The sequence below is a fragment of the Erythranthe guttata genome, chromosome 6 (genome assembly GCF_056151865.1).
Source record: "Erythranthe guttata isolate IM_541 chromosome 6, IM_541, whole genome shotgun sequence".
NCBI lineage: Eukaryota > Viridiplantae > Streptophyta > Magnoliopsida > Lamiales > Phrymaceae > Erythranthe > Erythranthe guttata.
The window spans coordinates 15,987,573-16,107,526 of record NC_142538.1 but is presented as its reverse complement, the minus strand read 5'-3'; the positions used below and the strand labels follow the sequence as shown (position 1 = coordinate 16,107,526).

Genomic DNA, 119,954 nt, shown 5'->3' with positions numbered 1-119,954 from the left:
CGCGTTGTTTCTCTTAACTAGGCGGCGTTCCAACACTCTCTCCGGCACCAGTAAAACCTTGCACTGCTCATCCATCAAAGGTACGCCTTCCTCCACCCGATCGGCCTGTCCCACCATTTTCTTTAGTTGCGAAACATGGAAAATTGGGTGCAATTTAGCATCCTTCGGTAGTTGTAGCTGATAAGCCCCAAACACTGGAGCTCTTGGATTTCTCGTAGAGTGGTGATACAATACTTTCTTGGATTACTGAGCAAGTGAGCTGGAGTGGAAGTTTGGGCTAAAGAGCACCAACTTATCACTCAACAACTTAAAGACTTGCTAAAAAGGGCGCAAGAAAGGATGATGAAATTTGCAGATCAGAAGAGGATCGAGAGAGAGTTTGAGGAAGGAGATTGGGTATACCAAAAATTAAAGCCCTACAGACAGTTAAGCCTTAGGAAGAGTCACATTTGGAAATTAACCCCAAAATACTGCGGACCGTTTGAGATCATACACCTCAAATATGTTTCTAGGCATTTATTAACCCTCTCTGTTTGACCATCTGTCTGTGGGTGGTAGGCAGAACTTAACCTCTGTTGAATCCCCAGTAGATTCATGAGTTCTTTCCATAAGGTGCTAGTAAAAATTCTATCCCGGTCTGAGATGATAGAGTCAGGTAAACCATGTAGCTTGTAGATAGTGTCTATAAACACTTGAGCTAAGGAGGAAGCAGAAATGGGGTGGCTCAGTGCCACAAAATGACCATATTTGGTCATTCGGTCTATAACTACCCAAATTACCTCTTTTCCTTTTGAATTGGGTAATTGGACAATGAAGTCCATAGTTATACTTGACCAAGCCTGTTCTGGAACAGGTAATGGTTGCAGAAGTCCAGGATATTTTAAGTTTTCATGCTTACTAATCTAGCATATATGGCATTGACTCACTATTTCCTTCACACCTTGCTTCATTGATGGCCATCCAAATACTGCCTTCACCCTTTGGTAGGTCCCCTGCACCCCAGAATGACCCCCAAAAGTAGAGTTGTGTACGAAGGTGATAACTCTTACCCTCATTTCATTGGCAGTACCCACATACACTTTTCCTTTGTACCTCAGAACCCCTTCACAGTAGGTGAAATATGATTCATCCTCTGGCCTAAGAGTGCACTCTGCAATTGCTTCATGTGCAAAATCATCCCCATCATAACTGGACTCTACCTCTTGTACCCACATAGGGTGCAGTAAGGTGATCTGCCCCCACTTCAGCTGGTTCCTCTCTCATAGACAAAGCATCTGTAGCTTTATTCTCTATCCCCTTCTTGTACTCAATGGTGTAACTGTACCCCATGAGTTTAGCTAAATATTATGTTGCAGAGGAGTAGAGAGCTTCTGCTCCAGAAGGTACTTTAAACTCTTCTAATCTGTCCTAATAATAAAAGATCCATGAATGAGGTAGGACCTCCTTTCTGAACAGCCATCAAAATAGCCAAGAACTCTTTTTCATAAATTGACAGCCCCACATTCTTTGGACCCAATGCCTTGCTGAGGTATGCCAAGGGGTGACCCTCTTGCATGAGTACAGCTCCAATCCCATGATGGCATGCATCTGTTTCCACCACAAATCCTTGAGTGAAGTTAGGTAGGTGTAGCACCGGGGTACTAGTCATTGCCTCTTTTAGTTGATTGAAGGCAGTGGTAGCTTTCTCATCCCACTGGAATTTTCCCTTCTTTAGAAGTGAGGTTAGAGGTTTTGCAATGACTCCATAACCCCTAACAAATTTCCTGTAGTACCCTGTCAGTCCCAAAAATCCCCTCAGAGCTTTGATGATTTGAGAGATGGGCCACTCTCTGACACACATGATTTTGTTTGGGTCTACTCCAACTCATTCATGGTTGATTATATGCCCCAAATACTCCACTTGTGGTTGGTTGAAGCTGCATTTGGAGGATTTGGCATATAGTTGATGATTATGCAATATTTCTAACACCACCCTTTGATGTTGTAGGTGTAATTCCTAATCTCTGTTGTAGATCAAAATATCATCAAAAAATACTAAAACATACTCTCTGAGTTGAGCTCTAAAAATCTCATTCATAAGATTCTGAAAGCATGAGCATTACTTAGCCCAAAGGGCATCACTCTGAACTCATAGTGCCCAGAGGATAGGACAAAAACTGTTTTTGGTACGTCATGTGGTCTAACTCTGATTTGATGGTACCCAACCCTCAAGTCAATCTTAGAAAACACCTTGGCTTGACCAAGCTCATCCAGCAAATCATCAATCAGAGGGATTGGATAGCTATCTTTCACTGTCATGGTATTTAGTCTTCTGTAATCCACACAAAACCTCCAACTCCCATCCTTCTTCTTTACCAATAGGACTGGTGAAGCAAACAGACTATTGCTAGGTTGTATTATTCCAGATTGTAACATTTCCTTAACCATTATCTCCACTTCTTTTCTCTGCATATATGGATACCTATATGGTTGCACCTTGAATGGGCTGGTCCCTTCTTTTAGGGGAATCAGATGATCCACCTTCCTTTATGGTGGTAATTCAGAGGGTTCTTTAAACAAATCTTGGAATTCTTGGAGGAGACCCTCTATTTTTTTTGTTCCCTTCTGGCATACCCTCTCTCAGCTGACTGTTAACCATAAATAAATAGCTCAACTCCACTTCTCCATTCTTGAACATCTTCTGCAAGCCCTGTTCAGTCACCATACTAACCTCTGGCTCTTGTTGATCTCCATGCACAGTAATCTCCCTGTCCCCATGCCTTAGAGTAATGAATCTGTTGACATGTTCAAAGAGTACATGACCAAACTTCTTTAGGAAATCCACCCCAATGACTACATCACATCCTCCCAATTTAAAGATCCTCATCTCAAAAATGAAATGATGTCCAGCCATTTCCCATTGGAAGGTTGTACATTTAGAGTTACAGTTGGCCTTTTTGCCATTAGCTACTGTAACTGCCATGTTGTTGGTGAATACCACCTCACACCCCAACTTCCTAGCAGTTTGGGGATCCAAGAAGCTATGTGTGCTTCCTGTATCCATTAAGATAGTTATGGTGGTATTCTTCACCCTCCCAGTATTTTTTAATGTATTTGAAGTTGATTGCCCAGTAAGAGCATTGAAGGATATCTCCACTTCTTCCTCCACAACTCCTTGTTTGCTCATCTGCCCTCTCTTCTGATGTTGTTTCTTCTCCTTCTTTCTCTTCTTCTATTCCTTCTATTAAGAACAACCTCTTGCATTTGTGTCCTGGATCAAATTTCTCCTCACAGTTGTAGCATAGCCCTCTCATTCTCCTCTCCTCCATTTCTGCATTGGTCAGTCTCTTGATGATTGGGTTTCTGTTGTTAATTCCCCCTGGCTTGCCATGATGAAGGGGTTGCATATCCCTCCCCCCCCCCCCCCCCTATTTGTGTTGGTACCCTGCCTGCCTTACAGTGTTCTTAATACCCATCATCAGATGGTCAAAAGTCCATTCATACATTTTGGCTATCTGGATAGCTTGAACCACTGATACTAGCTTCAACACCTTTACCATGTTATTAAGCTCCTCATTCATACCTCCCAACAGTGCTCTAATGAAGTAATCTTCAGTAAGGTTCCTGTTAGTGTGTGAGACAGATGCCTTCAGCTCTTCAAACTTCACTCTGTAGTCTTCTATGGAGCCTATCTGTCTGAGTTTATAGAATTCCTCCACTGGATCTTGTCATTCCCCCTCCATTAACCTCTCTAAGACCATGTTAGCAAAAACATTCCATCCCATGAATCCCTTTCCCTCCACATAATCCATATACCAAACTTCAGCCTTCTCCTCCATATGCATTGAAGCCATAAGCACCCTCTCTATTTCATTAGTAGGGTGCAGAACAAAATACCTATTGCATTTTCTGAGCCAAGCCCTAGGGTTTTCCCCATTAAACCTAGGGAACTCTACCTTCTGTCCCCTACCTTGCCACAAGTTCTGAGCCTCATTATTTCTGTTATTAGGATTTTCTGGTGCTCTTAAATTGAAGTTTTCATTCCCTGGTTGATATTATGTGTTCCTGTCAGGTGGGAGGGTAGTTTCTCTAACAGGGGTATAATTATATATACATGGTTCTTGGTGTGGAGTGTAGAGTCTGGCATGCTGGGATGAAGAGGGCATGGCAGATCCAGACGCAAGTTTCTTACCCTTGTCCCCATTCTTGTTCCTTAGTATTTCAGCCAACATGCCTTTCATGTCTTCTATGTTGGAGCTGAGTGAGCCTACTTCTTCCCTAAGTGCTGCGGTGTCAGCTTGCTGTTTAGCATTGATTTTTTTTTTTTGTGCTTCTGGAAATGTATTGTTGATCTCTTCCTGAGTTTCTGGTTTGTTTCTTGCCATAGTTTGTGTTTATTGTGCTTCTCTGTGGTGTTGTGCCTGTGTATTTTGTGGTGTATATGAAATAATGTTTGGAAGGGAGGAAGAGATAGGCTCATTTAAATGCCCACTCCTGCTCTGATACCAAATGTTGTGGTCTGATTTATTGACTATATTAAAGTAAGAAATTATTTGATCAAAAAAAGGAAAATTCATTAATGGGAAGCTCCAAAAGTGAGCTGTGGAATTACAAAACGGAAAGATAGGTTGAACAGAGTAGCTATTACCTACTCTAGCTGCCTATTAGCTAGGGCTGGTAAACGAGCCGAGCCGACTCGCGAACTCGACGAGCCGGCTCGACAAAGGCTCGAACTCGAGCTCGGGTACGAGCCCAAATGTAGTTGTTCGACAGTTCGCGAGCTAGCTTTTATATATATATATATATATATATATATATATATATATATATATATATATATATATATATATTATTATTATTATTAACTAAATAGTTAATAGTCTATAACATTAAATATTTCTAGTATTTAAATAGAAACAAATCTATATTACTTAAATAATTCATAATAATATAAACTATTATAATAATAATAATTGAAAAATTAAAAAAAAATATATAACTAGAATTCATTTTTTATTTTATAATTTTTTTATTTTCCTATAAATAAATTTTCATAAAAAATTAAATGATTTTAATAAAAAAATTAAATAATAATTTTGTTTTAAAAAAAAATTAAAAATTAAATGAGCCCGAGCTCGAGCTCGAGCTCGAGCTTCTCGATGGTTCTGATTAATCTATTTATAGAATAAAAATCCTAGCCCAGTAAAGCCCAATAAGCTGGCCCGTATTGGTATAGGCAGACATAATACAACGCTTATTACTTAGATAACGTGATAATCAAAATAGCACTTATAAGTCTACTCAAAACGCTGTCGTCTCGTCCATTAATCAATTTCTCCCTCAATTCGATTTCTTCATTTCTCCAATCCTAACACCGGCGAATGCAAATCTCCATTTAATTTTCTTCTTTCTCGATTCATTTTATCCAATAGGAAAATGGCTATGCCGACATTTCCCGACGCGCGAACGCCGATTACTGAGTGGGAGACAGTCGATGTATTTTTTTTCTTTTTTTTCTTCCCCTGAATGATATGCTGTTCTTACGTTTTTCTTTCTCCTTTTTATTTATTTATTTATTTATTTATTTTTGCAGCCAGTTGAATTCCCTACTCCGCTGGAACTGAAGCCCTTCTTGCTTGATTCGGAGAAACTTATCTTAAAGGTAAGTTTATATAACGAGATGAGTAGTTTAAGTGTAAGTAATTATACTTTGTGTATCAATACTCGTATGTTTCGAGAGGCGTGTTTTACACCACATTCTTTAAGCATAGTCTGTCAATACTCGTAAAGGATTTTGATTTATCTAATTGAGATGTAACTGATTCATAGAAATGCGAAAATGGTTTAGAAGAGTATATGACGCACAATGATATGTGTGTGGTAGTTCCTCTGTATTTTTTTTCACACAAGTGTGGAGTTGTAATGTTCTATTGCTATCGATTCTTGAATGTATCCTACATATTTACACTAAGACCACTTCCTAATGGATGGTCAAGGTCACCTTGATCCTATGGTTTACAACGAGTATCTAGATAATTTTTATGCAGTTATTTATGATAGAACATCCTAGAGACATTCTAGACGAATACAAGGAATTCCTACGCTATTCTTAAAGCAATCTATAATATGTTCCCTTGAAGTTCTAGTTAGATAAAAAAATTAGAATAAATATCATTCTTGGGAGTCGATATTTATTGAGTTAGTTGACCTTTGTCAGGATCCATGTAAATTAGGTGGGACATCGTTCTATGTACTGGCACTCCTGCTTGTTAGCTTGAATATAAGTCACATTTGTTCACTTGTTCTTGTCATCATAGCAACTTGAATATTATGGCTAATGAATTTAAACACTTTTTCCAGTTCAAAATGGTCCTTCTATATCTTTTAATACCATAATGTGCTTGTCCGTTTCTGTGAGTACGACAAAATCTAGACTCTTGTTATGAAAAAACAACGGTTTGCTGCATCCTTTCTATGTAATTACACTGTTCATTTCTTGCCCGTAACACTTTTTCTTTGCAGTACCCTCTTTTCAAGTTATGCAGCCTAAGAATGTTACATTATTTGGTGATATTCGAATTCTAATTTTTTTTTTCTTTTTTCTTTTTGCATGGATGCAGACTGGTTGATAAAAATCCATCTCAGCGGTTGCTTCAGGTAATGGGTATGGATTCTCATCATCCTTGTCCAAAAAGTTAACATATTCATATTTCGAGACAAGGGATTAGTCTTCATCTATTGAGATTTTTTAAAAGATTGTAACCGCTTTTATTTTCGTTTATAAGATCATTTTGTCCTATTTTCCCCGTCGTGTCAAATTCTTTTTGCGCACACGAAAATTTTGTGGACAGTAACATCAATCATAGCCCGTGTAGATGATTATTTGTCTAATTACCGTGTTTGACATAATTTGTTGTGTAGTTGATTGACATAATTCTTGTTGTGATGCGCAGGCAAAGATATGAGAATAATTGTTGTTATGTACATGTCGATTTTTGTCATAAAAATCGACATCTAGAGTTGATGTCGTTTTTTTGCTAAAAAATCAACATCTAATGTTGAAGTTTGTGACAAAAATCGACATGTATATATCGAATTTTGACTGCGCGAATTTTTTTTTGAAAACTTAAAAACCGATCACCTAATCATAAAAATACATTCATTCATAGTTTGTTTTTTACTTTTTCTATAGAATTCTCCATATTGATGTCTCGTGACTCCATAATTTTATCATTTGCATGTTTAGTAAGATTTGATGGTTTTGGGTGTTGAGAATTATTGGAGAAGATGAAGAATTTTTTTTGAAGAATTTGTGTGAAATGGGTTTGTGAGGAAGATAAAATGAGTTTTGCTTGTGTGGTCTTGCATAAAGAAAGTTGTGGAATTTTGTAATTATGGATTAGTAAGAGTATAATAATTTTTTAGTAATTCATTTGGTAAAAAAATAAATTTGGTCTTCCCCTAAATATTTTTTGGTATTGCATCTTTTCCTCCAAAAAGAGTTTGTGGCCTGGTGGAAAAGGGGAAGTTAGCCCATAATTTGTTTTCATTATTATATTATTTATTTATGAAAAATAAATATGAAAGTGGATTTCTGACTTTTTATTTTTATCCCTTTTTCTTTTGAGAAATATAAAAGTAGATTCTAAGTGAATATTTACGGGTGAATCTAAATTTGCTATGTAAGAGTTTACGGTTGGGCAAGGGTCGAGTCGGATAATTATCGACCAATTACATATTCGATCTAATTTTATTGAATATTGAAAACAATTACCGGCTCGATCATTATAGGTCGGATAATGGTTGACAACCGACTTTGTCAGATAAATAATGGGTCAGTTGGAAGTATTATCGACCATTTTTTTATTCATTTTTTTTATTTTTCTTTTTATAATAGAAAGATGTTTTTAAAAAGTTTTTCAGAAGATATCTGAAATTTTGGGAAATCTTATGTTGCAAAATTCTTAACTTTAAATTAAGAGTCTTTTTTATTATACTTCTACAGTAAGTAAATATATAATAAAGAATATGAAATAAAAAATTAGGAATTACAAAATTGAAACAGTACATAGAGATTTATAAATTTGTTTTTCGAGTTTTTGAGTTTTGACTTATTTTATATATTATTTCAACGTTCAGAAAATAATAATTACAATTAAATATTTATAATTAAATTTTATTATTAAAAAGGTTGGTTAGCTGATATTACCCGGCCAACCGACTATTGAGTAAACTGAAAACCACCAACCGACCCATTTATATATGAGTCGATTGGTCGATAAAAGCGGGTCGAAAATAGGTCAGTTGGCTGATAAAACAGACCCATGCCCGGTCGTATAAGAGATGGCGACTTCGTTTAGAAATAATTCATGTGAGTAGGTTAAATTTTTCAGGGTCAGGGTAGCTCCATCGAAATTCTTTTTATACTTATTTACAAAAAAAAATGATAAAATAAGTATATATGTATAATTTACAAATAGAAAAAGAAAAACCAATATTACACAAAGAAAAAAAAATGGGAGGCAGAACATATTTTTTTAAATATTATGTAAAACAAACTAAAAGAAAAAAATGTTTTTTTTTTCGGCCTCCGCCCGTGGCCCCTTCATAGTTAAGTCTCTGAGAGGGATGGTAATTTGTCCCCTTTCGACTCGAAATTCTAAATTATTATCCACCCCGAAAAAATATAGGGCAGGGGATGGGGTGACATAAAAATTTGACTGAGGACATGGGACGGGAACGCGTTTGTATATACATATCCCGTAGACCCGCCCCCACATATATTATTCATATATATTTATTAATTATTATGTTAAAATGTGATGGATATTTTTAATTTATAGGGGTTTGAACGAGATTTGAAGTTAAATTTGTACTTTGTTGGTTTGTTTGTTGAAACTTTAAATTATAAGTAGATAGCATTTTTATTTGTTTTTAAAAAAATGGGTGTTGATTTATATGCCTATAAAAATCAATTAACCTAAGTTGTAACAGTTAAGTTGTGGAAACAGTATTCAGTTACAACTATAATTCTTGTGTTAACACAGTTATAAATCTACTAAAAGCAGAATAAATGAACACAAGAAATTAATGTGGTTCAGACACAAATGTGCCCTACATCCACGTGGACCTGCAAACACGATATCACTAGTTCAGATTTACAGTGTACATTAATAGGACTTATTAAAAACACTAAAGACTCCCTCTTTATGTAATATGCCGTTCTTGTACACAACTCGAACTCCGTGTCTCTTCCAACAGCAGCTCCACTCCGCGTGCCTTGAACTCCCTTCAGGCCTGAACTCCCTTCAGAAAACGCGGCTGATCTCCCTTGAGATCTATACAGCAAATCTGTATATGTTGGCACAGTGCAACGATGGCACAGTCCTGCTCCGCAGAACGCCTTTGGCAAAACTTCGATGCTATGAAGAGGTTTTTCTCTCAAATAATGCCCGCGGTTCTTGTATGTCTTGGAGGCTTATATAGCCACGAAAATAAGCCCTAAGACCTAACTTGAACCCCAAGAAATCTATTTAACTAGGTAATAGAATCCTAGTTGATTTCTACTTCTATTCTAGATAAGTACAAAAGATACCTAACTAGAATACAATACATGGAAATAAATCTAAGTCCTAATAGAAGTATTATAAGAATAGGACTCTAATAAATTCCAAAATAAATATGGAAAACAAATCTTTGCCAATCTTTTAATTCCAAAACTTGGCGGATTTCCTCGATCTTCAATAACCGGAAATATGGCGCCAACAATCTCCCCCTTCGGCATAGATTGGTCAGAATCCATATTTAACAAGAACTCCCCCTGCATATGAGATTTTCTCTCTTTGCAGGAATGATTAACTCCCCCTGCATCACGTACTGTTAGTACAACAGAAGTTGCAACACATAGATGTTGTAACAGAGAAATTTCCTGCAGCACAAAGTTATCCAAAACAATCCCAAGGCACAAAATAAAGATAACCAAGGTGATATCCAAAAGACATGAAAGTAATCATAACTATAACAGTCCTAAATAAGACATAAATTTAAGCAGTTCAAAACGGACAACAAAAAGGATTTTCAAAGAAACTTCCCTTAATAATCATAGTCGGAGAGCTGATCATTATCATGAGAACTGTTGGACGCTTTGCCTTGCGGTTGTAGACTGCTGCTTCATCATTGAAGTTTTTGCTGGGGCATGCGGAGTTGCATCTGGAGTTGTTGCTACTCCCCCTTTCTGACCAGACTGTGCCAAAGTCTTAAGAAGCTGGTCCTGAATAGACGAAAACCCTTGAGCAAGCTGAGCCTGGATAGTCTCCTGAAAACGAGTGAGCTCATCCTTGGTGACCACATCAACTGGCGGCGGAATAGACGCAGAGACAATTGGAGCCTTCTTCGCACGAGGGACCGTCTGAACAACAGAAGGATCGACAGGCAGATCAGCAAAATGTTCAGAGAGGACCTTACCATGGATAGTGATTGGACGGCCAGGAGGATCCAACAGAGTGGCATTACGAGTGGGCATGCCTTGTTTGATCATAAGCTGATAGATCAAAGAAGGAAACGGCAGATGCTCACGCTCGGTGCGGGAATTGGCTAACACACCAATCTGATTGAAAATCAATTCACCAATATTGATTTTGAGGTCATGAGTGATGCACCATAAAAACTCAGCTTGGGTGGGATTGAGAGTAGCATTGTGAGTAGTGGGAAACCAGTTGGAAATGCCTATCTTGAACAAGACCGAATACAGTTGAGCCAGCTTAGAGACATGAGAAGCAGATTTCGGACCAGACCATTTTTTCAACACTTTGGCAGTGAGAATAGAGGCCAGAGTGTCCATAGAAACAGAAGGTTGGAAGTAACCCCGTTTGGACACTTATAAAAGTCATTGATCAAAGCAGGAGTTACAGATGTAATCCTCATGTGAAGTTTTGTAAAATTCTCATTGATACAACCAATTTCAGGAGCAACAGTAGAGGTCATAGAGGCAGAGTGAACTCTTTTTCGCCTTGAGAGCAACCTGGACCACAGACAAAGCATCTTCTTAAGGATCATCAAAATGCTCAACCAATACCTTAGGATGAATAGTGATTGGTCGTTCAGGCATAGAAGCTGAAGGTCCCACTAGGAAATGTTGTGACAGCGAGTGATAGATCAACGAGGGAAAAGACAGACACTTCAACTTTTTGTGCGAGAGTTAGCAAGAGCTTCATTTTGAGCAAAGATGTACTCCCCAATGTTGATAAAAACAGCATGAGTGACGCTTCAGGGAAACCCAGCATTCAGTGATCACAACGGCTATGGTGTCATTGACACAAAAGGCTTAACAGTAATTTAATTCTGACACCAGTAACCATCTTTATGCAATTCAGGAGCCACATTGAAAAATTTCCCTTCGCAAGTAACCACGAGACCCAACAATGCAGAATCAACAGAAAGTTAGAACTCTGGTGAAGATTCTGATGACTCAGATCTAGTTGGATAAATGGCAGTAAAGGCAGCATAAGTCTGCTCTGAAAGAGATTGGTGGCCACTCGAAGCGTATGACTCATTCGCAAGACCATAATTGCTCTCAAACTTCCTTTGAGGCCGGTAAAGCTGCACATGGGCGCTGAAGGTAGCTTCTTCAATTGCGACATGGTCTTCACCACCAACATCTTCTGCCTTAGACATGGAAGGATCACTTTCAACCAGAATATTGTCCAGCGGATCAGAGACAACACCTTATTTGGAGCTTGGGGCTGGTGACTGCACATGTGTGAGTATGGGCTCCGGAATTGTGACTATGAGAGAGATGGAAACTCCAGAGACCACTGTTGTCGTCACAGACTTTGACGTGTTTTCAGACTTCTTGTCGGACGGCGATGCACAGTTGTTTGTGCTTCCTTATTTCAGACCCCTCGATCGATTTGTCTCTTTCCATAGTAAATCTGTGGAGCTCAGAAAAGAGAAGAAACGAGTAGCTTTCGAAAAACATAGAGAGATATTGGAGAGAGAGGTAGAGTATAAGAAATATTGAGAAATCCTAGAAGCCCTAAAGATAGGATGATAACAGATCCCACAAACATCATGATAAAACAGAAGTATATTCCCACATGCTTCTTTAGAGATTCGAACAGATCACGTATCAAGACAGTCATGTATCAACAGTCAGCCCGAGGCCACAATTAACTCAGAAACCCTAGAAGGAGCAGATATTTAAAGCACAAGGACCGAGAAAAGAGGCAGAAAAAGAGAGGACTATTCAAATACCGGATATTTTCAAATCAGAAGAAGATCCCACAATCTGTGACCAATAACGAACAAGATATTCTCTACACGAAACATCAAAAAATAGAGAAGGCAGATGACATGGCCATAGCCACGTGGCCAGAGACAACTAGTAGCAAAAAAAAAATTCACAAAGCCCATATAAAAAATCAAAAAAAATTTTAAAACGAAAAACATGAAAAAATCACATCTTTTAAGGAAAAGAAAATCAAGAAGATCACAAGATTAAAAGTTGAGGGCTTGGTTTTCATGAATTAATTTGATAATCTTAAAGAAAATCACAATAGAAGGCCACCGAGCAAACTCTTGGATGCACGATATAACTATAACCCCATGACCATACTCAAGAAACCATAATTTATGTAATTTTCTTAGGGTTATGAATGCGTATGCGATTAGCACAGCAATTCGATCGTGGACTTCAAGGAGAATTTCCTAATATATGCTTGAATATCATCCCAACTTTTCTCTTTTTTTTTTTTTTTTTTTTTTTTTTTTTTTTTTTTTATTGAATTTGGACTATTCTCCTCCTTCCCTTTTTTTTTTTTTTCTTTTTTTTTTTTTTTTTTTTTTTTTTTGAATTCGAACCATTTTTCTTCTCCTCCTCTTTTTTTGTTGATATGATGTTCAAGCAAACATTAGGAGGGCAACCTCCTTAAGAATCCACATAGCTTTTAAATAGAAGTCAGGGATGCATATGCGGTAGCATAATTCTCCCAATAGAGGTATGATCTTTGAGATGAATGAGGTCATAGACATTGATCACTCCCGATAGAGGGGGCAACACACTTCTATCATGGCTAACTGTGGAAACAAAAATAAATTCACAAAAACTAACACACAAACAATTAGTCAAAATGAACCTCCCATCATTCCTATTCCAAAAACAATGATGTCACATTTAGGTGACACATATAATGTCCGATTAAAAAATTCAAGTGCAATCCGGACACAAATATTAATTGCACTATCATAGAAAATTCAGTTTTGCACATGGCAAATTCCAAGCGCTTTACGCAAGGAATCAAACCTAAGGAAATCAAGAGGCTTTGTGAAAATATCGGCTAGTTGATTGTCTGTGGACACATAATCTATAGTCACACGTTTCTGCTCAACTAATTGCCTGATGAAATGAAAACGAATATCTGTATGTTTTGTCCTAGAATGCTGAACATGATTTTTAGAAATATTTATGGCACTCTCATTATCACAAAAGACATGCAACTCTTTTTCACAAAAGCCATAGTTATTTAACATATGTTGCATCCAAAAGAGTTGAGTGCAACAGCTACCTACAGCTATGTATTCACACGCAACATTAGATATGGAAATTGAATTTTGTTTCTTACTGTACCAAGATACCAAATTGTTACCCATGTAGAAACAACCTCCTGTGATGCTTTTTCCGTCATCCACATCTCTTGTCCAGTCAGCATCACTATTCCCTGCAAGACAATTGTTAGTATCTTTTGAATACCATTTTCTAAATTTGGGAGTTCTACTAACATTTCTGATAATGCGCTTTACAACACTCAAATGACTCTCTTTAGGGCTTGCTTGGTACCTAGCACAAATACCTACGCTGAAACAAATATCATATCGACTAGCAGAAAGATAAAACAAATTTCCTATCAAGCTCTTGTATAGTGTGGAATCAACGTCTGTGCCGTCACAATCTCGTCCCAACTTCTCAATTGAAGTCATTGGTGTTGTTAAAGGCTTTGCCTTTTTCAACCCAAATTTACTTACCACGTTATTGGCATATTTGCTCTGTGAGATAAATATCTCATCATCTAGTTGCTTTACCTTTTCATTGCTCAGAACCAGTTCCCACATGTCATTTCGAGAAAACTGCTCAAGTTCCTCAAGCTTGGCTAACACCCAAAATTCATCAAGAATTGCTTCTTTGATGTTTTTTGGTTCAACAGTGGAAGCGAGATAGACATACCTGACCATTTCCTGGTAGTCAACCTTGGGCTTATTGCAAGTTTTCATACCTTCTTTACCAGGGGTAACATCTTCAGTTGTGACATAAGATGTCGGTACTGATACTTCTGTGATTTTGTCTTCTGGTATTTCTCTTCCAATACTCTCAGTTTGTTTCCCCATTAGAAATTCGCCACATAAATCTGGTGTATTGGAGTTTAGTTGGGGAACACCTTTCACACAACCTGCATTAATATTTCGTGTTAGATCCTGAAAATTCAAATTCCCAGTCGATGACAACACATATCTGTGATATCAGAGGTGGTGAGGGGACACTGTTCAACTTGGTCAGTTTGATCAATTTTATAACAATTATCAGAGGATCTATAACCAGATAGAACACACCTGTGGTTTCGATCAAACACTTCACACTTACGCTTGGTGAACAACACTGAGTCGTATAGATCACATAGCTGACTTACGCTGAGTAGGTTTGATTTCAAACCCTCTACATACAGAACGTTGTCAAGGTTAGGTAATCCTCCAACATCCAAGTTACCTTCTCCTTTCACAAAGGCCTTGTTTCCATCACCAAGAGTAACTTGTCCACTAGACACATTATGCAGGTTCTTCAAGTAATTAGGTACACCTGTCATATGCTTGGAGCAACCACTATCAAAATACCAAGAGTTCGTAGTACATGCTTTTAAAGAAAGAATAGCAGGAAAGCAGTTTGCATTATAATTATTCATCCATTTATTATCAGAGTATCTTCTTTGGGAATTGTGATCCCATGCAGCGGAATTGGATGATTGATATGCTAAACTCTTATTTATCAATTTCCATCTTTTAAAGCATTTTGGCCTAACATGTCCTACTTTGTGACAGAAATGACAAGTTGGCACAAACTTTTTTGTATAAGACTGTGAGGCAACATGTTGTGAAGTAGGTTTGACAGTATTATTCACAAAATTAATTTTTCGATTTGGATTAGGTTTACCATCGAACTTACTCCCAATATAGCCAAGACCAAGTTTATCAGGATTTGAGTGATGAGCATTTAAAATTTCATCTAACCTTTTTGAAGGAAGAATCGTAGTGCGATTTAACTTACTGACTGACGCCTCTAACGTTGTTGCGACAGGGGAGTTGTCACACTTCAGGTTGAGGCAGGGTTCAGCATTTTTCATTGAAGGAGGATTTTTCTTGATCTGCCTTGTCTTATTGCAATCGTTGTTTCGCAAATGTCTCAACAATTCTTTTAGATTGTCAATATCTTTCAAAGCAAAATCATGTTTTACCTCCAGTGCCTCATTTTCCAATTCAAGCTCATCGATTTTGGCCTTCAGGTTGACTTTAACTGCTTCATTCTCCTCTTCCAGTTCCTTTACTTTCTCCTTCAAACGCTTGTTTTCATCACTAACCTCATGACATTGCTTTAGAAGATCATTCAGTTGTTGTTGAATCATCTCAATGGAGCATTCTTCATCATCCTCTGAATCTTCTTCTCCTGTGGGCAAAAAAATTGTGTTTAAATTTCTATGATTCTCGGGATTACGAGTAGCATACCTGAGGTGTGGTGGTTCAGTGCATGTGACAACATCTTTTGTCACGTCAGTAACCCTGCATGTACCACAGAAGTCAATACTAGTTTCAGCATCACTTGCTTCACTTTCATCATCAGATTCAAAGTTATCGTCACTCCAGGTTGTAGCAAGTGATTTTCCTTGCTTCTTCTGAGTGTTTGCACATTCAGATTGAATATGACCATATCCACGACATTCTCTACATCGAATCCCCTTCCTAACTTCTCGCTTGTTTGTAGGACTTCTGGGATGTCCATTCATTTTCACGAGTTCTCCGAAGTTTTTGGCTATTAGAGACATGGATTTTGTTAGCTTGACTTCGAGTGCTGTCATGGGAGCTGAGGGCACGGATGGTGTCACAACAGACACAGTTTGTAAAGCGATTTTTCTCTCTTTATCCATTCTACTGATGTTCAGCTTGTTTTCAAAGGTCTGTAGATTTCCGATCAGATCTTCAAGCCGCAATGAGTCCACATCACTTGCTTCCTCTATAGCAGTCACCTTATATGCGAACCGGTCTAGCATAGATCTTAGCACTTTACGAACAAGTTTTACTTCAGGGTAAGTTTCACCAAGGCCATGGGCTTCATTTGCGATGTCACATAATTTTGAGTTGAAATCGCTCACGGTTTCAGTTTCCTCCATTCGAAGATCCTCAAAACGAGTAGCAAGCATCTGAAGTTTTGATAATCGAACAGAGGCTGTCCCCTCATAAGCTGTTTGTAATTTTTCCCATGCTTCTTTGGCACACTCACATGCTGAGATGATTTTGAATTGATTGATATCAACTCCATTGAATATGGCATTCAATGCTTTGGAATTCATATTTGCGGCAAACTGTTCAGTTTTGCTCCAGTCCTTTTCATGTTTCTCAGTTTGAATTCCTTTTTCATCTGTGGCAACAGGTCGTTTCCAGCCAGTCAGAACTGTGCGCCATGCATCTTCATCCATTGACTTGATGAACATCTTCATCTTGGTCTTCCAATAAGAATAATTGGTTCCAGTAAGCAGTGGTGGGCGAGTCGTGGAACCACCTTCCATATGAGCATTCATAGTTCCTGTGGAAGACAAAAGGCAAATAAATCAAATTCCCAAAATCACACACTATGTATATCTAGTGAGAGGCTCTGATACCAATTGTTGATTTATATGCCTATAAAAATCAATTAACCTAAGTTGTAACAGTTAAGTTGTGGAAACAGTATTCAGTTACAACTATAATTCTTGTGTTAACACAGTTATAAATCTACTAAAAGCAGAATAAATGAACACAAGAAATTAATGTGGTTCAGACACAAATGTGCCCTACATCCACGTGGACCTGCAAACACGATATCACTAGTTCAGATTTACAGTGTACATTAATAGGACTTATTAAAAACACTAAAGACTCCCTCTTTATGTAATATGCCGTTCTTGTACACAACTCGAACTCCGTGTCTCTTCCAACAGCAGCTCCACTCCGCGTGCCTTGAACTCCCTTCAGGCCTGAACTCCCTTCAGAAAACGCGGCTGATCTCCCTTGAGATCTATACAGCAAATCTGTATATGTTGGCACAGTGCAACGATGGCACAGTCCTGCTCCGCAGAACGCCTTTGGCAAAACTTCGATGCTATGAAGAGGTTTTTCTCTCAAATAATGCCCGCGGTTCTTGTATGTCTTGGAGGCTTATATAGCCACGAAAATAAGCCCTAAGACCTAACTTGAACCCCAAGAAATCTATTTAACTAGGTAATAGAATCCTAGTTGATTTCTACTTCTATTCTAGATAAGTACAAAAGATACCTAACTAGAATACAATACATGGAAATAAATCTAAGTCCTAATAGAAGTATTATAAGAATAGGACTCTAATAAATTCCAAAATAAATATGGAAAACAAATCTTTGCCAATCTTTTAATTCCAAAACTTGGCGGATTTCCTCGATCTTCAATAACCGGAAATATGGCGCCAACAATGGGGATTAGGTGGGACGGGTACCCGTGAGGATTTTATGGGGCGGGTTCAAAAATTCTAGAGTGGGGCGGAACTATGTAAAAATTCGCAAAAATATAAGGGGGAAATTGGCTAAGACACCCCTTATTCTGGACTTATATAGGTAGAGATCCTAATTGCTAGATGAATATAGGTATAGGTCCTTTATCACAAAAAAATAATATAAATAAAACAAAACAATTAGTATATGGACATAAACACCCTCAATTAATAAGAAAACAAATCTTATACACTCGCTCTCTGTCCAATCTTACGTATCTTTCTTCCTATATAATCTCTCATATTTCTCTCACTCTCCATCTCGTGTCTCTGGCTTTTTTCTTCTGATTTTTTTTTTCTTTTCGATCAACACTTTTCGATTTTTTTTTCCGATCAACTTCTTTCTTTCTCTACACCCTTTCTCGATTACATCTGTTCGATTTTTTTTCCCTTTGGAATTCAAATTCTTTTGGATTATGTTGTAGGGAAGAAAAAAAAAATTGAAGCTTTACATTATTAGATGATTTTTCGGTGAAAGAGTTAAAAGCGGACAACAAACATAAATCGCTCCTTGCTTGCACAAAGTGAGTTTTTTTTTTCTCGTTTTGTATTTATCTGTAGTGAGTTTATAATGTTTGTTTTTATTTCTAATTGATTTTGGTTCAATAAATAGCAAAAAAACAAAATAATGAAATAGCAAAATCAAATTGTTGTTGCAAACTGCAAATTTCAATCGATAACAGTAGATTTTGTTGCAAACGTCAAATTGCAATTTTTGCATTGATAGAATATTTTTTATAATTTTATTGTTGTTTTTTGCATTTTTATGATATGTGTGATATTTTTGTTTTGTATTTTTATTTTTATTATTTGCATTTAGATATTGCATATCATATTTTCACTTTATTGTTTGTAATTAGATGATGCTGATTTTTTTACTTGTTCGATTTGTTGTTTGTATTTGGCGAATTCATAGGTAGTTTGTTGTTTTAAATTCAATAATGCAAGTTTTAATTATTAGTTTGCTATTTGCATTTTACAGAGACATAAGCGGACACGGCGGCTGCGGCAGTGGCGCGGCGTTCGTAGCGGTGGTGCGTTTTTTACAACCTCAGTTGTTACCGAACAACAAACAATTTCTAAACAGTAAACGACACGACGGCAAATTGGGAAACAACAAATCGAACGAAGGAAAAGGGAATGGAAGCAAACTGCAAACGACCTTGTAAATTGCAAACGCTCATACACCCAAACCTATGGAAGGCTTCAAAATTTGTGGAGATTTTGGTTTTGAAAAAACAGGGAAGAAATCGATATCAAGAGATTTGCAATCCTAATTTCGGATTAGCTGTATAATACGGAGAAAAATAGGGGATTTGATTTTGATGATTTATTTTACCATATATTAATAGGGGTGTTTTTGACAAATTACAAATAATAAAATTTGCTGGAAACTAGAGTTTATTAGATGGATTTTAACACATACAATCTCTTATAGGAGGACCTATAGCAAATTGTCCCAAATATAAGTTAGTAAAATGTTGGCCTTTTCATATTACAATAATAGTATTAATTTAAAATTCAATAGTAAATGTGATTCCTCAATATTTATAATTTTAATATAGTCAAATTATATTTTGTTCTATTTGAAAAATCTATATAGTCATCCCTATAAAACTAATCGCTCGATGGTTTATTACTAATTTTATTAAATGATAACAATGGATTGTAACTTTTCAAGCTTTATTATTAGGACCTTGAATCACTTTTCTTGTAAATCTCACATGTTACAAATCATTGATATTTAATCAATAAAATTTAATAGTAGAAATCGAATAAGAAACTAAGCTTGATTAGTTACTAATCAATATTAATATGTTTGATTTAACTTATTGCTACTTATGTAGCACGGACATGGAAATGGTGATATGGACAAACAGGAAAACTGACACAGGGAACGTAATGTTAGACATGGCCACGGGCCAGGTTCGGCCCGGACCCGTTCCGGCGACCGCGCCGCCCCACCCCACCCCGTTGACCATGGACCCGGACCCGAAAATGTATGGATCGGTTTCGGGTCACGATATTTTGAACCCGAGACCCGGCGGGTGGACCCGAGGACCCGGACCCGAGGACCAGACCCGAGTACCCGTCGGGTCCACCCGAATAATTTTTTTTTTTTTTTTTCAAATTTTGAAAATGCAACGGCTATAAACCGGACCCGAACTGGACCCGGTCCGAGAATTCAAAAAATATATATATTTTTTTAAATTACAACGGCTAAAAACTCGGGTCCACCCGGAACCGACCCCTGACCTGACCCGGACCCGACCCGAAAATTCAAATTCTAGTGAATATAGTTTTGGACCCGGACCTGACCCGGATCCGGCCCGGACTCGGAAGGACCCGATCCGGATCCGGACCCGCCTCCACGCGGGTCGGTTTCAGGTCCCGAAAAAATAGGACCCGGACCCGACCCGGCCCGTGGTCATGTCTACGTTATGTCCCAAAACTGGAGATACGGGAGCTTGGGGAAGCTTGTTTAATATTAAATGTGTAGGTGTATATGTATAAATATGCTATATAATCATATATGTATTTATATATAAATTATTTTTATATATTTTTGTACAAACATAAAATAAATTGTACTATCAACTATTAATTTAAAATTGATCATTCAATCATTTAAATAATTAGGGAAACAACAAAAATATTTAAAAATTTATTATTCAAACATATTTGCAACTTCCTATAAATTGCAAAATGGCCCATAAAGTGTCCGTCAAATGACCTAGAGTGTCGGACACAAAACGTGTTAGAAGCGCGGAAACATTAAGCAGTTGAAGTTTACATGTTACATAGATTGCTAAAAAGTCTCTTTCCATAATCTCTTATTCACGGTATCACCTTATATATTTTGGTTTTCGTAAATATTGATTTTGTTTATATTGAATAGAATATCAAATATGGTATAAGTGTACAAATTCATCTTTTCATTACAAAATTCAAAACAAAAATTTATTTTCACTTACCCATCAGATATTTTTAGTGAAAGAGAAGGATTATGTTAAAAAATGTACTTAAATATTTTTTCTGAAATTTATAATTTAATATACCTCAATCGCATTTATATTTATCAAAAATAAATAAAAAAAATTTATCACATTTCATAATTTATTTTTACTTATAAATTATTTTTACTTCAATTAATAAAAAAAATATGTCCAATAATTTAGAGGACTAAAATAGTAAATTTACACTATTCAAATATAACAAAATTTAAGTTACCAAAAAAGCTTATAATACGTTCAACATTCAATATTCAAACAATATTCTTAGCATACGTTCATTTTCTTACGTGACATTATGTCTCTTCAACAACCACGTCACGGTTGGACCTTTTGATTATTGTAGGTTCGTTTTCTGGGAACATGCCAATATGGAAAAAATAAATCATAGTTCATAAGAAATAATTTGTATCACCGAAACATCACAACAAGTTTTATTAACCGATCGATTTTACTTATGTATCTCCTTCTATTTTTATAGGGATAATTACACTTTCCGTCCCTTATGTTTCACTCGATTCTACTTTTGATACTCTTTGTTTCAAAGCGAACAACATACGTCTTAAAAATTCAATTTTAAACACATTTGGTCCACTCCGTCAAATGAGCGTTAGATGCTAACGGAATAGTCTAAAATTGAAATTTAATATTGTTTTGAGGCTAAAAAATAATAAAAATTTAAAGTACTAATTATATTTAGGGTAAATAGCATTAAACCACCTGAACTTTGCCCGTTTTTGCGGATTACCACCTCAACAAAAAAAAAAAGAGTTGCACGGACACGCCCAAACTCGTTATTTCGAGTCACTTAACCACCTTCGTCTAATTTTCAGACGAATATTGGAATATTCTGGCATACGTGCAAGGCACATGGCCATGTCCATGGGGTTTTCATCTTTTCATCCGAATATATCATTTGTGAATGAAATTCAAAGTTGTAAGGACTCAATTGAACTGAATTTAAAACTTGCCCAAGGCGTCTAATTCCGGCTCCTCGTTCAATTCTTTCAACTTCATTGGATCTTTTTCCGCGCTCGAGAATCCCCTCCCTTCTTCCACTCTGTCCCGAAGAGAAACTAGCAGAGGTCATAGGCAGCAATAAGTCAATTTGTGCCCTGAAATTCCATTTCAATCGGAAAATTTTACTTACATATTGGTTCAACCTCTACACAAATATTCCAAGAAACCACAAGCATACATGAATCAAAACAACACACGTACATAAAAGAACTATCAAATTTATGAATATAACAACAATCCTAAAAATATGTCCGCCAAAATACAGATGAAATCATGAACAACAATTCTTTTTGACAATCTTTTTCGCAAGCTTGGAGCAAATGAAAATGGCGGAAGATCTCTTTCAAGAAACAAAGAGCAAGCAAAATTTGAGAGATCGAGCTCTTCTCTTCATTCAATTGCCATATATTTTGTGCTATGTCACCCTCTGATTCAATTGCTTAAACTAATAGAATCTTTTTAACATCAAGAAAAAAGCAGCCCAAGTCATCGGGATTCTTCTCAAATAAGCAACATTTCAAGAGAAAAGGAGGAAGAAATGAAAGAATTAGGGAAGAAGGAGAAAGAAGTCAACACAGGGAAATTTCAACGATTAATAAGAGGGTTTGAGGATTTTGATTTGAAAAGACAATTTCAAATAGCCGTGGGCAATGCACATGTTGTGAATTCCAAACGGCCTGAAAATTGGCAATGTGGCACAAAATAACGAGTTTGGGTGTGATCGTATAACTTTTTTTGGTTAAGGTGGTAAACCGGAAAAAGGGCAAAATTTAGGTTGTTTAATGCTATTTACACTTATAATTAAATTATTTTATACCATTATGTATGAATTAAAAAAAATTACACTTGAATAGTATTTAATTTTCACAAACAAAAGTGCAGAAAATATATATTAAAAATATATTAAAAATATGAATACATTAGAATAAAAAAGTTGAATAATATTTTAATCTTAACAAACAAATGCAAAAAATATAGATTAGATATAAATACATTAGGAAGAAAAAAGAAATTAAATAATATATCAATTTTAACAAAAAAAATGCAAAAAAAAAAAATTTTAAAGGAAAAAAATTGCCCAGCCGTCATCTTCGTTTTGACTCTTGTGGGGTTTAGTGTAGGTCCGGTGAGAAGTGGAGGAGTCTGGTGGCGGAATTCGCCGGAGAATTCGACGACGGCGGTGGTTTGGAAGGGAGATGTAGGAGGAGAGAAGCCAGTGGAAATGACTAATTTATATTAAAAATTTATAATTAGTACTTTAAATTTTTAATTATTTTTTAGCCCCAAAACAATATTAAATTTCGATTTTAGTCTCAAAATAGTGTTTTTCGTTAGCATCTAACGCTCATGTGACGGAGAGGACTAAATCTTCTTTAAAATTGAACTTTTGAGGTGTATTTGTTCACTTTGCAACAACGAGGACCAAAATTGAAATCAGGTGAAACACGAGGGACGAAAAATGCAGTTCTCCCATTTTCACAGCTATAAATACTTACTCATATCATTCCTATTTCTTCATCAATTTTCTTCTTCTCTATTAACTATTTCTACTATATCTCAATATTTGTTATCTAGTTTTCAATACCGCCATTATTTTAACATGTGTTCTTCTTCTTCCAAGCTTAGATCCAATATTTTCCACAATCATTTCGCTAAATAGATGCTTCTATTCGATATTAAATTAACATCGGTAAGATTATTTGTTACTTGTTAATATTTATAATTAATTTTGTATAGAGGATTTACAAGTTGCAACAAGGGGTATTTTTGACGGTTCTTTGAAATAACATGTCGAGGGCAAGCATCCAGACGAGTACAAGGAGAAAGAGAATCGAACTGCAATTCTGAATATATAGACACCAACACTGAAAGGGACAATAGGTAAGTTTCTAAAGACTACGTGGCTTTGATTCCTTTTGTGAAAAAATGATACCTAGACAATTTAATTTTTAAGCTTTACAGTTTCACTTTGATTTTTTAAAATTTAAAATTGAATTGCAAGTCTAATCAGTAAAATGAAAAATGAAAAACTGGTTAATCAGGAGATTCGAACCGACGAGTAGTTAGAACTGTCTGTTTGGACTCGTACCTTAACCACTTTACATAAGGGCGGTTAAGATTCATGAATTTTTCAACCCGAAACTAGATGATCCGACTCAGAACAAGACCTGGACCAGTCTGTGATCATATCTACATGGAGATGATTTCATATATAGGAAAAACATAAAGGGTACACATGGCCATGCACAGTTCATGAACCATTGATTCATGGTTCGTAACTGTCGGTTTCGTAACTAGTATATAACTAATCATAATCGGCACAAAGTATTGGTAGTTCAAGAACGATTAATTAACCAACTGTTTATGATTTTCTTTATTAAGAATAACAAATGACAATTTCAACAGTAGGTTTGACGGTTTGAACCGCCAATTATGTTGTTTTTCTTTTAAATATGTAGTTTGTGCACCTAAAGCGCGCAACTTTAGGATAATTTCCGGTTAAATCCGGGTCGTACAACATAGTGAAACATCCCTATAAACTTGAAGATAATAAAAAAATCATAGCAAAAATTAACTATATGAAATAAGAAGTAACTGGAAATGGAACACTTACAACAATTGTTACGCTAGTCCACAACTTGTGCACTTCATTGATCATACGCTTCACCCTATGGGGTTGGTATTGCTTCTCTAGTAGAGTTGCAACTGGCACATTGAAAGTTATTCCAATATGTATTTTTTTTGTTAAATTTCATATTTTAAGCTAGTAGCGAATTCATTCGTTGTTCAAATATGTTTTGCGATTCATATCTATTACGGCCTATTTTTTATTACTAAGGAGTGACCACTGAAATGTTTAGTAACAATAATTTGTTGCTATTTTTCTTTATAATCACTCATACATTTTCAATTTATAAATTTCTCTATACTAGGTTGATTATGTTTCTCAGTTGTTATGTATGTATCCATTTGCATTTGAGTTCTCCCTGTAAGTACCATTATGTTAAGGGTCAAAATAAAATAAATTCTTCAATAGACGAATATAAAATTGTTTGACCACTGGAACTCCATGTTGTCCTTATGGATTTACTAGACCCCATGTTTTCCTGCCGTTTTGGAATTTTTTTGTGCAACATGTATAGAGGCAAGGTGGATGGGCTTGGGGATGAGGCAATTTCAGTAGTATGCCGGCTTCAATCTCGACTCTCCAAGACAGCGGTTGGTCAGCACATGTACAGAGTCTTTTGGTTGGTTCAACTTGGATTGCTGCTCGTATTGCTCTTGAATCAGCTTCGATGCTTGTTCATCGTAGTGACTGACCTGTTCTATTTGAGGTTGAAAGCTAAAGACAGTGATTCTCATATCTTTCCCTGCAGATCACAAGAACCAACAAATATAGTGCAATCAATTACACAACAAATTATTTCAAGCAAACTCATGACAAAAAATTGAGGAGAATAACTACATTTGTTCACACAAATTTGTATGATCACATACATGTGGACTAGCTTCCGTGATTGCTGAGTATTTATTAAGAATGTGTTAATAATTTTGATATCGAAAATAGTGATTTTAAGACATGATTTTATTTATATATTTGTTATTATTGTTATTAGTAATATTATTTTGTTATTATGTATTATCACATCATAAAGTGTAGTCTATCAATACTCTGGTAAATCTTTCGATTATCAGGATTTTGATTTTATAGCTGTGATGATGTAATTGATTCGTAGGAATGCCAAAATGGTTTAGAGCAAGTTAGTTGCTTGACTTCATGACATTTGCAATCTTTTATTTTGTCTGCCGTCTACAATCAATCTTTTTCGCACATGAATTCTTAAATTTAGAAGTTGTTTCAAAATGTAATGAACCATGAAAATTTAACCATTTTTGGTTTTCCTATGATGTAATCAAAAGTAACTGAGTTAAATACAAGAATACACTTAAACTGTTGGATTTTGATAAATAATCATCTCATATTGGTGCACTAGCAACTAATTTGACATTTATGTCAAGTATTTGATTAAGTTCTATTGAATGAGTACTTTCGACTTCATCTGATGTTGAAAATGGGTCTTTCAAATCACATTTTACTATAAATTTAAAGTTAAATATGCTATTTTTCGAGAGGCGTGCTTTACACCAAGTATAGTCTGTCAATACTCGTAAAGGATTTTGATTTATCTAATTGAGATGTAATTGATTCATAGGAATGCGAAAATGATTTAGAAGAAGTACATGACGCACAATGATATGTGTGTTAATTCCTCAATATTTTTTTTCACATAAGTGTGGAGTTGTAATGTTCTGTTGCTATCGATTTTTGAATGGATCCTACATATTTACACTAAGACCACTTCCTAATGGATGGTCAAGGTCACCTTGATCCTATAGTTTACAATGAGTATCTAGCTGATTTTTATGCGGTTATTTACGATGGAACATCTAGAGACATTCTAGACGAATACAAGGAATTCCTACGCTATTCTAAAAGCACTTTACAATATGTTCCCGTGGAGTTCTAGTTATATATAAAAAATATATATATATATATATATATATATATATCATTCTTGGGAGTTGATATTTATTAAGTTAGTGGACCTTTCTTAGGATCCATGTAAATTAAGTGGGACATCATTCTAGGTACTAGCATTTGTCTCCAATGTGTTTGTTAGCTTGAATATAAGTCACATTAGTTCATTTGTTCTTGTCAACATAGCATTTACATTGCTCTTATAGTGCAACTATACATAACTTGAATATTATAGCTGATGAATTTAAACATATTTTTCAGTTCAAAATGGTCCTTCTATATCTTTTAATACCATAATGTGCTTGTCCGTTTCTATGAGTACGACAAAATCTAGACTTTTGTTATGAAAGAACGACGGTTCGCTGCATCATTTCTATGTAATTACACTGTTCATTTCTTGCCCGTAATTGCATTACCCTCTTTTCAAGTTATGCAGCCTAAGAATGTTACTTTGTTTTGTGGCTATGCAATTTTCGAATTCTGATTTTTTTTTTTTTTCGTGTATGCAGACTGTGAAGCTTCCATCAGCCCCCAGACAGGTCGATAAAAATCCATCTCAACGGTTGCTTCAGGTCATTGGTATGGATTCTCATCATTCTTGTCCAAAAATTTAACATATTCGTATTTAGAGTCAAGGGGTTAGCATTCATCTATTGAGATTTTTTTAAAGATTGTAACCTCTTTTATTTTCATTTATAAGATCATTTTGTCATATTCTTTTTATTTATAAAATTCTTTTTGCGCACATGAAATTTTTGTGACCAGTGACATCAATCACACCCCGTGTAGATAGTTATTTGTCTTATTACCGTGTTTGACATAATTCCCTGTGTAGTTTATTGACATAATTCTTGTTGTGATGCGCAGGCAAAGATATGAGAATTATTATCTTTGGATTTCGACCACGGACAAAACAGGTTAGTCGTCAAACTGTGCCCGTAATTAGGTTTCTGCTAAAATTTTCAGTTATTTATTCTTTATCAAATTTCTTGATCTAAGTTCGTATTTATCAGATATTAAAAATTCATGTTGAATTGTACGTTGGATATCTTAAAATCGAAATTTTTAATTAATTAGCACATAATCCATAACCTTTGTCGAGAATCCTGTGACTTGCAGTGCTTACTAACTAAAGCCCAGAAGATATGAAACATGAATACTGATTAGTATAGTAATTTGTATTGAATATATAACGTGTTAGAATATTTAATACGTGCAACATAATCGGGTTAAAATTTCTCAAGTGCTTGCAATGTAGCACTGTTCTTTGATGTAGTTCAATGGTGAATTTTATGACATCAAAAAATAAAATTAAAAAAACAATTATGCATTATTCCATTTCATAAAATACAATCTCTGCTAACTCTTTCGATCACAATGATTTTTTTCACAATAAATGTTTAATCTAACTTCCCCATAGATCCATTTCACCAGCTAAGTTGCAGGAGTTTAATATTTATAGATAAAATGTCGATCTTTTTTTCATTGCGTGAGTTAATAAATACAATTGTCTTTTTTCTTAGAATTCTTCAGCTATTTTACGATGAATTTTTTTTTGGCACACGAATTCTTAAATTTAGTTGTTGTTTCAAAATGAAACAATTTAATGAAATAATGTGGTGATTTTTTTTGCAGAGGCGTGGTGTATACGATGCACTAGTAAGGTGCAGTAGGCGAGCTAGACTTTGGGATCTCTATGCGTTTGTTCCCGGCCCATCAAAATTCAGCAGTAACACAAACCCTAAAGTACGGCTATTGAATGAGTATTTTCGACTTCTCGGATTAGGCTCGTATCAGGCTTCTTCTAGAATAGTCGAGGATGGCTCGTACACATTGGCTAATGACTGGTGGAGAATAAGCAGTATTAATTCTAATTACGCAATGTGCCCTACTTATCCTTTTGCGTTGCTTATTCCCAACACCATCAGGTAAAGATAATTTTTCTCACTTTTTTTTTTTGTATTTTTGTTTTAATCGGTTAAGTCACAGCTAGAAATATCTTTAATTATTTATCGCGTATGTCTTTTGGCAAATTTCGTCAGTGATGCGGAAATACAGCAGGCTTGTTCTTTTCGTGCACGGTGTAGGTTGCCTGCAATATCCTGGTGTCATCCAAGTATGTTCTATATTTTTTTTTATATTTGTTTGGCAACAAATAGTATTTTTTTTAATTATTATGATGCATGTTTAATTTGGTCTGATTGGTGATGTGTAGGGACGGGAGCTGTTCTTGCACGTTCTTCGCAACCGATGGTTGGCCTGATGATGAATATGAGCAGGTAAGTTTTCAGAATTTGAAATTATTGCAAACTGTCTTATAGAATCTTCGGCTATGATTGTAACTAAGATGTATTGAATTGGAATTAGAATTTTCAGAAAAATTCCAATATTTTTTGGAAGTGAAAAATTAATTCCAATATTTTCAGAAAAATTCCAATATTATTGTAACTATGGTTTACAATAAGTATCTAGATAATTTTTATGCGGTTATTTACGATGGACATCCTAAAGACATTCTAGACCGAAACAACCCTTTATACATCACATGAACTATCATATTCCTATCTTAATAACTATTGATACAACTATCATATCTCTTAAGTTCAAGAAACTCTTACTAAGAGTGAATTAGTGGTTTAAGTGGTAAGAGGTGCAAATGAAAATTCCTACAATTTGAATTGCAAGAAAAAATAAACTAACTCACTTAATTTAGAGGTTGCATTCCATAGGAAATAGAAAGGACAATACATTTATAAGTTGAACTCTATTGTTTATTAGATATGAAGAAACAGATGGAGGTTCATGATATATATTATGGATCATGATTATACACGGTCAAAAGTTGGAATTGCAAGTATATTCATAAAAGAAGTCTAAAATTATTGGAGTTTTTTTTTTTTTATTTTGAAAAACTAAATAGCATGTAAAATAAAGTGGATCCACTTTGAATCATAGCTTGATCCATAATCGATCTAACAATAATTCACAGTCGATCAAATATTAATACACTATGAATTTGTTATACTTTGGAATGATTTACCAGCCAGTTCACACACCAACTTCTCACATTCGCTTACACAATCACACTAAAAAGGCACACACCCACACTCACAACCCACTCACATACACACTCTTGACACACGCGTACACACACTTATACCAACATGCATTAACACACACTTAACACAACCACACACACACTCTAAAATCAATGTTAACAAATGCATACACCATGATATGTTGATTAATTCTATAGGCAAATAACATTCAATAGATGAAAAAAAAAGTAAGTTGAGAAAAGAAAGTTCGGCACACTAGAAGGTAGTAGCAGTGATCTCTTGTACTTGTTAACCTATATTAGAGGTCATATTATATGTCACAAAAAATAAATGTCATCGTCTTTATATATATAAATCAGTAACTAAGTAACTATATCAGTGTTGATTGTGTTGTAAAAAATATAAATACAACATGCAATGCGCACAAAGTTTTAACATATTTACAGTTTTAAAATGTCTATTGTTTTCGAAAAGTAACTAAACATAAATAAATAAGCATAAATAACATAGCATGGAAAAATAATGGGTAAATAATTTTATGCAAGTAGTGCTCTATTAGAATTAGGGCTAATGGTGTGGAGGTTCATGGCACATTAACTAGTTAAGCTAGCTACATCTCATATTTTTTCCGTGAAAAAGCCCATCAATTGATACATATCATATTAATAATAGTAAGGATACATATCGTATTAATAATAGTAAGGTTGCTCCTGCTAAACCCTAGGATTTTTGCCCCCTCATTTGATAGTTATGATTGTCATTTATTTATTTAATTAATTTTATTGTTTTATTTTATTTAATATAATCAACTTTAATAAATCAGTTAAGTATCCCGACTTTTTGGCCCCAAATCTACTCTCTCTTTTTCCCACTAAAATTGTCATTTTACTTAATATTAATTTATGAGAAAAGTATTTAATTGTTTAGAAAAACATTTGATTCTTACATTATCTTATTAAAAAAAAATAAGGTTGCTCCTCATAAACCCTAAGAAATTTTTCCCACTCATTTGATAGTTATATGTCATTTAATTAATTAATTAATTTTATTGTTTTATTTTATTTAATATAATCAAGTTTAATACGTATTTTTTCCTACTAAAATTGTAGTTTTACTTAATATTAATTTTATGGGAAAAATATTTAATTGTTTAGAAAAAAAATTGGTTCTTATCTTATTAATAAAAGTAAGATTGCTCCTCATAAACTCTTGAGATTTAATGGCATCATTGATTTACAGAAAATTTACTAAGGTGGTGTTTGCAAATGCTTTTTGAAAGTGATTGTGCGGTTTTTTTTGCTCATAATATGTTTTTAGGTGTTTGCAAAATCAACTTTTGCTTTTGTTTCTCTTAAAATAATCTGTTTTAAGTTATTTTTTTAAAAGCACCCATAACCCTGCTTTTTCAATTTTAGTTCATTTTTCGAAATATTTGCAAACACCCCCAACTTTTAGAAATAAGCACTTAAAACTAACTTAAATCACAATCACTAACTTCTGCTTTTAAATAATCATTTGCAAACACCACCTAAGATCTCTTATGGGTGATAAATAAGACGATTCATCAAACTTCTACCTTAAATGAGATAAGATAAATATACATCCATATTGCATCAAAAACATAAAGTTAAATTAATAAATGTGGCAAAAAAAGTTTATGAACAGGGGATTATCATCAATACATATAGCAAAATATCAATGTTAATTGAAACTTCAAGTATGTAAAAAATACGGATTATGTTTTAAAGTATTTTTGTGATTTTTAAGTAGCCCCTTAGAATCAGGATCTATGAAAATACGACGTTAAGGTTTTGTTTGGTTCATGGAAAATAGTGTGTGTAAAATAATAAAAAATATTAGATAAAATGATTTTGTTGTTCGATTAGAATATAAACATGGTACAAAGTAATTTAGAGTAAAAAGTGGAGAAAAAAATAGAGTAAAACAAAGGAAAAGATATTTCCTGAAAAAAATGAGGAAAAATGAAGGAAAACACGGATATCGAACACCGGAAGTCGCGATAGGACATCTTCCTCTCACGGTTGGACATCATTAAATCACGATTTCTATTTTTCATTTTTCTTAGAAACCGAACATATTTTGTGATTCATAAATTTCAAATCTTGTTTCCATTTACATTTTTCATTTCTTTATTTTGAAATCCATGATTCAAAGAGATCCTAAAAGTTTTGTCAAATAATCGTTTCACAAATGAATATATTTTCTTTGATAATCCTTTTCATAAATAAGAAAAATATCATCGACATGCACATTTATTCTCATTAATAAGATTATTATGGCCTCGAAACTAATTAATGAGACTTATCCCCACAAATGTTATGTTATCATGATTCATTTTGCCTTGTTCCGCCTTTTAGATAGTTTTTTTGTTGTGTTCGATAAAATAATTGATTTTTTTGTAGATTATTTAATCTTATCTTGTCTAATCTTATTCTGTCAATGCCAACCAAACGAGGTGTAGGAAGATAATAGAATCATTAATAAGATTAATATGGCCTCGAAACTAATTAATGAAAACTATCAAAAAATCGCCCTCCACCATACAATTCGAACTAGAATATGAAATGAAGTATAAATAAAATCATAAAAAAGATTAAATATAGTACTCGATGAAGTTGAACATCACATGTGGATATAAAAGACGTTTTGTCTCATGTCCTCATATATTATCTCTTCATTTTCTTGGAAAATATAAGGTCCCTATTTAATTTAGTAGCTATCCTTTAATTTATACGAAATATATCTTTAAATAAAAAAAAAAAAAAGGTATATTTTCAAACAATAAATAAGATCATTGATTCGTATGTATGGTATTGTATGCTTGTATAGATGTAACATGAGTTCTAATTTCCCATTCAAATACAAATTTATTTTCACATAATTTTTTGAGCTTATACATTCCAACTTTTAGTTCCCCCAAAAGATGAAGAGAAAAAAATGCAGTTTGTGTAGATCAACGATAAATAAACATCCAGTGTAGCATAAACATAACCAGCTTAAACCCACTAATCACCAACTTGAAATCAGTAAATCTTTTATGATACAAAATTGAAAAATTCAACACAGAAGAACTTCAAAAAAAAAAATCGTGAAGTCATTTGATTTTTTTTTTTTTCCTTGGAAAATCTTTTAAATTTTCAGAAATGAAATACTCATTTTGATAAACACTAGTAGCACGATCTTCATCAATTGTCCCTTCATAGGGCATTCTTTGTAATTCAATTAGAATTGAGAAGCACAACTTAAAAAAGTGACAATATAAGCAAAGTAATATATATATATATATATAGACACACATATACATACACGAACGAGCTGCCAAAATTGTATGAAACTAATATTACAATCAATTGATCTACGAAGGTAGAAACTAACAAAACTTATTAGATATTTTTTATTGATTGTTGAAAAAACTCCTAGGGCATTTTGGCATTTTTGTCATTTCACTCTTAGTCAACACCTACAAGCATAGTGGGTGCGATGGGCTCCGTATTTAGTTACGCTGGGAGATGGTGGTGATTTTTTTTTTTTTTTTGACAAGGATATTTGTCAATTACAGATTTCATAGTGAAGACATTTGCAATTAACTTAGAATTTTTAAAACCAAATTGAAAAAAAAAATCGATTTGAAAGGACAAAAAAAAAGAAGTATATACATCCAATGTCAATCCAAAATTACGGAGAAAAAAGAAATCATAAATTCTATAATCAAATAAAAAATGGTACAATAGAATCTCAATAAATAATACTCAATAAATTGATAATCCCGCTTAAATAATAGTTTTTTCTAGTTCCAATACAGTAAAAATCTACTAAATTATTAGTTCGATAATTTAACATTTACTAAATTAATAAAATTTTGCTAGTCCCGACTATATTAATTTATAGATGTTTAAATGTATATTCACTTTTAATCAAGGGTCGTTGACTGAACTTAAGTAATATAAACGTTTACTAATTTCCAAATCCAATCTAACTTCTACAATTTATTTATTATATATCTAAAAAATATTGTGACATGGGATACGTATTTTTTATTTTAATTTTTAAATTTTTAATAATAGAAATCTTGATCCACGCCTAAAACGACGTCGTTTAAACCCAATTTCCAATTTTAGTTCCACAAGCTTCGCATGCCTCCTCAAAATTCCCAAATTGTCTCGACTCTTAAGTCTTAACCCACCCCCACCCCCCCCCCCCCCCCCCCCCTATTGTATATTCCGCCCCCCTGAATCAAAACCCAACCTACCATTCTGCAAAACACACACACACAAAAACTCACACAGTAACAACAATGGAAGAACCCAAAAACAACCCAGTTCACGAAGATGAAGAAGAGAGAGAAAAGAACCCTATTATTCTTTTCTTCACCAGCGTCCTCAGTTCAATCAAACTCCCTTTCCCACCGCCGAAGATGAACGCCGTCAAAGTTGAGCCAGCCGCCCCTCAAGCCGCCGAGCCGATTGCGATCAAGCCAGCCGCCGTCGAAATTGAAACCGAAAAGCCCGTCGCCGTGACCTTTCCGAAGCAGAGCTTCGCTCCGTTGAAGCTCGAAGCCGAGTCGGAGGAAGCCGAGCGGAGCACCAATCCAGTGTTTCTGTGGCAGGTAATAATCCAGTAGTTCTTGTTTTATTTGTTTTTATTTTTCGATTTTATTTGAGGTGTCTATTTTGTGAGTATTGTAGTTGTACCTTGTGCATTGAACGTCGTAAGATTTGATATTGTGTGCACTTGAAATTTGGGTTTTTTTTTAGTGTATGCTGATTTTATCAAGCACATTTTGATATTATTATGCATATTTTGATCACTATTTAATGACGAAAACGAAGGAAAGTCGGATTTATTCTTGATTCTCGAGTGTTTGTTTGTCCGTTTCGTTTATTATGTTTATATCGACGCGGTGGATATTATTGCGCTTAGATCTAAGTGTAGTAATGCTTGATTAGTTGACTATCGATAAATAGGTTTTGGTCGAAAAAGATTAATGCTTGATTAGTGATTATACCAAAAGTTGACTTCTTTTTCCATGATTATATATATAAATAAAAAGAATTTACTGGATTTGAGATCTAGTAAGATTACTCGACTACGTGCATGAAAATCTTATTTGATTGTCGTGATTTTTTCCGAAAACACGAGTATATGTTATATTCAAAGATTCTATCTTTTTATCGACCAGACCTTTGTTATGTTGTGATTTTGCGCGTTAACCAGTAAAATTCGTGTCTTTGAAAAGAATACCCCTTTTTTTCTGGCTCGTAAAAGAATATTTACGCCTGTTGCTTAGATGAACTTACTATTAGCTTATTCATTATTTACTGGATGCTTCTTCGTTTTCTTAATATTTTTTTCTTTTCATTTTTTGAAATTGCATCTTTCGCTGATTTATAGTCTTTCAAGTCTTGTTTCCTGTGTCCAATTGAACGTCGTGTTTCTGAAATTTTGTGTTTTTATTCCTATTTATCAATTTTTGTATTCTCCTTTGGCATAATACAGCTGTATCTTAGATTCTAGGGTAAATTACGGGACCCCCTGAGGTATGACCAAATAACTTACACACCATATGGTATCGGTAATTACAAATATTAATACCCCTCAGCTATTGTTCCGTCTACCAGTTACACCCTTACGAAGCTATGACTAACGGAATCTTCAAGATTCCATGGAATATTCGATATGGATTTCCAGATCTACCCCATGAGTATAAGTGCAATACACCCACGGGGTAAATGGAATATTTTATCTTACTTGAGGGGTACTTGGAATTTATCCAAAATTTGATTGTTTAATAAAAGGGTAATTTAGACAATTCATTCATTCCGTTAGGGTTTTTAATGGAGCTGGTATGGTCCTACTGGTATGGTCCTACACTGAGTTGTAGATAAGTTAAAGAAGAGTAAATTTCGTGCACTGTTACTATGTTTCCCTTGAAACTCGTCTTTTAGAATCGGTCACACCATACCTAAGATTATTAAAAGAAAATAGATATACTCGTACAGCAGACTCCATAGTTATATTTAGCTGCCATTTCAAGAAAAAACATTAGCCGAACATGGTAGTCAACTTGCGGCAAACCAAAAAATCTATACTTGTCGAGTGCCTTTCACATGTGTATGGTTGTAGTTGGGCAAAACGTTTTAAGGCCAACTACTTTTCGGTATCATTTATTTGGGGTATTTATTAAATCTTTCTTATTTTGCATTTACGTAAATAGAAATTTGATGTTTAATGTGGAAATTCACATAAAATAGGTATATGCGGTTGGAGGATTTGTGGTGTTGAGGTGGGCTTGGAAGAGATGGAACGAAAGGAAGGGACAAAAGAAGCCGGACGACGACGAGCCTCCTCCGGCACATGATTAAGCCGTTTGATCGTTTGGGGAAAATTCGCAAGTTCTTTTTTTTTTTTACTTGTAATCATTAATGTACCTTTTATTCCTACAAGAAATATTGCAGTTCTTTACTTAAGTGAAAATACTAAAGGTTTCCGGAAAATGCTCTTGTCAGGTTCTTTTTTTAATTCCGAAATGCCCCCCGGTTTTTTTTTTTTTCCCTTCACATTATACTTTGCAATCTGCTTGTGTTCGATTTTTCATGGAATCGTTGGCTCAATTGATTTTTGTCGGTCTTTGTGGTTCGTGTAATTGGTTTAACCGTAGTTACTAGATCGCAAATTCCTTTGGCTCAATTGGTTTGCCGATCTTTGTGGTTCGTGTAATTGGTTTGACGATAATTATTAAATCGCAAATTGAATTGAAAAATGAATTTACAAGAGTTTTTTATTTTATTTAAATTACTAAAAATGAAATGTGTATTCATAATTGATAATGTAACAAAAATTGAAAATAGTTAGAATATTTATGAGTTTTCTAAGTATTTCTAATTCATTTTTCTATTAAGTTTGGAGGTGTCACAATATTGGACTTTATGCAAACTCATACATTTATTTATTTGATTTTATCTCAATAAAATACTAATTTTATTTTTAATATAGAAAATAAGATGAATTTTTTTTTTTAAGATGAAAATAAGATGAATTTTCAACAACTAATTATGAACAACCAATGGCTACTTCTTTTATCCATAGAAGGCTATACTAAATGTACTTCAAAGAGTTGGGCAATGCTAGAACTCACCTAGAAATTTGTAATTGAAATGATATTTACGGGTCTAATTTTACGAATACCGTTCATTCAAGTGAAACATGTTCATGAATGATATTTCTCCACTCTCGTTTTGGGCGTGAAACATGCTATTTCTCACCTGTTTAAGGCATGGATACGCAAAAATACAGACTTTTCAAACCCTAGAGTAAAGAAAGTTTCGAAAATTAAAACGGTATTCGTAAAAATAGAACCGCATTTATCAAATCCCAATTTGTTAAGTTCCCTAAAAAATTTTCATTTTCCAATATGCATCAGCTATCGTCCTAAATATAGTATTAACAATGACAAACAGTCGGTTAAATTTACACGACGAAAGTATTTGAAGCTACAAATTTAAAGAGAGTTTCCATGAACATACCGAAATTTCACAAATATTTCACATAATGAAACCATATTACATATCCACCATTGATTCAAGACAAAACCACCTAGAAATCATGCATATTACGGACAAAGGCGAATAATCCCAGAACTTCAAGTTTATTAAATCAAGAATGAGAGTTAACAATGGAGAATTTATTCGTCTAAAAAACACAACAATCGATCTTTAGCTAAACACTAAAAAATCAAGAATCTATACAACAATCATTACACGCTATTATGTAACCTCATCGTCAGTCTTTTTATAGTTTCGTTTAATTCAGAGAACAATGTAACTTCTACCTCCCTATCTCCGCCTGACCAACAAAAGCAACTCTCTCTATTTTCACCATGTATAATAAATAATACCCTACTCTCCCAAAAACCCATGTCGAATATGTGGGCCCCATATTGATTTTTTTTTCCTTTCTCTCTCTTCAATTTATTCAAGTATTTGTTAGTTCAAAAAAATCGGAAGCTTCTATTGCGACTCAAAATAGCTGTCATATATAGAGAGTGTCTCAAACGCGTCGAAATTAGCCTTCAAACCGACAAACTGACTTCCGAATTGAGCACAACCAGCTTCCGGCCATCTGCACCCTCCATCTCTCGTGCGCAAAGGGCATAAAGATTCGCAGACACGGCTTATGGGACTGTCGTAATCGTCGTCCGCCACGTCAGCACGGGCGGAAGCGTCTGGATTCTGGTCGTGCATCTCGGAAACCGAAAAGGGCAATTTTTGAGGGATTTCTGTTGGGTTGTTTTCGATGCCCACGAAGCAGTCACCATCTTCGGAGAAGTGGACTTTGCACCCGAGTGATTGGATTGCGCGCTTTATAGCTTCGGTTTCCTTTTTCGATCTCTTGCCCCAATCCTTTGCCGAGCTGCTGCTGATCTTTTCGTTTCGTAAATCGTCTGTTAGAGACTCTATCGTAGCTGCCGATTCTCTAACTTTCGCCTCAGCTAAATCTTTTGCCTGCAAATGTTCGAAAAAGCACATAAGATCGCACGAAAGTTATAAAATCAAGTCCGTGACAGAGGTATGCTTAGGGGCTCCAAAATATCGGGTTCATCCCTAAATTTTAATTGGTTTAAAATAATATTCAATAATATCCAAACGTTACACTAACATTAGGAAATACAATTATCGATCATATCATCCAAACAATTGAAAGCTTTGACATCAATGACAAAGAAATTGAAAAATAGAAAGAAAACTAAATAACCAACAATAAAAAAAAAAAAATTATATTACCTTCTGCAATTCTGAGATTTTTTTAGCCATGTCCCTACATTGTGCTTCAATCTCCCCGGCTTGGGCTTCTGCTGGACAAGCCCATCGAAGGTGGAACTGAGGCCAAAGTGTCGGGGCTAATGCTGCGGCAGGAGGCAACAACGGACCTTGGAACTTTGATGGATCGTAGAAGTGGTTATAGTGCACGTGGGACCTTCCGTCTGAAACCCGCAAATCAGCTAAATACATCCACAGGCATCCACATGCGTCGTAAACACCAGCTTGTTGTCTTTCTTTCTCACTAAGATAAAAAAAACAAATAAAAGAATATAATTAACTCTCCTAAGCTGCAAAAACTGTGAAGTAGAATAATGAAAATACAACAAGAAGAGGTTTATATACCTGTTGCAGAAGAAATTTCCAAAACGGCAAGAAAGCATGGAATCGATTAAATCCACGAGGAAAACCTGCGTTCCCAAACGAAAAAGGGAGGTCAAGCAATTGTTGATTTACTATTGAGGAATTAGATTTATTTTGACGTGTAACAATGATAGGTACTTACCGAGGAGAACTCGAAGGCGAAAGGATACATTCGTAACAGCTGTGAAACACAATCAATCCACTGGAGAACAAAAATTGAAAATGGATTAATAACCGCAAAGAAAAATATCTAGCTTTCTTTGTAGACGTGAATAATTCGAGGACATTTAATTTACCTGCAAAAAGATGGGTGAGGAATTGTTTTGTGCATGCGAAGATGTGGATTGAGATGCGGATGAGGTGGATGTTTGTCGCACGGGTGACATACTCCCCGTAGAAGACTGTCTTGAAAATTCACAGGGAAGACTGTCACTTCCGGATACTGTTGGTATTCCCAAACGATCAGAAAACGGATGGCCAAATGCAAGCCAGTCTTTTTCCACTAGTGCCTGAACGAGAAGAATTTTATTTAGTCTAGTCTGAAGAAATGAATATGTTTCTAAATATCACTATCACTATAACATTTAAGTAATGGTAAATACCTGGAATCCTTTGATTGTTCGGTAATATGGATCGAGCAACAAACTTGCTAGAGAGACCAACTGAGTTGTTCTGTCCCATCCGTCACTACAAAACATAATTCCATAAGGATTTGAAAGATCAAAATAAAAACTAGCGGTGGGTATTTGATTGTTTCGAAGCTTATAAGACGGAATGCGAATTTAAATATAATTAGCAAACTATACAAACAATAATCTTCAACTTGAAGCAGTTTAGAGTGGACTAATTGTGCACGTATATACAATGCATATTTTTAGCTCGTACACAACTAAAGCCCAACTGTCCAAACGAAAATCATAAATCATTATTTCAAGTAGGAATTAAAATTAAAAAAAAAAAAAAAAACTGATGATGATTCTAGTAGTGAGTATGTGAAGATATCCTACCTACAATGAACAAGCACTGAAGCTGATTCAAGAGCAACACGAGCAGCAATCCAAGCTGAACCAGCCAAAACGCTTTGTACATGTGACAACCAACCACTGTCTCCAAGAGTCGAGACAGAAGCCGACATACTACTCAGATTTCCACCTCCCCAAGTCCATCCACCATGCCTCTATCAGTAATTAAAAAAAAAAAAAAAACAACGATAATAAGAGAAGTACAAATATATACTAATTGTTAACTCTAGCTATAAATTGTTATATCCACAAATGTAAATAACCCATTTATGAGAGTTTGACAAGAAAATAGTTTCACCTATTATGGTGCACTATTTCAAGTATTCAGGGGAAATTGAGTACACTGTGAGGATTAATTGGTGAAATGGGGGAGCAAGATTCTGTTGATTTCATAGATAATAACATTTTTACAAACAAGATCGACTATTTGCATAAAAATAATTTTGTAGAAAATTTACTTATTCAGAGATGAACTAAGAATAGGAGGAACAAAGAACAACATAAATCTCTATCTATCATTGTTAATGCTGAAATATATATGTTATTACCAAGTATGAAGACATCCCATCAGATGAAATGGCACCGTGAGTATCTACGTAGTCTCTAAGCCGAGCAAGGCTCTCTCTCATAGCGTGTATGTTGTCTATTCCAAAGAATACTATCTGAAAAATATTTCAAAACAAGAGAACATTAAAAACAAATATAATAATAATGAAAATAACAATTACACAACACGAAATAGTGACAGACCTCGGATTGTGAATAATTGGCAGACGACTCTGATCCACCTCCCATTGCTCCATTTGCTAAAGCATTTTTCCTAGGTCTTGCATCGGCGATATATAGCTTCCTAAAATGAAAATATAGATTTATTAGAACAATTTTCCCAAACATACATAATGGGACTGTGTTACGTAAACATCTCAAACTGAAATAAAATAAAATGAAAATAAAAACCTATAACAGAATTATAAATTAAATGAGAAAAAGTCACCTCCTCCGTTCCCGAATTCCAACAACTTGCGTCCAGAGAGCAGCAACTAGTTTCTCATCAACATTGCTGCAGAGAGAGTGTGAATTAAAAAGAATTAAGAGATGTTTTAAGAGTGAGAAACGAGACTAAGAGATATCTTCAACACTTACTACCTCACATTGCTATAGTCACTATTTAGGGTGGAAATTGGAACAAAATTTCCAAATTCTGTCGATTCTTATTCAAATATTTCAAATTCTGGAACAATGTTTCTCATTCAGGATTCCAAAAGTTTCATTTTTTTTTTTTAAAAAGTCTTGGAATACTAAAAATATTACTAATTACGACCTGATTTTAATTTTCAAAAATTACAGATTAAATATCAGTATTATTATCTATTTTATATTATAGTTACTTCAAAATATGGAAATTCCAAAATCTGCCCGAAATTTTTTGATTTTGGAACAAGTATTTCCATTCCGATTTTTTCATTTTTTTTAACGGAATTGGAATTAATTTTTCAGAATTTTTCTGAAAGTGGTATTCCAATCCAATACATCCCTAGTTACAATCATAGCTGAAGATTCTATAAGACCGTTTTCAACAATTTCAAATTCTGAAAACTTACCTTCTCATATTCATCATAAGGCCAACCATCGGTTGCGAAGAACGTGCAAGAACAGCTCCCGTCCCTACACATCACCAATCAGACCAAATTAAACATGCATCATAATAATAAAAATAAATAAAAATACTATTAGTTGCCAAACAAATGAAAAAAAAAATTAGAACATACTTGGATGACACCAGGATATTGCAGGCAACCTACACCGTGCACGAAAAGAACACGCCTGCTGTATTTCCGCATCACTGACAAAATTTGCCACAAGAAATATGCGATAAATAATTAAAGATATTTCTAGCAGTGACTTAAACGATTAAAACAAAAAAAAAAAGGTGAAAAATTATCTTTACCTGATGGTGTTTGGAATAAGCAACGCAAAAGGATAAGTAGGGCACATTGCGTAATTAGAATTAATACTGCTTATTCTCCACCAGTCATTAGCCAATGTGTACGAGCCATCCTCGACTATTCTAGAAGAAGCTTGATACGAGCCTAATCCGAGAAGTCGAAAATACTCATTCAATAGCCGAACTTTAGGGTTTGTGTTACTGCTGAATTTTGATGGGCCGGGAACAAACGCATAGAGATCCCAAAGTCTAGCTGGCCTACTGCACCTTACTAGTGCATCGTATACACCACGCCTCTGCAAAAAATCACCACATTATTTCATTAAATTGTTTCATTTTGAAACAACAACTAAATTTAAGAATTCGTGTGCCAAAAAATATTTCATCTTAAAATAGCTGAAGAATTCTAAGAAAAAGGACAATTGTATTTATTAACTCACGCAATGAAAAAAAGATCGACATTTTATCTACAAATATTAAACTTCTGCAACTTAGCTGGTGAAATGGATCTATGAGGAAGTTAGCTTAAACATTTATAGTGAAAAAAATCATTGTGGTCGAGAGAGTTAGCAGAGATTGTATTTTATGAATGGAATAATACGTAATTGTTTTTTAGTTTTATTTTTTCATGTCATTAAATTCACCACTGAATTACATCAAAGAACAGTGCTACGTTGCAAGCACTTGTGAGATTTTAACCCGATTATGTTGCACGTATTAAATATTCTAACACGTTCTATATTCAATACAAATTACTATACTAATCAGTATTCAGGTTTCATATATTCTGGGCGTTAGTTAGTAAGCACTGAAAGTCACAGGATTCTCGACAAAGGTTATGGATTATGTGCTAATTAATCAAAAATTCCGATTTTAACATATCTAATGTACTATTCAACATTATATTTTTTAGACATATGATAAATACGAACTTAGATCAAGAAATTTGATAAAGAATACAGAACTGAAAATTTTAGCAGAAACCTAATTACGGGCACAGTTTGACGACTAACCTGTTTTGTCCGTGGTCGAAAGCCAAAGACAATAATTCTCATATCTTTGCCTGCCAACACAACAAAAATTATGTCAATAAACTATACATAAAATTATGTCAAACACGGTAATAAGACAACTAACTATCTACACGGGGTGTGATTGATGTCACTGGTCACAAAAATTTCATGTGCGCAAAAAGAATTTGATCTTATAAATAAAAAAAATAGGACAAAATGATCTTATAAATGAAAATGAAAGCGGTTACAATCTTTAAAAAAATCTCAATAGATGAAGGCTAACCCCTTCACTCTAAATACGAATATGTTAAATTTTTTGACAAGGATGATGAGAATCCATACCAATGACCTGAAGCAACCGCTGAGATGGATTTTTATCGACCTGTCTGGGGGCTGATGGAAGCTTCACAGTCTGCATACACGAAAATAAATAAATCAGAATTCGAAAATTGCATAGCCACGAAACAAATAACATTCTTAGGCTGCATAACTTGAAAAGAGGGTAATGCAAAAAAAAAGTGTTACGGGCAAGAAATGAACAGTGTAATTACATAGAAACGATGCAACAAACCGTTGTTCTTTCATAACAAAAGTCTAGATTTTGTCGTACTCGTAGAAACGGACAAGCACATTATGGTATTAAAAGATATAGAAGGACCATTTTGAACTGAAAAATATGTTTAAATTCATCAGCTATAATATTCAAGTTATGTATAGTTGCACTATAAGAGCAATGTAAATGCTATGTTGACAAGAACAAATGAACTAATGTTACTTATATTCAAGCTAACAGACACATTGGAGACAAGTGCTAGTACCTAGAATGATGTCCCACTTAATTTACATGGATCCTAAGAAAGGTCCACTAACTTAATAAATATCAACTCCCAAGAATGATATATTCTTTTTTTTTTTTTTATATAACTAGAACTCCACGGGAACATATTGTAGAGTGCTTTTAGAATAGCGTAGGAATTCCTTGTATTCGTCTAGAATGTCTCTAGGTAGGAATTCCTTGTATTCGTCTAGAATGTCTCTATGATGTTTCATCGTAAATAACCGCATAAAAATTATCTAGATACTCATTGTAAGCTATAGGATCAAGGTGACCTTGACCATCCATTAGGAAGTGGTCTCATGTAAATATGTACGATCCATTCAAGAATCGATAGCAACAGAACATTACAACTCCACACTTGTGTGAAAAAAAATAGAGAGGAACTAACATACATTCTGCTCTAATTTTTAGAAGAAACTTTGTGTGTATTTCATCAATCTTTGTATTCATATCATGATTAGTTAAGATTATCATGTTTGTTTGTTAAAAAGAACATAGCACCAGATATAGTAGATAACTTCCATAACAAATACTTACAATTTTGCTGAACTTCTCAATTGTTGCCAGCGGTATAGTGCCTAGGCCTATAATACTTCTAGATCCATCGCTCTACAAGAAGAAAAGTTCAACCATTAGTTAATAATTTGCACTCTAAGCATTTGAAACTTAAAAAGGCAAGTCAAGAAAATAGAGTATAGGAGTCAATAAGATGTCTTACTCACCAAAAAAAGAAGACGATAGTTTGTAACGAACAATGTTCCGGCCTCATCAGTATTCACAAGAACTACGCCATATCCCTGTGATCCATTAAGATCCATCCACAGTAGATCAGTTTTCGATCAATTTTCGATTGCAAAAAAAAAATAAAAGAAAAAGAAAATATATTTTATATTTTAAGGTAAAATAAAATATTTTTGAACATGGATATGAAAACTACTACAAATAGATATTAACCTCTATCTTGGAGTACTAGCGATATCTCATTGTTAAAAAGAAAATGTCAAATGCATAGAGGCCAAGATCAGTTAACAAGAACATTTACAAGGCCATTTTTTATAAAATTAACATTGTATCTGTAATTTTGTATTTCATAAAATTCAAAGCTATTTGACAATTATTAAAGCACCGTACTTATCTTCAATAATGGCAATGAATCAAAAAAGACACAAGCTTTTGTAACCCCACGTGTCGAATCAATCATGCACTTACAAGCTCTAATTTTATTGATATCAACGACGTCGACACGTGTATTCTCCATCTATAGAATTAACCAAATATTGCCATAATCCCAATATCTCAAGTGTTTACACATACAAGATAAGTGTCCTTTACAGCTACAAGATTCCGCACTCAATTCAAGAAAGTTAATCATGAAACTACGAAAATTAGCACGAGTTTCCACTTTTTGCAAGTTAACATGTAAGGTTAATTCATATCCTCCACCCAAACCCCCAAAACCAACCAGAATTCGTATCTTCGGTACAATTAACACATAATTTTCGACACATTGCACAAAATTAACTCTCAGAATATTTCTCGACAATTAAAATCGACAAATTCAAATTGATGATTACCTCAACTATGACTTGCTCGGCTTCAAGCAAGAACTGCTGCAGCCCTTGGGGAATAGACCTTGAAACCGGCTGCACAAAAATTACACAAAACAGAAGGCAATAAATTAATTAGCTCATTGAAATAAATCCCCCAAACCCCAAAAAAAACCACACAAAAAAAACAATAATTCAACAAAAATAATTGAAATTGGAATTGAAATTGAAATAGAAATAGAAATAGAAATACATCAACTTTGGTCCACTCAATTGCATCCCAACTACCGGCGCCGTCGATCCTGTCGGACTCGGAAAGGCGCGGGTCGGAATCATGGAGCGGCGTCGTCCGCCCCGAACGAGTTCTCGGCGGCATAGCCATCTTCTTGCATATACCAATTGAGAAATTGAGAATTGAATTTAATTTAATTGGATTTTCAATGATGTGGGCAAAATAAAAGAGGAGTTTTTTTTTTTTTTTTTTTTAACTATTAAGTATTAATTAACGAATTTCTGTTTGGTCCGACTGAAAAACGTGATTGAGACACGTGAGGGAAAGTGGGACCAGAGTGACGTAGGCATTAACCGCTTCGGTTCTCTTATTATTTTTTGGGAAAATTATTATTATTATTATTATTATTATTATTATTATTATTATTATTATTATTATTATTATTATTATTATTATTATTATTATTATTATTATTATTATTATTATTGTTCTAAAATAGATAAGTAATAAGTCCAGCCTTTTTACGTTTATTTATCAACAATTAATTAATTAATACATTTATGTGGATAAGATTTTTATTTTTTTTCCTTGAAAAACGTCATTCACCCTAAATTATTATGTCAATAAGATTTGTAATTTTTGTTAAATTTTTTTAATAATAAGTTATTTTCTGAAGGCACCTAACTTTTTCAACACACAAACTCGAAAAATAAAAAACCATGATTCTATATCGATTCTCCTCATTCACCATAATCATACCCAATTCAATAACCAAATTAAGTAAAATAAAAATAACTTTTTCTTATAAAAGATTTTATGGATGGAAATTGCATTAAAAAAGGAAAAACACTTACAACGTTGGTGATTTGTAATGTTTGAAATTCGATTCGGATCATTATAAAATAATTGCAGTAGTGTGTAGATAATAAAATTAATGTGAAGTATTTTGATCATAACATTTTCAAAAAAAAATCGAAAAGCTAAAAAATTTATATTCGATTTGGAACAAGATCTAAAATTGCAATTAACTAATCTTATTGTCTACTACAATGTTTTTTTTTTTTTTTTGTCAAGAATAACTTAGAACATCTCTAATACTAAACTCAATCTTTAATACTTAGGGTGACACATAAAATATTTTTAATTTTCTGTTAAAAGATCATCGAATGGTTATTATTGTTTGCATAATTGATAAATTCATTTTTTTCAGGTTGCTATATGAAGCACATAAATTTGGGAAAATTAGTGGAATATGTTTTGTTTCAATAATTAGCTGAGCATAAGAATATTTTTTGTTTCAATAAAAGTCATTTAATTCAATATTTCATTCGCTATAACATTCATCAATAAACATACTAGTGAGTTTAGATCCGTTAAGTACGACGCACCCGTTATTAACTCATATGTTGTTATCCGCTTTAAATTCAATATTTTAATTTATAAAAATAGGTAAATTACAATCATTCCTAGGGTATGGTCAAATCACAAAAGAAAAAACCTATTGTTTGGATAATTACAATCACCCCTCAACTATAAATCTTTTTAGTCCACCTTTGTGGTTTCAAATTTCGTGGAATTTTCGAGATTATATGGATTATTATCACTTTTGTACCCGTTTTATCCTATTCGAACTCCACATTTTAAAGTGAGATGATCATAATATATGCTTTTAAGCTTGTATATATCAGATTGTGGTGGATCAGAAACTGTATTTTTATACGAAACGAGTACAAACAAGAGCACATTTCACGAAATCTAAATGATTATGTTAAATTTGACACCATAAGGATGGAGGTGTAAAAAAAATCATAGCCGAAGAGTGGTAGATGTAATTATTCAAATAAGAGGAGATTTTTTGTAAATTGACAATACCTCAGAGTGATGGTTGTAATTTACCCTATAAAAATAAAGACCAATGAGTTGATGAATAAAGATTGGTTCTAATTGAATAAAGATTGGTTCAAATTGCGCGTTTAAGACCCGTGCACCGCCCTAGTTAAATTGTATTATATATATTTGTAGTACAATATTTGAATTATACAATGGCATTTTTTTATAGGGGGGTCAAACTGAAATGATATTTAAATGATTTAAAAAAAAAATGTTCTCTCTCTTCAAACTCCCCAAACTCCAAATCTCACAAATCCATTCAACCTAGACGTGGAAAATCACGATCCACGCAGTTTGAACGTGAGAGATACACATGTGTTTTCGGTCGTAGTTACCTATAAACACGCGTGGATTGTAACAGTTTGTAGTCACCACAGACACTTATAGTTACTCACAGATATTTGTAGACATCAAATTGGAAATTCTTAGATCTGCCCCACGCCACCAACCCTAGTCGTCGACCTAAATTAAACCCACTAGCATCCATAGTCGCCGCCTCCAACCATAGATCTGACATCATACCACCATACCCCACCACCGTCATGTCGCCGCCTTCGCTATCACCATAGCCACCGCTTCCTTCGACCATGGATTGGAGTGGCGGCATGTGTGTGTGAGATAGAGAGAGAGAGAGAGTGAGAGTAACGAATAAGAAAAGAGTGTTACTATTTGCAGCGGGACTTTTACTGAAATTGGCTTATTTGCAGCGGTACCTTTTTCATTTTAATTTTTCCAACTTTCAATTTCTCTCTCCTATTCCTAAACACTCTCTAGAAATTTGAATTTCGTAAAATTTTTCGACATTAAAACCGTAGTAACGAGGCTCGATTCCGGTAAGTTTTCGATTTCCTACTACTTTTAATTATTTTTATTTCCAATTTAGGTAAAAACACGTGTTTAGGAATAGATCTAGCAAATTTCGGAAAAAAAAAAAAAAAAAATTACGGCACCCGTGTTCTGGAGCACGGGAACTCGAAGAACATTGAAGTTCCCGTGCTCTGCAGAACGGAGACCTCAAGAATTCTTGAATTCTCCGTTCTGCAGAGCACGGGAACTTGAATGTTCTTCGAGTTCCCGTGCCCCGGAACACGGGTGCTTCAAATATTCGTTCTCTACAAAACAGGAGTTCCAAACTGTTTTTGAAATTTAAATTTTCCGAAATAAAAAAAAAAAAAAAAAATTATTCAAGATTCCCGTCTTGAAGGACACGTGAACTTGAAGTTCTTTGAGTTTCCCGTGTTCTGGGGAACGGGAACTTGAAAAATTTTGAGTTTCCCGTTCTGCAGCACACGGGAACTTGGAGAATCTTCAAGTTCCCGTGTTCAACAGAACGGGAAATTCAAACTAATTTTAATTTTTTTTTTTAATTATTTTATTTAATTTGTTTTTTTTATCTTTTACAGATGGCACGTCAGGACAAGGGGAAAGGGCTTATGGGTTCTTCTTCGAGTTCGGATAAATTGCCGAAGATTAAATTCCGGTATGGCGGGCAAGGCGCGACGGAAGCCGAGGCGGAAGCGGAGCGCATTCGTATGACTGCATCTCATCGTCGTAGGAGAGTTATGGAGCGCGACACTGATTTACCCGTCGTGGACGAGATTCCCCACATAGATCATAGTTCTAGATCTATGGCGGGTAGCATTCGATCTGTAGGGGCAGATTCTCGTATCCCCTACGAGGGACACGAGGAGGAGCATGACCATGTTGAGAGCGATTTTGATGATGTTCCCGTCCCGGCCGCGCGCGCACGGAAGTCTCGGTACGAGTTTGACACTTTCAGTGGCCCACTTGAGTTACATGGTCCGGCTCCAGGAGGACCGACTGATTGGAGGATGATTCCTAGTTTCAAGAGTCATATTGCCTACTACATTTGGGCAGGACATGTAAGTTTAAATATATTTATTTTTATATATTTTAAATATATTTATTTTAATATATTTTGTCTAATTAAATTAGAAATTCTACAGGAGCGCAGCGTGGGACGATGTGAGTCAAGGATTACTACGCTTAATGCTTTTAAGAAACATGAGTTGAAGCAACTCATGGCTCCTTACGGGCAGGATGAGTTACAGCTACTGGAGGCATCTGGCCTAGACTCACTCGAGTACTTCTACATAAAAAATGTAGACAAGGGACTCATGGGGGCATTTATAGAGAGGTGGCAGCCGGAAACGAACAGTTTCCACATGCCTTGGGGTGAGATGACGATCACCCTACACGATGTCCATTTGATTTTGGGGTTGCGTGTTGACGGTCTAGCGGTGCACGGTGATTCTGTTGAGGAGATGCCTATGTGTGAGCTGTTGCTAGCTGAGGTTCTTGATTTGGACATGGTCGAGGCGCATGCCAAGCTCGGCAATAGTGGGATAAAATGGTCGGAGTTTGTGGAGCGTGTGCGCAGTCGGTCCCGAACTTGTCGGCAGAAGGTGGTAGGATATTTGACGTTTTTGATCGGTATGGCTTTGTTCCCCGACCGGAGTGTAGACAGGTTCAAGCCAACGTGGATGAGATATTCTTCCGATCTCGAGCACGTCGGCGAGTATGCTTGGGGTGCAGCTGTATTGGCTCATTTATACCGACAGTTGGGCTTGGCTAGTAGGGCCCACGTGAAGGGGTTACAGGGTTGCACGTTACTCCTCCAGGTATTTAAGTAAAATTTTAATATAATATATTATACTCAACAGTACATTAATTTAATATAATATATTGTGATTTAATATAATATTAATCTAAGATAGTCTCGTTTATTTGTAGTGCTGGATTTACGAGTACTTTCGCCCTTTCCGAGCACCTATTAATTCGGATTATAGGGAGATGCAACCTCGTTTCCTGAAATAGAAACCACGCAAGGGTATTTTGGACTTGCTCTCGGTCCGAAGGATGCTTGATGATATGCAGGCCGATCAGGTATGTATTTTAATTGTTGAATTTATTTATTATTAATTATTATGTAAATGTAATTTTTATTACGTTAATCTAATTTTCCAGATTGACTGGATGCCTTATGGGCCGCACGTACATAGACGCGTTCCGCGTACATTATATTGTGAGTGCATACAGTTTATGGAGATTGTCGAGCCATATTTACCGGATCGCGTCCTTCGGCAGTTTGGCTTTAGACAGACCATACCGCAGTGCTACATCCAGTCCAGAGAGCCGTGCCTACGTGGTCCGCTTGGAGGACAGACATACCAGGTACGGTATGATCCGCCAGGGCAGGAGTGGATGGACCTGGCTACCAGCTCGATTACGTTGGACGGTAGGACATTAGCCTGGCCGCCGTCTGAGACTGCCACTCGGTACATGGAGTGGTACGTTCCTCGTACTCATCAGTACGTGATCAACCGGGATCCAGCGCCAGAAGGACCACCGCCAGTCGTACGCCCCCCTCCTATTCAGCCGGACTTTTATGACATTGTGCGTATCATCCATCCGCACATGCACGAGATACCCCAGCATCTACGTGTCCAGTTACAGCCTCGTGTGGAGCCATATGCACGTTTTCTAGGTTTATCCCCCACTGGATATTCCGACGACGACGACTTTATGGTGATGCCACCACCGCGTCGGCGACCGGGTGGGACGTGTGGCACTTCGAGGAGGTCTAGGGGTAGACAGTAGACGGCTTTTGTTTGACATTTATTTGTTTTTTCTGACATTTGGCTATGCTTTGTATTTGTTTGACATTTATTTGTTTTTTCTGACATTTGGCTATGTTTTGTATTTGTTTGACATTTATGTTATTTTTGTTTGACTATTTTATTTATGTTATTTTTGTTTGACTATTTTATTTATGTTATATTTGTTTTGGGTTTAATTTCAAATACATTCCAACCAACATAATATAATATAATACAAGGTCCAAACATACGAACTAAAATAAAATAATACAAGGTCCAAATACATACCAACTAAAATAAAATAATACAAGGTCCAAATACATACCACCTAAAATAAAATAATACAAGGTCCAAATACATACCAACTAAAATAAAATGCCTATCCCAACCTAGATAAACGACGCCACATGTATAGGCGTTCTTCGAACATTTCCGACAAGTGGGCAAGATTTGCGGCTCTAACATGTCGCCACTGTGGAGTGATAGGTGGTAGAGGACAATTAACCGGTAACTGGATAAGGAAAAAATGGTTTCCTAACAACACCATATGGATCATATGGGATAATTCACCCGGACCAACTAGAGGTAAGTAGGTTATATTTCCGCCAATGGCGTATAAAACCAAAGCCGCATTGTATTTAGTCGCTATCGACATTCCCATATCCGGAAATGCCATCCATTTGTCCCGACTGCACGGTCCTTCTTGCCAATCACATTTTTCTATCCATCGGATGACTTCATCTTGACCATTTTGCGATGCGTACGTACCAAAATGCTCGTACATATCGGCAATCAAATCTCTCCTTACACGACTCCATCTGTTCTGATCTCGGAACACTGCTTCTGCAACACATCTGTACCCACAATTTCCATCTGCTATAACATTAACATACGACATAATAGATCCTGCCACAAAACCTGGGATGTAAGATCTGAAATTGAGCTCATCGCCCGGTTCCTTTCGAGGCATTGGCGTACGATTCTGATTGGCAGTGGATTCATCACTTGATCTACCACTCCCTCGACCCCGCCCCCGTCCACGACCAGAACCGGGATCGGTTACTTTCGATGGTGGGGTTCCGGTAGAAGTACTTTTTCGACCCTTAGAACCTGCAGACGATTTACCATTTTCTTCACCAGTAGACGGCTTCCGGTGGAATGTTGGGAACTCCCAACCGGGTTTATCTCTCTTCGTCGGTTTATCCTTTGGCCCATTCGTATGTGTTTGCATCTTCATGTGACATGAAAGCAACAGCAATTGTAAAATTCTTACCAACATGAGTGATTCCAATTATTTCCAAAAGTGGCATCTCATACCTACGTAAATACATAAATATCAAATGCAATCAATCAATAATAAATACTAATTAACAACATACCTATTGGTTTTGTAAGTGCAGTCCATCAATATAACGTGAGAGAATAACAGCAAAAGTTTCAACGAAATAGGAGCAGCGAACATCAAATCAGTAAGTGTATCATCAGCTTCATTACTTCGATACCAATATTCATATCCAGATTCTTGAAGGTTCGACATCACGTGTTGTATCACAGTCTTCCCCGCCATATTCTCTTTTTTCATCTTCTCAAGTTGGTTGTAGACATGTTTCACACTCGTTGATGTCTGTGGATTATCCTTTCTCAATCGATCCATAATTAATGCCGGCTTCACGTGGCTCCTTCTAAGTAACTTCACTACCTCGTATTCTTCTGGTGTCAAACGACTATCCGGTCCTTGTCCGGTAGGATACGGTAGTATCGGGTGAGTGTGAGTGCCACTTTTTAAATTCATTCGCCATAGTCCATCGTTTGAATTTTTGCTACAGTATATACGAAAAGGACATCCACATTTTTTTGTTCCCACATTCCGTGGTATCGCACCTACGGTTCGTTTTTCACGTCCCTCCCCAGACAAATGACATTTAATTACTACATACACGTTTTTCTTGCTTGAAGTTACTATCAATCGATGACCATGAGTAGCAGCCATTTTTTTTGCCCATTCCACTAATTCTTTCCCAGTTTCAAACTCAACACCTACATTGAAATGTTGACTGTGATCCTCAGAAGTTGTTGGTGTGTCTTGAGGAACATCGAAACACATGTTGGGATCCTCGTACTCGTTGTACGCTTTGTCACGATTAGTTGTAAACTCATTGTCAAAATCACCTTCAGTACCCTATTAAGATATAACAAGTAATAATTAGTATATAAAAAAAAAAAAAAAAAAAAAAAAAAAAAAAAAAAAACATTAGGGGTTCCCGTGCCGGAGGGCACGGGAGTTTACTGTTCCCGTCCGCCAGGGCACGGGAGTCTCAAACTTCCGTCCTCTATGGCACGGGAGCACGATATTCCCGTGCTCCACAAAACGGGACTTGTGTTCACAATTTTTTTTTTTTATTTTATAGTGCTCCCGTGCTGTACAGCACGGGAATCCCTAATTTTTGGGGTTCCCGTGCTACACAGCACGACTGCCCGACGAAAAACTAAAAAAATCCGCTACTTTCTTCGATTTACCTCGTAAAACTCGTCAGGATCGGCCATATTGTTATATGTTGTCGTCGGGCAGTCGATTTATCAAAAAAACACGAAAATCTTAATTCTCGACTTTTTTTAGTTGAGAGCGTTTTGAGAAACTCAAAAAGTTGGAAAAGTTGAAATGAAAAGGTATCGCTGCAAATAAGCCAATTTCAGTAAAAGTCCCGCTACAATTAGCATTTCAGATAAGAAAAATAGATATAGAGATAAACATGATATAGATGTTCAATTTAGGGTATAAGGGGATAAAAAAAAGATTAGAGATGTGAGTCATATTATGTTTTGAAATAGAGATGTATTTAAAATAATAGTTTGAGGTTGTCATTTAGATCTAATTAGGTTTGGTATAAACGACCTAAACATATTAGAATAACTCCAATGGATATATATATTAAAATGGAGCATCTAACCCTCAATATGTTTGAAATAATAATTTGATACTTCTAAAAAACTTATCTACTCTAACTCGTAGGTATCAAATAATATGTTTTTTTCTTTTTAAATGTATTAAACACAAATTAATAGATATATCACGTCCCTATTTCATAGGAGTTTTTTAAATTTTTTAAAATTTTCCACGTTAGAATTGCAGTTGCTAATTTCAGCATGAAACAGTGGTTCTCACGTCCAACATGGCGCGTGAAGGATATCTCTCTCCTCCCTTGAATTGTGCTATTTCACTCTCATTTTGGATTTGTTCGACCCTACACCCGGTGAAAAACACCGGGTGGGTCTTCTGCGCTGCCACGTGTCTCTTTTTTGTATTTTATAATAGATTCCCCGCTAGGGTTTACCTTTAGGGGTTTTAGAAAAATAAAAAAAAGAACACGTGGCAGCAGAAGACCCACCCGGTGTTTTTCACCGGGTGTAGGGTCGAAGGAATCCTCATTTTGGATGTGGATAGCAAAAAATACGGACTTTTCAAATCCTAGAAATTAATATTTTTTTTGAAAATTGAAACGATATTCGTAAAAATAAAACCGCATTTATAAACTCCTGGAGTCAAATTGGAGTTTATTTTAGTGTGCCAAAAAAAAAAAATCCATAAATAAAATAGGAAAAAAAAAAAAAAAAAAAAAAACAAACAAAGAAATTTTATATCAACTCTGGATTGAAAGCCCAACCCCAGTTACAAATTGGGCCAAACCCCCCACTAAACCCAAAATGACAAAGTAAAACCACAACAAAACTTTAATACCGAACATATCCCTCCAAACCCCAGCACTCAAAACACACACACTGTGTGTGTGTCTCTGCGCTACTACACAAAACCAGCAGTCACCACAACTCCGTGCTCCTCCGTTCAATTTTTCTACAGAAAAAAAAAATGGGGAAAAGCGATGATTCGATTACCAGACGGAAGAACAAAAAGAGCTTAAAAAAGCAGGAGAATAAAAAGAGTTCTTCTTCACAGGTCTCCGCTCGCGTCGCCGCCATTATCGCCTCCAAGAAGCGCCGCCAGTCCGGCAAACGCCGCCAATGTCAGGTCTGTTCCTAATTAATTATTGTTATTATTATTTTTTTATTTTTTTTTATTTTTTAATTTTCTGTTGGAGAAATTGACACAATAATTGTTTACTTCATTTCATTGAATTGATGATATATTATCTACACAAATCAATTACCTATTTGCAGTTTATAAGGGTTGGAGCAAAAATTATGGTTTATAATTGACAATTGCATGGTTAATTAAAATGTGACAAATTATGGTTTTTTTATTTAATTGGCAGGGTATGTGAAAATTGGTTTATAATTAACAATTGCATGATTAATTAAATTGTGACAAATTATGGTTTTATTTATTTATTTATTTTTTTGTATTAATTGGCAGGGTATGTGCTTCAGCCTTCCAACTCCAGAGAATCCGTTCAACGAGGCGAAAACCGAACAGACGAAAAAACGGAAGAGAGATTCCAGAGAGTCTAAGAAGCTTCTAGACAAGAATAGATTAAAAAAGAAGTCTTCCAACAACAAAGAAGACGCCACCGAAAATCTTCGAGAGAATAAAATCGCGAAGCCTTCACAAAATGCAAACAAAGGGAAGTTAGCATTAGTTTCGATCAGTTTCATGGGGCCGGAAATTGCGATCGACGTGGGCACACCGTCATGCCAGGTCATCAAGTGGGACAAATCCGACCGTTCGTTGAAAGAACTCGGTTCTGGTAAAAGAAGCACCGAGTCCCCGTCGAAGTTTTTGATCATGTGCTTGAATTCGATACAGAATGAGTTGCTGAGCGGTGAGGAGGAAAAGGACGAACCTCTGTTTGCCAATGCGTGGGGGCTCGAGTTTTGGAACTGTTACAGCACTGGTAAAGATGTGTTGGAGATCAATGGAGTTTATTCGACAATGGAGCAAATTGCTTGGATGGCATCGACTGCTGCAGATACCATTTCGATGAAGGAGAAAGAGGGCTTATCGTTTGGTGGTCCTTTTCTTTTATATCTAGTGCCTTCTCAAGACAAAGCTTCAAAGGTTCGTTTTTCGGCAAATTTCTCATTAATTTTTTAGATTGTGAATTTCTAATGGTTTCGTATAATACGTAAAAAAAATTTTGGATCCATTTCATGTTATGTTTCTTGCTCTAAATTAATATTTACCATTTCTTTTTGTCGTTTAAATACTATGGAACTTTCAGTTTTATTTTTCTTGTTCTTGGTGGTTGTTAATTATCTCATTCATTTATTTTTGTTATATTGCATTTTTTTCCGAGTTACATCGAGTGTTTGTTACTTATCGTATTCAATAATTTGTAGGTACGCCAAGTCTGCAAGCCTTTGAAAGTTCTTGGAATACATACAGTGAGTTTGCACTCGGGAGCTTCCATAGATCATCAAATTAACGGGTTAGTGTCCAAATTGAATTTTCTTTTATGCATTATCTTTATCCATTGGCAGCTAATTTCCTATTTTACGGACAAATCTATATTGTAACAATGCCAAAAAAAAAAATATATATTCGAGGCGAGACATAGTAGACGCAATTCATTATTGTGATTGTGACCAATTGAATTTGTAGTTTGACTTTCTTTTTCAACTTTCTGAAGTTCATTTCTTTCTCTACTTGTTTGATTTGATTTCATTACATGTCGCAGTTTAAAGAGTTGTGAACCAGAGTTTCTCGTCTCTACCCCGGAGAGACTCTTAGAGCTTATCTCGTTGAAGGCTGTTGACATATCCGGAGTTTCCTTGCTGGTAACTTTTAATAAGCTTTCTCTTTGTTTTGAAATACATGTCAATTTAATATAGGGCAAATTACGGCCACCCTGAGGTAAGGTCAAATTACGAAAACCCCCTCCGTGTTTGGGTAACTACACCACCCCCTCAACTATGTATTGTTTTACACGTCCAACCTTATGATGTCAAATTTACCTACTGAAATAGGGGTTTTTTCGTAAGAAAATACATAGTTGGGGGTGGTTGTAATTACTCAATCGTGAGGGTCTTTTTTCGTAATTTGACCTTATCTCAGGGGATGGCAATTTGCCCATTTAATATATTCTGAATGGTTTGTTTTCTTTCGTCTCAAGTTCTTGTTTATGTGGGATTTACATGAACACGAGTTAATGAAAACATTTTTCGTAAAGGATGGGTAGTTATTATTATTATTATTATTTTATTTATTTTTGTATTTGTGTGTGATCGTAGGTTGTTGATGGACTAGAAGACCCTTTCAAAGGCGCTTACTTTGATGCAGTGAAATCCATAAGGCAACTCATATCTGGAAATCTTAGAACAGTCATTTTCTGTGACTGCGCGACTAATACTTCCATTTCCGTCGTGAAAAAATTGTTGGGTGGATCATAGTACCGGCGATCATCTACATATGTCGAGATTAAGAGCGGTTATAGGTACGTTTACGAATGAAATATTCTTAGTAACATTATTCATGTTTTTAATACACATATATTTGTTAAGTTGCAGTGTTAGAGCGGTGCATTTTTTTTCTTACTATTTCTCTCGACACTTTACATTGATAATGCTTATTACATTATTCTAAAACAATAATATATATATATATATATATATATATATATATATAAAAGAGTGACTATCGAATTAGGTTACTTCTCAGTTTGAGGACCGAGAGTTTATATACATAATTTTCTGAGGCAAATTACGGCCACTTCCCTGAAGTAACGTCAAATTACGAAACCTCCCCTCATGTTTGGGTAGTTACAACCACCCCTGAACAATGTATTGTCTTACACGTCCACCTTTACGTCTTACGGTGTCAAATTTACCTACTGAAATAGGGGTTTTGTTTTTTCGTAAGAAAATACATAGTTGAAGGGGTGGTTGTAATTATTCAAACATGAGGGTTTTTTTTTTTTCGTAATTTGACCTTACCTTTGGGGGGCTATAATTTGCCCTAAACTATGTATTGTCTTACACGTCTACCCTTACGATGTCAAATTTACCTACTCAAATAGGGGTTTTTTCGTAAGAAAATACATAGTTAAGGCTGTAATTACTCAAACCGAGTAGTTTTTGTTTTCGTAATTTGACCTTACCTCAGGGGGTGCTGCAAGTTGCCCTAAAATTTTAGTTAAAAAAACAAAATCGAATTTTTGTACGTTGATCATATCAACACATGTTCGATTGAGGCTTATAAAATTAAGAATGTTATATTTTCTTGGGAAACGAAACATCGTTTCTTACCCTCTTTCCCTTATGTTACAGGGACGATTTGCCTACATTAGAGACAACTTTAATGTCAGCATTGCTTAAGAAAAGAGGTAATGCATTTTGCCCTATAGACGAGAGATTGCTCTTGGAGACTCGAACATCTTACTTTGTAACTGCTATTAGTTATTCGGAAACATTTTATATTCTTTAGCAGAATTTTATAGCACATTTCTCGTAGGAATCTGATGTTATGTATTTACAGTGTCGTACGCATTTTTAAAATTTGTTTGCTCGTTTGGTGGAAACGCTTCGAATTTGGATCTTTGTTTTCTCTCTTCAGGTTTTTGGATTAGGCTATCGTTGTTTTCTTTCTTTGTTGAGATCTGCTGTATAATCAATTCACCCAATCAATTCAAATGCATTTTTATAATGAATTTGAAATTCTTGTTTAAAAATAGGGTAAATTACAACCACCCCTCGATATATGGTCAAATTACAATTACCCTTCAACTATAAATCCTCTTACACGCGCACCCCTGTGGTTTCAAATTTAGTGGAATCTTCGAAATTATATGGATATTATCACTTTTGTACCTGTTTTACTTTTATCCCATTCGAACTCCACATTTTGAAGCAAGATGATCATAATATGTGTTTTATGACTTGTATATATATATATTAGCTTGTGGTGCATCAAAAATTGTATTTTTACACAAAATGAGTACAAACTAGATCATATTCCACAAAATTTAGATGATTATAATGACGCCATAAGAGTGGAGTTGTAAGAAAAAATCTTAGTTGATGCGTAGATGTAATTATCCAAACAAGATGAGTTTTTTCGTAAATTGATCATGCCTCATGGTTGTAATTTACCCTTCAAAATAATATTATTTTTATGAACTCATATATCTTGAAATTCATTTATAATAAGTTATACATCCTCTAAATTTACCCTTCAAAATAATATTATTTTTATGAACTCCTATATCTTGAAATTCATTTATAACAAGTTATACATTCTCTAAATTTTCTCGTACTTTCTTGTAGATAAAATATGTAGGGCAAATTATGAGAAATCGGTCAAATTACTAAAAAAAAAAAAAAAAAAAAAAGAACCACCACCCATTAATTGCAAATAACCTTCTCTAGTTTGTTGTCATCTTATATTCGTCCTTCTTCCGGTGTGAATTTGAAAGGATTTTTTTTATTCTATGGATATTCCTTATAAGATACCGATTTTTCTGATAATTCGATCTTATCTTAGGAAGGTTTTGGTAATTTTTATGATTTTCTTTTTAAATTTTATTGGACTTGAGTCCATTATAGGGTAATTATGAACACTCGATAGAGAGTGTTCTTAATTGTAAAATTTAAAAACAATATTACAAAATATCATTAGGGCTACCCTAGCGTTAACTCGTTTTAAAAATAAGATTTTATTTTTTTTAACAAGACGAATCGTGCAGTAGTTCGTAGCGAGAGATGTAAGGTTAGAACATTTCTCTATCTATTTTTAGCGTAAATTAAAAGACTTGTTTCTTGATTTAGTATATCTCTTTTCTAATTAGGTGTAAAATCATAAAAATCACCAAGTTATTAGCATTATATAATGCAATTGTTTTCGGAAGAATACTTTTCAACGGACTGGGAATTAGTCAAGTGTTTCATTTTCATCTACTAAATTATATCATTTATTAACTGTAGATGTATTATTATTCAACACTAATATTCCCCGGGAGATTTTGATTTAAGTGGCTCGAAATAACAAGTTTTGGTGTGTTCCTGCAATTTCTTTTTGTTAAGCTGACAATGTGCAAAAACCGACAAAATAAAGAAATGCAAATCTCATTAATAATCGATCATCTTAGAATATGACTCGACTTTAGCTTCTTTGTCTTATTTTAACTTTTCACTTTTATAATTTGTGTCATTATAGTCTTTCGAATAAACTTTTGTTAGCTCTAACGATATTTATTTTATTGAATGAAACGTATTCTTAAAATATTTTTTAATGAATTAAAAACAAAATAGTATAATCAACCTATCTTTGCATGCTAACATAAATACAACAAACACATGAACAAATTCATGTAGAGAGTTATATGCAGATGATACAATTATTGAATATGTTTCTAAGAAAATGTATTTTTGAAGTGACAAGAGCTGAGAAAATGATAATTTGTTCACAATTGATATTTTAAATCTGTAGATAATATAGAACAAGAAATATTATAGAATGAAATAATTACATTAATAAAGTTCATTAATTTGAGCTATGAGTTTGAATCACCCAAGGAATTGAGAACCAGCAATTATCATCCTTTAAAATAAAAAGGGTAAATTACAACCACCTCCATAAGGTATGGTCAAATTACGAAAATTCCCCTCCTGTTTGGGTAATTACAATCACCCCATCAACTATAAAATTTGGTGGAATCTTCTACATTATATGAAATATTATCACTTTTGTACCCGTTTTATCCCATTCGAACTGCACATTTTGAAGCAAGATGATCATAATATGTGTTTTTTGACTTGTATATATCAGATTGTGGTGCACCAGAAACTGTATTTTTACACAAAACGAGTACAAACTAGAACACAATCCATGCAATCCAGGTGATTATGTTGAATTTGACCCCATAAAGGTGGAGGTGTGAGAAAAACAATCATAGTTGATGGGGGTAGATGTAAGTATCCAAACATGAGGAGTTTTTTCGTAAATTGACCATACCCAGGGTGGTTGTAATTTTCCCAAATAAAAAATAAAAAAAATCAAAAAAAAGCAAAGTGCATTGATTTTAATTGGTTGAACATTGTTCTATAATGTTCAATCATTTGATTTTTTTAATTGGAAAATGAATTTTTATATTGTATGATTAAGTTGGTTCCATGTAGCTTAAGTTTGAGGACCTCATAAAATTAGACAATTGGTTTGGTTAGGGGTGAACAAATACCCGCGAAACCCGACCCACCCGCCCGACCCGACCCGACCCGCCCGCGACCCGCACAGTTTACATTTTATTTTTTTAGTAGCAGTTGATGAATCTGCCAACCCGCAGGAAACGGGTCGGTTAGCGGGTCTTAATATTGTAACCCGCCCATAACCCGACCCGACCGCCATATATATACTAAGTAATTAGGGTTTTCACTTTACCTTTCCCGCAGACATACCGCGTCACTGGTTCACCGCCTACAGCTCTACAATCCGCTCTTTTGTTTCAATTTTCTAGCTCACCAATCTGATTTTGGTTCTCACTCCTCAATACAAACTGAAAAGGTAAGATTTTATTCAGTTGTGAAGAACCACAAAGCATTCCCTTGACCTCTAATTTTGTGTTTCAATTTATTTTTGTTTTCTTCCAGAATCTATAATTTCAGCCATTTTTTTGGTTATTCTCTTCTGATTGTGAGATGAGAGACATGATTAGGAGCAAAAAACAGATTTTTTTAATTTGAAAAGAAATCTATCCTTTCTCATTTATGTTTATTAGTTTTTGAATTTCTCATTTATATGTTTTATGTTGGATTTTGCTTTACAGATGGTAAATGAAAGTAATATTATTGCTGAAACTCGAGACTTGAATCCCAATGTTGATGAACAAGGCACATCTGCTGCACCCAAATCAGCTATGAAGTCGCCCCCACCTCCCTGTGGGCCAACCCGATGGAAGCCACCTTCAAGAAAAAGGAAGAGGATTACAAATAAAAAAGTAATTCAACCAAAGGAACAAAATTCAAAAGAGGCAGCAATTGGCAGCAGACCAAACTCATGGGTGTGGGATCATTTTGAAAGATTTGAGGAAAATGGAAACCCGAGAGCAGCTTGCAAGTACTGTGGCCATGACTATGCAGCTCATCCAAAACAACATGGTACGGGTAACTTGATAAACCACTTGCAAATTCAGTGCAAAAAATATCCTTATAGGCTTGTTGATGAGAAACAAAAGACACTTGTTTATGCGTTTAAACAAGAGGGAAATGAAGCTTCTTCTGTTTTTCTTAAATCTGTGAGCTATAGTTATGAAGAGTGTAGGCTGAAATTGATTGAAATGATTATTCTTGATGAGCTTCTTTTTAATATTGTGGAGGGAGAAGGGTTTAAGAGATATTCAGCTTGTTTACAACCTAGATTTACACTTCCAAGCCGAATAACTATTGCTAGGGATTGTATGAAACTTTTTCTTGATGAGAAGACAAAACTTAAAAGCCTTATTAAATCTGAACGTGTTTGCCTTACCACTGATACATGGACCTCAATCCAAAACATCAATTATATGTGTCTTACAGCACATTGGATTGATAAGGAGTGGGTGCTGCAAAAAAGAATTTTAAGTTTTTGTGTCATTTCTGATCACAAGGGTAAAACAATAGGTAAAATGATCGAAAGTTGTTTGTTGGATTGGGGAATAGATAAATTATTGACTATAACGGTTGATAATGCGAGCTCTAATGATGGTGCAATTAAATACGTGAAGAAGAACACTAAAGGGTGGGAAACTACTATATCAGATCATGAATTTTTGCATCTAAGGTGTTGTGCGCATATTTTGAACTTAATCGTGAAGGATGGTCTGAAAGAACAAAATGATTCTATTCTAAAGATTCGGAATGCGATTAGGTATGTGCGTTCATCTCCACCTAGACTCCGGGCATTCAAAAACTGTGCAAACATAGAGAAAATTGCTTGCAAGAGTTCGGTTTGCCTTGATATAGAAACTAGGTGGAATTCTACATATTTAATGCTAGAAGCGGCGACAACGTTTGAAAAAGCTTTTGAACGGCTAAAAGAAGATGATTCAAACTACAGGTTGTACTTTGCCTTGGGTGATAAAGATACGGATGATTGTGTGGAAAATGAAATTAATGAGAATGAAGAGGGTTGTGAAAGGGGAAGGTCAAAAGAAAGAAAATACATCGGCCCGCCTAATGAAGAGGATTGGATTGTTGCTAGATCATTTACAAAGTTTTTGAAGCTTTTCTATGATGTTACCTTAAAATTTTCTGGTTCTTTACATGTGACATCTAATATGTTTTTTCAAGAAATTGTGGCTGTCCAAACTAGGTTGAGATATCTGTCCAAACACAGTGATCCGAAAGTGAGTTCAATGGGACTCAAAATGAAACAGAAATTCACCAAATACTGGGAAAGCCTTGATAAACTTAACTTCCTTGTTTATGTTGCAACTATTTTGGATCCACGTTACAAGTTAAGGTTTGTGAGATTTTGTCTTAACGAAGTTTATGAAAATGATAGTACTTTATCTAATTCTATGGAAGAGAGAGTCAAGAATATTTTAATTCGTTTGTATGGACATTATCAACATGGCACTTCTGGCGAAGATTCTCAAAATGTGCAAACAAGCTCGAGTCAAACTTCCATTGATGTCATGGAAGTGGATGATAATCTGGGGGCAGGGAACTCTTTAGCTTCTCAATTTGAAAAAAAAATGGAGGAAGATGAATGTGTTCACACAAAGTCAGAACTTACAAGATATTTGGAAGAAAAATGTGAAAGAAATGTCGAGTCTTTTGATATATTGAGGTGGTGGAAAGAAAATTCCATTAGATTTCCCATTCTCTCTCAATTGGCTAGAGATGTTTTAGCTATCCCTGTTTCCACAGTGGCATCTGAGTCGGCATTTAGCACAAGTGGTCGTATTATTGATCCGTATCGAAGTTCACTTAATCCGGAAATGGTGGAGGCTCTTGTATGTTGCCAAAGTTGGTTAAGATCAAAACCAACCACAATTGACATCATAGAATCAATGAGAGAAGTGCCTATCAAAGAAGTGGAGAAGTATGATGAAATTATAAAAGGTAGATACAATATTATTATTTTTTTTAACTTTTGGTTTGTTGTTCTCTTCAGTTATTGATTGGCATTTATATTTTTTTTCCAGAACTTTTGGGTGCTTCAAATGATAAATCCATTATCATTGATGGTTGATTGCATTTTGTTGGTAAGTGACTCATTTCATTTAATTTTCTAAACATGAACTTGGTATGAAATTGATCATTACAGATCAATTACAGTCTGACTCTATATTTTTCAGGCCGGATTACATACAAGTTTTTTGGAAAATTACATATTTCTACTTTTTGAAGCTTTGTTGGATTTGTGGTCTTTGATGGCTGATCGTCTTTTGTTGGTAAGGCATTCATTTTCAAATAATTTTCTAAGCAAGAACTTATATATAAAATTGATCAATATATGACTTCTGATTTTTTTTTATAGGCATATTACGTATTTCATTTTTTTGTGCAGATTACATGTCTATTTTTTTAAGTTTACAATATTGACCACAATTGTTCTTTTGTCTATGTTTATTCAGGTTATAAAGAAAGTTCAACTCAGTTTATATTGGATGTTGCAGACTTGCAGGCTGCAGCAATGGAAGAAGGATTAATTTTTTTCTTTTTTTTTTATTTATTTCGTTTCTCGTAAGATTTTGATGTGAGCAAAATGTTATAATAACATAAGACTCAGCAAATACTTTTGTGCTTCAGAATTAATGAACAATTTCATCTTTTAAATTATTTTTTTGGCATTATATTTTAAATACTGTGTAGTTCTCTCGAACCCGCCAACCCGCCTGCCCGCCCGCCAAAGTGTGCCACCCGACAAAGGGCAGTTTGTAATCCTAACTAGGCAGGTGCAGTTTGAAATTTTGGTAACCCGCCTATATCGGGTCGGGTTATCTTTTTTACGTCAACCCGCCCAAACCCGCCCGCGTTCACCCCTAGGTTTGGTAGAAGTAGAACCCTAATAAACAAGTCTCCTTTTATGGTGTAGAAAATGACACGTGTCTACTCCACACGTGACGATTCCATCTTTTCTTGTTCCGGAAGTTTGACGGACCACACGAGGGCCTAATAAATAAACCACTCTCCTTTATATCTATTTAAAACCTTTTTCCCTTTACCTAATAAATTACTATTTTTTGTTAAAAAATGCATTATGATTTTTAATAAAAAAATAGAAAATAATTTGAATTTATTTTTATTTAAATGCAGAATATGAAAATAAGATACATTTGCTTTATGTTATTTAATACAATAAAAATATGAAAATAACTTTGTTTATGCATTTTCTTGGTAAGTTCCTGTCAATCCTGATGTAAGATTAAATTAGGACAAACTCTCTTTTATTTGGGTAACTACAACCACCCCAATTACGTATTGTCTTACAAACCTATAAATAAAAAATTATGAATAAAAAAATAATAAATAAGATATATTATTTTGGTAGGGTAAATTGCAGTCACCCCAAATATAAATTAAATTACGAAAAAATCTCTATTGTTTTGGTAATTATAAATACCCTTCACCTATGTGTTATTTTACGAAAACACATCTTATTCAATAGATGAAATCTTGACACGGTAAGAAAAGATGTATAAGACAATTCATAGTTGATGGCTGATTGTAATTACTCAAATAAGAAGGGTATTTTCGTAATTTAGGGGTGTGTAGCGTGTGATACCAAACAATCCTGAAAATTCATAATTGATTTTGGAAAATAAAATCTCGGAAAACCAGGTTTGGTAGATAGATACTCAAATCATCTAATAGGGCATATTCTATTTTGGTGATGCTCGGAGTACTCTGCCGGCGCCTTCGACCTCCTTTTTCGCCGCCCCCTTTCTCCTACACTCACGGCGGCGGCGGCGTCTGGACGGCGACTCACTTCGATCGGCGCCTCCACTCAACAATCCCTTTCCCGGCGGTGTCAAAGTGCAGGGCCGCCGCTTCGGTTTGGCACACGATTCTCCCTTGCCGGAGGCGGCGGCGGCGGAACTCTGCGGTGTTGGGCCGCCACGAGAATGAGGCGGTGGTGAAGAGGGGCGAGGGCTCGTGGAACGCCGCCTGGGATTCAAGGCCTGCGCGGTGGCTCCACCACACGGACTCCGCTTGGTTCCTCTTCGGCGTCTGCGCTACCCTAGCCTCCGCCGCCGCCGCCGCTCCGGCGATCGATTCTTCTTACGATTCGAATCCGGAGGTTTTGTCTTTGAAAACCGATTCATCTTCTAACTACAGAGTCAGAGGTGTCAAAATTATTTATTTAAAATTATCATTCTCTCTATTTTCTATTTCAATTGGATTTTATTTTAATTAAATCATGAAATATTTTAATGTAAATGATTGTATGGTTTATGAATATTGACAGGGGTTACAGCAGATGGGAGATGTTTGTTTAGAGCAATTGCACACATGGTTTGCTTGAGAAATGGCCAAAATGCCCCTGATGAGAATCACCAGAGAGAGCTTGCTGATGAATTAAGAGCTCAAGTATATATATCTATATCACTTTCTTTCAATTTTAATTTAATTTAATTATTTTTTATTGTAAATTGTGGAAGAATTATGTGTTATTTCGAATTGCTAATATCAACAAAAATCTCTACACGATTTTTGTCGCAGGTGGTTGAAGAGATGTTAAAGAGGCGAAAAGAATTGGCAGGGTTGGTGGTTATTTACTTATGTTCAAAGTGTTCGATTTTTAGTAAAATTGTGTACTTGGGAATAAACAGAGACGAAAAAAAACTAAGTTGGATTTTATGTTGTTGATTTTGTAGTTTTTTTCTCGAGGAAGAGTTTGACGGTTACGTGGAAAATATCCGACAGCCTTACGTTTGGGGTGGAGAGCACGAGTTGCTTATGGCTTCACATGTTCTTAGGTAAGTTAATTTCATTTACCGTTTCTCCGTCGGAGTTTATTTTTTTGATGTTCGTTGGCTTTTTATTAGTCCGAAATGTTTCTACGTTTTAGTATATTTTGGTGGTTTAATTGAATGAATTCGTATTGATATTGGAATAATTCTATGTAAAATTGTCGAACGTATTTGATAAACTCGTTTTGTTGGTCTCGTTTACAGGACACCGATATCCGTGTTCGAGGAAAAGAGAGGCTCAAATAGTTTAATAAACAAAGCAAATTACGGTGAAGAGTATAAACGGGATGGGGAGAATGCCATTAGTGTTTTGTTTCATGACTACGGTCATTATGAAATCTTAGAAGCCGTTTAATTAAGATTCTCTTGTTCGATTTTTTTTTGTTTAGAGACTTGAATTTTGTTTAGTAGAATGAAAGTTCGTTCCGAATAGAGTCTTGGTAGTAGTAGTATTAATGCAAGATATCGATTTTGACCGAAGTTTTAGTTGTTTCAATATTTTATGCAAATTGGTCGTCTTCATTTCGTTTTATGCGCGAAAGAGATGCGGATTGAATTCATAGGTTGGCTTGTGCTATGCTATTAATTTTTTTTTGAAGCAAGATTGAGTTTTATAAGGGTAGTAGGAACCAATGCATTAGTGAGTTTGCTGCATTACACATTCTTGAATGTATATATTTACATAGTAATTAGTTGCTTTTATTTGTATTTATTGTTTTTATTTTTATTTTTTTAACACAGGCACACTCCCGAGTCTAAACCCGAAACTTCCACATAGGTATGACCACGATCAGCCGATTCACGGTTCAAGAAATCCCGACTCTTGTCTTTACTGTATTAATGTTCAAAATGAGTATTTTATAATTGAAGGACCAAGTTTCTCATTTAAATCTTTAGTTATACTGCAACATTTTTGTAGAAGACTAGGTTCAATTTGGCCTCTATGAAACCGAAACCAAAACTGAAACCGAACCCGAAAACCCGAAATCAGGACCCAAAACCGAATCCGAAAGAAAAAACACAACATATTCATGTCGGAAACTTAGTACGCTGTTACACAACATATTCTATGAAGAAAAAAACACAACATAATTTTTTCCTTAATGACTGTAAATTTATAAAATTAAACCAGTAGATAAATATAGATTTTACAGAAGAGCATCAAATATCTATTTGATTCGAGTGAAATAAGAATATTCGCAACATATGCTTCTTTCATTTTTTTTTTTTTTTTTTGTTTTTCTGTAATTTTTTTTTTGCAAATTCAAGAGAATCCCTAACCACTTAAAGTGTACAAGGTGAACTTTACGGCATCGGAACGGTCGGAACGGCCGTTACGGTGCCCTCCGTTCCGGAATCCGTAACCAGAACGGTGTTTGCACCGTGACTCGTCGGAACGCCGTGAAATTGGTGGGATGGGCGAGACGGAGCCACGGAACAGCCCGACGCGGGAAAAAAGAATTTGAAAAAAAAAACAAATTTAACTAAAAAAATAAGGAAAAAAAAAACATAAAAGAAAAATAAATAAATAATATGATGGTGGTGGCCACGTTAGATAATGAATATTCCCCTGAATCACAGATCTTTGGCCTCACTCTTCAATTATATCCTACACAATTCTAGTTCACTATTCAATTATATCCTACACAATTCTAGTTCGGTATTCTATTGTTCAATTCTAGTTCGGTATTCTATTGTTCGGTATTCTACTTGATCTGAATATTGCTTATATTTTCATAATATTCTTTGTAATATTTATCTTTTAAATTGTTGCAACGGAACTGGAACGGCACTTCCGTTCCGGCGAACCATGCTTTACCCTATGCAATAATTAGGGTATTGCACGAGCTACAAACCATAGTAGATTGACTATGTGCAATGAACTCAACTTAAAAAGTATTTGCAAACACCCAAAACTAGGGTTTTAACAGATTGCAGCTAATTATCAAAACCAATAAATAATTAACATTAATCACTGTAGCTAAAAACAAACTGTGATTTTGAATTAATAGTAAAAGAAAAACAAAACAAAATATCAATTCATGCATAGCAAAGAAAGAAGAATACATGCTGTATTATTGATAAGCATATATAGCTAATTAAATTAAATAGTTGAAAACTCAAATAAAATAAAACCCTAATTCGGAATAAAACCTAAATCTTGAATAACAATCAATCCTCATCAGGTTCGACACCGTCTTCGTGGGCCCACTGGTGTTCCCGCCTAAGCGCCTCTTCCTCCTCCGGCGTATAATCGTTTTCAACGCCAAAAAGTTTCCTCACCGCCGGCACGCCTTTATTCCTTATAAAATTAGCAATCTGTTTGGTGGACGCATCTTGTAATTCCGTAACGTTGAGGTAGTTGGCCGCATTGACAATGGCGAGGAGGGAATTAAATTCTTTGTCGGAGAAAAATTCCGCGTCGAGCTCGTCTTTCTCTTTCTCACAGGAAGGATCGAGTAGTGCCGCGTGTTTCTTGAAGTATGTAATAACCCATGACAGGGTTTCTGCGTCGACTTCTTCGAGCGGGATGATACCACCTGCACAACCATCTTCCACCATGTTCCTGATTGTCACCGATAAAACGGCGACAGATTCGGGGACCTCAAAAATTTCTCCGTCGTTGCTTCTTAGGATTATTGTTGTTTCGGGTTTGCTGTCGTTTAGGGTTATTGTTGTTTCGGGTTTGCTGTCGGTTAGGGTTATTGTTGTTTCGGGTTTGCTGTCGTTTTCTTGAGGAGATGCCATGAGTTAATGAGGTCGTAGGTTTTTTTCTTATTAGGATGAAAGAAAAAAAGAAAAAAAAAACAGAAGATAGGCGATGAATAAAAATAATTATGCTAGCTATGTGTGTTATTTATAGGGGTTGATTGGGTAGTTAGTTTTGTGATTGGATTAGGAAAACATGTGGAGTATTTAGGAATTATAAAAGTATAGAATTTTCCTTATTGAAGACAACCTAGTATATATATATATATACATATATATATATATTGAAACGATGTTATTTTTACAAAACCTTAGAAAATCAACCCGTTTTCTCCGGGGTACATTATTTATCCTTTTATACTAAATACAAAACCTTATTTTTGAGATGTTTATTGCAAAATCAAGATTTGTTTCAATTTATTCATCCTTTTTTTTCTTTTTTTTTTTTCATCATACATAAAAAAATGGCGCATGCATTGTACACTTTGATGCCAAATTTCAGAAAAGTTGCTATTGATTCTTTTCTTACCCCTTATTTTGTTATCCTATTTCCCCTTTGTTTGTATCGTTCTTACTTCCCCCTTTGGCATTTTTCACAATTTTATGTCATATTTTTTATTATATATATATATATATATATATATATATATATATATATATATATGGGGTCATTAGCAATAAACCCCTCATATAGATGATAAATGGTGATATGTCCAACCCTTAAATCTTTCTTTGTGATAACCCCTAGAATTTGTATTTCCAATTCTACCCTTATGTCAATTAACATAATTAGTCTCAATTATTCCTTTTTTCACTCTTTCCATAACAATAATCTAATTCCTAAAAATCTACTTCCAAATTTCTAAAAATTTGCTACCAAATCAAAAAATAGGATTTTATTATTTTGTATTTTGTATTATTTTCGGATTTTATAGCCACTTTTTTATTATTTTTTATTTTTTAATATTTTTTTAATAAAAAAATATATTTTTTTAAATTTTTTAAACAAAAATTTGATTTTTTTTTCTCGACAGATATACAACTCCGAATATGACTATAGTTGAATATGGCTATTATGTGACTACTATGTTGTAGAAGCATAATTATTAATATAACAGTAAGAATATGACTACTATGTGAATGTGACTGTGCTTTGTAAAACATTATAATTCACAGACAGTAGAAACATGAATATGACTATTATGTGACTACAGTTTGTATAACATACTGAACATGATAGTGGGAATATGACTATTATGTGACTAGCAACTGCGTAATGTGACTACAAGTAATCAGCAGTTGAAAAAACTCGCAATATTAACAGCAAAATACATTGCAAAAAGAAAAAAAAATATGACTACGAAAAAACAAAAATAACTAATGTGATCCTTCAACAATGGCCATCGAACATGTTTTTTTGTTGCGGCATCCAACTCGGTTGCACCGACTGCACTTAATCTTCCGTTTGATCTTCTCTGTTAAATATGACTACACTGTTGAACATATGCAGCACTACAAAAAAAAACAAATATAACTAAGTTGTTAAACATGACTACTCTGTCAAACGTGACTACTCTGTAAAATACATTGCACAACAACCGACTAATCTCGTAATTCAATAGATTTTCCAGATCTAAACATTCAGAATATGCAGACTAACACAAAAATTAATAAAATCAAGAATAATTGAAAATCAATGTATTCGTTCATAACAAACAAATAATAGAACTGGAAATCCAGATCCATAACATATTCTATTGCTAGTTCGACAATTAATTCGAGAATTTTTTTTTTTACCAATTAATATAGTATATATTGGTATTCCGCGTTGAGAGAAGCGAAATATCCATATAGAAATCCGACGGAGGCAGCGACAAGGTGGGGGAGGCGCCGCCGCCAATTGTACCAGGCGTCGATGTGGTGGTGTTCGATGAGGGGGGAGACGATCTCCAACATCGGCGGAGAAAGGGCCTCCTGCAACGGGTTTCGGCGGCGGCGTTTGAAGGGTGACTCCGGCGGCGGCGGTCTACAGATGTGAAGAAGAAGGAAAAAGAAAAAAAAAAAAGAAAAGCTGTAAACAGAGAGAATGAAAGAGAGAGAGAGGCGAGAACCGAGAGAATGAAATTGAGGGAGAAATAAAATTGTATTATATTAAAACCCTAACACATAGGGGCACTTTAGTCTTATCATGGCTGGTAAGGGGGGTCTCACTAATTTAGATTGGAATGTGGGTTATGGGAAAAGTCTTTAAAGTCAATTGGGTTTAGTTCAAAATATTTTCTAAATAAGGGGTATATATATATATATATATATATATATTTATTATTTATTGATTATGAGGTATCTTTGTTTATTCTGTCAACTTATTTACCAATATGCCCTGTTTTAGAATCTGGGATTTCGACATTTACACGTGGAATTAGAATGAGAATGTTGTGTTTGGATCTTATTAAGTGTGTATTAAGATTACCTAATTTTATGATTTAGAATTTTGCTCTGCAAAAATTCTATTCAACATATATGTATATAGCTAGGCAGCATTCTATTCAAATTCATATAAATGCACCCCTCCGATTTTTTTTTCGAACTGTGTAAAATTTGATCGATTTTATTTTTTGCATAAATAGAAACTAACAAATAGTTAGATACAAGTTTCATAAGTTTTTGTGAAGTCAGTGTAGAGATCGATGTAGTTGTCACCTGACTTCACCAACGCAGTATGCCTCGATCCTCTCAAGCTATAATCGTGTGTGACTCATTTACGAAAATTCGCAATACCGAATTTAAATCTTATAATTTACGTTCAAAACGTACGATTCAATTCGTTCACACCTAAGTCGATTCAAAAGTTAAAATAAGTCTTAAATACCAATAAATCGACCAAATTTTACGATTTAAGAAAACTTTAATTTGTTATATTATTTATAATAAACTTGTGATAATTATAGTTTTGGTCCCTACATTATATACCATTTTTTATTTTGGTCATTACAAGGGAAATGCCCCCAAGTGGAGGTCAATTTTTAATTTCTGAAAATCCACCTCCCTAACTGAAAATTGCAAACTCACCCCTATACTTACTTTGAAATTTGATTCCAAAGTAGATCTCTCTTTCAATATCGAGCATAAAATATCTAATGATTTGCGATTCAAATCTTACGATTCGATTCATTCATATCTACGTCGATTCAAATATTAAAATAAATCTTAAATATCAACAAATCGATCAAATTTTACGATTTTTGTATATATATATATATATATATATATATATATATATATATATATATATATATATATATATATATATATATATATATATATATATATATATATATATATATATTTATATATATATTTTAATTTTGGTCCTTAAACCAGAAATGCCCCCCAAGTGGGGGTCAATTTGTAATTTTTGGAAATCCACATCCCTGACTGAAATAGTTTTGAAAATTGCAGAATCACCCCTATACTTACTCCATCTTCCTAGCCGCTCCACCCAAATTGCAAATTTAACCCCAAAGTTAGACATGGCCACGGGCCGGGTTTGACCCGGACCGGCTCGGACCCGGCCCGTTGACCGCCCCGCCCAGCCCCGGCCCCGTTGACCACGGACCCGGACCCGGACCCGCCCAAGCACAGGTCGATTTAGGGTCCAGATATCTTGGACCCGAGACCCGTCGGGTCTACCCGGCGGGGGGGCCCGAGGACCCGGCCCGAAGACCCGTCGGGTCTACCCGGATCTTGGGTGAATGGGCAAAGATTGCCAACTCTATCCACTGGGGCAACAAACATATTTGAATATTTCTAGACAATAAACATATATAATATAAAACTATAAGTGTAAAATGACAAATATGTTAAATAAATTATTAATTTTCATATTAATTATTAAATAATTTTAATTAAATTATTAACAAATGCAATATAGGAACCTTTTAAAAATATATATAGAATCACGGTTCAATACTTCAAAACATCTTTATTAATTACTATATCAATATAATCTCTACTATTGAAAAATATAAAGTATTGAATCAATTCAATATATAAACAAACGCGTTGACTTAATACAAACTCACTTATGTTATTTGAATCGATAGTATGAAAAATTCGAATGAAAAATAAAATAATATTTTATTTAAAAAAATAGGTTATAACTCATTTCAATTAATTTAAATTGATTAACTTCAATTGTTGACAAGAACTTATTAAAATTATTGATTATTTTATCATAAGATAATTATTTAAAAATATAGATGATGTTTATTTTAATAAAAATTGATTATATCTCATTATAATTAATTTTTTACTTTAAAAATAAAACTATATATGACTTATAGATAAATTTTTTTTATTATTATATTATATTTGTTAATAATTTAATTAAAATTATTTAGTAATAATGAATACCCATAAAATTATTACTTTCACTTATAAATACCCATAATTCAATATTCACAACTTTCATTTTATTTAGTTTATGTTCAAAGTCTTAATCGTTTCATTTTTTTTTTTAAATTGTTTAGTGTTTAAATTCAACTATTTTTTTCATTTTGAATTTAAAGTTAATGTCATTTTTTTCAAGTTTTAATATAAGTTTTTTTTTCTTTCTTGTTTAAAAAGAAAAAAAAAAATTGAAAAACCGGGTGGACCCGGATGGACCCGCCCCCGCCTCCCCGCGGGTCGGTTTCGGGTCCCCTAAAAGTCGGACCAGGACCCGGCGGGTCCGACCCGGACCCGGACCCGACCCGCCCCGTGGCCATGTCTACCCAAAGTGGATCTCTCTTGCAATATCCGAAATATCCGCTACCAACACAGTATCCTCAATTTAGTCAACAAGTCAAAGCTATGTAACGGGCGGTGTACTAAACAAAACACGACATAGGGGTATGTGCTAATTATTTTAACATAAGGGTTTTTTTAGCATTAGACATTATACAAGGAGGTCTGTGCAAATAACTCCATTAAAATTATATCCTCAGTTTCATAAATTCGTATCTTTAAAAAAATATTTTCTTCGATATTATCTACCACATTAGACTCCCCAATAGTGTATTAAATACAATTTTTTTTAAACCTTATTAATTAAACTCTAAGTATTAATCTCTTCAAATTTAATTCTAAATAGTTCGAAATTTGAAAATTAGGAATTTTGAAAAGTGTAAAAGAAGAAAAACTTCTATTAAACCGAAAATTTTCAGATCTAAATCTGCGAATATCGAATATTTTTTAATTTTGTAGTCACATAAAATATAAAATCCACAGCAATACTAGTATTACATGTGTAATTTTTCAAGAAAAAAAAAATCTAAAATTTCAAAATTATTTTCGAAAATTAAAATCAGAATCTTATACATTTCACCCAATTTCGATATCAAAAGGAACAAAAAGCAAACCGGAATTTTATTTTTATAAATCACAACAAAATTTGTTCCAAAATTGGAAAGATCAGATCGAAATCCAAATCGACAGAAATCGAAAATTCCGTTTCAATCGTACACATATATTTTGTTTTGGTCAAAGGTACAAAATCATGAAGCACATATATAAATGAATTAAGGTTAAACGTGTGTACTTGAAATGCAACTTAGAAAAAGAAGAAAGAAAAAAAAAATGATGTCTCTGAATCCATCCACTTTCGAAACCATAGTCCCTTCCCGCTATCTCACCTTCTCATTCCCCGACCCCCACCACCACCGCCGCCGCCGCCACCTCCGCGTCTCCGTCCTCGATTCTCCCTCCGCCGTCACCTCCGCCGACGTCGCCGCCGTATGGGTCCCACCCGGCCGCGAAACCGACTGGATCTTCTCCACTTTCTCCGGCCACCTCCAGCTCCTCCTCTCCTCCTCCACCACCAACCAACCGCTCTCCCGCCTGATCTTGATCGGCAAAACCCCATCTCAATCCCACCCATCTTCCTACAACTCCGATCTCCACCACCCCTCCTCTTCATCGCCGCCGCAGCAAAATCTCGCACCTCTGTTATTAGCCCTATCCCCCAAATCAGCGTTTCTTAACAACGGCGAAATTCCCGAAATACCCTTCTTGATTTACGAGGACGATATAGTTAAAAGCTCGATCCTGGAGATTTGTGTGGGCCCATGTGTCGGTGAAATGTTGGTAGAAAACGTCGAATTGGAAATCGATGGGGTCAAAGAGTTCAGGAGGAGGCTGAGGTTTAAGCGAATGCCGAATTTCGTCCAATCCCAGATTCGTATCGTCCCGAAAAGTAAATCAAGATTCAAGAATTTACCGAATTTTGAGGATTTGGATTTCGAATTGGATACCGGGGTTTTGGTTCAATCGTATTTGAGCCCTATGGTAGCCGGCATTTCCGTAATTAGTCGGTTCTTGGAGGGGCAAATGAAGAATATCAGATTCCGGCCGAAAGCTTTGTGCTTGGGGGTTGGAGGAGGGGCATTGGTCGGATTCTTGAATGCCCAATTGGGTTTCGAGGTTTTCGGAGTTGATAACGACGAGGTTGTAATAGAAATTGGGAAGAAATATTTCGGATTGGAGAGTAACGAATTCATCCATTTGTTTACCGATGATGCGATTAAATACGTCGAAACCCTCGCAGAAAATATAGTCGAGGGTGATAAATTCCATGCTGTTATGGTTGATTTGGATTCGAGTGATCCCACAGTGAGTGTTTGTGCACCGCCGATGGGGTTTGTAAGAAAATCGGTTCTTGAAGCAATCAGAGATGTTATGCGTGATGAGGGCGTTCTTGTAATTAACACGATCCCTTCGAGCAAGTCGGATTACGAGAGGCTGATTTGTGAGTTTCATGGGGTGTTTCAGGAGTTGTACGAGATCGATACTGGAAATGGGGATAATTTTGTTCTTATTGCGACGAAGTCCAAAATCGAGAATGCTCTGGAAGCTAACGAGGGCCCGTTTTTGAGTAAGTTGAAATCGGTTGTCTCGAGATCTTATATAGATTCCATAAGGAAAATCTCGAGGAATACTATCGCCTTGTGAAAAAAAATGTATTCATATTAGATTCTTTGTACATGCCGATTTATCAACCCGATAAACATATACGTGGGGCAAAAACTTAACTCCTAATATTGCCGTTGTCTTAGGTTTTCAAACATTACTATACTGATTATTTTGCGTAGTTCACGTTTCTTTATCTCGTCGTGCTGTCGGATTTGTGTTCACTTTATTGTATATTTCTTCTCGGTGATTACGATATATGTTCGATACTGAATTCCAATCACTACAACTCGGTTTGTTGGCACCACTAACTGAATAAATATATATACTTCTTACATGATTCGTAAATATTGCAACATGCTGGTTCCGATTTGCGATTTGGAGGATATAAGTTTCGTTCGAGTTTCAAGATTTCTTCAATTGGCATTCGCTTTATACGAATTAAAACGAATCGGTATTTTTGGTAGTCGACCTTCTTTTACAGTTCCGATATTACCTTCGTTTTCTTGTCACTCGAGTGTGCAGTATAATGTGCATAACTCCTTAGCAAGAATTCATCTACACAAATGATTAAAGCTTTGGCACAACACAACATCCTCAAAATTGGCAAATATAATTAATTACAAGTACAATTCCTCTAAATAAAAAAAAAATAAAAAAAAATTACAAGGCTAGAAAACTCAAAAAAAAAAAAAAAAAAAAAAAAAATTCCCATTTAATTAAAGAAGGGTAATGAGAATAAAGATGAGGAGAGTAGCAACAATGGTGTATTTAAGAGCAGCAAGCAAAATAGCCCCAGATATCACAAACAGCTGCCACAGTACCTGCACGCTTGCCCACGTCAGCAGACCCGTCAACCCGACTGCCACGATGTTATCCGGGTCCGGATCCAAAACTAGATCCACCCAATTGATCTTCAATTTCGGTTTTCCGCTCTCCGCCTTCACCTCGTCGCCGTTCTCCGTCGGCCGCCGCTTGTCGCCGTCGCCGCCATTTTGTGCATAAATTCGGAATTGTTGGGATTTTTGAAGGGTTGTAGAAAATGAGGGGAAATTATTAGGGATTTGGAGGGGAAAGGGTTTCGATTTTGAAAGGAAAATTGGGGGTAATTGTGGCGGAGGGGATCTCAACCCTAACATTTGGGATTCTAATTTCAGCGTCTCCCGATCAGAATTCAAAGCTAAATATATATTAGTATTTTTGTGTGTGTGTATATATATTTGTGTTTTTGTGTGTGTATGTATATATATTTGTGTGTTGTAAAATGGTTTAGTGAGACGAGTGATGTAGAACTAGTTTTGCATAAGGTCCAATTAGTTTTAGGGTTAAATACAAAAACACCCCTGTACTATGGACTTTGTATCATTTACCCCCCTATACTACACATAAATACAAAAACCCCCTCACATTGCATTTTTTCCAAAGTATGACGAAAATACCCCTACTCAAGCATATATATATATATATATATATATATATATATATATATATATATATATATATATATATATATATATATATATATATATATATATATATATTGAGCCATTTTCCACTATATATTTTACCATTTTCAGTAAATTTTACATTGAAAATTTTGGTATTTATATTTTTTTCTCCAAAACATCTAATAGCTTACATTTTTTTTATTTTCTAAATAAATTTTTTTATTTTTGTCATTTTGAGTTTCTTCATGTTTTTTTCTTAAATGTCTTCCGGTAGTTCAAACATTCTAAGGTTACAAATATCTTTACAATCCTATTATTGTTGAGATTTTGAACTACCGGAAGACATTTAAGAAAAAAATGAATAAATTCAAAAATGACAAAAATAAAAGGTTTTATTCAGAATTTTTTTAAAAAAATCTAAGTAATTAAATGTTTTGAAGGAAAAAATAAAAATAAAATTTCCAAAGTAAAATTGACCGAAAATGTTAAAAAATATAGTGGAAAATGGCTCAAACAAACCCTTATATTTATAGGTTTAGCAGGGGTATTTTCGTCATATATTGGAAAAAATATAATAGTAGAGGGGTTTTTGTATTTATGTGTAGTACAGGGGGTAAATGATACAAAGTCCATAGTACAGGGGTGTTTTTGTATTTAACCCTTAGTTTTATGACCTCTCAAGGAGAGAGACAATTAAAATTAATAAAGAAATAGGGTAAATTACAACCACCCCGGAGGAATAGTCAAATTACGAAACCCCACTTCTATTTGGGTGATTACAGCAAACCCTCAACTATAAATCTTCTTACACGTCCACCTTTGCGGTTTCAAATTTAGTGGTATCTTCGAGATTATATGGCATAATATCATTTTGTACCCGTTTTATTCCATTCGAACTCTACATTTTGAAGTAAAATGATCATAATACGTATTTTTTGGCTTGTATATATCAGATTGCGGTGCATCAGAAACTGTATTTTTACACAAAACGAGTATAGACTAGAGCAAATTCCACGAAATCTAGATAATTATGTTGAATTTGACACTATAAGGGTGGATGTGTAAGAAAAAATCATAGTTGAGAAGCGTAAATGTAATTATCCAAACAAGAGGGGCTTTTTCATAAATTGACAATACCTCTAAAGTGGTTGTAATTTACCCTAAAGAAATATAAATACGAAACTAACTATCGAAGTAGACATGGCCAACCGCCGGGTCCGGTTTCAGACCGACGGTTGCGGTTGCATAATATCAAGAATTGGAATCTGACCGCCTATATAAGGTTTGGAGGTGGTTTTAAAGCCATCGGTTTTCGATTTTGGTTAGATGCGGCGATTAATTGGTTTTTATTTTATTTGTCAAGACAATCAACTTTATCGGGGTTGATCCCACTTTGCACTCTTTGTAGCATTTTGGTACTTTGCATGCTTGAAAATATTAATAGTATCTTATATATTCGAAACATATATCATTTACGGTTGCCCTGAATTGAGTATTTTAAATTTAATGAGGCAAATTTCATTTTTACTTGTTTGTTTTATTTTCAGGTTGCAAAATAACAAGTTAAATTTTTATCTGTTTCTTCTACATCTAACATAATTCAAGTTTGAGCGAGAAAAAAAAAATCACACCGAATTACTTAAAGGGCTATATTTTCTTACAAAAAAAGAAATAAAAAAAATTAAAATTTCCTCACTAAATTATTCTATTGGTGGATCTTTAATTGTAATTGGTGAAAATGTTTGGTAGAAATCTGTGGAAGAAAAAATACAATTTTTAAATAACTTGATAACAAAGTAGTTGAAGAAGTTTTTTCCCTTCTCTTTTTTGTAAAATATGTTTTTATAAAAAAAAATTAAATATATTGATGAGATGTATTTTTAATTTTGCACTTTACAATTTCGAAAGGATCGATAAATATGACATTCTTTATTTGACATTTGGCATTCAAAAGAAATTGCACTAAAACTATTAGATTACCTTCGAAACAATAAAACTTACTACTTCTACAGCCAAATATACTAGAATAACTAGTCAATTTTGTTGTTATTTGATAACTTTGCCACTAATAAATTTTAAAATAAAGGGCATATTACAAATAAGCCCATCAGTGGGAACTTATTCATAAAGAGATCCAAACAATATTCTCCTTTACCAATAAGTCCACACATGGTCCAGATTTATGTAAAGGACTAAAATAACCCCTCTTACTTTAATATGCTCCAATTTCATCCTTAACTTACTTTAACTTCAATTTGACCCCAACTTTCACAAATTATTCAATTTTGACCCAAAACTTTTTTTTTTTCACAAATTTTTTTTTTTTCAAAAACTTTTTTTTCCGCCGGATTCCGGCGTCGACCGGCGGTCAACGCCGGTCTCCGGCGTTGACTTTTTATTTTTTTTTTATTTTTTTTTATTTTTTTTTTATTTTTTTTTTCTTCCGGATTTTTTTTCCGGATTCCGGCGTTGACCGGCGGTCAACGCCGGTCTCCGGCGTTGACTTTTTAATTTTTTTTTTTTTTTTTTTTTTTTCCGGATTCCGGCGTTGACTTTTAATTTTAATTTTAATTTTTTTTTTTTTTTTTTTTTTTTTCCTGTAACTTTTTTTTCCGTTTAAACAGCAATATTGCTGTGAATGACAGTAATATTAACTATATTACTGTTAAACACAGTAAAATTAACTAAACTATAGTTTAACACAGTGATATTGCTATATTAATCTCTAGCACATTAATATTAACACAACAAAATTCATTATCATTGTATAATAAAGTAATATTACTATGTTGTCCGTTCAACAAATGTAAACAAAATAAAAAAAACCAAAAGAATTACTATTACTGTGAGTGACAGTAATATTACTATAGCAACAGTAATATTACAATAGTAGACAGTAATATTATTACGTTACTCCGTGAATAACTCAAACAAACAAAAAATCCAAACAAAATAATAATATTGATGTGGTTGACAGGAATATTACTATAACAACAGTAATATTACCGTCAACCACAGTAATATTATTGTGTTTACAGTAATATTACAATAATAGACAGTAATATTAATACGTTACTCCGTGAATAACTCAAACAAAACAAACACCCCAAAAAAATAATAATATTGATGTTGTTGACAGTAATATTATTGTGTTTACAGTTATTTTACTGTCAACGACAGTAATATAATTACGTTGACTTGTCAACAAATCAAAAAAAAAAAAAAAAAAAATAATAAATAAAAAAAATATAATATTGCATTAATTTACTGTCAACGGCAGCACAATTACATAAATGTAATGTCAACGGCAGTACAATTACGTTAATTAACTATCATTGACAGTATAATTACGTTAATTTACTGTCAGTGACAGCACAATTACGGTCAACGTGTAGCGGCGGACGTGGAAAAACAAAACAAACCAAACAAAAAAAAAAAACTTAAAAAAACACTAAAGAAAGAGACCGCCGGAAACCGGCGAAAAAATCCGGAAGAAAAGAAAAGAAAAAAAAAGAAAAAAGCAAAAAAAAAAAAAAAAAAAAAGTCAACGCCGGAATCCGGAAAAAAAATCCGGAAGGAAAAAAAATAAAAAAAAAAATTAAAAAGTCAACGCCGGAGACCGGCGTTGACCGCCGGTCAACGCCGTAATCCGGCGGCAAAAAAAAGTTTTTGAAAAAAAAAATTTTTTTTGAAAAAAAAAAAAATTTTGGGTCAAAATTTAATAATTTGTGAAATTTGGGGTCAAATTGAGATTAAATTAAGTTAAGGATGAAATTGGAGCATATTAAATTATACTCCAAAAAAAAGTCAAAATTGAATTTTTGTGGTCAAAATTGAACTTTTATGGACAAAATTGATTAATTGGGGTTACAATTAAGAATTGGGTATAAATTGTTGAGGGTAATATTGGGATATACATGAATGTTTCCTTTAGTTATAATAAATATTAAAGGGATGGGCTTATTGGTGAAAGAGATATGTCCCCTAAACCTAGAATAATAAACATGCTTGGTTGGAGACTTTTGCATAAAAATCCCTAAAATAAATAGAAAATTAATTTAACAACTTCAAAAGGAGAAAAGCCCAAGAAGGCCCATTAATGAAGAAGGCCCAGTTTTATAGAGAACATGTAAACCCATAAACGAGTAGAGTGGACTTCGCCTACACCTTACCTCGCGACCGAGTGAGGTTTGGGAAACAAAGCCATTTTAACTCGGTGCCTTAGACGAGCTAAGGCCTACTTACCCGAAAAGCCCATCAAATCCGTCGGACCCAAATAAAGAAAAAGTTCGGTTAAAAACCCCTAAAATGGAAAGTCTTGAATTAAAGAAAGGAGATTTCTATAAAAAAGGAGTTAACTCAAACTTTTACTCTCTAATGTATTTCGTTACAGAAATACAAAAAATATAAGTATACATTCTGATTTGATCGTCGAAGCTTCTACACTTGAAAAAAACCCTCCTTGTGTTACAGGTACCACGGCCGGTCAAGGTTCCGACAGAGCTTGCAGCTGAAATCACCTTACCAAGTGGAGATATATATTGGCATTTCTCTTTGAATTATAATTTGTACATTCATGTCAATGCACTTTGTTAATAATATTTCTTTTAAGTAGCTTCACAATTAATATGTAGTAGTAGCTTATATTCCTAGATGGATTGTGTAATCCCATCCCATCACCCAAACCAAAATAGGCCTTTAATATGATCTCTACACTCTAAGTCCTCACCGAAAACTTAGATAAATTATTTAAAGAAAGAAAAAAAAAAGATAACAATAATTAAAAAAGAATGAATGCATCAATCATGCAAGAGTTATTAAGTAGAAGCACAAGACAGTTGGGAGGTAGGGTTAGATTCTTCTGTATTTGCAGAGATAAATTCTCTGCACATTTTCTACTGTTACAAATTTTTTTTTTCTGGTTACAACAAACAAAACCAATATTTATTATTTAAGATAGAATTCAAACATTATGTCAGTGTCCGGAGGGAACATAGGTTGTAAATGAGTCACATTTTTATTGTTATTTTAAAAAGAACCCCTTTGACTTGTGGTTATCACATGATAACTGCAACCAACTTTACTTGCCCACATTCAATTCTTATCATGTGTCTACACGTGTTTCTTCAACTCAATGCTTGCATTATTTTTGTTTTGTTTTTTTTTTTTAATTTTCTCGTTTCGTTACAAAATAATTGTCGTTTAAAATTGCGACACGTTATCGCTTCGTTTGCTTTCTACAATTAAGTTGAACTGACTAAATAGAAGGAGTTAATAAGACGTCTGATTGGAAAGAGTAAAAATTACTGGGGATGTTTGTTTTTATTTCCAAAACACAATTTTCAGTTTTATACTATTCATTAACCGAGATCATATTTGTTTGATAATTTTATCCAGAAAATCTCAGTTTTTCTTATCAAATTTCTTTTGAAAATATACTATTCATACTTTTTCCAATTTTCAAACCTACTAAAACCTACTAACTAACCTATATATTTTATTCCACCGACTCATTTATTTCTCCGTCTATTCATTACTCCTCATTAATATTTACGCTATCTCTCTCCTCCTATTTATCTCTTCTCATTAATATTTACACTATCTCTCCTCCCATTTTTTCTCTCCTCATTAATATCTACCCCTCTATCCTCCCAATTTTTATCTCTTCTAATAATAATAATAATAATAATAATAGAGAATTGCTATTTGCGGTTTATAACAAAACCCCCCAAAAAAACACTTTATCTCTCTAAAACCCCAAAACTTCCCAAAAAAATCCAAAAACTCCCCCAAAACCCGTAAAAGCCCAACTTGAGCGCCCATTCATGCAGTGCACGCCCAAGTTGGGCGTGCAAGCTGCATTTGGGCGCCCGAATTGGGCGTCCAGTGCAAAATTTTTTTTTTTATTTGAACGCCCAAGATGGGCGCCCAAGGCGTGTACGTGCGTTCGTACACGCCTTGGGCGCCCATCTTGGGCGTTCAAACATTTTTTGCGAAAAAAAAGCCCTACAAATCGATTTGTAGGGCTTTTTAACATGAAATTGGTTCCGTAATCGACCTACCCAATGCATATTACACATAAAAGAGTCGAAATTACATCATAAAATCGAATCCCAACCCTTCTTCAAGCGTGATTTCGAATTTGCGGTTTTTTTTTGCTATTTGCAGTTTTGGGAGGTTTTTGGATATTTTTAAAAGTTTTGGGGGTTTTTGTTATAAACCGCAAATAGCAATTTGTGACCGTAAATAGCATTTCATTAATAACAACAACAACAACAACAACAACAACAACAACAACAACAACAACAACTAATTAATTAATTAATTAATTAATTAATAATAATGATAATAATAATAATAATAATAATAATAATAATAATAATAATAATAATAATAATATAATATTATTATTATTATTATTAATAATATTCATTGTAGAAGTAGTACTAATAATAAAATAATAATTATAATAAGTATAATAATATAAGAATATAAACAATAATAATAATAATAACAATAATAATAATACTAAAAATAAAATTAATATATGATGATGATGATGATGATAATTGATAAATAATAATAATAATAATAATAATAATAATAATAATAATAATAATAATAATAATAATAATAATAATAATAATAATAATAATAATAATAATAATAATAATAATAATAATAATAATAATAATAATAATAATAATAATAATAATAATAATAATAATAATAATAAGAAGGGCTGGGCATTTGGGATCGGGATTCGGGATTACGAGATTCGGGATTGGGATTAGGAACAAATGCGGGATCGGTATTAGGGAATTGGTTCAATCCCGATCGGGATATTTTAATCCCGAATTAGAAAAAAAAGAAAGTCAACGCCGGAAAATAATATTCATAATATTACTGCCCGAAACAGTAATTTTACTGTCTGAGACAGTAATTTAGTAGCCAAGACAGTAATATGAATTAAAATATTTTTTTTCTAAGAAAAAAAAATTCAAAAAAAAAGAATTCAAGAAAAAGAAAAAAGTCAACGCCGGAGACCGCGGAAAAGAAAAAAGTTTTCAAAAAAAAAAAGAAAGTCAACGCCGGAGACCGGCGGTCAACGCCGGAATCTAACCGGAAAGAAAAACATTTCAGAAAAAAAATTATTTTCCGAAAAAAAAAATTTGGGGGTTAATGTGATATATTTGTTTAAATCCGGGGTCAGTGTGTAATATTAAGGAAGTTAGAGCATAATGGGTGGAATTGATAAGAATTATATTATGGAGGGTATTTTAGACTAAAGACATGGGAATGAGTTTAATTGATAGACTGTTTTTTTTTTTACCAAAATACATTTAACTCTTATGTGATGGACCTTTTTGCCATTCGTCCTTATAAAGGGCTAACCCTTTGAGCTATACCTATATTACGAGAATATCATTCTTGTTGTGCGCAATTATAATTGTCCTCTCAAATTAACGATCTTCAAAACCCCAAACATGATCTATTAAGGGCTCTTTTGGTTGGGTGGGTTGGATAGATAGCTATGGATGGGATATGTAGTACTGGGACTAAAAGGTTGATTCACAACAATTAATATGCTTTTTGGTTTGTTGTATGGGGATGAAACTAATAATCCCTTGATGAACAATATCACGTTTTCTTTTCTTGATTTACCAGTTTTATGTAGGCTTATTTGCAAAATGACTATAATACCCTTAAAATATAATATTTTATTCTGAACTTCTTCTTTACCAGTGTGATTACTGGATAAACATGGTTAATATTTTATTCCTTGTCTTGCTTGTAGGTGAATTACCAATGCTATAAAATTCCATGTGATTACTAGAAAAACATGGCTGATTTCCCACATGATGGTCCACACCTTAAAAACATCAATTCCACACACTGCAAAATTGTGAATTAGCAGGATCACAAGATAACTCAATACAACACAAAACCATAAAAACCAAAACAACCATTTCATAATTGATGACCCATTTTTTTTTTCAAAATCAGGAGACTGCCGGTGGATCAACTAAGTCACTAACTCTAATCAATAAATAATAATTGCAATAGTGCTTCAGGATTACATACAAAAATTGTACTTGAATATTTTGTTGAAACCCTTACTCCTGCAATTTTTCGTCTTGGTTGCAATCTGCGAAAAACAATGGGTAGCGGAGAAATTAAATTGGTTAAGGTCGAAATTGGTGAATTAGCTAACGATTCTTTGCGATTTGGTAGGTGATGAAAACGAAATCCTCACCTGGAAAAACCTGGAAATCTTCCTCTTGGCTGCAAAAGGGGAAATGTGGTGAAATCAAGTATTTATATGTAATAAAGTTGTAATAATTGTATGATGTGAGGGTATTTTTGACATTTCAGTTGGTGCAAGTGGGTGGGAGTAAGGATGGGATAAGTTGTCAAGCCAATTTTGGCTTGACAACTAATAATTCAAATGGCTGATAAAATTGGTGGGCCCATTTGTCATGGTTTGAGAAAACACTCAAACCAAATATTGTACCACCAAGTACAACTGATCCCATCATGGCTTATAAGCCCAACCAAAAGAGCCCTAAATGTCTAAATAGCCCCTACATGAAAAGAAAAAAAAATAATATACAAATTAACCCCGAGATATGTCTATATTACAAAATCACTTCTATAAAATTATCTTTGTCCCCTTCAACTAACAACCAAATAGAAACTTTAGCACAATTCTCTAAGATCGTATATGTGATGATTATTTTTACAAAAAGAAAATATAAAAAAAGAAAAAAAGAAAAATGAGCAACAAAGTTAGACGAATATAATATGTTTTATTTTTTTATTTTCTTAAGAAAAATGTTGTCTAGACTAATTTTAAATATGTTGATATTATATGATAGAGGATAAATAAATGAAGTGAAGAAAAATTAGCTGTTTAACGTTTATAAAAGAAACAAATATAAATAAATTTGAAGTATTCTAAAAAAAATATTAAAACTGCCCCGTATTAAATGAAAAACTTACAATTACAACCTGAAACGGTATAAGGGTAAAACTAAAGGTGCATTTGGATGGAGGGATTTGGGGGAGGGATTTCAAATACATAATAACAAATCCCTCGGACTTGTTTGGATTGAGGGATTTGGAGATGGATTTCAAATCCCTACCCCTCCTTTTTAGTTGATTTTTGAGCAATAGTGATGGATTTCAAATGACTCCAAAATTGGAGTCATTTCAAATCCATTCCCCAAATCAAATCCCTCCTCAAATCCTCTCAATCCAAATGGACCCTAAATGAAAATATTTGAACAAATGTTCTTAAAATTTAAAGATTCTGTTGTAATATACCTCGAGATGATAACTGTAATTTCACAAAATAGAAGAAAAATTTCATAATTTAGGAATATCTCATAAGATGTTTACTAACCATATTTCAGGGGTGAGTGTAACTATCGATACCACAAGGACCTTAAAATTATTTTAACATACTCCAGGGGTGTGGGTGTAATTTACCCTACAATATATGTATCATATGTGTGTAATTTCACATAGTTGAGTTGGCTCCAACTTTTGCTCCACAAAATTAAATGAGTGAGGAAGGTGGTTGAAGGTGATTAATAACACCATCTTAACTCTCTCTTCCCACAGTTCCACCCCCACCGTTTTCCACCTGCCAACCAAGTTCTCTTCTTTTCTTCTCATTATTATTTAATTTTTTTTTTAATTATTATTCAATTTTCCTTAATAAATTTGTTAACAAGTACATTTATATATAACATTTATTATTATATTACCCACGTTAAACAGTGGAAAAAAACATTAAAAACTATTTCTCCATATATGACAGCAATTAATCTGTAATCACCATGTATGGGTACACTAGTTTATTTTACAGAAATATAGGTCAAATTACTATATCGATAATTTGTTTTTACTTTTTATCTCAATTTCACCCCCATATTTCTCCAATGTCTCATTTTGCATCTCATCACATCATTTTAGTCCATTTTATAATAGAACATTTGCTAGCAAGAACGATTTGGTTGGTTAGATGTTACACCAGGTCATTTACATTGGGTGATTTAACAATTGATGAGGTTAAATAATCATCCACTAAGTACACACACATACACATGTGTATATGTTCGATTATGTGCAGATCAATGGTTAAAAACACCCAATGTAGTTTATCAGGTGTAGCATCAAATAAGCTTTGGTAGAGTAAGGTGATGATTACCTAATTAGATGAACAAGTAAAGTTTGACGTCTAACGATCTACATTCAATTCACTTTGCCAAACACGTTCTTTACATGAATTTTGCCTAGTACTGCTATATCACTTTCGAGTGGTTTTGTGAACTATTGTAGAAGAGAGTGGAATTTACCTCGCACATGTATAGATATGAATTAGTTTTTTCCAAAAAGAAAATATAGCTAATACAATTAAATCTCTATAAATTATCAGTCAAATTCTATTAATTTAGTGAAATATTAATTTAACGAAATATTTTTTAGCACGTTGCCTTCAAGTCTGGACCTATAAAACATGTTATTTAAACGAGGTTATTAATTTATCGAAGTTCTAATGTATAATCTTTTGAAATTGGATGAGATTTTCCTTTATTTAAGTTATTTTTATAATGAATTTTTTTTACATACAATTAAGCCTCTATAAATTAATACAGTCGGGATCAGGGAAATTCTATTAATTTAGCGAATTATTAAATTATCGAGTTAATAATTTAACGTGTTTTCACCGAGTCGGGACCATGAGAAACTATTATTTAATCGAGGTTCTACTGTATAGGATGATATAACTCCCTCATATCAATATTATAAGATATTCATGAATGAAAGAAAATAAAGATAAGTATAGGACCTTATATTAAATAATAAAAAATATAAAAAATTGGCTTTACCTCACTTGACTCTACTGCCAGGTTCTTGAACCTAAGCATTAAACACACCCCCCGCTGTTTTTATTTCAGTTGAGAAATTTTCAATATAGCTTTAATTGATCCCACCTGTAAATTCAAGCTCTTATCTGTTCTTATACACAAACACCTCTCTCTCAGTTCTCACATCAAACACCTTCTCTGCATCAATGGATTCTCTCTCTCCGTACTACCACCTTTTCTTCACCGCACTCGCATTTCTCGTCTCCGGCTTAATCTTCGTCTTCACCCGCAATTCCGGCGCCAAGAAGCTCAACCTCCCGCCGGGACCGCCTGGGCCGCCGGTGGTCGGGAATCTTTTCCAGGTGGCGCGTTCCGGGAAGCCCTTTTTCCAGTACGTTCGTGAGCTGATTCCGATCTACGGCCCGATTTTGACCCTGAAAATGGGGACGAGGACTATGATTATCATCAGCAGCGCCGATTTGGCGAAGGAGGCGTTGATCGAGAAGGGCCAGGTTTTCGCGAGCCGGCCGAGGGAGAATCCGACGAGGACGATCTTCAGCTGCGACAAGTTCACCGTGAACGCCGCCCTCTACGGCCCCGTGTGGCGGTCTTTGCGCCGGAACATGGTGCAGAACATGCTTAGCTCGGCTCGGCTCCGGGAATTCCGCGCCGCGCGTGAGGTGGCGATGGACAAGCTCGTCGACCGGCTCAAGTCAGAGGCGGCGGCCAACGGCGGCCTCGTCTGGGTGCTCCGGAACGCCAGGTTCGCCGTGTTCTGTATCCTTTTAGCAATGTGCTTCGGCGTCGAAATGGACGAACAAATGATCGAAAAAGTCGATCAGATGATGAAATCCGTACTCATTGTTCTCGATCCGAGGTTGGATGATTATTTGCCAATTTTAAGCCCACTTTTCTCCAAACAATGGAAAAGGGTACAACAAGTTAGAAACCAGCAAATTGAAACCCTGGTGCCTTTAATCGAGAGGCGGCGGAGCGCAGTGCAAAATCCAGGTTCCGACAAATCCGCCGCCTCGTTCTCCTACCTCGACACGCTCTTCGATCTCAAAATCGAAGGGCGAAAGTCGTCCCCGTCGAACGCGGAGATCGTCACCCTCTGCTCGGAGTTCCTCAATGGGGGCACCGACACCACCGCCACCGCCATCGAGTGGGCGGCGGCGAGGATGATCGAGAACCCGGACATCCAGACCCGCCTCCACGACGAGATCCGAACCGCCGTCGGTGATAAGAGAGTCGACGAGAAGGATGTGGAAAAGATGCCGTACCTAAACGCCGTCGTAAAGGAGCTCCTACGCAGGCACCCGCCAACTTACTTTTCACTGACCCACGCGGTAACCGAACCCGCTAAATTAGCGGGTTACGATATCCCGACGGGCGCCAATGTGGAGTTTTTCCTACCCGGAATTTCGGATGACCCGAAATTGTGGACCGACCCGGAGAAATTCGACCCGGACCGGTTCTTCTTGGGCCGGGAGGATGCGGATATAACCGGGGTTAGGGAGGTGAAAATGATCCCCTTCGGGATCGGGCGGAGGATTTGCCCCGGGTTGAACATGGCTACGGTGCACGTGAATCTAATTTTGGCCCGAATGGTTCAAGAATTCGAGTGGTCGGGTTACCCGGATAGTGGGAAAGTGGATCTTACTGAGAAGCTTGAGTTCACTGTTGTGATGAAGAATAGCCTAAGAGCCAAGATCAAGCCAAGGGCATAATGGGGATTTGTTTGGGTTTGCCTACATGGTTAGTTTTGTAGGTTGTCTAGAAAAAGTATTTTTCTTTGATTTTACTTTTCCTCAAAGATGTTATCTTTTTTTCTTGCTTGGTTTATTTTTTCTTCTGTTTTTGTTTTTATTTTTTTTGTTGTTGGCTTCATTTATTTGTTTTGTTCATCTATAGATTGTTTTTTGGGTTAATTTTGAATCAATTATTTATTTGTGTGTTTAGCATTTGTGGCTAAATCCAACAACCACACATCAAATAAAATTTTAGATTTTCCTTGTATTTGGTTTACATCTTGCGCGCCTATTGGTCGATAAGTAAGTAACTTTGTGTGTTTATACTGAGTGGAGTGCATCTAGCGATGGTAAAAGAGTTGACACAACTCGTGAGTTCGATGAGCGGCCTCGAAAAAACCTCAAATTTGAACTCGAGTTTTCTGATAAGTTGAGTTCGAGCATATTTTTTGTTGTTCATGAGGGCTGTTTCGCGAACCTTCTTTTCATTTATTTTTTATTATAATATAAATGGTAAATTACGGCCGCCCTCCCGATGTATGGTCAAATTACAAAAACCCTCATGTTTGAGTAATTACAACTAGACATGGCCATGAGCCGGGTCGGGTCCGAGCCTTACTTTTTCGGGACCCGAAACCGACCGCGTGGAGGCGGGTCCGGGTCCGGGTCCGGGTCGGGTCCACTTGTGTCCGTCCGGTTCCGGGTCCAAAACCAGTTCTTGAATTATTTATTTATTTATTTATTTATTTTTTAATTTTATTATTTTCACATATATCAAAAAAAAAAAAGGAAAGAAAAGAAGATAAATTTAAAGAACTTGAGCTTAGTTTTAAATTCAAAATTATAAAATTTTAAATTTAAAACTAAGCTGCTTACCTATCCGATATGGAATCAAAGTTCACGTAGTTCTCTTACCTTCACTTACCTTTTTAGTCGTCGTTGCCGTCGGGTGAAGTTGTATTCCCACTTTCTGTAGGAACATATTTATCATCATCGTCGTCGTCTTTGTCGAGGTGATCATCTTTGTGTCTGTAGTCGGTTTTCGTCCAATCTCCCAAAAGCATTTGATTTTTGAATTTGTCGGCACCGAGATTACTTCTTGTTGGATCTAATACTCTACCGGCTACACTAAAGGCGGATTCGACCGCAACAGTGGAGACGGGGCAAGCAAGAACATCCTTGGCAATACGTGCCGAAATTGGAAACGATGAACTTTTTGACTTCCACCACGCTAGTATGTCAAAATCTGTACTTTCTGTGGAATCAAATCTAACGGTTAAATAACTCTCAAGTTCCAATCGTTCATTGGAACTTGAGGATGAGGACCTTGGGCGCTTGAAGCGCTCATGCAATAAACGTTGGGCCGCCAACATAGTAGATGTATCCGATGTCGAAGCAGGATTGTTATTTGGAATATTAGATGTTCCAGATATACTAGCATATCCATCATAAAGTTCATTTAATAATATAGTCGAAGTACTAACAAGAGTAGGTACGTTAGGAAGTGGAGGGCAATCAATCAATGATATATCGTTAGACAAATTATCGTAATATATTTGTAGAATATCAGGTAATAGATCAAGCCTAAGTCTAGGATCTAAAATTGTAGCAACCAAATATAGTTTAGGAATATTCATATAATATTTGCAGAATTTTTTCTTAATTTCATTGAGACAGGGAACTAAAATTTCAATTTGCATAGCTTCATTAATAACACCGGCAGTATTGCATAACTGATAAAACTAAATGAGCAGTAGGATAATAAGTACCAGATAATAAATCAGAACTTTCGGAAAAAAATGCTTAAAACATTACAAATTTTCAAGCATGTATCCCATTCAGATGGTAAAATATAAATTCCAGTATGAGGAAATTCCGTTTGAAAAAAATGACATATTAAGTCTTTATATGCAAAAGTTTGTTTTAAAAGTCTATATGTTGAGTTCCAACAAGTTGGAGTATCTCGGTTAAATCTAACTTGATGCATGAGGTGGGTTTGACAAAACTCCCACCATTGTCTGGTAACCGACTTGTGTCGCCATATGTATTGAATACATGCTCATTTTCCCGTTCCACGATTACCACTTGAAGACAATTTTTTTTAGAGTAACGAAAACAAAAACAAAAATTGAAAATCGGAAAGAGAGTAGAGAATGCTTGCAAATTTAACCGAAAATAGAAACCACTTGAGATTTGAGAATTGAGAGAGTAGAGAGAATTGTGAGTGAATTGGTGAGAAAATTGAGAGGGGGATGAGGGGCATTTATAGGTAAAAAATGTGGAAAAGAAAAAAAAATTAAATTGTCGGGTCGGGTCTCGTTCGGGTCCGGGTCGGGTCCGGGTGGACCCGAGTTTATAGCCGTTGAAATAAAAAAAAAAAAAAAAATTGAAATTTTCGGGTCGGGTCCGGGTGGACCCGAGTTTATAGCCGTTGAAATTAAAAAAAAAACATTTTTTGAATTCTCGGACCGGGTCCGGTTCGGGTCCGGTTTATAGTCGTTGCATTTTCAAAATTTGAAAAAAAAAAATTATTCGGGTGGACTCGACGGGTACTCGGGTCGGGTCCTCGGGTCCGGGTCCATGGTCAACGGGGCGGGGCGGGGCGCGTCCGGGCCGGGTCCGGATCAAACCCGGCCCGTTGCCATGTCTAATTACAACCACTCTCTCAACTATGAGTCTTCTTACACGTGGTGTCAAATTCAACATAATTTTCTAGATTCCATGGAACGTTCTCTTGTTTGTACTCGTTTTGTGCAAAAATACAGTTTCTGATGCACCACAATCTGATATTTACAAGACAATATATAGACACATCTTATGATCATCTTGTTTCAAATTGTGGAGCTCGAATGGGGTACGACTACAAACTGGAGAATATTCCACATAATCTAGAAGATTCCACTAAATTTGACACCGTAAGGGTGGACGTGTAAGACGATTCATAGTTGAGGGTTGGTTGTAATTACCCAAACAACATGGTTCTTTTTATAATTTGACCATACCTCAAGGGTGGCCGTAATTTACCGTAATATAAATATTTTTTTAGTAACAAATAAAAAATCAAAAAATAAATAATTACACTTTATTATATATTATGTAATATTTGTATCACAATATAAATAATTTTAATAATAAAAAAACAAATAATGTAAAAAATTTCCAAAATGAGTTTGGGCTCGAACTCGTTAATTCAATTCAAGGGTTCCCAAGAAATTAATCGTAGGAACAAAGAGAAACAAATTTATTCTACGGAATCTCTAATATGTATATGAATTCAAATAAAACGTTCATACAAGTGACTACATGGTTATTTTTATACTACAGCCAGTGAAAACTAAACCGGGTGATATTTTTACGATTTATCTACATACACCAATATATATTTGTGTGTGTGTGTTTGTTTGTATATAAATGGTAAAGATCTAACTGATGTATTTCACCCAGTGTAGCATAGAATAAAACAACAGTCCAAAATCGACACATCCAATACTGAAAAACAAACGGTGGCGAGATAGTTAGAACAAGTATAATAACTATAAAATGTGTGGTCGTGTAGCAAACATTCCAACCTCCAACAAGTCAATCTTCCCCTAACAAATTCTTCCTCTAAAGCCCCCAAACGAATAAGAAATTTCTACCCGAATAAAATCTATGCCCCAAAAAGGAATAAGAAATTTCTACCCAGATAACTAGATCCACCAAATTGGAAAGAGGGTTGATCCAAATTGTGCCAAAAATAGAATTCGAACACTGTAATATGCACTAAAAAAAAACTACAATGTCAAGGATGAAGTATGTGCACAAAAAGACATAACTAGGGGTGTTCACTCGGATGGTAAACTGACCGAATCGAATCAAACCCATCCTACGTGGTAAACAGCAAACCGAAAATTCGGTTTGGTACCCGGTAAATATTTTTTTTCCGAAGAAGTATAGTAGACGGTATGGTATATGATATTGATGTCCGGCATACCATACTGTACCGAATACCGATATATTTAATATATATATATTTTTTTATTTTTTTGGTTTCAATTCTTTAAGGTTGTAAGTTGTAACAAATTATAAAATACTTTTAGATTGGTTAGTTTTTCCATTATTACAAATTAGCCTCTACTGCAATCACTTTTATCTTCAAGAATCATTTAGTTTATATATATATATATATAACATCTTTTTAAATATTACAATACATTTTCGGTTTTAGCGGTATCAAACAGAAAAAACCAAATTATTTCGACAAAAGAAACACCGAACCGAATAATTCAGCTCGACAAACGGTACTGTTGAATGACCACCTCAATTAAAAGGTTAAGTTGTTAGTTAAATGTGTCATTTAATATTAATATCTCCAATACGCCCCTTCAAGTACAAACAAATTACATTTGAAGTCTTGGACTTGAAATATTTGAAATGGGTGGTAGTGGGATTCAAACGCATTAACTTTCATCGGGCATTGCTCTAATACTATGTTGAATGACCGTCTCAACTAAAAAATTAAGATATTAGTGAAATGTATCATTTAATATCAATATCTCCAATTAGAAAAAAAAAATGAATTACTAAAATTTCGGTTTATCGAAATTCCGGTACTGTGTTACCGAATGAACACCCAATAAACATAACTCATCTAATCAGATCGTGATGCTTGAAGGATAACAAACCAAGTTGATCCATGCAATCATCTGACGGGCCACCCGATGGAGCAAAATTTGCACATTTAAGACCTTTATTCGAACTCTACTCACTTGATCGTCGGAAAAAGCTCACCTATCACCGGAACTATAACCGACGGAGACAACAAAACGAGTGGAGAATTGTAAAAAAGAGGGAGCATCAAGAGAAAGTATAAAAATTGCACTATTGACCGTGTATGAACGTAACTATAATCGATTTTTCTTATATTTATTTGTATAGACATATTTTAAGGAAACATCTCCTATTCCAGAACTCCTTGATTTGTGCAAGATTTGATTGTGGTTACCGCGTGGAATCTCACACCTTCCTCTAGCAATTTATGGAGAAGATCCACAATCCAAGTTTCCTAACGGTCTTCAGATCAGCTCGCCACCTACCACACCTCATTTTTCCTTATCTAAGGCAAACAGGGGACATATGGCGAACTTTCCCCGCCTTTTGCATTGAGGCTTATATTATTGAACTCTAACAAGGGGAACTCCAGACGTATAGAGCGAACTCTTGGTTTTTCATAGTTCTTTGCGGTTTGTTGGTTTTTTGGCCCAATAACTCCAAGTATTGAGAGTTGGTGCCGAATTGTCCTTCATCAGCTCATTCGACTTTTCGGGATCCATTGGGCTTTCGGCCCACTAACTCAGTATGAGAAGTTTTCGGTCCAATGATGCCGAACCCCAATCTACTTGAGCTAACATTTTTGTCAAAGGAATTTCGCTGAGATCAAACTCCGACGACTTAATGTGTTCTGAAGATGACATATACTAGGCCAAGAGATTTTGATGAATAGACTCATCCAAATAGTTACATAAATTCAACCAAATAAGATCAATAGATTTTTGGTACGTGTTTGAAATATTAAGTTTCAAAACTTCAATTGAAATATTAAATATCAATCCAAATTCACATATTTATCATATCCCTTTAAACATGCAATAACTATTCAACACTAAGTTTCAAACTCAACTAACAAAACTTCCCAACTATATAACACTATTGTCATATTTACAGAAAGCCCGAAAGCGGAACAAACATGTACGTAAAATCAAGTAGTAAATTTTCCGAAGAGCTCATCTTCCCGATTGGCTCTCGACTTTTCTATTTGCGGAATCTTTGAAAATCCGATTGTGGTCGATCGAGGCAGAGTTGCCATCTCCAACAATTACATTAACCGTGTCTCCCTCGAGACGACATTGCCCCGCGTGCGTCGAGCCCGGCCCTAGGTTGCAGTTGTTGTGAGATCCAGACGGATGCCTATGGGTGTTTGCCATGCAATGACAGTAACGCGCGTTTGCTGATTGGACGGTGTACTGAGAACGAACGGCTGAGCTGAACATTGGCTGCATGAACCACTTCCTCTCGGAGAGTTCGCGAAGTGAGATTCGACAGACGGGGCATGTTGAGTGCTGCTGAAGCCATATGTCGATACATGTGGCGTGAAATGAGTGGCCGCATGGTGGTAGTATACGTAATGTGTCCTCTTCATGGTATTCGGACAGGCAGACAGTGCACCTAATAATTCGGAGTTAGCATCGGTTTTTGTTGTAAGGAAAAATTAGGAATTTAAAAAAAAAAAAAAAAAAAAAAAAAACAGAGGATGCAAGAGGAAATAATTAGCAAGCTCGAGTAGCGTCAATAACAAGAAATAGGTCGATATATATGTAAATTAGTAGCTATTCAGTTTTCCGGGATTATATTCGAGGAGCTCGAGCTTTTCTTGAATTGTAATTTAACGACACGAGTAACGAATTGATCTATCAGGCTACAACAATATGTTAAAGTAAGGAAAATCGTGTTACGACCCAAAGAAAGAAATAAAGCACCACAAAATTTGACGGAGAAGATTTATATTTCTAATAATAATAATAATTATCATAAAAATTCCGAGAGATTAACTTACTGAGCATTTTCTTTTGATTGCAAGCACAATTCTCGGAACTTCTTCGTCGGAAAATTGGCAACCACAACCGGCTCAAGACCATGTATACCCCTCTCCAACTGTTTCAAAAACACGGGTGACGCTAAAAATTCGGATAAAAGAATTCGATTTATATATATAGTAAAAGTACAATTCTCAAGTGTCATAATTGAAACATTGAATAACTAATTATATGATTAGAGTAGAATAAAAACAAAGGCAAGAAACTGTAATAGTACGAATTCTTGATTTCGGTTGCTACTAATCTAATACAAGTTGGGTTTTTTCGACGGTCATAACGAAGCGACAAGAGTTTGTCATCATACACCAAAAAATATGAAGAAATAACTGTCTAATTCACCACATATATATAGTTAAAAACTACCTAATTGCAATAAAACATAGGATCCGAGGACTGAGGTTCGTGTTTTTTTATCGGAACTTGCCGTAAAATAAACATGACAAATCGAAAAACAGACAGATATTGCAACATATTTAAGCAATGATAAAAAAAAAAAAAAAAGAAATAAAAAGGAATTTTGCTTACAATGTTAAGATCAGATCCAGGTGACCTGGCAAAGGAGCGGCGCGTGGCGTTCAAATGAATTCTTGCACAGATAAGCCTTGTGCACACAAACACTATGAACAGAGTACTCACTGTAAATCCAATCACTGTCATCACCAAATTTATGCCTGCAGATATCATTTTTCTTTTTTTTTTCTTTTTTTTTTGTTTTGTTTTCTTGATGATGATAATCCACAATATTCGGAAATCCCAATTCTGCCCTTCCTTTATTTCTTGATTGTGTAGTGCACTACTCTACTGAATTTATAATCAAATATCTCTCTTACACACTCAAATTTTGTATCATGTTCTAAACCCTCGAATATAGCTATCAAGCTTTATATACATAACGCTCTCTCTCTCTCTCTCTCTCTCTCTCTCTCTCTCTACTTGTGTTTGTGTATTTATAGACCTTACAATTATGAGAAAGAAAAGACAAGTGGTTATGGTGGAAGAGAAAACATGGTGGAATTGGGCTAAGGCAAAAATATAGGTAGCCCCATATAGGAAAAACCAGGAAAATGAAAGACCGAGAAAAGTGAAAATGAGATGAGAGAGAGAGAGAAGAGAGAGAGAGAGAGATTTAAAGGGTGTCCATTATCATTGGAAGTTTCAAGCAAGAGAGAGAGAGAGAGAGATAGAGAGATTAGTGGGAATGTAAAAGTAAAGTTTAAGCAAAATTAAATTTAATTTCATAATAAAGAAAGAAAAGGGTATAGAAAACAAAGAAAATAAGACAAGAGGGTAATAAATAATAAAATTCATGTAGTCTCATGACATTTTCTGTTGGTGATTATTGATGTTGATGGTCATTAACCATAAAAAGAAAAACTTTATTTATTTATTTTATACCTATTTTTGTATTTCTTGAAAAAAATAAAAAATAATAACAGAGGCAAGGGTGATGTTGAATGTGATTTGGACATTTTTGCCCTTCTTATTTATCCCATCTTCTTGATTGTGCGCATTGTCAGTGCTATTTATAGAATGTAGCACCACTTGGTTTTCAGCCTTATTCAAATATATTTTTTTATTTTATTTAAATAAGATTCTCAAAAAATCTTTACATATTAAAATGGACCTTCGGCAGGGTTGTTCATGGATCGGATCGGGTCGGTTCATTGTCGGCCCGACCCGACGAACCAACTCTTTTAAATATGTAAAACCATCACTGGCCTGACTATTGTAAGTCGAGTAATGATTTTATGTTATTCCTTGATAAAGTTCAGCAACTAATCTAATATTTTATGCCCAAAATAAAGTTTCAACGATTTTAAATATTACAAATTAAAATTTCATAAACAATAAAAAAATACTAAAAAAACGATTAACTTTCAGCCATTCACACTTTCATAACAAAAAATGCTGAAATTCCCAATTTTAATTTGAGAAACTAAAAAACCCGTAAGTTTGTAAAGAACTAGAGAGGGCTAGAGGTGATGGGCTGATAGAGGGATACGAGAGACACATGGGCGACCATGGTTGATAGAGAGAGACGAGAGTTGGAAATGGAGAAAATGAAGAGTAGAATTTTTTTGGTTATGTACTTCTATTCATTTTAGCGAAATGTCAAAAAAATCAATATTGAAATTGAATAGTCAGTCAAAACACAAAATAACTAAAATATATATATATATATATATATATATATATATATATATATATATATATATATATATATATATATATATATATATATATATATTGGTCGGGTAATATCGGCCACCGGACTTTTCAACATATTAGAAACTATACCCGACCCAACTATAGATGGTTAAAATTATCGATCCGACCAAAGCGAGTCGGTTGGTAAACAATTATCGACCAGAATAATCGGGCAGGTAATTGATCGATTGTCGGGTAAAACTGACGCATGAATAACCCTACCTTTAAGTCTTTAAGTGGTCCTCTAGTACACACATCCAAAGGAATTTATACCATTACATACTTTTTTTTATACTGCATTTTCACCCAACATTTTCGATAAAAGTTGAGAATATTTTTCATTTTTAATTTAAACAAAATTATGAGAAAATAATTTCATTCAAATATAAGGGTGAGCGAAAAAAACGAAACACAAACAAACAATCGAGAAACCAGGCCGTTTCTAACCATTCTAAATTGTAAAGTATTGGTACGACTTTTTATCTTTCTATCAATAAAATATTGGGCAAAGTACGACCACCTCTACGATGTAAGATCAAATTATAAACATCCATCGATTATGTAATGCCTTACACGTGTATCTTTACGGTGTCAAATTTACCTACTGATTGAGGGTTTTTTTTTGTAAGACGATACATAGTTGAGGGTAGGGGTGGTAAACGAGCCGAGCTGACTCGTAAGCTCGATGAGCCGGCTCGAAAAAAGCTCGGACTCGAGTTTTTCGAGCTCGAGCTCGAGCTCGTTTTTAATTGTTCGTGAACTCACGAGCCGGGTCGCAAGCCTTAATTATTATTTTTTATATATTATTTTTTATTTAAATAATGTATAATAATATAAAATATTATAGAAATAAATAAAAGTAAAATATAAATATTAAAAATATATATAATAAATATTGTTTATTTTATAATTTTTTTAATAATAATTAAATAATAATTAAAAAAATATTTAAAAAAAACACAACAAAATGAGCTTGGGCTCGAGCTCGACAAAATGGACATGAGCTCGAGCTCGAGCTATAAAAAGAAGGAACTCGATGAGCTCGATCTCGAGCTCGACACAATAGACTCGAGCTCTAGCTCGAGCCTGCCAAAAGAGGCGAGATCGACTCATTCACACTCCTATTTGAGGGGTGGTTGTAATTATTCAAACAAAAGAAAATGTATTGTAATTTAACATTAACTCAGAGGGGGACTGCAATTTACCATTATAAAATTATATGGTGTGTTTCACTTTCACCAGTTGTAGGTTCTACCTAGTTGGATAAACGACCTAAAGGTTCCCAATAATATGGGATCCAAGACTCATTCATGATCTAAGATATTGTGTCACCCTATATATTCTAATGAATATTAAAATTATAAGCTAATATTAAACAAAAAAAAATGGAAAGATTTCATTCTTAAATAATAGGACAAATCACAAATATTTCATAGACATTTTAAAATTTATTTAACCTCCTGTAGAGTAAGATACGGTATCATGTGTTTGGTTGGATTGCAAAAGTGTTTAAAATCTTTTGATTTGTTTGTTTCTACTTTTTCCCTCTTTTATGTCTTTGAGCCCCACAAGGGAACTAATAATTCAATATTTATCTAATTATTTATGGATAACCTAAAATTAAAAAAATAATAGTCCTTGGATTTTAATTCTTCACTAAAGAATATATATATATATATATATATATATATATATATATATATATATATAACATCAAGATTTTATTTTGCTAATTTAACATTATAAAAGCTATTAATATTAGGTTTCGTTGGGTGGTCGGTAAGATAATTCATGACAAATTAGTGAACATAATATGGGTCGATCCATGCACAATTATGAAAAAAAGTGGGAACTTATCTTAGCTTGAGATCCAAACAAGACCTTAATATATAATCAATCATCTTTAGTAATGTTACTTTTCGAAGATGATACATTAGTAAAACCGACCCATGAACAATATAATCTTATTTGCAGGTGCATATCACATTTAGTAGTTTCGAACACCATCCACTAACACAATTTCTGACGTAACTCGCTACAATAGTTATGTAGTTTATGACCTTCCTACCATGGTCTATGTAGCCATAGTTATCGAGTTGCTAGAAACATTTGCATTATGATTTGATATGATGTGTTTGCATCTTTATTGTATGCATGAAAGTATTTTATAAGTGTTCGATCCCATTAATTGAGATATATGTATGGTTATTTGTTGGCCTTCTATCTTATTGTTGTTATGAATAATGTTTGTGGAAATTTCATTAGATTTGTTGTAGGGCAATTTATAAGGTTTTGATTTTTTGAAAGTCTTTTAATTCAGAAAATTTGAATATGTAGTTGGTACATGAGTTTGAGACAAGTGCAAGTGGCCAATGGGCATATATCAAACTTGAAAATGGCGATAGTAGTGCTAAACATTATTACATTATTAAAGGTGCAAACTCTTAACCCCAAGTGCTTTGTCATGATCTTTCTACAATATGAAAACTATATTATAACCATTAATGTATGCAATTTCCTTCTCCAATTAATAGAAGTTTTTTTTGATATTGTTTGGGTAATAATGTTTTTTTTTTATTCACGATATTTTAGTTTTGCTACATTTAATGTCCCGCTATACAAGGAAAAAAATGAAATTAGTGATACATTGTGACATTATTAAAAATTGTCACTAAATCCATATATTGAGTGACAACATTTTTATATTGTCACCAATAATACCTATTGTTGTTGGTTAGTCATTTTTTTTTTTTTTTTCACTAGTAGATGTGACCATCGCTTTTTATTGTCATTGTATAAGAGTAGTGATATCCCATTAATTACAACCATAATGACAATATTTTTTGGCTAATCATGTGAAAATTAGTGTTATCTCTCAAAAGATTATTTCTTGTAGTATTTATACTAAATATTTTGAAAATCGGACCGAATATTGGCCCGAACAACCTATCAGGTCACGGTTAGATTGGTTCAACCCTGGTCCAACCGATTCCAACCGATTTTTTTTTATAATTATTTATACATAATTTTTTATAGTAAATAAAACATATTTTCTTTCACACACATCAACTCATTACCCATTTCAATTAAAATGTAAACAAACTTAACTTTCTTTTAAGCACACAACATATCAAAACATATCACACCGGATCATTTCAAATATTATAAAAATCTTAATAAAAAATAACATTACAAATTTATTTTGATTTCTTTTTTCAACTAGACAGTTAAAAGATGTCATTTAATTTAGCCAATTTATCAATTATTTTTTGTAAAACAAAAGGCACAATTTTAGGTAAGAAAAACCTGATATTCACTCGGGGTTTCGATATTACGGTTCAATCGATCAAACCGAATCGGTCAAGACAATGGTTTGCAATTTAACTAGTTCAATTTTTTTTTTTTGGTAATGAAGAAACCCGCAGCCAACCATATAGGTGTACTGGGTAAACTTACATTCTCGTATAATAGCTTGCAAACCATATGAGAGATGTAAACCTCACTAGGTTAACAATGTGTGACAAATTAATCTAGCAACCGTTGGCAAAAGAATTTGAACCTAGGTTAATTAACAGAGACTCACTTGCTTTAATCGCTAGACCATTCCTTGCGGAACATATTTCCGTTTCTTATATGTATGTGTGTGTTGTGTGTGTTTTGATTAAACATCTCGAAGATAATGATGGGGCATGAAAGTTGCTTTACGAATATATGATTATATTAAAAAGTTTAGATAAAAAAATAATCTTCAAAAAGTGCCCAAGTTTTTATTTTCTTGAAGTAAGCAATATAATGATGTTATTGTGTTTCGTTGCCTCCTAAAATATCTATTTGTGATCATGAATCCGTATAACTGTACTTAACAATAATCATAATAATTTGGGTCATCCCTAAACCTTGTCAATGTAATGATGTTAAAAGAGGGGACAAAAAGAAGTAGTCCCTTCAATCAAGATAATGGACAATGATATTTTTAATCAAGAAACATGTTAGAATCTTTTAAATATTTTGAACTGAAACGAAAATATACAGTTAAATTTCTATAAATTAATATAATTGTGATTAAACAATTTATAGAAATATGTTTTAGCATTTTATCTTTGGGTTGGGACCGTAAAAAAGATATTATTTAAGTAATGTTATTAATTAATCGAGTATTATTATCAAGGTTGTACTGCATTATATCAATGATGGATCAATATAAAAAATAAATACTGAAGAATGACCTAGCAATTGGAGCAAGTGAGTTTGTGTCAACTGACTCAAACTCGAATCTCCCAGTCAATAGTCGATAAGTTGAGCTTGTCAACTGGTATTGTTTTACGGGTAAAATAGATCAAAATTGGTGTGCTTTATATGATTTTTGTTTGAAAACAATATAGCGGTGATTAATTTTCGAATATTCCCACCAAAAGGAACTACTTTATGTTGCTAATCATAAAGTCGAAATATATATTTAATAATCGTGTGTATATATATATATATATATATATATATATATATATATATATATATATATATATATATATATATATATATATATATATATGACGTGGTATCCACCAATAAATGTAATTTATTAGTGATAATGAAGATAAAAATGGACTTGTTCGCCCACTCATAATATGAAAAAAAAATCTGAATTCTTCAATGATATATCCATTGGATGCCTAGAGGAGAAAGATTCTTTCTATATCTAACTAAAAACAATTTCATGAGATTCTAATTGCATTTAGTAGTTAGTACGTTAGTGAATACCACTATGTACTTGAGTTTTCGTCATGATTAATAATTTATATTAGGAAAAATTATAGTTTTCGTCCTTCAAGTTTGTATCGGTTTCACATTTGGTCCCCTTATGTTTCAATAATTTGACACTTTCGTTAATTTACAGTTAGTTCGTCAGTTAAGAGAGTGATGAACACATGCTTGATTCTGTTAGTACTAATAAAAAGTCGATGAAAATGACCAAAAATGTTCAATTATTAAAACATGACATGAGGGACTAAACATGATTTTTTTGTGAATATGAGAACCAAATGTGAAATTGAGATAAACTTGAGAGACTGAAAATATAATTTTACCATTTAAGTAGTGCCATTATTTACATTCTCTATCTTGCCAACATATTAATGACTTAATTAAGAATGAATGAATGATCATTACTAGATGGGAATAAATTAAACTCTATAACTAATGTTTCTATCATACTTTATATATATATTTTTAAATAATGCATAGTTGATACTTGAATTAACACTAATCAAAGCTAATGTCTTTATTCACAAATATAATATCTTATTTTCTTTTCTTTTATACCCCTACCAACAAACAAGTATGTTGTATATGCAATATACGAAGCATCACGAGTCAAGTGGATGATAGAGTGCATTATATTGCTTGTATATGAAGTCATGGGTTCAAATATGTTGACGCAGTTTTTCAGTATCAATATTCTATTTTTCCTTTTAAATTGAATTGTTTAATATTTATTCTATTTTACTTGTAGCGAAACGTATATATCACATATGACATTTGCAAATGTTTTGTTGCCATTGAAATAATTGGTAATTCGTCCAACGTACTTTTCACCGTATTATTTTTATGTATAAAATAAAGAAACGCTCAACAATCTTAAGAAACTCTGATGACATGCTTCTAATTATTTATTTATTTTCTATAAACCGTAGAATCATTTGAACAACAATCTCATATTTCTCAGGCAGGCATCTTTAATTATATTTACACGTTTCTTTCATTTTATTTTATTTTTTCTCGACGAAGATTTCAAAATTTCTTCTCATTTTTTGTACACACCTTAGATTTGTCTTTGTTGTTGAAATATATTTGTTGGTTTGTGATATACATAAATTATTTGAAATTTTTTTAATCGAGGATGTCAGATTCATTATGTAAAAATAATCTTTGTTCTGATCGATTTAACCATTTTTCGCCTATTTAACCCATTTGTTTTGCCAATTTTATCTATTGTCGATCAATTTAACCTCTCTTCTTAGATTTTACCTATTCCTTTAATCATTTTTTGCATTTTTGACGTATTTAAGTCATTTGACCCTTTTCGATCGTTTTTTTTTGTTATTTCAACATGTCTAACACATTTTGACCATATGTATACAATTCCTATCAATTTTCTCACTTACTTCCAACTTACGCATTTTGTACCAATTTAACTCATTTTTATATGTATGTAAAATAAATGTTTGCTGCAACGCACGAGCATAATTACTAGTGTAATATAAAATAAATTAACTATACAAATAAATGTAAGTCGTTCGCATTTATTGGTGAAAGCCAAACCTTAGTGCTCAACCTAGTTGTACAACTTGGCTTATTGTCAAGTACTTGGACATGATTACTTATAAGTGATTTAAACTTTAAACTTTGAGGGGGGTGGGGCCCACCACTAGGAAAATTAAATTAATAAACCATGGCTATTGTAATCCCCCAAAGGAGACTTAATTAGCAAAACTATCCTATTAAAACACTTTCTTCTACAACATTCTTTTCAACTAATTATCCTCTAATTAATTGGATTATGATCCTTTCCACTACTAATCATGGCATGCTCAATTAAAACATTAATAATATAATCTATCCTACATTATCCATAGAAAAGAACAATATATAGTGGCATCAATAAGTTACACGCTTCTTTGATTTTTATTGAATAAAGGGTGGGGTGTTGATTAATTGAGACTTGAGAGCACCATCATAAGAAATTGGACCACTATAAAGGAACAATTGAAGCCCACTTGTTAGATTTATGGGCCTCCACATTCATAGGTCTAGAGACTTGTCTCTTGTTTCCATTCTAGCACTTGCTGGAGTTATATATATATATATATATATATATATATATATATATATATATATATATATATATATATATATATATATATATATATATATATATATATCAGTGTTCTAAAAATCGATTGAGGCGGCCGATTAATCGGTCTCTGAGGCGGAGGCGGTCTAAAACCTTTACGATTTTAGTGTAAAGGTTTGAAAAATCGGATTTTTGCCTGTGAGGCGGTTTTAGGCGGTAAAAGGGGTCCGAGGCGGTCTGAAGCGGTTAAACCTTTAAGGAGGGTCAAACTCGGTGGCGAAAATCGGTCAAAATCGTTTTTTTTTTTTTTTTTTTTTTTTTTTTTTTTTTTATGATTCAAAATAAAAGTTGAATTTTAATAAAAGAAAATATGAGTTTATGCCTTATTTTTGTTTATGTTAATTGTTATTGTTAAAGAACTAATGATGTATGCCAAGAATGTTCAAGAATAAATGTAAATTAAAAAAAATGTTTTTTTATTTATATTTTATAAGGATATTTATGTATTATGATCTTATAATTATTAAACTTTTATTATGTTATTAGGATATATACATGATGGACATATAACTATGTTTAAATATGTTTTTATATATGTTTGGAGTATTTATAAATAATATTTAGAAATATATTATATTCAATTTTAAAAACCGATTTATTTAAGATTTATCACCGATTAATCACCGCCGCACCGATTAATCGTGAGTCGGTGCCTGACCGACTCGGGGATCCGATTACAGCTTTTTACAACCTTGATATATATATATATATATATATATATATATATATATATATATATATATATATATGGTAAATTACGGTCAACCATCTGAGGCAAGGTCAAATTACGAAAAAAAACCCTCATGTTTGGACATTACAATCACCTCCTCAACTATGAATCTTCTTATAAGTTCACATTTTCGGTGTCAAATTTAGTGAAATTTTCTAGATTATGTGGAATATTCTTCACTCTGTACCCATTTTAGCTCATTCGAGCTCCATATTTTTAAACAAGATGATCATAAGATGTGTCTCTTACCTTATAAATATCAGATTGTGGTGCATCAGAAACTGCATTTTTGCACAAAACGAGTACAAACTAGACAATATTACACGGAGATTAAAATAACTTTTAATCTCATTATCCAAACACTTTAAAAATTAATTCTAAAAATTAAACGTGCCAGGTTGTTAACTCTTACAACAACTTACAAGATATATGAGCTTATTAACTATTTAAAATAAGTTTTGCCAAAAGACATAGTCATTTTATATAGGTCGTCATAATAATGCATAAACAAATCACTCCGGAAAGTGTACACTAAAGAAATTATAAAAAGTAGGCACAGTACATTGAGATTATCCATTCAAATCCTCTAATTTCTTTAGACCACGTACAACGAAAGCAAAACATTGGTTTGTCTGAAATGGAAACACTCCATGTAGTAAAGAAATTCAGTGAAAAAAACTTTTATTTATTTGTCGGACCATCTATTTCGTCCAATCATATTTTTTCGTAGAATTTGATGGAGAACCGTCGCAAGTAAAATAAATACCATCACTTTTTGCTGACCACCAGAATACATTTACCATGCATCTTACATAATCTTCTTGATTAAAAGATTCGAAAGCCACATTCTTCGGACCCCACCAGAGATGGCAAAAGAATAAAGAACCAGTCCAAATAAAATTCTTACAAAAACTCCATTCAAAGTTTTGGTTCACACTGAGTGTATGATTTCCTAAATCATTATCTCCAGATGCACAATGCAAAACTAACGGTGCGGAATTTGGAGGAAGAAAATTACTCACACGAACCCTTACTTTTTTTGTAAAAATACAACGACGCCCTTCAGAAAACGAAGCATGGAGAAGGACAAACATTGCAAAGATAAGCAATACTAGTTTATTCATAGCTTTATTGTTTGTCTCAATGCTTTTCAAGATCTTTTTTTATATCTTTTTAATTATTATGGTATAATACATGAAATATAAATTGTCATATTTAAGGTTCCTCTCGTCACAACATGTGTAAGAAATTTTAATGCCAATATCTCTGCAGTAGATTATGATTTAAGACTTGGTAATAATTACTTGTTTATGTAATTCTAAAGAAAGAAGGCCATACAACAAAATGTTATGGATGTGATCTCTAGGCTAGATTGTGACCATTATATTGAGAAATATATATTAGACAATGTTAGTATTTTAATGAATTGGTGGATGTTTTGATGAAAAAAATGGTACCAATTGAAAGATATTCTAGATATTATATTTCTATATAAAAATTGTAAAATTTAATTTTCTTTGTACATTTTTTTCTTATTTTCTTATTTTTCATTTTTTTTAATTAAATTCTAACACCCTTATATGTCTTTTGTTGTCATTATGACAGTAAATATATCTTATATTGCCAAAACTTTAAGAGCTTATTATCAGTAAAATATCTTCTAAATTCTATTTAAAACACTTTTTAATCTTTAAAATAAGATGTAAGAGTTTATCAACTTTTAAAATATCTTATCAAATGTAAAAGCTTAAAAGATGTTATAAATAAGATTAGTCAAACGGTCACTAAATAAGATCTATGATAAATGACATTTTTGCTGATAAATATACTAATTATACTACGATATTTATCTATTATTGCTACAACACATATAGAACTCGAACTTTGATTTCAATAATATCACGGATAAAAATAAAATAAAAATACATATATAATGAATGTGTGCACTTATTCTTCTCTAGGATATGTGCACAACAATTACCACCCCTTAATTATTAACTTCATGCAACACTATTTCCAATTATATTTTTCGGTAACTGTTGAAAGATCGTAGAGTCCAGTAAAATATATACCATCACTCTTTGCTGCCTAAGAGCACACGTCAACTTTGCATCTTTGGCCCCAATCTTGATTGAAAACGTCGAAAGCTAAGTTTTTCGAACCCCACCAAAAATAGCAGAAAAAATAAAGTATTCGATATGAAAAAATTCTCACAGAATTTCCAGTGAAAATATTGGTTTGGGTAAAATGTATGTGTTCCTAAACTCATCATCTCCAGACGCGCAATGCAATATCAACGGTGGAGAGTTTGGAGGAAGATAATTAATCACACAAACTCTTATTATTTTTGGGAAACAAAATATGTGTTCCGAGATTAATGAAGCATTGAGAACGATGGGCATTGCCAAGAGAAACAATATTAGTAGTGTTTTCATTTTCTCTCACTCAAATCTCAATGCTCTGACATATATAAGCAATTTATCTCTAAATGTAGAAAACAAATATCATCACAAAAATCTAGTAGGAATTGTGATATTTTGGGGATAATTACATTTTTTGTCCCTATATTTGCCACCCAGAACGATTTTTATCCTTGAACATTTGTCGTCACGAATTTAGTTCTCAAACTTATCTCTTTTTGACAATTTTGGTCGGACCGTCAAATTTGGTTGTTAACTTGGACGGAATGGTCACGTACGTGTCACATGACGTCCACTAGGCAGGAAAAAAATGAGCTGGAACACACCTCGTCCACCTGGCGTCTAAAAATGAGGTGGATGGGTTTGTAATGACACCTCATTATCTCCGCACTAATTTTCACCCCCAAATTCCTAATTCTTTTTTAACATAAACCCTATCTTATTTTTATCTCCCGTCCATTTGGATTTGGCATATTTTCTCTCTCTTGCGTGGGTGAAGATCAATCCTTTTGTCAGCAACGATGATGCTTCCGTTGTTGCTCAAAACTGCATGGCCATTGATTGTTAGAGATTGTAAATTTGTCAGGGAAATCAAGAACCGTTGTCTATTTTTTAACATGGAGCTTGTCAAAATCAGGAAGAGCGCAAGAAACAGAGTATTGAGCATAATCAATGCTCACGGAAAATTACACAAAAATGGGTTCTCAACATTCCGTGCTTTTAGTAGAGATTGAAACTTCAGAGAAAAATATGACGAATAAATTAATTATTCAGAGTTTGGGAACAACAATTCTCTTGGAATTTTGCAAGCAACCTGAGGAAGAGCCTGCATACACTTCCCATGATGTTGCAGAAAAGAAAAACAAATAATAGCAATCAAGAGAAATATTGTTCTTCCACGGCAAGACAACTATTCCTGAATAAAATTGTTATTACACAATTCTAACGATTCAAGATTTGATTCAGATTGATTTGGATTGTAATTCAATGTAAAGAATCACAGTTCCTATGTTGAACTTCCCAACGAAGAGTGTGAAGAATGTAATTAGGAATTTTGGGGAGAAAAATAAACGAGAGATAATGAGGTGTCATTCCAAATCTTCGACCTCATTTTTTTATTGCCAAATGAAAGTCACGTGAGGCGCACATGACGATTCAAGCCAGATTAACAGTCAAATTTGACGGTCGAATCAAAACTGTCAAAAATTGGTAAGTTTGAGGAGCAAAATCGTGGCTGCAAATGTTTGAGGACAAAAATCATTTTAGGTGATAAGTATAAGGACGAAAAGTGTAATTATCCCGATATTTTTTAGTAAGACTAGTATACTATAAATTTAAATTTGACTGTGGTTGTCCAGCAAGGGATGACCTAGCGGTTGGAGTAAGTGAACTTGTGTCAATTGACCCAAGTTCGAATTCCCCTGCTAACGGTCGTTAGGTCGAGCTAGTCACATATGGTTAGCCTAATGTGATTTATGTTTCTTGTATGATTTACAAGCTATTATACGAGAGTGTAGGTTTACCGAGTGCACCTATATAGTTGATTGCGAGTTCCTTCATTAATTTTTTTTTTTACCTAGTGCACCTATACAGCTCACTGCGAGTTTCTTCATTAACAAAAAAATTAACTGTGGTAACAAACGACATGAATTATGTAAATATATAATATGGCCCGATACACGAATAAATCAGATCTATGAACAATCATATTTTTGTATTTATTGATTGTTGAATGACCACCTTAACCAATATTTAAGCGGTTATTGATGTGAATTATTTAATATTTGTATCGTTATGGCTTCAAATGCAAACCACTTACATTTGAAGCCTTGTACTTGAAATATTTGTTATAGTGGTGGAATTCGAACAAGACCTTTCATCTGACAACACTTTGATGCCATGTTGACGGTAATTGTAATACTGATATATTTTGTGTGGATTATTGCTCTATAAAGGCAAGGGAATATATATACACAAAACTATACAAGAAAAACCTAACAACAATCAAATTAAATCTCTAAAATAAGGAATGACTAAAATCAAATACTAAGATACATATAATCAAGTCCTGTAAATATGGAATCAATAGATATAACATGGATAATTAGATGCTACACTTGATTATTTACATTGGGTGTATTTGAATCGTAGATATATACATAATCTCACACATACCCATGTATATGTGCGATTAATAGATGGTTATTTAATCAAATCTACGGCTGAAATCCATCCAATATAAATAACCAGGTATAACAACTAACTCCCCTATTAACACCGATAGACCATATGCATACCCATCATACATAAATCGACAAGTTATTTGATTCCAAATTAAATTAAAATTGATCAAGAAACACACATTGAAACTCAACCACTAATTATTTCTCCTTTGGATGTGTTTAAGTAATTGTTGGACCTCAAATTGTTGCAACGTTATTTCCAATCAAATTGTTCCGTAAGTGTTTTTAGATCGTAGTGGCCAGTAAAATAAATGCCATCACTCTTTGCTGCCCAAGAGCATACGTCAACTTTGCATCTTTCATCCCAAACTTGTTTGAAAGCGTCGAAAGATGAATTCTTCGATCCCCATGTAAGATGACAAAAGTACAAAGTATTCGTCGCGAAGGCGTTTTCATAGAATTTCCAGTGAAATTCTTCGTTTGGGTAAAGTGTATGTGTTCCTAATTCATCATCCCCGGACGCGCAATGCCTAACATTGAAGAGTTTGGAGGAAGGTAATTAATCACACGAACTCTTATCGTACTTGTAATACAAAACCTTTCTACCGTGATTGATGAAGCGTTGAGAAGGATCGGGATAGTTGCGAAAAGAAAGAATATTACTTTTTTCATTTTCCCTATTAGTTAATGATTGGAAGCAAACGATTAGCATGGCTTAAGGCGTTCCTTTTCATATATAAATTCTTCGTTATTGCTAATATAGGCAAATGAGTTACATGGCATGCCTAAGCTATAGGTGGGAGAGCTAGGCCTCCCAATTTAAATAACTTTTAGGGCTCATATATATATATATACATAAAACGAACTTCGAAAGTTTAAATACGACATTATTTAACAAATCGAATTCATCAATTTAGTTAATTGGTTTTGTTATTTGTCAAATGTGGATGAAGGTAAACCCTAATATTAATGTTATGCATTTTGCAATTAACGAAAACTCTCTCATATATTCTAAAATTATCCATAATTTTTTTAAATGCTAAGCCATCAAATTTAATGATTTAAACTCTAATTTAGCATCAATTTCACCAATTAACCAGTTTTGATTACAATTTGAAAGTTACTGTATGTGACCTTTGGTCAACCGCCGCTGACTGCATGTCTCTGAAGTAGAGTTTCTTTTTTTCCTGACTTTTTGACCGACATAAAATAATATTACTATTAACTAAGAAATATTAATGTGTTGGATCCATTGATTTATTTTTTAGATGGAAGTTATGAATTTGTTTGCATAATCCTATTGCGACTATGGGTGACAAAAATTTGCAACCATCGTAAACTTGAAAGCAAAATTACAAGTCATAATGCTTGTCAATCCATACAATAGTACATAAACAACAAAGGGTTTATATCATGGAAAACCTGCAATAATCTTAAATCAAGCATCAGAACACTAACACATGAGAACAATAATAATGTACGAACGTGACTGTATACAACTACAAGTAACTGAGTTTCAATCTCAATAGAGTACAACGATGTGGGATCTTTCATTTTCACTAACAATCACAAAAAAATAAATCGACTATATATGACTACTCATACACTGACAAATAACGAAATCCTCCATGTTTGTTATTTATCCACGAATGGCTGCCAATCAATACAATTGTACATAAAAAGTTGTGAAAATATTTGGGTATGGGATTTAAAATCGAGGATCTAAGCCCAAATAAACAAAACTCTGAATGAGGGGATAAACTGTTTTCAAATAATTGTGTTTATTGATAAACCTTACACTTGGTGAACATCACCGGGTAATCTAATACCGTAAACATACACACATATATAGATATGGGTAAGAATGTAAGTAGTGAGTAGTTATAATAAACATCAACGTTGTGACTACACTTAATAAATTTCAAAATCCTATACACGAATCATTCAGATCCATGATAAATATTTTTTTTCCTTTATTGATTGCTGAGTGGCCATCTCAATTAAAATTTAAGTTTAGTGATGTAAATCATTTAATATTTGTATTTTCAAATTGCCCCTCAAGTGCAGACGACTTACATTTGAAATCTTACACTTGAAATATTTGAAATGTGTGGCGGTGAGATTTGATCCCAAAGTATATTATTTAGCCATGACATTAATACCATGTTGAAGATATGCGAAATACTGAAATATTTTATGTGTACTATTCTCCATAGAGGAATGGTTACAATCAAATCAAATATCTAAAATAAGGAGTGACTATAGTCAAATTATGTAAATATGGAGTCAATATATCTTAACAATGATAAACTATAACTATAACAATTGTACAGAACTCGACAAGTTATTGAATTCCAAATAAAATAATTGATCAAGAAACACATATTTAAACTCAACCACTAATTATTTCTCCTTTGTATATGTGTACAACTAATTGTAAGACCTAAAATTGCTGTAACATTATTTCCAATCAAATTGTTTGGTAAGTGTTTTTTGGATCGTCGAGGCCAGTATAATATATGCCGTCACTCTTTGCTGCCCACAAGCACATGTCAACTTTACATCTTTCACCCCAATCTTGTTTAAAAGCGTCGAAAGCTCAATTCTTCGATACCCAGGTAAGATGAAAAAAATATAAATATTCGTCATATAAAAGCGTTTTCATAGAATACCCAGTAAAATTTTTGGTTTGGGTAAAGTGTATGTGTTCTTAATTCATCGTCACCAGACGCGCAATGCACTATCAATGGAGAGTTTGGAGGAAGATAATTGATGACACGAACTTTTTTTTGTTCGCAACACAAAACCTTTCTACCGAGATTGGCGAAGCGTCGAGAAGGATGGGCATAATTGCCAAAAGAACCAATAGTACTTTTTTACATTTTCTCTATTTGTTAATTACTGCGTGCTTTGAAGAAACTGATTAGCATGGCTTGAGAGGGTCCTTTTTTATATGGGGTTATATGAGATACCCCCTTATGTAATAATCTTAGAGGCTTAAATTCAATTTTTAATTTACAATTAGGGATAACCCCTCATTGATCATAATACCCCAATTACCCTTATTATATTCATAAAATATATAATTAAATTAGTTTTACATATATCAAATCCCGCTAATTTGGATTCAACTACTAATCTCTCTCCCAAAATAACTCCGCTCAAATCACGGTATATAGAAACTAAATATTCACCAGGAAAAAAACCTTCTCCGATTTACACATCGCCCCTTCCATGGCTGCCCCGAGAATCAAAAAATCTTAAGTGGGCATGAAAAAATAGTGGGTTTGCAATAAACCCCTTTATCAGATTATTGTACAACCGTCCGTCAAATTAAACCCCCTTGAAAACGTAAGTTTATTATCCCTATTCTTGTGTCTCTGAAATTTTCAGCCATTTGGACAAAAATAGTGGATGGGTTTGTATTTTGATTTTTAAAAATTACTATTTTAATTTTAATTTTTTTCGAAGGGCATAATGGACTACTTCATGCAATACCCACCTGCAAAAGTCGAGGTTGTACCCCCTGTTTATGGTAAGTGATTTACATTGCAAATTACAATGAATATATTAAATTATTGAATTTATTATTGTATACCACTATATTGAAATAGCAGTTGTGTTTGTAATTGATTGGTATGTGTTTTTTTTTGGTTACTGAAAGCAAGTATTTTGAAAGTTCATATTGGAAAACCCGTAGTTAAAAACCGTTGTTTAGAAAATTTTATTGCAATTTTACAAATCACTGTTTAGAAAAGTATTTTTTTGAGATGAATTTACTTTAAAACAACTGTTATTTTAAAACCCCTATTTAACACTGCTATATCCATTACTGTATACCACTACATTGAAATGAAGATTGTCGGTAAAAATTGCATCTCTGTTTGTTATTGATTGAGGTTTTATATGTAAGCATAATGAGAGTCCCTATGTTAGAATATCCTTATACCAAATGCAATTGATTGATATTTTTTGAAAAAAAAAAAACATTATTTTTAAAACCCCTATTTAACAACGGTTATTACAAACAATGTGTGCTTGTGTGAGATGAACTATTATGTGAAGCTCTTATTTAGAAGTCCCTCTTGATACAATTATACACATGAATTAATACCACTACATTGAACTGAAAGTTGTTTCTATAATGCATCTGTGTTGAAATGTAAACCCTTTGGTTAATTCGGTTTTTAAAAGTTCTTAGTTAAAAACACCTATTTATAAATCTGTTATTCCAAACAGTGTATACTTGTATGAAGTGAACTACTATTTAAACTCTTGTTTAAAAACACCTATTTGAAAATTGTTAAGTCCGGTAGTGTATATCTGTACAGTGAACTGAATCTTGGTTGTATAGTGCATCTGTGTTTTAAATTGACGCATTTCCGGGATTCCTAAAGTGGAGATTGTCAAGTCTCAGAAACAAAATAGAAGAATTCGCTATAAAGGGCATCAAAGCAGATGATGTCAATACAAAGCCAATTTCTAAAACAACTATTGAGCACGCAATACTTTGCGGAAAGCAGGTACATACATATGGTAGTGACACAAACGTTCATCAAGACAGCGATGAAGATAGAAATAATGAAAACATTTTAGCTTGTGATGGGCTTGATGTTGACGACAACATTCAAGAGTCCGATGACAACAATGACACAATTTCAAACTCCGAATCATGTTTTGCGGCTGATACTGAAGATCAAATAGACATAGATGATGTCCCCCTAGCTGCTTGGATTGACAAGTATCCAGAACTGATAGCTACAATTTCAATGCAAGAAAAGTCAATACAAAATTTGCATCAAGAACTTGCGTCCGCCGAAGTCGAGTCCACAAAGTTGAAAAATAAGGTGGCACATCTGGAGAGCTTGAATACACACATTCAAGAGCAGTTTAGTCGTCTATCTGATATACCAACTAACAGCCAGATCGAGAGGTCCTCATCCACACGCTTGACAAAAGAACTTGAGATCGAAAGGTCCGCATAGGCACGATTTGGTAAAGAACTTGAGTTGGAGAGGTCCACATCAAGCAAGCTTACTAAAGAGCTTCAGGATGTTAGTATGAAACTTGTCTGCGCAAACAAACACAACGACGTGATCCGAGCTGAGCTTGATAAAATGAAGGATGAGTACGAGAGTCTGCATCAACTGCCTCATACCTCACTGATATAGTAGAGTTGAAGGGAAGAATTACAACTGTTGAAGCTCATAATAAATCACTCCGATTTTCATCGTTAAATCCACACAAATGAGCATATATTTGACCTTAGATTTGAATTAAAAACTTCAATATTTGCAATAGAAAAATGCAATTGACAATACCGGAAGGCATAACCATCTTGATCTTCCATATGATGAAGAGGTCTATTTAATTAGAGATGCACCACAACAAAAAAGTGGTTGTGTGGATTGTGGGGTCGTTGTCTGCTACATTATGAAGCAGTGTTTCCTTCAGCAACCAATTACATACGCACTAGATGTTAAAAACATTCCCAATATGCGCAAAGAAATCGTAGAAAAATTCCTTAAATGGGGTCGTGATAAGGACTACAGTAAACGTCGGGTGTGAGATACGAGCTTATGACTAGGAAGCTATTCTGGAATTTGTTTTGAATTTTTCTATTTCTGCTTGCATTGGTTTTTGATCAGTTTTATTGAAGCACTTTGTTATGTTTTGACACCTAGCGTTGCAAAGTGTTTTGGGTATCCTATGTTGCTAAGCCAATTAAAGATATTTGCAATGTAATATGAATTTTTGAAGTTAATTATATATTGCAAAATTTAGGTTTTTGTTTTCGTATGTGTTGATAAATATTTCTGGTTGATATGCATAATCCACTATATCAAAGTACTTATGTATCCAACCAATCTGTGGGGCAAATGGTTATAAAAATGTATATAATGTGTATAATGTATACGTGATCCACTATACTTAATCAACTAATTGCTATTTGTAATTCATTTACACTAATAATTATCAGTACCAGACTCACTAGTTTGTTAATTAAACCCTTATTTATTCGAAAACAACTATACTTGTAGTACCGAAATCACTATTTGAATTCAGTTACATAGATATCTATCAGTACCAAAACCACTATACGTAATCAATTAATTGCTATTTATTCCAAAACCACTATTTGAATTCATTTACATTGATAACTATCAGTACTAAAACCACTATAAATTGAATTCATTTGCATTGATAGTTATGAGTACAAAACCACTATACGTAATCAACTAATTGCTATTTGAATTCATTTACATTGATAGTTATGAGTATAAAACCACTATACATAATCAACTAACTGGTATTTTGAATTCATTTACATTGATAACTATCAGTACCAAAACCCCTGATTTTTATTTAAACCATTATTTATTCCATATATTGATGCTATACAGATATGTGGAAGTATATATATTGTCAAAGCCAAATATGGGTAAAACACTGAGCAGTGCATCTAATAATGAATATATAACAAATATTTGTGTCGTAATTGCATTATCCAATAATTACATATACTAAACACATATTATAAACACATAATCGGTTATACGTAAGGAACACTTTCGAAATTAAATTAAATCCAAAAACAAAGTTTATTAAGAATAATTGTTCAACAGAGTATCAGTACAACTAATATGAAGCAAGACTTGTAATGAAAAGTTCTTAATAGCAAATAAATAAAAAAATAAAAAAAACTTGAGTGTATAAAAGATAATTATTAATTTGCACCCCAAATGCATGACTTTTTGTTATGGCTTCCAATTGCCTTACACCTGCCACATCGAATCTTCCGAGGCATTATCTCACCCCTTGATGGAATCCTCTTTCTTTTCGGCCTTCCACGACGCTTGTGTTGTTCAGGGGGACCTATAATTGCAAATCCGGGATCAAGTGTAGACTGCACGAACGGTAAAACTGAATTCGAATAACACTGTCTAAATGTCGACGTATGATAACAATGGTCAATATATTGATATGCTTCACCCATCTTCAAAAAGATGACAACAGCCGCATGCTCACACGGTATCCCGTTAATCTGCCAAGACCTGCAAGAACACATCCCCTCCCGCACATCAACTACAGCATTTGGGGTAGAAAAAATCTCCCACACAAATTCGGAAGACTTTCTCACAAGCCAAGATCGGCCTTTATCTACCGCATCCCTGATTTGTGTGTCAACGTGGTCGCACAATACAGATTCCCTAGCAGCCGCCTCGTCGAGTCTACCCGCAATCTGCTCCATCAACAAGATCCGAATCCCATCAATCATTGTAATAATTGGAAGTAATCTTCTCATTATAATCTGTGAATTCCACGATTCGCAGCCATTTGACGTCATTTAACCGTAACGCTGCCCAACAAAAAATGCATTAGACCATTTTTCATACGGTAGGTCCGATAAAAATTTACATGCCTTTGGACCTCTAACTGCTCTAAGCTTCTCAACAACACGATTAAATTGTGGTTTAGTATTAGCATAAGCACATTGCTGAAAATAGTGAAGGACAACATCACGATGATTTTTATTAGCACCCTTAAACTTGTCTCAGAGATTGAGAGTCAAATGTTTATAGCAGTATACGTGCATGCTATCAAGGAACACATTCTTGACTCCTTGAATAATGCCACAGTTTCGATCCGAAACAAAGCACATGTGTCGATCAGACCCGATAGCAACCTTAAAATGTGTCAAAAACCATTCTCAATTGTCATTTGTTTCTTCACTAACAATAGCAAATGCAATTGGATATATACCTGACATAGTTAACACAAATTTCGAAATCAAAGTTATGAAAACTACTTATACAATTAGAAACCACTAGTTAGAAAAAGTTGGAATACAAACCTTCGTCGCCGTCCTTTCCCGCAACGCTTAATAAGATTCCGCCATGCTTCCCCTTAAAAAATGTACCTTCAATCATCACTACTGGCCGGCAAAGCTTGAAGCCTACCAAACAAGCACCAAATGCAAAAAAACACATGCGAAAAATATTCTTCACATCATCAACCTCCAAATGGAATATACTTCTTGGATTTGTCCGCTCCGCTTCCTGAAAATATTCTGGAAGATACGAAAACGAAGTACTGTGATCACCAAATATTTTGTTCCTCCCACCATCCGTGGCCCTCCATGAGACATAATAACTTATATCAATTCCGTAGTTTTCTTTTATCTGGGTTTGTATATCATGAGGGGTAATTGCCGGCATTGACCGAATGTACCCATCAATTAGCTCAATGATTATATTTGAAGTTAAACGCTTCTTGCTTGCCGTTAAGAACATACCACATGAGTGGTGTTTGTCACACTTACGAATATAGAAGTTATTATTAGCTTTATCGATCGACGCATAGATCCTCCAAGCACATTGCTTATCATGCTTGAAACGACACTCAGCCGTAACCCTCGAAGACTCATTCTTCACGTAAACATATTCGAAGCCAATCTAAATGGAAAACTTGACAAGCGATTTCCGAAATTCATCGGCTCCACCTACAAACGCTTGGCCTGCATCTTTTATCAAGTTCGCCCATTCAACACTGAGCAATCTTTTA

The 119,954-nt window shown here is 34.2% G+C and overlaps 13 protein-coding genes and 1 long non-coding RNA gene across 14 annotated transcripts in view; 8 read left to right on the top strand and 6 right to left on the bottom strand.

Moving 5' to 3' along the window:
• Positions 1–5,249: 5,249 nt before the first annotated feature.
• On the top strand, positions 5,250–6,924 carry LOC148770292 (uncharacterized). The gene is made up of 3 exons (XR_016031580.1): positions 5,250–5,475; positions 5,573–5,641; positions 6,600–6,924. It is a non-coding gene; the product is annotated as an uncharacterized LOC148770292 (long non-coding RNA).
• A 20,295-nt stretch (positions 6,925–27,219) lies between these two features.
• On the top strand, positions 27,220–28,698 carry LOC148770291 (phosphatidylinositol-3-phosphatase myotubularin-1-like). Its single transcript, XM_088818940.1, has 4 exons — positions 27,220–27,285; positions 28,004–28,296; positions 28,411–28,484; positions 28,584–28,698. The coding sequence occupies exons 1-4, from the start codon at positions 27,244–27,246 to the stop codon at positions 28,649–28,651; spliced, it is 477 nt and encodes a 158-aa protein (XP_088675066.1). The 5' UTR covers positions 27,220–27,243; the 3' UTR covers positions 28,652–28,698.
• Positions 28,699–33,650: 4,952 nt separating this feature from the next.
• Positions 33,651–35,942, top strand: LOC105957314 (uncharacterized). Its single transcript, XM_012981244.2, has 2 exons — positions 33,651–34,054; positions 35,700–35,942. Exons 1-2 carry the CDS (start codon positions 33,743–33,745, stop codon positions 35,808–35,810), a joined length of 423 nt encoding a protein of 140 aa, XP_012836698.2. The 5' UTR covers positions 33,651–33,742; the 3' UTR covers positions 35,811–35,942.
• A 1,132-nt stretch (positions 35,943–37,074) lies between these two features.
• Positions 37,075–45,572, bottom strand: LOC105957315 (phosphatidylinositol-3-phosphatase myotubularin-1). The gene is made up of 19 exons (XM_012981245.2): positions 45,246–45,572; positions 45,020–45,088; positions 44,168–44,242; positions 43,983–44,054; positions 42,950–43,019; positions 42,608–42,657; positions 41,598–41,890; positions 41,419–41,492; positions 41,251–41,314; positions 40,644–40,709; positions 40,400–40,499; positions 40,198–40,311; positions 39,635–39,804; positions 39,230–39,314; positions 38,924–39,136; positions 38,770–38,829; positions 38,610–38,674; positions 38,229–38,508; positions 37,075–37,949 (listed from the first exon to the last, which is right to left on the bottom strand). The coding sequence occupies exons 1-19, from the start codon at positions 45,372–45,374 to the stop codon at positions 37,455–37,457; spliced, it is 2,544 nt and encodes an 847-aa protein (XP_012836699.2). The 5' UTR covers positions 45,375–45,572; the 3' UTR covers positions 37,075–37,454.
• A 2,945-nt stretch (positions 45,573–48,517) lies between these two features.
• LOC148770290 (protein MAINTENANCE OF MERISTEMS-like) lies at positions 48,518–50,735 on the top strand. The gene is made up of 4 exons (XM_088819098.1): positions 48,518–48,997; positions 49,082–49,756; positions 49,953–50,021; positions 50,103–50,735. The coding sequence occupies exons 1-4, from the start codon at positions 48,518–48,520 to the stop codon at positions 50,733–50,735; spliced, it is 1,857 nt and encodes a 618-aa protein (XP_088675224.1).
• Positions 50,736–51,113: 378 nt separating this feature from the next.
• On the bottom strand, positions 51,114–53,278 carry LOC105954706 (uncharacterized). The gene is made up of 5 exons (XM_088819097.1): positions 53,252–53,278; positions 52,672–52,913; positions 52,114–52,554; positions 52,012–52,051; positions 51,114–51,965 (listed from the first exon to the last, which is right to left on the bottom strand). Exons 1-5 carry the CDS (start codon positions 53,276–53,278, stop codon positions 51,114–51,116), a joined length of 1,602 nt encoding a protein of 533 aa, XP_088675223.1.
• A 1,155-nt stretch (positions 53,279–54,433) lies between these two features.
• LOC105957316 (uncharacterized) lies at positions 54,434–58,212 on the top strand. Its single transcript, XM_012981246.2, has 6 exons — positions 54,434–54,758; positions 55,104–55,745; positions 56,027–56,115; positions 56,365–56,464; positions 56,918–57,120; positions 57,953–58,212. The coding sequence occupies exons 1-5, from the start codon at positions 54,600–54,602 to the stop codon at positions 57,074–57,076; spliced, it is 1,149 nt and encodes a 382-aa protein (XP_012836700.2). The 5' UTR covers positions 54,434–54,599; the 3' UTR covers positions 57,077–57,120; positions 57,953–58,212.
• Positions 58,213–65,268: 7,056 nt separating this feature from the next.
• On the top strand, positions 65,269–67,085 carry LOC105957317 (OVARIAN TUMOR DOMAIN-containing deubiquitinating enzyme 3). The gene is made up of 5 exons (XM_012981247.2): positions 65,269–65,949; positions 66,072–66,193; positions 66,326–66,366; positions 66,481–66,582; positions 66,781–67,085. Exons 1-5 carry the CDS (start codon positions 65,496–65,498, stop codon positions 66,929–66,931), a joined length of 870 nt encoding a protein of 289 aa, XP_012836701.2. The 5' UTR covers positions 65,269–65,495; the 3' UTR covers positions 66,932–67,085.
• Positions 67,086–68,748: 1,663 nt separating this feature from the next.
• Positions 68,749–69,324, bottom strand: LOC105957301 (SKP1-like protein 13). Its single transcript, XM_012981234.2, has one exon. It carries the CDS (start codon positions 69,322–69,324, stop codon positions 68,749–68,751), a length of 576 nt encoding a protein of 191 aa, XP_012836688.2.
• Positions 69,325–74,842: 5,518 nt separating this feature from the next.
• On the top strand, positions 74,843–76,433 carry LOC105957302 (S-adenosyl-L-methionine-dependent methyltransferases superfamily protein). Its single transcript, XM_012981235.2, has one exon. It carries the CDS (start codon positions 74,869–74,871, stop codon positions 76,270–76,272), a length of 1,404 nt encoding a protein of 467 aa, XP_012836689.2. The 5' UTR covers positions 74,843–74,868; the 3' UTR covers positions 76,273–76,433.
• Positions 76,434–76,824: 391 nt separating this feature from the next.
• Positions 76,825–77,485, bottom strand: LOC148770289 (uncharacterized). The gene has a single exon (XM_088819951.1). The coding sequence runs from the start codon at positions 77,367–77,369 to the stop codon at positions 76,950–76,952; it is 420 nt and encodes a 139-aa protein (XP_088676077.1). The 5' UTR covers positions 77,370–77,485; the 3' UTR covers positions 76,825–76,949.
• Positions 77,486–88,530: 11,045 nt separating this feature from the next.
• On the top strand, positions 88,531–90,583 carry LOC105957318 (cytochrome P450 77A2). Its single transcript, XM_012981248.2, has one exon. The coding sequence runs from the start codon at positions 88,762–88,764 to the stop codon at positions 90,283–90,285; it is 1,524 nt and encodes a 507-aa protein (XP_012836702.2). The 5' UTR covers positions 88,531–88,761; the 3' UTR covers positions 90,286–90,583.
• A 5,251-nt stretch (positions 90,584–95,834) lies between these two features.
• Positions 95,835–98,166, bottom strand: LOC105957320 (E3 ubiquitin-protein ligase ATL9). The gene is made up of 3 exons (XM_012981249.2): positions 97,464–98,166; positions 96,899–96,996; positions 95,835–96,510 (listed from the first exon to the last, which is right to left on the bottom strand). The coding sequence occupies exons 1-3, from the start codon at positions 97,620–97,622 to the stop codon at positions 96,069–96,071; spliced, it is 699 nt and encodes a 232-aa protein (XP_012836703.2). The 5' UTR covers positions 97,623–98,166; the 3' UTR covers positions 95,835–96,068.
• Positions 98,167–118,116: 19,950 nt separating this feature from the next.
• The window catches only part of LOC105976877 (uncharacterized), a 5,834-nt gene continuing 3,996 nt past the window's right edge, over positions 118,117–119,954 (bottom strand). Inside the window, exons 3-8 of the mRNA XM_088819096.1 lie at positions 119,864–119,954; positions 119,245–119,818; positions 119,128–119,153; positions 118,981–119,076; positions 118,813–118,887; positions 118,117–118,701 (exon numbers count right to left, since the gene is read on the bottom strand). The exon at positions 119,864–119,954 is cut by the window's right edge and continues 11 nt beyond it. Coding sequence (XP_088675222.1) covers positions 118,117–118,701; positions 118,813–118,887; positions 118,981–119,076; positions 119,128–119,153; positions 119,245–119,818; positions 119,864–119,954 — 1,447 coding nt within the window. The remainder of the gene's footprint in view (positions 118,702–118,812; positions 118,888–118,980; positions 119,077–119,127; positions 119,154–119,244; positions 119,819–119,863) is intronic.

What these genes read in the sequence shown, in the direction of transcription:
- LOC148770291 (XM_088818940.1), top strand. Translation starts at nt 27,244, where the DNA reads ATGAGAATTATTATCTTTGGATTTCGACCACGGACAAAACAG. An exon ending in CTTATTCCCAACACCATCAG is followed by an intron (nt 28,297 to 28,410) that starts GTAAAGATAATT and finishes AAATTTCGTCAG; the next exon opens with TGATGCGGAAATACAGCAGG. An exon ending in AATATCCTGGTGTCATCCAA is followed by an intron (nt 28,485 to 28,583) that starts GTATGTTCTATA and finishes GGTGATGTGTAG; the next exon opens with GGACGGGAGCTGTTCTTGCA.
- LOC105957318 (XM_012981248.2), top strand. Translation starts at nt 88,762, where the DNA reads ATGGATTCTCTCTCTCCGTACTACCACCTTTTCTTCACCGCACTCGCA.
- LOC148770290 (XM_088819098.1), top strand. Translation starts at nt 48,518, where the DNA reads ATGGCACGTCAGGACAAGGGGAAAGGGCTTATGGGTTCTTCTTCGAGT. An exon ending in ACTACATTTGGGCAGGACAT is followed by an intron (nt 48,998 to 49,081) that starts GTAAGTTTAAAT and finishes GAAATTCTACAG; the next exon opens with GAGCGCAGCGTGGGACGATG. An exon ending in ATGATATGCAGGCCGATCAG is followed by an intron (nt 50,022 to 50,102) that starts GTATGTATTTTA and finishes CTAATTTTCCAG; the next exon opens with ATTGACTGGATGCCTTATGG.
- LOC105957302 (XM_012981235.2), top strand. Translation starts at nt 74,869, where the DNA reads ATGCAACTTAGAAAAAGAAGAAAGAAAAAAAAAATGATGTCTCTGAAT.
- LOC105957315 (XM_012981245.2), bottom strand. Translation starts at nt 45,374, where the DNA reads ATGGCTATGCCGCCGAGAACTCGTTCGGGGCGGACGACGCCGCTCCAT. An exon ending in GAACAATCAAAGGATTCCAG is followed by an intron (nt 39,137 to 39,229) that starts GTATTTACCATT and finishes CTTCTCGTTCAG; the next exon opens with GCACTAGTGGAAAAAGACTG. An exon ending in TCGCCTTCGAGTTCTCCTCG is followed by an intron (nt 38,675 to 38,769) that starts GTAAGTACCTAT and finishes TTGGGAACGCAG; the next exon opens with GTTTTCCTCGTGGATTTAAT.
- LOC105954706 (XM_088819097.1), bottom strand. Translation starts at nt 53,278, where the DNA reads ATGGCCGATCCTGACGAGTTTTACGAG. An exon ending in TGCACTTACAAAACCAATAG is followed by an intron (nt 52,052 to 52,113) that starts GTATGTTGTTAA and finishes GTATTTACGTAG; the next exon opens with GTATGAGATGCCACTTTTGG. An exon ending in AAATAATTGGAATCACTCAT is followed by an intron (nt 51,966 to 52,011) that starts GTTGGTAAGAAT and finishes TGTCACATGAAG; the next exon opens with ATGCAAACACATACGAATGG.
- LOC148770289 (XM_088819951.1), bottom strand. Translation starts at nt 77,369, where the DNA reads ATGTTAGGGTTGAGATCCCCTCCGCCACAATTACCCCCAATTTTCCTT.
- LOC105957320 (XM_012981249.2), bottom strand. Translation starts at nt 97,622, where the DNA reads ATGATATCTGCAGGCATAAATTTGGTGATGACAGTGATTGGATTTACA. An exon ending in CTGGATCTGATCTTAACATT is followed by an intron (nt 96,997 to 97,463) that starts GTAAGCAAAATT and finishes TTTTTGAAACAG; the next exon opens with TTGGAGAGGGGTATACATGG. An exon ending in CAATCAAAAGAAAATGCTCA is followed by an intron (nt 96,511 to 96,898) that starts GTAAGTTAATCT and finishes CCGAATTATTAG; the next exon opens with GTGCACTGTCTGCCTGTCCG.
- LOC105957317 (XM_012981247.2), top strand. Translation starts at nt 65,496, where the DNA reads ATGCTCGGAGTACTCTGCCGGCGCCTTCGACCTCCTTTTTCGCCGCCC. An exon ending in AGGCGAAAAGAATTGGCAGG is followed by an intron (nt 66,367 to 66,480) that starts GTTGGTGGTTAT and finishes TTGATTTTGTAG; the next exon opens with TTTTTTTCTCGAGGAAGAGT. An exon ending in ATGGCTTCACATGTTCTTAG is followed by an intron (nt 66,583 to 66,780) that starts GTAAGTTAATTT and finishes TCTCGTTTACAG; the next exon opens with GACACCGATATCCGTGTTCG.
- LOC105957316 (XM_012981246.2), top strand. Translation starts at nt 54,600, where the DNA reads ATGGGGAAAAGCGATGATTCGATTACCAGACGGAAGAACAAAAAGAGC. An exon ending in GCAAACGCCGCCAATGTCAG is followed by an intron (nt 54,759 to 55,103) that starts GTCTGTTCCTAA and finishes ATTAATTGGCAG; the next exon opens with GGTATGTGCTTCAGCCTTCC. An exon ending in CTCAAGACAAAGCTTCAAAG is followed by an intron (nt 55,746 to 56,026) that starts GTTCGTTTTTCG and finishes AATAATTTGTAG; the next exon opens with GTACGCCAAGTCTGCAAGCC.
- LOC105957314 (XM_012981244.2), top strand. Translation starts at nt 33,743, where the DNA reads ATGGAAGAACCCAAAAACAACCCAGTTCACGAAGATGAAGAAGAGAGA. An exon ending in ATCCAGTGTTTCTGTGGCAG is followed by an intron (nt 34,055 to 35,699) that starts GTAATAATCCAG and finishes CACATAAAATAG; the next exon opens with GTATATGCGGTTGGAGGATT.
- LOC105957301 (XM_012981234.2), bottom strand. Translation starts at nt 69,324, where the DNA reads ATGGCATCTCCTCAAGAAAACGACAGCAAACCCGAAACAACAATAACC.